The 139,164-nt window shown below is 39.4% G+C and overlaps 1 protein-coding gene and 2 long non-coding RNA genes across 8 annotated transcripts; 2 read left to right on the forward strand and 1 right to left on the reverse strand.

The window, feature by feature from the left end:
* The first annotated feature begins 14,945 nt into the window (after positions 1 to 14,945).
* On the forward strand, positions 14,946 to 16,784 carry LOC122981397. Its single transcript, XR_006403228.1, has 3 exons — positions 14,946 to 15,056; positions 15,795 to 15,857; positions 15,947 to 16,784. It is a non-coding gene; the product is annotated as an uncharacterized LOC122981397 (long non-coding RNA).
* A 25,505-nt stretch (positions 16,785 to 42,289) lies between these two features.
* chl1b (cell adhesion molecule L1-like b) lies at positions 42,290 to 103,513 on the forward strand. 6 transcript variants are annotated; one of them, XM_044348913.1, is made up of 28 exons: positions 42,290 to 42,655; positions 74,870 to 75,061; positions 77,531 to 77,639; positions 77,843 to 78,033; positions 78,634 to 78,756; positions 79,364 to 79,534; positions 79,808 to 79,834; positions 80,061 to 80,172; positions 80,476 to 80,657; positions 81,906 to 82,037; positions 83,385 to 83,525; positions 84,432 to 84,543; positions 84,841 to 85,007; positions 85,088 to 85,253; positions 85,372 to 85,496; positions 85,855 to 85,956; positions 86,278 to 86,475; positions 86,687 to 86,757; positions 87,548 to 87,770; positions 89,340 to 89,455; positions 89,708 to 89,912; positions 90,047 to 90,169; positions 93,353 to 93,532; positions 94,756 to 94,785; positions 95,677 to 95,748; positions 98,678 to 98,809; positions 99,741 to 99,813; positions 101,668 to 103,513. In XM_044348913.1, exons 2-28 carry the CDS (start codon positions 74,962 to 74,964, stop codon positions 101,870 to 101,872), a joined length of 3,588 nt encoding a protein of 1,195 aa, XP_044204848.1. In that variant the 5' UTR covers positions 42,290 to 42,655; positions 74,870 to 74,961; the 3' UTR covers positions 101,873 to 103,513. The 6 variants fall into 6 exon arrangements, with proteins under 6 accessions (XP_044204848.1, XP_044204844.1, XP_044204849.1 ...); XM_044348909.1 differs by lacking the exons at positions 94,756 to 94,785; positions 95,677 to 95,748 and adding exons at positions 97,806 to 97,913; positions 98,119 to 98,280; XM_044348914.1 differs by lacking the exon at positions 94,756 to 94,785.
* Positions 84,697 to 85,113, reverse strand: LOC122980678. The gene is made up of 2 exons (XR_006403069.1): positions 85,022 to 85,113; positions 84,697 to 84,912 (listed from the first exon to the last, which is right to left on the reverse strand). It is a non-coding gene; the product is annotated as an uncharacterized LOC122980678 (long non-coding RNA).
* Positions 103,514 to 139,164: the final 35,651 nt, after the last annotated feature.

A 139,164-nucleotide genomic window follows, 5' to 3' on the forward strand; every position in this document is an offset into this window, starting at 1 on the left:
GTTTAGTGCGTATAAAATGCACTTGGCTTTATCACCAGTAACCACAGGTGTCCTAAACCACTGATTCTGTGGGGTGTTTCTGTATTTGGTTGTAATGTTGTCATTTGCCGAGTGTTTCTGTATTTGGTTGTAATGTGTGAATTTGTGGCTTGTTTCTGTATATGGTTATGTTCCTATAATTGCGGGGCACTTTGTTATGCTGGATATGACTTGTAAAATTTGTGAGGATGTTTGTGTCATTTGATCATGTTTTATCTATTTGCACAATTGTTTTCTTTAGTTGCAGTGCATTGAGCTACAATGGCCATAATATAATTGGCTTCTTATCTGATAGTTGAAAGCAAAAACAGACAGGAAACATGGAGAGAGAGATTTTACAGACCTCTTGTAATTCACAGAAAAGCTTTGCCAAACTTGAACCTTGGCAGAGGTCTATCAAGAATAACTGAAAACACCTGTGTAGGTGTCCAAGGCCTTTAAATATTGTTAAATACTGTCAAATATTTCTTAAGCAGATAATACTTTGTGCATGACTACTGTACTTGAATTGATGTTGAACTTACCATTAAGTGCTGGGGAGCAACTCACACACATTGGCGTGAGCCATTGCATTTAGTATTTTTTTCTTGTCTTATAAATGCAAATATCATTTTGTTTCCCTTCTTGGTTCTTTATTCATGCTGTCACATTTCAAAGCTCATGTGACATTGGATGTATAAATGCCGTCATTCATCACAATATAGAGTTGGGGGTGGTCTTTAATTGAGGTGAAATCTGTTTGCTGCAATCTGTGTTGTGATGACCTGCTGCTTACATTCACATCATATCTCAAATAGCAGCTGTCAGTGAATGTGACCTCCTAAGCAGAGGTGCAGTTCGTAACAGCTACATCTGACACATACTATGTTTCATAAGAATAACTGTGACTACCATGTTCTGGGAGTATTTATTCTTGATGAATCACCCAGAATCAATGGAAATGCAAATGCCTAACTCCCTGCACAATGGAATTTATCTGTAACAGAATATCTGGGCGTGTGTACAGTACTCACACGTGTCAATAGGTTTGAGACCACAGAGAACATTGCTGTAGGAACTGTAAGCATGTAGATTTCTTTTTCACACAAACACAAAACCAACCTCACCAATCACACCTTCTCAAATCTCACTGCAGCCTCTCAAATCCTATAAAGTTGTGAAGTTCACACAATCACATTGTTGCTACATGTGCTGCTGTGAATGTGGGACAAAACATATTCACACCAGGATGCACAGATGTTTTGCTGCTAATACCAATTCTGTTGTGATTTGTTACAAAAACATCTTTAATCATCTTATTTAGCATTCATCATATATGTGTCATGTTGAGTTTTATGAACTATACTTTCAACAAACAAGGACAGACTCAGCAGGTGATATCATTATTGAAAGCCTTGATTGTTACGTAAGCCTTCAAAGGCAAGATAAAAGTTTTTATGTTATTTGAAAAACTTACAGTGGTATGTCACTTCTTTAGATGGGTAAATAAGGTCTTGAGACAAGTTATGTGGATGAAATTAAACTTTGAAATCAACCTTTTTTCATATTGCTTTCAAGCCCTCTGCCTGCACAATTATTTAATGACATAACACCAATGTCCATAATTGCCAAAAACAAACAAAGGATCATGATGACATTAACAAAAGGGTTTTAATTAAGACATTATTGTCAAATTCAAATTTGTTGAACTTTGACCTGAGCTGAACTGATCTTTGCAGCCAATCGCTGTTGACCACTGCTTGAACTGAAAGATGGATGAAAAACAAATTACTTGTGTTCCTGAACTTCCAGGAACACATATGAGGTCAGTAACACACTGACCTCATATTGAGACCAGACAAAACAGATATTCACTTGCCAAAATATCAGCATGCAGATGCAGCCACTAGGTTTGTGAGAAAAACACTGTTTGAGTCACTGATGCTACTGCTAGCAGCATTAGCATTGTAACTACGCGTGTGTGATATGACTATAATTGATTTTTTTATCCACTTAAAGGAAGTGCAAAAAGTTCACAACATTGGTATATGATGACAAATGTGCTAGCAAAGTATTGCCTATTAAAACATCCAGCAACATTGTCATTCATTTGGAGCCATGTTCAAGGTCCAAGTCCAGTATTCACTCTTGTTTGTTGAGACCTTTTTAGCAGCTAAATGCCCCACTATGTTAAACAGCTATCTTCTTCTGTCTGCCGTTTGGTGTTGGGCAGCTCGTTTAAGTTTGAGTCTGGAAACGAGGCTGATGAAAGCAGTGAGAGGGAACCAAACCAGTAAAATTAGTGAGCTGAAACACACTAAAAAGCTCTGTAGAGCTGAAACTGCAGAGTCAGGTGATAATTCTAGGTGGGTTTGTCATATTATCGCATGTACCTTTGTAGAAATTGTAGCCTACTTAATGTCCCTCTAGTATGTTATCTTGCTTTTATTGTGTTTTATACATACTGTAGATTGTTTCGGGGGGATTTTTTTCCATTTTCTATATAAAGCGTCTTTGAGTACCCTGAAAAGCTCTCTGTAAATAAAATGTATCATTATTATTATTATCATGGAAGCTTTGAAAACACTTTTTTCTCTCTTAGCTGAAAACACGCCAATCCATACTGCCCACAAAGAGATCTCCTCTCAAGGCAACTTCAATGTCAGTGATGGGGGACAATATCCACATTTCTTGTTCTGTACAGAAATGCATTCCAAATTTCAGCTGAAGCTAATATGAGGCTTCAGCAGATATACATATCAAGTGGGGATCTTCTAAAGTGCATCATTTTAGTATGAAATTCCCTCTTTGTGCTTCAATAGACCGCGTTTCCATGCTGAGCCACGGCAGAGAGATAGTAACACAAAGAATTTTATACTGAAAAGACTGACACTTTGGAAGATACCCACTTGATTTGACTTATTCTGACTCCTGCAGCCTCATATTAGTTTCAGTTCAATTCTTTTCTGCACAGAACAAGGACTGTGGATTTGGGCCCTATCACTAACATTAAAACTACTGTAAGAGAGGATGTCTTCCCAGCCAGTATGGAGAGAAGAAACAATTAAAACAACTAATAATGCTTTCAATGTACATACGGGCTTGTGAGCACTGCTTAGACAGACCTGAAAATGTGAACCTGTCCTTTTAAAGAGGGAAACTGTAGAAACAATTGATCAGTTTGTTCGTTCCAAATTGCTAATTTTCTATTATTGACCAAGCTCTTTTAAATTCTTCCAAAATCTCCCATTGCAGACACTTTACGTGCATTTGCAAATGCATTTAGGAATATATGCATTTTTTGTGTTTCACTAAATATAAACATTGTTTTTCAAAACATGAAAAGTTGACTTTTCTCTCTTTTTTGGCATCAACACCATGTTGACCATCAAAAGGTGATCGAGTCATCTTTTTCTGCCTTGTATGGCACAAACTGTCAGTCCTACCAAGCCCACATACTGTAGAACACAAACCAATCCTCCTGCAGCACCAAGTAACAAACACCTGCACCTGCACCTACACCTACACTGACACTCACTCAGCCACCCACCACATGCTTCTCTGGGAGAAAAAAAAAATCTTTGCAAGAACTTTAACTTGAAGGTTTCAAGACATTTTCTGTTGAGCTATCTTGCTTTTTAAAGTTAAAAGCCTTAATTATGCAGTTAGTCAGTCAGTTGCTTTTGTGTTGTTTACAGCTTGAACAATGAAGACTTCACTCCTTTGGTTTTAAATAAATGTGAGATATCATAAATTATGCAGCGGAAACTGGATCTCTACAGCTGTTCGACATCACCCTGGACAGTGGGACCGCCACCAAATTAATATGAAATCTGCCTTCCATTATGAATGAGGGCCAGGTGTGCCTCATTAAATCTGGGCCCTCTATCACCAAAACACACACACAAACACACACGCAGATACACAGCATGTCAGGGTTGTGTGAAGTGCATGCTGCCCTTGATTTGCTGGTGACAGGCACTGAGAGAGGCAGGGAGGGAGGACTCAACGGAATTCATAACACTGCAGTTCCACTATTAAAATGTTAAGCAGAGGATTCATTTATGGACATTAATTAATGCTGTTCTCTAACTGCACTCTTTAAGAGGCCAATCTGATCCCAGTGTCACTGTAGTGTGAGGTTTGAGGTAATGCTATCAAATAAATCATGCTGTACATGCTGACACATTACAGTAAATTAATTAAGGCACATTAGATGCCAAGAATCTTAAAGGACCAATGCGCTCTCGCTACTGCTCTATATCTGCCGTCTACTCATGCTGCTCTGTTTGTGGTAGGCACGAGTCTGTCACATGGAGTGCACCAGGACATATTGTGCATTGTCTGTCTTTCCATCTGGAAGACCAAGATTTGATTTCACTGGTGGGACCTGCAGCGACAGAAGCCAGATGACTTGGGATGATTCAAAGCCCAGTTGGTTGATTCCTCTGGAGTGGCTGACTGAGCTGTGGGAACACAGCTCCAACTCTGTAGTCCTCCATCTGCCGTCTTGGAGGAACCACTTCAGAGAGCTGGCCGAGGCCCAGTGCAAGCCCGCTGCCCTGCCCAGCCCGTTCCTCCCGCCCCAGGGCCTCATCTGAAGTTGTCAGGCCGACCCCTCTGTGGCACAGCGCCAGCTGCACCGCTGGGATCTCAGCTGAAAATAGCCCACCAATTCATCACAGTAGCTTGCCAGCAGCGTTTGTGCTGCATAGGCACTTCTCTTAATTTTAGGATCAGTTTCAGAGTGACCCAGAGAGACCGCTGACAACTTCACTAATACCATTATTTGATGCCATGGCTACAGTCCTCCATTAAGACACTTAAAAGCCTCTGAGTGTGAAGATTCTGGTGGTCTTAACTAACAGATATATCACCACAAAGCTATTAGCATCTGTGACCTGGCTGGTGGGCTGCACCTGAGCAGGATTAAATCCTTTGCTCCAGGTCAAGACCTCAGGACTGTGCAGCCAGAACCACAACAACCCCAGGCTACAGACACCTCAGACTTCCTCAGCTTGACCCCATTCTGCAGCCTGCAGCTGTTGCTCCTCCTTCTCCACTCAGAATCAGAATCAGAAACAGGCTTATTGCCAAGTAGGTTTACACATACAAGGAATTTGCCTTGGCGTTGTGGTGCATAACAGTCAAAACATACACAAAAATGAAGTAACCGTAAATAATGTAAAAAAGACTTAGAAAAAGAGTTTACAATAAAAAAATAAATAAAATATATTCTAAGTGCAAAGAGCTGTTCCAAGGTTAAAGTTTAAACTGAAGGGAATGAAATGAAATATGAAAAATATGGACCAGGAATGTGCAAGTGTTCATGGTGTAAAAAGTATATGCAGTGTGCAAGTAATAAATAAAAAAAAGCCGACTCCCTGGCCTCCCCCTGCATCATCAGCATCTCATCAGGGTTTTTTGATACCCTGATTAGAGCTCTGGCCAGACTTCACAATTCATCGTTTCAGCACTGAAGGTAATCAAGCAGCTCACAGGGAGCGTACCAGACAGAAAACAGAGGAGGAGCTATCAAGGAAAAATAAAAAAAATCAGTGGTGTTTCCTAAAGGTGCAACTGTCTATGGCACAAACCATGTAACTGTCATTTTTGTATCCTTGATGGTTAAAAAGTTGTTGCAATTAAACACTTGACAAATCTGCACAACAGGTCACAAAACCTAATTTAGCAAGTGAAATGAACAGACAAGACACAATGAACATACATAATTTAGTTTGGCATGTTTGTAAGTCAAAAATAACTCCCTGATATAGAACACTGAGTGGTCATGCAGGGACATATGAAATGCATTAGAAGCGTTGTACATCTGTACATATTCTGTATATGCTACATTGCCTGGTACTATTCCTGTAGATCCTTTTTCGAGAGAGGAAGTGTGCTGTTAGCTCCCCTCTGCCCGCGAGTGGACAAGTTCCTGCCCCAATACTTCACTCATCTTGATGAGCTGTCTGCCTTGAAACAGCAACCTGCCTGCTGCGGTAACCTGCATCTGGAAAAAAGACTAAAGGGAAGTAGATAGAGAGCCACTCCTCAGTTTTTTACTGCCTTCCTAAATTGTTTTTTGGTTTTTGTTCTTGTGTTGATATTGCCTTAAAAGCCACTGCAAATTGCATACATACAAATAAATGTTCCCATTATCACTAGAAAGCCCAACAATGATGTATGATGGGTTCTTTTTTGATGTACTTTTATAATAAACAATCTGAGGCTGAATGTCATTCTTTCATATGAGACCGTCAAATCAGATGAGATCAAATTAGATTTTGATTGAAGACAGTGCGTTATTCATTTTTACTCATCATAAGATAGACAAGGTGCAAATTACAGTGAAGAGATTGCGATAGAGAAATCACTTGTAATAAAGATCTACAGTTTGACTCCCAGCAGCAGCACCTCTGGCTGAGCCGTGCATTTCAGCAAACACCATGTGTTTTGCATTTAATCACATTAAACGTCGCACATTGACTCATGTGAGGTGTCAATGTTTGCTTGGTTTCTGGGCACCTCTGTCCAATTAAGTGCCAAGTTGGATTTATCTGAGCTTTCTTTCTGAAAAATCCCAGTTTCTCAGTCGTAATTACGACTACAACTCTGATATGACATAAGGGCAGTGTAAGCCCCGAATGTTGATGATGATGAGTGAAGCGCTGACCGAACAGAAAACAAAGCCCCTCACCTTCCCTTGTGTTGTCTTTTTGCTCTTAGTGGAGCATCAGCCAGGAGAGTTCTCATTGGCTTTCATGCCCTGAAAGTCAGGCCACTAAAATGAAGCAAGTAAACACAAGACGGGACATTTTGTGAGTCTATGTGCATGTTCAGACTGATCATAAAACTCTGTTAAAAAGCAAGCCAAAACATGTAACAGTGATGTAATGATGATTATGACGATGCTTGTGAAGTGGTGAAGTAACGCTGCTGGCCACAGCACAGTTATCCTGCCCGGTCTGAGTTCAACCTGTATAGCGCCCGACTCGCCTCCCCACCTGGACCCCAAACAACAACGAGCAGGTGTGCCTTGATAAATCATGCTCCCAGTTAACTCATTCATTGGCAGCTGATAGTGAGTGTTCATTTATTATACAGAGTGGCTTGAATATTTGTGGATGAATGTACACCTTCATGGCTATTTTGATTACAATATTAATCCAAATGAATAATTATATAATTGCAATAATTATCGATGGATGCACGATCACAAACTTATCTCTACTGACCCTAGAACCCTGTTAGGGTGAGTAGGTCAGGTTCACTTTCACACGTTGGTGATCTATTTATCTGGCACACACTTTGTCTAATTGTAAATTGTACAATTTTTATTGAGGAGTCCACACACAAAAAACACTCTTTGATTCCAGACTGAGCTGTTAGTGATACTGTTATTCAAAAGTACTTAAAAAAAAAAAACCAGAAGATTAAGAAATTCTCTATTAATAGTTTTCTAAATGATAAACAGACTAGTGTCATTGCCAGCCTTTAACAGTCTATAAGACACTGAGTGTCTGTTTTCATTTTAGAGGGAATACTTAAATATGTTGCTGTATGTTGCTCGATTATTCTAGATATCCACATTTGTACATGATTGATTGCAGGCAATTTTTCTGACAAGGGAAATGAAGAAATAATGATCATCATAAAAGTGGGGACACATTTTGTCTTCCCAGACTGGCTCATGTGTAAACAACAACCCAAGCACTATGAATTCAATGAATCAAAATGTCTTGGCTGAAAATTAGATATTAACATTCATACCAAACATATGTTTCTAATGGTATTTCACATTTGTCCATTAAAAGTGGACATCTTGTTTGCTTTCTTAAATATTACACAGCATCATGCTCTGCTATTGCTGGATGTCTCATTTAAAATGTGTATCTGAATCGATTCTAAAGATATACATTCATGCATATTTGCAGATTCTGGATTTTTTAACAAGGAAGAGGGAATAGATGTACTTTCAAGAGTTTTTAACTAGTTAACTGAACCTTTTTTTGTTGAAAAACCATATCACTCTCAAATATTCAAAACAGAGTATTTTTTATATATCTTAAGATATGTCTGGAAGGAACCTTAAGTTTTATCAGGTTTATTCAGGTATTATCAGGTAATTTGCACTTGCTAAGGTGAGCAGGGCAGCTGCTGAACCCACAAACAGCTGTGAGCCAATGCAAAACAATACACTGGAGCCAGGAGTACAAAGCAAACAAAAAAATCATGATTTTGCAAGATACAAACATTATGTTGAGTTCAAAGTTGACTCATGACCTGAAACAGCAGATAACAAAACAAACTCACCTCCTCATCTCTTTTCATCCCATACTGGTTAAAAAAGGTTACTTTTAAACTCAAAAATTAAGTTTTAGATTTTCCAAGGTTAAGAATGAACTTTGAAACTCAACTTCAAAGCTAACATGGTTAAGAAATTCTTAAAGTGCTTAGAAACACAGCCCCATAAAAACCAAGAAAATTTGCTAACAAAGAACATGTGACCAATCAAATATGTAAACCAAACCCTCATATACACTACCATCAATGTCTTTTTGGCATGTCATGGAATCTTGGAATCTTAAGTTGAAAACACACCACTGCTGCAGCGCAATGGCATGTCATATGACAGGTGTCAAGTATATAGTAGTAGTATGTAGTAGTATATATATATGTATATATGTATATAAGTATATAATATAGTAGTTAACTCCAGTTCTATCAGTACAGTGGGGGACAACAAAATGCCATGGGTGAGTTGCCAATTGTAGTTGTCTATTTTTTATCAATAACTTGAAAAACTAATAATCTGAGCAGTGAGACTATGTTCTGAAAGCTGCAGATCAACCAGCAATTAATTATTTTTTGCCTTGTAGATATACGCACAAGGGGAAGAGTTAAATCTACAGTGAGAAGCTGTTGTGTCAGCAGCAGGATGTTTTGGCCTTTATTCAATCCGGGCTTGCTGCAGAGAGTATGTATAATATACAGTGGTAAAACAACTCCAAGCTAAAATTTTGCATCAAAGTATCAAATGTACTATCAGAAAATCAGCCCTCTCTGCTGCCCTCCACATAGAATATTTAGTATTAAGATCAATTTATTGTATGGTCTATCAGAACTGGTTCTTACAATGAAAATCAAATGTGTTTATAGTTGCCCTGAACGGCTACACTCAAAGACAAAGTGAAAAGCCAACAGTCATAGAGAAGGGGGGGAGACGTGATCTCCTGGAAGGCAGTCATAGTGTTGCACTTGGTTGTTCACATAAATCATTACAGAAATATTTGCATGAAGAATGAAAAAGGAGCGCTGGAGAGAAAAGTTGAAACCCTGAGTCCTTTCTCACCACTGCACAGCTGGTCAATCACTGTATGAAGTCGGTGTGAATGTCAGGTTGTCCATTTTGGAAAGTTACAGAAATGGCCGTGCACAGCCCCACCTTATTCCGACCTGGGAAAGGTGTGGGGCAGGGGGTATCTGAAGCTTTCCCACAAGCAAGTTTGAATAAATATAACAGCAGCTTTAGGCTAAACACTCTCTCCGGAAGTAAGAATTGTTACCCTTCAACACTGGCAGATGTATATTTAATACTATAAGTGCTTATAAAACATATACGCTGTAATGTTATTTTCATAGCTTGCACTTATGCCTAATTCACAGGCTATATGCCATTACATTCACTGCATCAATCATTGTGTGCTTGTGTTGAAATAGGCCAGTGCATTTGCATGGATCCATTGTTTTTCTACACATATAATAATACGGACCAAAGCATTGCATGGTTCTCCTCCAGACGGTCAGGTGTGTAGCACCCAGATGATGCATTCCACGCAGTGAGGGAAAGGTCATCTACCCTTTATTAAGATGTCATCTAGACTTTATCAGGATGGAGAGCATTAAAGGGAGGCACACTTAAAAGATTGAGTATGATGGTGGAGGGGCCATCAGTAGGCAAACCAGGTGAAAAATTGCACGACAGACACATTTTGTGAAAAGGATAGTGATTGTCAAGGCTGCAATAATGCTGGTAATATAAATGATGTGATAATGAGGGCTTGATTATATCATAATACCCATTCATTCATGTAGCCTTTGATTCAGCTCACGTCACCCAGACAATGTAATAGAAAAGTTTGTGTTGCCTATTATTTTTCTACAACTGAACACACTAAACCATTGCATCACCATATCTTTCTAGTCTCAATCAAGGACAGTCACTGTCTGAAGATGTGAAGTAAAATTGCTCTGCTGAGATGATTCTGAAAAGGATGGCATCTGTTATTTTTCTCTGTAAACCTGAGATGGTACAAAAAGGAACAGGTGCCACAGAATTTGTCATGTGTAACACAAAGCCAAGAAAAAAAAACAAAGAGAGAGAGTAAGAGAGAACAATCTGTTGAAACTCCAAAACAAAAAAACACACATTTTTATAATAACCTCATGAGTTACACACACACACACACACACACACACACACACACTTCAATGCCTTAAGTCACCATGAAAGCTGAATGAGTTATATTGTATAGCTGAATGAATTCAAATCACAGCAGCGCTCCAAACCCTCTTAAAGTGTATAGTTAGTGAGGAATGGCTCAAGCCCTCGCAGTGACCACAAAACCACAGCTGAGCAAAAAGCTTCACTCTCATTGAAAACAATTACAAAAAGCCGCCGCAGGCTGCTAAAAAGCACTCTGTCTGATCGGGGCCAAACTTGTTAAATACCGTACAAGTAGGTACTGTGTGTGTCAGTATTCTAATGTTTTATCCAATTGAGATGCTGTTGTAAAGAATCACCATTCCTTGTTCTGCCGCCCAATTGGAGCATAAAAGATTTGCGCTCTCTGCCTGTTTCATTCCTGTTCATTTCATGAAGCGACTGTGTGGAGCAACACCAGCTTCTGTAAGTATTTCAATTTAACATTATGTCTTTGTATATATAAGTATTTTGGTATTGCCCCAAAGGTAGTAAATGATGTTAATGTGCTACATCTTTCTAATTAGTTTTCTATCAAATGCTGTCAAATGTTAGCTAGGCTAGCTTGATTAACTTTAGCTAGCTACTTTTTCTGACACGGCTAACTTTATTTAATGCTATGATCAAATAACGTTGCCTATGTAAAATTACTCTGCCATGAGTATTATCATTTTCTCTTTTTGTGTGTGGCAATTGTAACATGGGGTTGGCAACTTGAATAAGTATTTCAGTTGCAGACATTTCAGTAACTTTTGTGAAACCTTGTCCATGTGGGAACTGCCCATTGGTCTGAAGGCCCATTATTCCAAAACCCCAATAGTTTGAAAAATGTCCCATCGGACTGAAAGCCCATAGAATAGGATAGAATAGAACAGAATGTCATTGTATTGTAGATACAATGAAATTAGGGGTGCTACTCCTAGTTGGTGCATTAAAAGCACAGTACAACATAGTCTCACACAACAATAAATAAACATATAGCCTACATAAAACGGTAAAGTATATCAATGAAAATAGGTGTAGTATACAGTAGAGTAATGTGAAATATTGCACATAAATAGATGTGAATATTGCACAGTATGAAATTCATGAGAATGATATGATATTATTGTACTAGTCCGACAGACCAGTATCCCATTCAGTGACTGCCGGCCTTACTACCTTCCAGACTCCGTTAACATATTGCTAAATTTAACAGTAAACGTATAAATCATAACGTAAATCAACACTTATGACTTTGTGTGACTCATGATATTCAACTTTAACAGCTCTTCTATGAACTAAATTACATACATTCCGAAACACCGCCAGTCGGCAGGTCCAGGTAATTTTTATAACATGTAATTTCATCAAATCAGAGTTCTGCTTTGTGAAACATGACGCCAAATTTATCAGAAGAATAAATTGTGAAAAGTCTGTTTGATAAGTTAATTTACATTTTAAATGATTGACAACAAGGCAAATAAAGTCTTCAACGGTTTCCTACTGTTGGAGGAAAACCTGTTAACATATTAATTTAATGGAGCCAAGCTTACTGGTAAACATCTACTCCTTCTAAAAGATCATTTGTGATTCGTTATGACTCATAAACAGACACAAATACGTTCTGCGACCATGTAACATAATTGAATATTAATTTTAGCTCCATGTAAAGTGTAAATGCTCATCTGCCTTAATGACACAGTTTACACATTTTTATAACTGTTGATTTATTAAATTGGACGCCAGTAACATGTAGAAAGTCTGTTTTTTGTCAGGTAATAAACATAGAATTCAACAAAGAGGACAATTGAGGTGGCTACACTGAAGATCCCTGACCTACATTGCACATTGTGAAGATCCTTGCTGTCCAGTTGCCATCATTATCGAGGGCAATGAGGTATCGACAAAATGTGACAACACAGCTAAGGCTTGCACACTGCTGAATGGACTGATGTATGACCTGAATCTGGAGTACCATTCAAAGCTGAGGTACACTCTGGATGTTTAGCCACAGTAATGTTACAACACAACAGAAATCCACTGGTCTCAGATTGTACAATAGTTTTCATTTAATTTTGAATGAGATATATGCAGGAGCCTGTGTCAGCAAAATACTAATTTCAGGGTGCTTTTAATCTCGAGAAAGCACAATAAATGCAAAAAAACCTTTCTTAAATTGTCATAAAATATTTTAAGACTCAACTTTTATTAAGTTATTCAACCTTAGTTTAACAATTAAAGACATTTTCTAACAAACACACACAAATGAATGTTAAGTTTACAATATGTTTTTCCATTATATTCTTCTGCCCTATAAATGGGAGCAGCCTCTATCTAGCTCTGGAAAGTCCTTCCTGATGGACTAGGAGTTAGGATTCAGCATTTCTCTCCCTGCCTGGATGTCTTTTTTCCACTGAAATAAAAAATAATGCAATCAATAAATCAATGTAATATTACAATGATAAAAAAATAAATGATTTGTTACTGTGGGAACATGTTTTCTTTTGTTAAAGGAGAATGTCAGGAAAAGAGAACAGGCTTACAGCAGGGAAACACTTCTTCTGGCAGTGCAGAGAGTAAAATCAGGGAAAAGTGTGAGGAAAGTCTTAAAGATCTATGGGATACCTAAATTCACCCTGGCAGACCACAAGGCAGGAAACATGACTGTGGTCCTCATCCGAATAGGTCAATCACCCTGGAAGAGGAAGATGCTACACTGTATGGATGGCAGACCATGGATTTCTTCTTACAAGGAGATCATAAAATATGAATATGGTGAAGGACCTCAGCGACAACTGGTGGGCCTACTTCAAAGGTTGCCACCCTGATCTTACCAGCCACACACCAGAATCCCTAGATCAGCCCGGAGTCCATGGAGCAACATCAGAGGCTTTGATGAGACCTTCTTCAAACTCCTGGAAAATATTGTTAATATAGACAGTCTCCATGACAAGCCTCACCTTGTATGGAACTGTGATGAAACAGGGTTTGGTGATGAGCCCAAGTCCAAGGAGAAGGTTCTGTGCCAGAAGGGAAAGAGGCTTGTTTATCTCCAGCGGGCGACCATTAGGGAATACATAAATGTGCACTGCCGCATCAGTGCAGCAGGGACCAGCATTCCGCCCTTCATCATCTTTCCCCACTGCCTTACCAATGTGGCATATGGTCTGGATGGTCCAACAGACAGCCTGTATGGCTATTCATGACCACAGAGCTCTTTCTAAAATGGCTGGACCATTTTGTGAAACATGCCCCTTATGAAAGACCTCTCTTGTTAATCATCGACCAGCATGAAACCCACTGTCACCACCAGGTTATTGATGTCTGCAGAGCCAACCAAATTGAAATTTTGCTGCTTCCCCCTCACAGGACCCACATCCTCCAACCCCTGGACATCAGCATTTTTAACCCACTAAAGGCTATATTTACCCAGATGGCCACTCACATGGAACTGGTGAGAGGAGACATGATGGTCGGCAAGAAACAGTTCTCCAGTCCTGAAACATGCCCATGAAAAGGCCATCACTGCAGACAGCTGTCTCACTCGGAGCTGAAGGGAATAAGTGGCAGTAAGGAAACTACCACAATGTTTAGCACTGCTAACTGTGACCACTATAAAATAGCTGAGCTAAAGTCTGTTCATTTGTTCAGAAATGTTGTCTCAGCATCTTGTTTCATCCATTTCACTTAAAGCTTAATATAGAGTGTAACATCAGCCCTTCTGTCTGTAAGTCACAAGTCTAACATTGTTGTAGTTGCATTTCATTTTTACATCCCACCAGGCTGTGTGACTTTGTAATAGCAGATGTTACGAGGATGAAGGGAAGATGGGGGGAGGACAGTTCTCTTAATTTGATAATGTTAAACTTAAACTTGTCGGCTTCCTGACTCATTTTTTTAAAAAAAGACAAGAGAGAGAGCGCGAGCAAGCTGAGAGCACCAGCGAGAGAGAGAGACAGCAGTGGTGGTCGAGCAGGCTAGAGTGAATGAAGAGAGTGAGCGGTGGTGTGAATCTGAGAAGTAAAACATTATTTTCTGATGGTTACCTTCTAGAGCACAAATAAACATGCCCACACCTCCACATAACCCTGCAGGAACGTGCCACATTGCCGCATTTGGTGTGAATGCAGCCTTACATGTAACCTAGCTGTATGAACAGTACTAAAACAAAGTTTACTTCGTTTCACCATTCTCATATTACAATTATTAATCTTACATAGCCACAAATAGATTGCATATTATACATTGCCTCGAAACAGCTGTGTTTAAAAAAGAAAAATGGTATTAAAAATAAGTAGCAACTTTCTTTCACTCGCTTCCAAAACAAATGCACCACTAGCCAAGATTTTTACAACATGAGGTGGTGGTGCTCATGGGAAATGCAGTCCTTATTCTGGTAAAACACTGCTGCTTTTGTCCACAGGGTGCACTAAAATCAGGAAATGAAAGTTCCTTGTAGTAACTTTAATTATGTCTCTCCCTCTCCATCCCACTTTCTTCCTCTCTGTTAAGTGGGGGCTATAGAACAGGTGAACCCTGGTGCAGACACAGACAAGGAGACAGGAATAAGGTAAAGAGATATTTATTTCATGAACACAGGGAAGATGGGCTGCAGGCTAGGGGAAGCTTGAGCTGGTAGCTAAGAGCCAGGAACTGAGGCTGGGGCGGTTATTGGCCGAGGAAGCAGGGAACAGAGCAGTCAAGACTACAAAGGAAACTGAGAACAGAATGAATACTTGAGAAACAGGCAACAAGAACTAAATGTTGAATAGCGAACGGTAATAAGTTGGCTTGAAGTGTAGCAAACCGACAGGTAGCACAGTCTACAATCTGGCAGAATAGAAGTAGCAAGGCTGAGTCTTTGTAGAGGTCTTGATTATTGAGATGAGGTGCAGCTGGTGTGGCTCTGCTCTGGCTCCGACACACCTGCAGACAATCATACAAACTCACAGGAAGAGAGAAGGAGAAAGCCACTTGGGGAGTGGCAGCAGGTTAGGGAGGCACTGAATTAGATGTAAAGGGTGTGGCAGACTATGTCCCAGGAGCAGTTGTAACACTCTGTCACAGGCTCTCGCTTTGTAACGCTGTGTTGAAATTCAGATGTTATGGGTGTCGTTTTCCCTACACTTTGTTTGCACATTCTGTGTGGTTGTGTGTGTGTGTGTAATAAACTGGCAGCTGAAAGCATTTTGACTATACCCACATTAAGGTAGATGCATCTGAAAACCATATGCTAAGGTAAATTATGTCCCTTACATTTTTCAGAATTATAAATCTTATACTAATGCATTATTGATGTGTCTCCCAGATTTTTCAAACCAAAAGAAGCAAGACAAGGAGCTTCTGTTCAACATGGACAGATTGCCTTGAGGTACATTTTGGAATAACAATGCTGGTAGATTTGGCTGTCAATAAAGAGGTTAATATATCATTAAATAATACAAAAATTAATCCATCAAGATGCCGAAGATCCCTCAGACTCCTGCCAGTGACCCTGTCATCCCTCGACTACAGAAATCAGAAGACATGTGTGAGCCAAACTTTGAAGAAAACAAGAAGTCTTTCACTGACTGACACCAGTTTTCTAACCATACTGTTACTTAAATATCTGAATACGCAGCTGCTGTCTCAGTCCTCACGTATGAATCTCAACAGTTATTAACATGTGATTACATTTTCATTCACTTCACATTACCTTCACTAAATGCATAGCCATAAACTCATATCAATGGAAGTTCAGCATCAGGGTTGCTAATGAGCAAGTCAGGATAGAGTAGGAGAGAGATAGAGTAGTTCTCCTGACTAATAGAGGAGCAGGACTGATTGCTCTAATCTGTGCAAATCAACCAATGCGCCTGCTTGTCAGCTAGACAGGTTGTGTGTGAGGACTGAGAAGGAAATAATGTGTTCAGACATATTTAGGGAACATTTTTGGAATACCCATACTCAGCATACAGATTGACAGCAGACATGTGGATCTTAGGAGGAGCACTGAGTTTAACATTTTTAAAACCAGATTTTTCTGATGTCAATAAAATGCAGATTTGTAGATTTATGAAGCACTAAAATAACAAAGTGGACCCTTTCTTAAGTTTTTGGCAATATTTATGGAGGTAATTAAACACATTTTCAGTTTATTTTTGGTAATAATACTGAGCCCTGGCACTAAGTGTCTGGCAAAGATTCGGCCCAGACTGTTAACAGCGCTGCGGCTGTACCTCTCAGCTGAGACTATGCCAAATCGGCCTGCCCAGACTACGTGATGTCGGGCCGAGTGTTTTTGTTCCAGTACGCGAGATTTGGGTTGTGTGTTGGCTGATACAATTTTGTCAGCAAGGCTGTTACGAAAAGTTTGCGATTTGCCTTTTTTAAAACTTGCCATGTTTGTGGATTTGTGGGGAACGTAAGGAGAAGCCACAGCGATCACACTCTTTGGATCCTTGACAATTCTTTGAGATATATTAAGGTCATAGGGGAAGAAAGTGTATTCATGTTACAGTAATGACTTATTTTTCTTATTTTTTGAAACATACTTCATAATTTCTCATTAAAATGACATAACTAATCTAGCTTCTAACAAGAAACTTCTCATGTTAACATAAGTCAATATGTTATGTCAAAGCAAGACATTTTCATATGTTGTTTTAAAGGGACCATATTATACCCTTCTTCCACAAGTTAACACAGTTCCCTGGGATCTTAATACATGTATTTGACATACTATAGTCAAATACCACAAGGATCAAGCACCACAGTGGCCTTCTCATCCTGTCTAAACAGCCCTGTTCAGAATGGCCGGTTTGAGTGTATTTAAACTTAGATTTTGCCATGATTTAATTGCAATAAATGGATCAAAAGGATGTCGAAATAACTACATTATGATGAGAAGCGAGATTGACGATAAATCCACTTAATCAAAGGGTTAAAAAACAAACTCCTCCCCTGCCAGTGACCCGCTCCACATCACAGCAGAATCATGTGTTTATTCCTCCAGAAGACACCAGTAGCAACATGAATCTTTGGCCCTGCTACCTGGCTGGCTCTCTCCTGCATCGCTTGCCGGGGCTCAGCAGCCGTCTGTTGGCATGCAGCAGCTTTGTCCCCCGGTCCAGCCCTGCTATACAGGCAAATTTTTCACCCTTAGCTTAGCTTAGCTTTGCTTTGCCCCATGTGATGTCAGAAGGGGCATCAAATCTGAATGGCTTGTGGAATCACAAGAGTACAGAGGAAGCCAACCCACACCAAACTGACTGGGTAGTCTCATTTCATAGCTTCTGTTAGTATGCACATCAGAGACCCAAATACATGTGCAAAAGCACTGAAAAAGTGAGTTTTTCATAATATGGTCCCTTTAACTGTAAGAAAGATACAGTCAAAGGCTTACAAGAGGACACTGTAGCCTATGGACATTAGTGAAATTGATTAGTTGTTTACAGGATTGACAAAGGGAATTTTCAGGCTGACTTTTTCCTGTGAAATTCTAAAATGTAATACTCATGATGTTACTGTAAGGGTAAGTTCAAACTGAACACAACAAAGTGTGACCCCCAACTGTACAGTTGTTAGTAGGCCATAGCTATTGTCACTAGCTAGCAACCTACCAACCACACCGACTGTGTGTACATACATGTTTGTGTTATAGCTTAGCCTCCAGCCAATCTCAAAACTCCACCTCTTTCTGTTATCTTCTTCAGACCCAATTCCTTTTCTTTTTATCTCCATACTTTCATGAATTGAAGTCATAAAGCCTCCAAATAAGAACCGCCTTTAAAATTTGAAGTTCGTTTTGTGTTCAGTCTGTGCACACATTTGTAAACATTTTCTTGTTATATTGAGAAAATGATCTAGTCATAACAGACATTTTCTATTGTAATAAGATTTTCTCACAGTAGCAACATTAAACAGTTGTAGTTTACAGCATGATCATATGTTGAAATGAAAGTAAACATGCTGCCAGTGGTGGAAGAAGTATTCAGATCTTTTACTCAACTAAAAGTACCAATACAGCAATGTAAAAATACTCCATTACAAGTAAAAGTCCTGCATGAAAAATCCTACTCAAGTAAAAGTTCATAAAGAACAGATAGGATGGGATAGGAACAGGGTAGATAGGAACAGATTCTGCTGATGACTCATGCTTCAAATAGCCAATGAAATTCCGAAAATGACCATATGCTGCTTTATTGCTTTTTATAAAGCCACAATATTGGAATTATGCAAATATAATAGTTTGTTGTGATGCACTTTTTATATGCACTGCTTTTCCACCATAGCACTTTTTTTGACTCTTTTATATGCACAAGGTTTAGTTTCAAGAAGGGAACAAAGCACTATAATGTGTTTATGCTTCAGTTACTCTGGAGCAGGGGTCATTTGGTGTCTCTAAATGGCCTTTTTTTGGAAGACGCCTTGAAATACCCTTAGAAAAACATGTAAAATATTCATTTTCTGTGGTACTGTTATTAAATTTGAACTTGGACTAGGTAAGGCTCCATGCTGTGGTCCCATTGTGTTTTAATAAGTCACAGCTACAGGTCATCTGCACACATCTGTTTGCAAAAAATATTCAGGCATAAATAAAAACCTTCTACTTCAGTGTGTTCAAACTTCTTTTAAACTATGTACAGTTATGGTTACCCACTCTCTTTCCACTTCCCTACACTCGTATTTTGAGTGTAATTCATTTGCCAGAAAAGAGGCAAAACACACAATATATTGTGATAACATTGTTATTGTGAATTCTTTTGGCCACAATAATTATGTTGTGAAAATCTGATATTGTGACAGCCCTAACTTGAGTAAATGTACTTACCACTACCAGAGCTCAGTGTCACTTTCCACCACTGCATGATACACATGCACAAGATAGAGGAGACTTTCTGTTTTTATTAAACATACTACCAAAAATATTAAGTGTCACACCTTTACTTACAGTGCTTTCACATTTATACTTTGCAAGTTAGTACTTACAAGTGGGAATTAATGCAGCAAGCTGAGACATTCCTTTATTTGAAAGCGTTCTACTTATCCATAATCCAGTGTAATACATATTGGTTGGCGACAGAAAAAAGAGGAGTCCCTGAGCTTTTACTCCGTCTTTAACACTTGTAAGCCTAATTTATTGTGTAATTTATAATAAATATGCAAGTTACTACCCCAAATCATGAACTAAAAGGTAATCAACTATGGCTGCTGCAGTGCTGGAACAGTGAGAACACATGATAGATAATGACCGTCTGTTGTAACCTTTACATGATTGCAGTATGCATTACACATTAGGGCCGGTTAACCTTCATAAACCACATGTTTCTGCAAATGACTGTTTTATAAATGCCATATTAGTGCTGGTGTATACAGTACGCTGTGCATTGTGTGAGCTATAAATGGAAATACTGTATGTGGTTGTATTTAAGCTCAGTTAGAGAGGCACTGAGCCTAAGTGAGGTTTGTGTTCAAGCACAGAGCTGTTAAAGAGACGTGATCCGACCTTATGGCTCAGGATTGATCTGCGGTAAAAGGATTTTTATAGTGATCTCAAATTTGACTGAGTCAGGCCTCGGCACAGTCTGTATCATATTTTCAAAATGACATTGCTGTACTTCTCCAAGTTAATACATATTCTGTTGCCCTTTTATTTCATTATTTCAACATCGTATTGACTGGCTGATATTTAAAGCTTGCATGTGGCTCAGCCATCGACATATGCCAAGAAAGGACTCAATCACAGATTTCAGTGGGATATCAGGTTTGTCTTCAATCTTTTTCCTTCTCAATCAACCGATAATGTCGTCAATCTGTCTCATGATGTCCCCTTGTCTTCGTTGTCCATTTCATATTCAGATCTCAAGAAAAGGAGGAAAATTTGCAGGGTTGATCTCTTGAATTCATATTTTATAAATCATATCTTTTTTGAACTGCTAGTATCTAGTTTTGTAAACCCAAAGCAGGATTAAATATTCATGTTATGAAATTAAACCAAAAATGCACTGTACCACCAAAGACTGTGTGGGATGATGATGGTTCTTTGCATCTCACTCAGGTCTCTCAGTCAGGTCTTGGGAATATTTTATAACCACGTCAGGGGAATCTAGTGCCACAATAAATCAAATGTGTTGGCCAGTAATTATTGCCTTGGCTCTCACTCAGGGATCGAGGGATTTCACTCGTGAACGTCCTCTCATTGGGCTTTGGAGCACTAGCCCTTGTGTGTTTTGAAAGACAAGTGAGCAGAAAGCCGAATGTCAGTTTAATTGGTGTGTTTGCAGCTCCCATTGCACACTCTTCACCAGCTGCAAATTAGTTCCAGGGTGCAGCTCAAGGACAAAGGGCTTGACACATTGATATGTGCACACAACCATGATCAGTTACTGTGCGAGCAACGTCTGAAGAACGTGGAGTGCTGCTGTGAAAGGGAACGGATGTCTAGTGATACTCTGTTAGGATAACACACTTTAATGATCCTGGGGTGCATGATTTTGCATTTCCATAGTAGGCTCTGTTGTACAGTATATACACTGATGTACATTATGGAGCTTCTTTTGGCCTGTGGTTTAGAAATAATAGATGGTAACCGTGGTAATAATGCTGCTTGCATCAATTGTAAATTATGAGACCTTGGCCAAGGGCATCATGGGATGCTAATATTGCTCCAGAGCAATATGCCAACCATGTGTAGCATGTACAGTAAGTCTCATGCCTTAGTCTCTTTGTTCACTGCAGTGCAGTGTGATGATGTAGGTGCACTTTCTCACTCCAGACTTTGCATTTGACAGCCATAGCTGGGAAACCTGCTTCAAATGTCGATGTGCAGCAGAAGTCTCCTGTAGCTCTCATCTTTGTCTATTCTCTTTGTATTTCCTGGATGGGTGAAACATAGCAAGGTGTGTGCTGGTCAGGGAGAGACTGTGAGAACACACACTGGAAATGTATGAGAAATCCTGTCCAACTGTGTTACACTGAAATTGATATTATCCATCATGATTTTCAGCACAGACGTACATTAATAGTCAAATATAACTTTTTTAGTTGTTTTTTAAGGTGATCATCAGCTATATAACATGTCCTTTCACTGTCATTATCGAGGGAATGTACAACAGAAGTTCATGTGTTGATTGCTTCCAAGGAAATGTGAGAAAGTGTGTGAGAACAGAGAACAGAGAGAATATCTGACAAATATGGTGATGGTGTGAGTGCTGCAGCTAGTGGGGCAAATCCAGACTAAAGTCAGTTTGCCAATATATTGGCCCTTTATTGAACACTGGATGATTTGGTGACATTTTCTGTATATGTAATATGTATTCTTTATTTAAGGGGCTAATGTATGCATGCACATACAAAGATGTAATGTGACTTTAACTATAAGGAAAGGAATAGCCAATAGATGCCTCACAGGTAACTCATCAGCTACCTTGAGTGTTCTTGAATCAAGGTGGATTTTTTGGGGGCAGGGTTAATCATTAATTTAACAACGTGTATGTGAAAGCACGTGTTCTGAACATGTGACAGAATACCAGAAACTGATTATTGTTGATGCTATTTAATCAAACAAGGTGAAAATTGAATCCTTGAATTTCTTTGATGAATATGTTGACATTTAAAGTTGCTTTAATTATTTTTGTGGCCACTTGGGAGCAACAGAACAAACTGAAAACCATAACAATGGGGACTGAAAAGATGGATAATAATCCCCTGTGAATTTGTTAGAATGAGCGACCACTTTCACATTACACATGACGATTACATCCATTGTTAATATAAAAAGTAGTTGTTAGTGCAGCTTTAAAGATATTTCACGTTGGTACAAAGAATCATAGAGCAAAGTCAATTACATCAAACATTTTGAAGAAAATAGACCATAAATTATTGCCATATATTGTACCTATATCTGTATCAATGAGGAACTTGTTTTTATATAACTTACAATACTTAATATGTTTCCTATTTTTACAGTATCTAATGTCTTGTTTATGTTCTTAGTGTGGTTTATATTCCCTCATGGAAAACACAAACACCATTATTTTTGAGTAAGTTGTAGTACAAAGCTGGATGATAATCATCTGTGGGTTCCTCACTATCAGTGACCCCTTTCACATTACACATGATAATTACATTTATTGTTAGTATAAAACATTGTATTAGTGCAGCTTTAAAGATACTTATAAGTTATAATCTCAAAGATTTAATTTAAACAAACGTCTATTAAGCCACTGTCTATCGCTGAATGAGGTAAAACAGTGGTGATTGAGCCTATGGCCCACCAATGAAAGCCCTTGCATTTGCACTATTATGATTATTACAAACCAGGTGTTGGTGATGACTTTCCCGCCATGCATTCAAATCAGCGGAACTGACGCAACAGACTTGCTCTTCATTCACTTGTGTGTGAAGCATCTTATCTTTTAAAAGCTTTTTCTTATTGGCTTTTTACTCATGAGGCTTTTATTGCAGGTACAATAACTGTCTCTCCTGTGCTGCGCTATGTGTGCAGCACACACACAGAGGGCTGAGCCCTGCCCCTCAGTGCTCCCCAGAGCAGAGAGGAGACAAAGGAGCGCGGCCATAAATGACAGCAAAACACAGTAGAGACTCTCACACTGAGCTGACATGAAACAAGTGCGCATAAATTAGGTAAATAACATAAATAAACAGTCTCAGCTGCATTTTGCTGTCATTTATGGTCGTGCTGTATCCTCTCCTCTCCACTCATGTTTCAGTGAGTTCTCCAGCGCAGCAGAGGACAGTGACCAGTGACTACTCAAGTTGATGACAACTACACTCGTTACGTTACTGTAAGTGCAAGGTTTGCGAGTAAAAAGCCAATAACAGTAATTTATTCATGTTTTCCATGCAGAGGAACAACACACCTGCAATTACCGCTTATCACCATATAGTGCCACCAAAGAGAACAAAATGGAGATCTTCAAGATTATAACTTTAAGGTGCAAATATAGGTATCTGCAGCTTTAACACGAGAGTACAAGCCAGTATTAAAGTCAATTACATAGACCATTTTGAAGAAAATTATTTAGAAATTACTGCCATGTCTGACCATCAGATTGATATAACCAATAACAGTTTTTACAATATCATTATATATTCATGCCACTCATGTTCCCTCATGGAAAACATAACTAAAAGAAATATACTGATATACTTGCTCATGTTATTATACAGACTGGACTTCATTGTTTTTATACAAATCTACATCACTGTTAGGATGTGCTGTGCATGCAACAGTGAAGAGACTGTGGAGAGCAGTTTGCTGTAACTGCTACGCTGCGTCTGCATGTCACCCTGCTCAGATAATTGCGCCTTGCATTGCAATCACTTTGGCCCCAGATCCCATCGGCGAGTGACACTGGTTGTTTTTCAAGCAGCTTCTTGGGACAGACCAGGGCTGTAAATAGTGTAATGTTTCTCTCTCCAGGGAGCACTGAAGCATTGTTGTATTCACTCTTGCAATCTGCGAGCATCACAACACTATTTTTCACTTGGAAAAAAAAAAAAATGAACGCCTGGCTCTCTTCGTTTTACAGTACTTTTATACTGCAACAGGTTATTCACTGGTGATGTGTCTTCTCTCAGGTAAAGCTGCATTAATTTGTTTTGCTGCAGTTAAACTGGGGATATGAGGTAGGCATGGCTGATTCCAGCCCATTTTATTGAAGTCTGAGATAAATAAGTACCCAAGTGCCGCTTTCACCACCACGTCTGCTCCTCTGGATATACCTGACTCCCATTGCAGCCGTTTAGGGACGATGGAAATGTTATTGCTCTGTCAGTTTTATCTCACATTACCTGAGCTGCAGGATGTCACCAGCTCTGCACAGCCTCAACTCAGTTCTGGGTAACTGGAGCACAGGCCAGTGCTCCACAGTACATCGGCTAATATCTGCTTTGTTCAGACACATTCACTTTTCATAGAAGATTGTCTCAATCTGCAGCACAGCATGAATACTAGCAGGATTTGCACTTGGCTGGTGAAAACACTGTCACATTACATAACTGTAAGCACATTTTTGGATGTCTTATCAGCAAAATAGGATGTGAAAATTCCCTAGATAGACACAAATGCTAACATACCTCATATGCAGAAATTGTTCATGAGGAATATTTTAAAACTAACGTTGGAAATTAAAGACACCACTATAGAAGACATTCTCGATAGCTGGTTATGAGCTCCAGCCTGCAGGCTGTGGGAGGATAATTAATGTCAAAACAGTGCAGTGGTACAAACAGACTTTGCCTCCGCTCTTGGCCTGACATGGCTACAACGCACCAGTAGGCTTCAGAGCCCTTCCAGTGTTTCAGTGGAGACACATTCCACCAGACTGCACTGCAACAAGCCGCCTCTGACTAGCCCTCTAATGAGGTTGGGGACTGTCAACAGCCTTCCCCCATGCTTCTCCAGCCAGCCGGGGTACTCGCTCCCTACACACTGGCCCGGTCCCTCCGGGCCTGCCACACACTTTACACCGGCTGCACCGATTAATCAAATAAGGCCTTCTGCTGCTCACTTTCGCATTTTTTTAAAAAGACTGTAGCCCTTGAGAAGTAGTCTTGACGTTGTAATAATTGGGAACTCTGCTGACCTTGTTAGCAAGGCTAAAGTAGGGTGGCGAATGTGCTCACAGGCTGTAATTAAATATTTGCAGCAGCAGCAGCAGTGTTTGTGCGCATGCAGATTATGGACACATGTTGTTATTGCATGAAGACACATTCTTTCACACGGCTGGCTGAGCCATCTTTCATGACAGACCACATCTTGCAGCCTACAGCCTCCAAGTTGCATGTATGCTGAGCACTCAGAGGCAACCTACTGTAATGAGTATTTTTATTAAATTCCAACACCAGTGTTGAACCAAATGATGGACCAAAAAGCTCCTACTGCATGCTAAATAAGTAGATTTGAATTCAAACCATATCTTCATAATATTACAGAGCTGTCTTTTGACTGAGAATGATTCATTAAATCAAGTGAAACACTTTCTTGCTAGTGATATGTTGTCTCCTCTTTGTGAGGATGTATTTGGTTACAGCACAGCAACTTTTAGCTGCCAGTCACTACTGACTGTACAGATTTTACAAATAACCTTCCAGCCAAACAAGCTGTTTTCAATTAGTCCAAACGAACAGATGCTCTCATTCTCATATGGCCTCTGAGTACAAGCAAGTTCAGTCAATCTCATAAAGTAAAAATTTTACATTTAACAATTAAAAAATGATTTACCGCAAATTGATGATTCAACCCAGTTGATGAAAAGTTTTATATTTGCTGGTGTCTTTCCAAGGAAAAGTCAATTGGGACCATGAAATATATTAATAATATTTTGTGTGTTTCCTGATGCAGAAACAGTGGTTTATTTGTACCGAGCACCAACAGCATCTCCAACTGCACCAGAATAGAACAGAAAATTCAAGAAAAAAGACATCACCATGCTGGTCTCTAAGTGCAATGCAAAAACACAGCAGTATAAAAGCAGCTCACTAACTATGTTACATGTAATAATAATACTGAATGCCACATAATAAATGGGGGTTCTTGAGTATATACACCTAATCATTCACTTATTTCCTATTGGTCAGAGGTAAGTCTGAGTTCCTTTATATTAAAGGACAGGTTCACAATTTTTGAAGTTTCTTAAAACAACAGTCAGGTGTGCATATGAAGAGTGAAAGAGGTTTTCCTCTCTGTAATCATTCCTCCTGTTCATGCTAGCTATTAAAAAATTCCCTTTAAATGTAAGTAATGGGGGCCAAAATCCACAGTGTGTCCACACAATCATTGCAAAAATGCACAAAAGCTTATATGAGGCTTCAGCAGCCTGAGTTAGTCATATGACGTAGATATCTGCCACATTTACTATCTATTTAGCATCAAATTCCCTCTTTGTGCTTCCTCAGACAGTGTTTCCGTGTTGAGCTGCGGTGGAAGTATAGTAACAAAAAGAGGGACTTTGGCACTAAAAAAACTGTAACATTGAAACTTGATTTGACTAATTTGGATGGCTGAAGGTTCATATTAGCTTCAGATTATCTTTTAAATACATTTTTGCACAGGAGGACTGTGGATTTTTCCCCCCATCACTTACATTGTAAGTGCATTATGAAGGGATCTTCTAATAGTCAGTATGAACAGGAGGAATGATTACAGCAACAAAAACATATTTCAGTGTTCATTTGAGTGCCTGAAAAATGGTTAACCTGTCCTTTAATCACATACTGTGTATTTGACTGAGTATGTTGACCACAGTCTGTGTGTTACAGCTCTTTTTTTTAAGTTAAATTTGGAATGATTTTTACTTGTAATGGAGTACAACACCATTGCATTCCCCTCTGTTGGTCATGAACAAAATATCTAAACAGCTAACCGTGCTAGCAACAGACAAAAGCTCAGTAGTTTTTTTGAACATGTGAATATGTGGAATGTAAAAGTGGATTATGCTGTAGCACTTTCCGTTGGTGTTTTGACACATCTTTTTCAGAGCCACTTTTCAAGCATGCAGACATTGAGTGTTACTCAAAATATTCTGTTTTCCTTGGAGTGTTTCTTTAGCACCATACCCCACCCCTACAGATGTTAGTTCCACTTAAAGAGCATCAGCTGTTGTGCTTATCAAAAATTATGCATTGAAAACATCATATTAGTGGCCACACATTAAAATAAATACCCTTGTTCCAAACATTTGAAGGTGCATCTCAATTCACAACGACAATACACCAGCACCACTAATGCTGATTGCTTCTGTGGATACCTGTGATACGAGATGCAACTGCATGGTGGCTACATAAAGAGTGTTTTCATCGTACTGTATAGTATTTAAGCATCCACTTAAAATGTAATTCCACCTTGTTCTTCCACTGCTAGTAAGTACTATGTGAGTATGACTAGTATGGATTATATCTAATATGTGAAACATGCCATCGCTTTAAAACAATTTAATAATATGCACATTCAGCACGGTGGTGCGGTGGTTAGCACTGTCACCTCACAGCAAAATGGTCCTGGGTTTGAATCCTGGCATGGAGTTTCTGTGCTTGTGTGGGTTTCCTCTGGGGGCTCTGGTTTCCCCAACCATCAAATATATGTTTAATTATTAGCTTAATTCTCCTGTCAGTGCCCCTGACCAAGGCACTGGCTTAGAGCTGGAGTGTGTCCCTGCGCAACACACAATGGCTGCCCACTGCTCCTCAGGGATAGATTACATGCAGAGATCAAATTTCGCTACGTTGTACTGTGTCTATGGTTGTATGTGATTTACTTTTTTTTTTTTACATACACAAATAATGACATACACATAATTCTACTGCAACTGTCTACTGCCAGTAGAAGGTTAGAATCACTATTTATACAAAATACAAAATACTAGCATTAAAAAAAGTATTAAATTTTAATCATAAATCGAACACTTAAACATTAACACTGACAGTACAACATCAATAACTCCTTAAGCAAGTGGATGGCTGTGAACACAGTCTAAGAGCGAGGACAGCAATGTCTGTTCAAGCCACTTTGGCGTTACACAGAGTGTAAAGAGTAACAGTCTCTAGGGCCAACAGTGGGGCCAGCCTTGTTTCTTAATTGTGAAGAGGCACAGCTTCAAACAGAGGAAAAGAACTGCTGATCTGTAAAAGCTGCTGGGTGAAAAAAAAGACAACATGGAACATCTGTGGTCAAAACATTTTTGTTGGAGACCCAGTTAACTCATTAAACTATGATAACACGATACTGTTAGAGCTTTAAATGTTATAGTTTGATGCTTTTATTGTAGGATGAGCTGTGTGTGTCTTGGTTGATAACCCGCACGCTCCAGTCAGAATCAGTAAAAGTGGTCAATATGTGCAGAGGCGTGCATTGCATGTTTCGTCTCTCCCCACAGAACGATGGATGCCAAATTGGGGGGGCTGGCGGCAGATGGTGTGGGTATGAGATTAGACTGGCATTGACACATGGCAGGAGGCTGCGCTGGTGTGAAGTTGCTGTGGGTGAGAGTGGAGTTCAGCGATGTTCTCTACGGGAATTAGAACTAGCGTTGAGGAGGAGTAGATTTACATACGTGTCTATCTTACCAGCTCGGCTTCAGACAGTGTTTCTCCAGCACCTCAGGGGAAGAATGTTAAATGCAGCATTTTTTTCTCTTAAAAGAATCCAAACAGTCAGCACAGAATACTGTATGCTTTTTATGCTCCATTTCTCCCTCTGGACTGAAGTGTGTGCCAGAAGTTTATATATAACAGGATGAATTACTAAGTAATCACTGACCAGCCCTACTTTGCATACGGCTGTGCTGGGAAAAATAGACTCCTTTATGTTATTGCTTCCATAAAGTGGGATGATACTGCTGCTGGAGTTCATTAATAACAAACCCAGCCCATAACTCTTTAAGAAATATGATGTGTTTTATACGTATAGGAGCACATTGGAACAACTGTGGTTTTACTGGGGCAATTAAGGACAAGAACCTTGCTCAAGGGCATGAATACAAGTGGCTCTTTGGATTCATCTCCCCAGTGTTGAATCACTCAGCTATTGACCCTGTGTTACACCCCCTGCTGACACAGTAAAAAAAGGACTTTAATTATATATTCAAGAGAAAATGGTGGGGAAAATAATGGGATACCCCAGTGGCAAGGAGAGCTCAAAGTCAAGGGGAGCTTGAAAAGAATATTGAATTAAAAAACATCACATTTTTTGATGCTGAGAGTCCCCTCTTCCCCTCTGTGGGCAGGTGTTAATAAATTATGATGCTTGATCATTTTCAGGCGTTTGACCAGATCGACACAAGGGGTTATAATTTTGTGCCTTGAGATCTGGGTGTTGAAACGAACTGTAAAAAGAGCCATTTCAACACTGTGAACACAGATTAAATTAAACCCCATGCAGGGTGTGTTGATGCTGCATTTGCAGGTCTGGTGTTAAGTGTGTCTGAACAAATACAGCCAGAAGAGGGCAACTGAGACAACAGAAATGTAAGAAAAACTGGTTTGCTTTAAAAATTGTAATTCTTAATTATACCAACAGAGGGGAGCAGAGTACAGCTTTTACTAGCAGAGCAAGGCTTGGAGAAAAAAGCCTGTATTTTACAATCTTTGATAGTTTTAGTGGATCTTAGTCCATGAATCAATTTGTGTCAGTCACTGACCACTGGAGAGACATCTGAGGTTATCTTTGCTCAACATATCACCTCCAAATTTCCATTATCTTTTAAGGATTAAGATAACATTTGACAAAGTAGACTGCTAAACATTAATCCCCTTTGCACATCACTGGTCTTACCATTGATGCAAGGTCACACTGTGGTACAAATCATTAGCATAGGGCAAATGCAAATCTACCTATCAAAGCCTGCCACTTGTTAGAGCATGGCAGCCTATCAACTATCCAACACACCAGAGCACATGTCAAAAAGGGAAGTATTTACCCAGCCCACAGCATGTACCCATCTTAAAATCAAAATGCTTCTTTTGACCTAACATATAGGTTACCTAAACGCCTTAGCTAATTCAATAAACATGCTTTTATTTGATAATTCAAAATTAACACGCTTTTATTGGAAAAAATAGTCAGCCCAGCATTGCAACACAAGGTTCCAAACAGCTAAGTTTTCTAATAAATATTCATTATGTGTACTGAAGTGGGAAATAAGTAGACACAAACAGGGTTGGGGGGGTGGTATTCTATATGGAGAAGAGTGGGGGGTTAGTGAAGGGGGGGACTTTATCAGAGCTTCATCTGTACACAAAAGGCGAGACAGAAACTCGATTACTGGGAAATGGAAGTCTCCTGTCGTGTGACAGTGACTGTGTGGGGGGGCTGTGACTCCGAGATGATACCATCAAAGTCCTCCTTTATTTTGCTTGATGAGGAAGAGATGCCGCATCGCCAGTGCGGCCTGAGGGCATGCTGATGTCATCTGCCTGTCAGACACAATGACAGGAAGCCTCGCTGCTGCCGGGAGCTGCACGTTAATGAATGAGTGCATGACTGGATGGACTCTGCTGGTGGATTCATCAGGTCTTACAATGAAACTGGTCAAGGCGGAGATAATGGACAGAGAACGCATTAGCATTTTCATGGATATTTGCGACTTGATATGTGCTATGATATATCCTGTGTTGATGATAAGCTCTGCACCACCTTTTGTGAATCCGTATTGCTTTTCATTAGCGCTGGTGTGATGCTGTTTGAAATTCACATTGCAATATCAGGAGCCGCTCTCGAGTGCATCTGGGGGTTGGCGCAGCGGCGGTGTTGCTTACTGCTCATGCTCCACCCTTGATCCTCAGAGACACAATGGAGCTGCAAGACAGAAAAGCAAGCAACTTCTTCAGAGTATTTTTGGAGGCTCATGCAAATCAAGCCTGTCTGTGTGTGTGCGGACTTTGTTGCACAGACAGATTTATCAGCAGGACCTTTTGTGATCATCCCCATCCTCCAGCACCTATTGGCTCCAGCACAGGGAGTGGAGACAAACACATGTGCTCTATCCAGATTATACCTCATTTGAGATCTACAATAGCCGCATTAGAGCATTTAAATGGAGCCTTGAGTCGTCAACCTTCCCGCTGGTGACAGGTCACAGATGCACAGATTGTTAACTGACCGCTGATCGTTGGAGCAAACTGCAGGATCAGACATCCATGAATGCTTTTAAGAGTTATTCTCCCTGATAAAAATAAATCCCAACCTCAACTGCTTACCGCTGCCAGACAACATTTAATGAGATGCAGCCAGATTGCTAATTGACTTCCTGAATTCCACGTAGCCTATATCTCCATGGCAACTAAACCAGCCACCTCTTTTCATACTAGTAGGAAAAGGAGAAAAGTTTTTTTTAAAAGCCTCCATTCACTCTGTTCTCTTTTCTTCTCGGAATAATACATTGATGATTACATTTCAACTCTGTACTCATTCCCAGATAATGTTATTATAGAGAAATAATGAGGTTTAATCAATGCAACACATGATTACACAGATTATATCTGTTAGGAGCATGAGTATTAATGACTCAGATGTACAAGGCAAGACTGTGAAAGACAGAGACTGTGAAGTTAAGGTCATTAAAAGAGAGATTGTCGTGGGGGGAGAGGGAGGAGGAACTGGGCTTGTCGGAGTGTCTGGCTTCCAGCTGACACCAACATGGCCCTCTCTGTTCTCTGTCAAAGTGACATCAACCAGTCCTGAATCACTGCTGCCGGCCTCCTGACAGCACCTCTGTGAATCCCTCTCCCTCACTGACACACTGACCCCCCCCCCCCCCCATAGATCAGATCATGTGTCCACATCAGACGGGTAACAAGATCCAGGATGTCTCGTCCAACTGCAGAGACACAGGAAATAAGCTGTGCAGGAACATGCTGTAAATTGCACGATAACACGCTGCAGACACCAGATCCTCCAAACAAACTCTTGATTTGGTTTTGGTTTTGCTAAGCTGGGCTCTTTGGAACATACACCTCATCTCCTCTGATTATGTTGGATGTTGACATCAGAATAAACTTGTATTTTAAAAATACGTATTTCTCAGCCTTAGCGTCCCGACCCCATGTAGGGTCAAAAGATGGAAGATGAGGAGGTTTCAAAGACTCATATAGTTATATATATATATATATATATTTTTTTTTTTTTACATTAAAGCGGTACTCCAACAATTTAATATTGTGCTTCCATATAGTTCAGAGATTTGCAAGAGACAGACTTCAAATAGAATGATTAAAACTCAAGGATCAGTGGAAAAGCAATCCTGATTTAGTCCCAAAAGTGAGTCAAGCTCCAAAAACACTGGATTCTACATTTCCTACAGTGCAACTAATATCATACTTTTGTTAAACAGCCACATCTTTTAAACTCCGTACCTCTTGTTAGTACCACAGGCTTTCCATTATAGATTTGTAGTCCCCAAGCCAAAGATAAAAGTGTTACAGTTTTTATCAACACATAATATCTAAATCATGTGAAATATGGCAGGATGGACAGATAAACTGATTTGTGTTTTAATGCACAGTGTTAATCAACAACATGTCTGCATCTGCATCTGCAGAAGGACACATTATATGCCTCTTATTAGCAAAAGATCCTCTGCTGCCTATCTGTTTTTCAGCATTTGATTTAGCTGTTTGACCTGCTGCACTAATTATGAGCATCTTGTATTTTGTGAATGTGAGGTCTTTGTCAGTAACGCTAGCTAACATTACCACCTCTTAGAAGCAAAAAAGTAAAAGGACTAAATGTATCCACAGTCCCTCTGAAAAATAGACAAGCATTAGCAGCCAAGCTTAGACAGATTTGTATAAAGATTAGCCAATGCTGTGTATTTGGATGTACACTAAACATTTCTTTCAGTTCAGTTTATGTTTGTGCTTATGTTTGTGCTAACATTAGGAATGAACACAGGATTAATGTAGGCGAAATGTTAGCAAAACAGATCCTTTTCCGTTAAACCTGCCATAGTCAACAACACTAAATATGTGAACTGTACACATTGAAGATGGTGTCAAATGTGCCCTCTGAATGTGAATAAGATATAGTTATTGTGAATGAAAATGAGACTAAAATTTCACTGACAAAAACTTAAATGCCTCTAAAATGAACACTTTTTTAAAAGGCTGAGACGTACCTACTCCTCATGACTAATAAACTGACCTCTAATAGGTTTACTGTATAATTTCTACTTAATCAATAAGGGGCTTCCTCCATGCTTTTAAAAATGGAATACAAAAACATTCCTCAGTATTCTCAAATTCACATGACAACCATCTAACAACCTGGGTCTTGAGAAATTTGGGACCCAAAAAAGGGCACAGTATAAAAAAAAGGCAAAGAAATCCTGATGCAATGTCTTCTAATTGCTAAAATTATTTTGCCTCTAGCTGAAAATGTCATTGTCACACTTGAAAATGTCATGATATCACACTGAAAACTCTGTCACGTCATGTGCAATATCTGATGCAAATGTCTTAAGTCTCACGTAGCTTACAGACAGCTGCTGGTGATTACAGATGGAGGAGGAGGAAATACTTCAGCAAACATAACGTACATCAACATGTATGTATGCCAACAGATGTGGTATTTGAATATATCTCCAGTCTTAGCAGATAATAAGAGATTGTGTGAGTTTTCTCTTTGACTAATGCTCCCAATATTAAAGAGAAGGTGTGAAGACACTGAAGCAAATGTGTGGGATTATTTCTATTGATTTCCATTGTTTCTCTTTAATTAGCCCCAGGGTTCAAGTCTTGATTAGATGGGGTTCTGGATCTAAAGTTATTGATTTGTTGGTAGACTGCTTTAAAGCCATTCTGCTAGTTATTATCAATCCCTCCTGCTCCCCTGTGGGTAGCGTTTGCCCTGCTACAAAACATGTTAGTCGCCCCTCAGATTGCTCCTGAAAACATTTAATTGAAACAGACAAAATAACACTCCTGTTATCCCGTGGGCCCATTTCTATTACCTCCGTATGCACGTCCCCTGAGAGGGAACCGTGTGTAACACCGGTGCATTGTTCCCACCTTCAAACCTCATCTTGGAATAATCATACAGCCTGCAGGGCCTGTCAGAGCTGGAGATGTGTCTTCCTATTGTAATAAAGCTGCTGTATGACATCTTCCTTATCAGAAAGCTGATGATGTTTTTATTCGCATCACCCATTCACACAATAATAAATTACTATACAAACACTGCTGTGTGTAAATGTGAACTCTTGCTTGTGTTCCCAGAGATCTGATACGGCCATGCCTGTCGACCTCTCTGCCTGAGTATAAGCGGAAAGGTAATTATTTGCATGATCACACAGTCATTGTGTTGCATCCAAGCACAGAGAAATTTAATTATCTAATGGTAAATTTTTTCACAGGAGGAGAGTCCTCCATCTTTTCTTGCTATACTGATTCATGTCTTTCACCGAACAGCATGGTTAGTTGCATTTTTAAGTGTTCCAACTGTGTGCGAAGATAAGCTGCCTCACATGTGAAATAGTATTTTACTTGTTTGTTAAATATGTACAACACTGAATACGGTGCCAGTGTAGAGCTTCTACTGTGCTGATTTGTCTCTTGATTCTCAACAATAAAAAATACATCAAAATATATAAAATATATATATACGTATAAATACATCAAAATACATTTGATAAAAGATTAGGAGTATGGGTCTCACACCACAGTCAAATCAACTGTCTCATCACACTAGCCACAAAATGCTAAGGAGCAACAGACAGCTACACTCATGTGCCCTCATAAAAACCACACATGCTCACATCTAATGATCGCACTTCATCTTTATCAAATAGTCCGGCAGTTATATTACTGTAGGAAGAGAGGGAAAGCTTATTCCCTATTTCCTCCTTTGTTAAATGATTGACGGCCCGTTTGGCACCAGTCTCCCATCTCAGCTCAAACTCATAGCTGCAATATTTGGATTGCTATGGAAACAGCTTTCATACTGTGAGCCCCCCTCCTGCCTTCATCCAGACACTACGGTATCTCCCAGCCTTTATTGGGTGAGAGGATGCTCCTCGTCGCTCTCATAAAGAGAAAATGATTCTACGAAGGCATATGATGAAGCTCCACTAGCAGAGCAATGCGTGGTCTCTGGGGAGAGCGCCTACGCACAGAGCAATCTGCCAGAGGAAAACGCCCTCTCCCAACCTGCTGCTGATATTAATTACGAATCGAATACTACGGCTGTGCCTCCAGCGTTTCCTGTGTGATGCGGGGAGGGGCTGCGAGGCTGCTCGTCAGGAGCCACAGGGAAGCTACAGATGTTGCTCACACATTCTTATAGTAGAGAGTGGGAGAGGTTCTTGCTTTATTCTGATCTCTTTGCTGCGGGTGGGTTGATAAGAAACGAGACACTGGAAGTCTGTGCAGAAAGCCTTCATGCAATAAATTACAACTAAGGTTCTTTATGTGTGCTATAGTAATATTTCATTAAGCAGTCTAATGCACACAAGGTTAAAGCATAACACATTAATAAATAAAAACTATATTTGGCAGAGGATATGACAAATTTATGCAATCTGTATTCTGAAACATGTGCTATGCAGGGGATCAGTGGTTATATTGTTCAATAACTGAACATTTTGGGAAATACACTTATGTGGCTTTCTTTCTGAGAGTGAGATGAGAAGATCGATACCACTCTCATGTCTGTGTGTTAGCTGTGGAGCTGGAGCCCAGATGTATTTAGCCTAGCTTAACATAAAGATTGGAAGCAGGGAAGAACAGGTAGCTTACCCAAAGCTCAAAAATATGCTTATCAACACCTCTATAGCCGTCTGATTAACAGAGTGTATCTTGTTTGTTTAGTCTGTACACAAAAAGAAATGTGAAAATACCCATTTGTGGTCCTATGATATAACATGTTAATTAGTGAGCTTTACAGGTATTAATGGATGTATTTTTTATGTTTGGACAAATCCAGATTAACCTTTCCCCCCTGTTTCCAGTCTTTATGCTAAGCTAAGCTAACTATGCCCTGACTCTGTACTTAACATGCAGACATGAGAGTGGTTTTTTAGCTGCTTGTGCTTGAACCCAATAGCAACTTTTTGACTTGTCATAGTAAGAAAAGCACAGATGTTACTAATAACATTAACAATGGCTCTGTTCTTTTCAAGTGTCCCAATAAGCCATGACAGTTTGACAGAGAGCCAGATAGATTGAACACATATTTCGATCCTAAAAATACACAGAAATGTTTTGCTGCTCAAACTCTGCTGAGAAAATAAGTCAGGACATGACTAAAGGTTACCTACAGGAAAAGACAGGGGCTAAGCAACAACACATAATTAGCTGCTTGAAAACCCTTTTTTGTGTAATTTCTCTGAATGCCTGTATATGATAGAGCAATTAAATTTGCTGCATGTTCTCGTCAGTAAATGCGTGTGCGTCTGTTGACCAGCAGATGTGGGTGAACGACTCGCAGCTCTTTAGACACACTTTTGATAAAACACTCTTTCGCAAAGAAGATTTGCCTTTTCTCTCCAGCAGCTTCAGAGCTGACAAGCAGCACTTTAATCCACCCTGGCAACTTATTGTTTGTATCTGCGGTGTCTGAGTTTTATCTTGTGCTGTGTTGTGCTGTTTTCATTCTTACAGTAAAAACTGAGAATTTATTTTGTGTCTGGAGTTCACAGTCAGACTGGCAGAGCAACTCATCACGCGTCATAACACTTAGTCATTTCTGCCTTGGTGATATTCATGAATACTTGAAGTTTTTCATTGTGCTGCATATAGGATGGTTTTTACTGTATAGTTGCCCTTTTGCATTGTCTTCTCAGGAAAACTGCTCTAAGTGATGACTTTAAGGGTGCCTGTGTGGCTTGTATTAATTATAATGAAGCCACCAACTGAGCGACAAGATGCGGGGGGAGGAGCTGCATAGGAGTTGGTTCGTAATTCCCATCAGTGGACTACCACTGCTTCACAAGGTTCAATACCAGCCCTTCCATTGTGAAAAAAAAAGACATGTTTTCTGTTTGTTTGTGTCGGTGTGAAATGACACTGCAAATGCAAGTAAATGTATTGGATCATCACCACCTCATTCACTTCAAATAAATATCAGCAACACGTATATAAGCAAAATGTTCCAAATTGGGATAAATGTACTTGAATGTTTAATCCTTTGAAATGGCCTTTGAATTCCGCTTTAGATAAATAAAACACTGTGTATCACTGTTACGGGCTTTTGGCAACACAATCCATCTTAATTTTTGATGAAAGCCTATGGGCTGACTGGTATAGAGCGGCAAGCAGCACACAGCCTGCATATTTACTTCCAGCTCATTTATTCTCATTATGCAGCCCTGCAGACGTCAATGAGGGGATTTCTGCCCCACAGTGATATTCCATGATACAGAAGGAGAGAGAGAGAGAGAGAGAGATGGGGGAACACATCAGGAAAACAAGACGGAAGCGGAGCGATGGGGGGTGCATTCATTCATGCTTTGCCCGTGAACTTTGACACCTTTGACAGAGGTACCCTCTGTTTTCAGGCCCTGCTTTGACGGCACCAGCTCATTCTTTTCCCCTCAGTCAGTCTCCGTTGGAAATTTCACATTCTCCGTCACGTAATGAGGCCCTGCCCTGTCTAGCTTGGGAGATACTATGATTTCATATCTTGGTTTTACTTCCCTGCAGTAATTATGCTGCATATGTCCAACAACATGTCACCTGAGAAATAATGCAGTCTGAACATATATTATTTCTGAAGCAGAGATATCATTACTGGGTATATTTTAGTCATACCACTTTCTCATAAGGCAGCCTTTATGAGGGCTTTATAAGTTGTAACTGATGGCTTTATTAATGGTTAATAAATAATCTACCAGTGCTTAATGGGGGGTTTTTGGTTCTGAAAAAAGACTGCATACAATCTAGATCAAAATCCATTTATTAATAACCTCTTCACACTTACAACTGCAGATTAGATTAATTAAAACAATTTATTCATGACCTATTAACATTTATAAGTGCATACTTGATGGCTTATTGGAAACTGAGTGACCCATGAGCATTTATTAATGGTTTACCAACAATTATAATTGTATTACTACCAAATAAAAGGGCAGCCAATTGAATTTTTCACAACCTGGCATCCCAAAATTTGTTCTTAATAAGTAAGGAATAATACCCAATGAGGTATAAGTTCCATGGTTGTAATGTATGAGGCAGAGAGGCTAAGAAGCCTTAACAACACTTAAAAGCACTTGGTTTGAATACTTACATCTTGTTTGCTTTTTCTGTGCCGTTTAATTACAGATTTAAAAACTGAGTTTAATGAGCAGAACCTGGTGTTGCTAATTAAGTTCAGGGCAGTTAGATGTCGGTGGATGCTTGCCCTCAAGCTAGTTAGACTTGACAGGCTGTAAACTCTGTCTCTGGTTTCCACGGCTGGACCAGAGCATAAAATTCCCTCAGCATGTAGGGAATCTGTACTGTTCTTCTCATGTTTTGCAATCCTTAGTTTATCTTTAGCTTTCTTTGTGCCGTCTCTCGTTGGACTTGATGTTTTCCATTTATATCCATTAAAACTTACATATGTACCCTACAGGTTAAATGAGATATTAAAGTCATTCATTCCTCTCCTTCAATCTGGTGTTTATTTCTTTATTCAAGAGTTGTTTGTGTTAATTAGCTTACTATAATGAAGCCCTTTTTTCAAACTGCTAGGTTCTGAACCTTCAGTACTGTTGCCATGGTTACCTATAGTTTAGTGCAGAATGGCAAACACACATACATCACAGGTGTCTGGTTAAACTGCCCGATTATTAAAATTTAAACCACACCTACCAACCAATGAGATTCCAGAAATTTCAGTGGCCATGGTATAATGACTTATAACTAATCAATAATGCATTAGTGAATAATTGACTTAATATCAATTATTTAAACTTTTAAACCCTTTAAAAAGGTGCCTTATTAGACAGTTTTACCATTTTAGCTTGCATTAACTATATAAAAGAAAACAAATCATAGTCAGCCATGATTTGTATATATTCTATTATTAAGCATTTCTTAAAATAATCAAACTGTTCTTTCTTGTGTTTTAATTATTACATTTACATTATTTTACTTTAGGATCATTATACTGAGTAAAATTCAATAATTTGTTTTGGTGTAGTTTGCATTAAGAACTCATTTTTAGGATGGTACCATCTGTAAAATAAGAACATATAGTGAATCAATGTACATGTAATTCCAGCATTTAACCTGGGCCTCTGTAAGGTCAGCTGAGAACTGGGTCTTAAGCTACTGTATCACATTTACCGCTCACAGATGAGGCAGTTCCTGTCGAAAAAAAGGAAGCAGATGTTCCACAAAATCTAATTTGATTTGATAAGGGCACTCACTGTAACACGGAGCACCTCACAAAGGTATCTTGTTACATTTATTGCTCAGTCAAGCCATTGTATAATCCATTCAGTGTGATTATGATACCCTAAATCAGGTTATTTGGATTCAAGTCAATCTGTTCACTTCCCTTCTTTGTGTAACAGAGAGATCTTAGTCTCCCCGCTGTGGTGCCAGTTGGATGAAGATGAATCCACAGTGGAGAAGCCAGGGAGGCAACCTGGCTCAGAACTCATGATACATTACCTTTAGCCCCACTGTGTTTTGACCAGTCGCTTTTCAGGTGTTTCCAGCACATGTGAACCAGTTTGCCACAGGAGAGTCCCTGTTCCTCATGTTTTTATATGTTTTCTATATTTGCAAGGAAAATTCTTTCACCTGGGTTGTGTTTATCTCCAAAGAGTTTAAACAATGTCCATGCATGGATTCGGCACCTTAACCATCATTGAGGACAGTGTAGCCATGTTTGCTTTATATTTTCTGGCAATTCAGTGGTTACCTGGTGGGAGTTTATGTTCCACATTTGAAACTTTATACATGACGGGTGTTTTATGGACAGATTACAGTTTGTACATTTAAATTTGACTAGTTTTAGGCCAATATATTAATCATAGGTAAAGATATCAGCATTTCTCCACCAAAGTGTTATTCCTGGCAGTGTGGAGAAGGCTTTGAAACGGCATTTACTTTCATCTTGGGGAAATATAATATACAGAAAATATAATTGGACAGTAAACTGAATAACTAGAATATAAAATATCTTTTTTTGAGACTTTTACTGTGGTGCCAGTGGGATTACAAATGGTAGTATATTGCAAAACACCATTCCAGCGATGTAGTATTGCACTTCCATAAAGAGACACCAGAGGCCAAAATACCCTGACTTTTACTTTGTAGCATGGATCAAGCTCCTACAACATTGTATTCTACATTTCCCATAATGCAACTCGATAGCCCTGATTATTTTTCAAACTCTGGAAATCTCCCTCCAGAGCCACAGAAAACATTATACAATTGTTTTCACAGGCTGTGTGGAACTCCTCATGACACGTTAACTTACCTTGTAAATATGTAAAATAAGTGGGGTGCTGCTTGAATAAATGGTCGTGTTACTAACGGCAACTGCATTGTCCTGGAGGGAGAAAAAAAACAAAAAAACAGGCGAGGTGACAGGTGTCTCCACACACTGACAATCAGTCATAGATTGAAGTGGAGGAGATAGATGTGAGCGGGGAGAATTGACGTTGTCTAGGAGGAGAGAATGCCTTGTGCATAGCAATTTAAAAATATATTTTCCCCCCTTTGAGTCATAATGTATCTTGCATTCTGACAGTATATACAAAATTTTCAGATTTTTGATTTTTGAATGCACTTTTTATTACCTTATATTGTTTATTATATTATTTATATTATTATATCAGAGAACAAACAGATGTACTCCACTGACTGAAGTGAAATACAAAATGACCCACTGAGTTAGAGATGGCAGAGGAGTGAGCTTCTGAACATTTACTGGCAGTGGTGATAAACCCTTCCCACCTCATCATTTCCAGGTTGGAAATCCACTCCATTTCGGTCTGTGGGTCTGAGGTTATTGAATAAATTGATTTCTCGCTGACCTTTACTACCCGCTCCTCCGATGCAAAAAGTTCTTAATGATCTGCTGCTGTCAGAGGTGCTGAAATCACAGATCCCTACAGAGGCTATTAGTCTACAATACATGGGCTGGAATTATGATGACAGGAGTGAACATCATTGATATACAAGAGCTTGATACAACAGTATGAACACCTGTTAATGTATTGCAATCCAATGCAACAGCCAAGCAGTGACTAGCTTTAAATGCCTCGTTTTTCATGTTTATTAATTCACAATAATTTATAATAGTAATTAACAAAGCTGCATCTCTTTATATTTAAATCATATTTTTCTAATCTCAACATTGATATATTTTTGTTTTATTTGTTGTTTATATTGGTACTAATATTGTTTCCAGTTTACTGTTTAAGATTTACTGTTGTATTTGCTGTTAGTTTTAATGTGGTTTGCCAAGTTTATTATTCCCAGTACATATTTCAGTCACATCTCTTGAATAACCACATATAAGGGATCTTCATCAGTGTCTCTTCATGTTATGTGTTTATGTTAAAAAACAAAACCTGGATAATATACTGTACCATGATTGGTTTAAAAGTGTCTCAACTGTCTTGAATATGGATATTGGTATTGACCACAAAAAATCCTTTACCATGTAAATGCTAGTTTGACTCAGTAACACATAGTCCAACTTGTATTGACAGTTCACTGTGACTATTAATATGTACTATGGTTTTGTACTACTTTGTACCTTGAAACACAATAATGAAAAAAGAACAGGGTTCCTGCAGTAGGCAACGTTAGAGAAGAGGACTTAAGAGTGGCTGGGGAGACAGTGGAAAAAGAATGAGACGTATTCCCGACTCTGTTATTACTGCACTGTTCAGGTCCCCTTGAGCAAGGCATTTATAATCCAACTGTGGCTCAGGGGCCCTCAGCAAATAGTGAGCTATTACTGGGCAGTTCCCAGTGGCCAATGTCCGATTATGTGTTTATATGTGCAGTCTGCTGTGTGGACTGGTATGAGGCAAGGGTAGTGCTTTGCTCATTCGGATTGTACTGGAAAAATGTGGAGAAAAATAACGTCAATAACAAGTAATTAAAACCAATGGAAACTAATAAATGAATCCCTAACATGTCTGAATTGGGATAGGGTATTCCAGATTATACACTATAGAATATAATGAACATCAAGTATCTCAAGCTCACTACTGAGAATAGCAGAAACAGTTTTTTAAATTTAAATCTTATTTTCTCCCATCCGTATCTGAACAGCATCCACCCAGTGGAGTTTAGTGCTCCCCTCTCCTCCGCCCCCTCCCACTAAAACCAGCCCATTCTGAAGCTTGGGGATAATGTGGCTGTCACTGTTTTGGGGGCTGGGGATCACTTTAACCCGGTCACAACGTGGGCAAGTTGCGCACGGTTTTTCTGCGTTGCCATGGGTTCTTTTTTTTTCTAAAACCTATTGACTGCGATAGGGTCCCTTCTTTTCTTTGAGTCTGTCTTTGTGGAGGAGGAGGAAGAAACCGCTATTACTTTTCTGCTTCCAGAGGCGGGGGGAGCGATAGTAGCAGCATCCAGGGGAGGGGAGGAGGTACTCCGGTTCAGACCAACTGCGAAGCGAAGCGGCGTAACAGTTAAACCCCTCTCTGCCCTCTTCCAGCGGCGCAGAAAATTCAACTTTCTGAACGGCTGCCGCGACATGAGTTGCGTCTGAAGGTGAGTGTCTGGAATTTCTGTTTTTTTATTTGGCTAGAGTAAAATATGTGTATCAATTTTGATATAGTTTTTAGTTGTGGCACTTGTTACAAATTTAGCTAGCCCTCAACGGCGGAGCTCAGTTGATTCGAGGAGGCACCTGTGTGGACTATGTATGCTACTCTTCGTGGCAGGTGGTTGAAAATTGAAATAAAAAGAGGAAAAAAAAGAGGAGAATTTGTTACAGGGAGATGTGGTCATGACTGGTGTTTTAATATAGTCAGTTTTTTCATGAGTGGAATAATAACTAGCAACATTTTTGCTCATACCTAGAGATGTGGGAGGTGAACTAGTGGAGGGCTAACCTAGCTTAACCAGGTTAACCCCACCTAGCAAGAGCTGAATTCACACTGCTTCTTTCCTCTTTTAGCAGAAAATGTTCTCATGAAGCTCTCACACCATTTTAAATTAACTAAATAATGTTACAGTGGACAAATATGAATGAATGTCTTTCTGAGTAGTGATGCCTGATAGTGATCACTGAGTGAGGATAATACTTTGTCATCCCTCTTATTCACCACTACACTGCCCATGACAGCAGTGATCTCAGCCTGCTTATCACTGACTCTTATGCTGAAAGCTGAACCGCAGAACTGAATCATACCTTGTCACCCAATGTGGTGAATAGCATTATCTCATTCTGAATTGGCAATAAACGCTGTCATGTCATCTTGCAAGTGACAGGCACAGGAATAGTTGTAGTATAGTAGGAAAAATGCAGATATCTATGTAAGCCTGGTAACTATTATCTTGTGTGCAGATTTTTATAGAGAAAGTGCTTATATGCCATTTCAGCAGATTTATTCTTGTACTGTGAAAAGGTAAGTGGTGTCACATGGCACTAGAAGCAGCCTTGAAAGTCTGTAAGACTTTACTCAGATTGAGATCGAGAAAAGGTGAATTTTTGCATTCTTTTTTTTTTCCTGGCCTTGTCCATCTTAGCTGACGCCTCTGACAAAGCTTGTGTTTTAGAGAAAAAAACAAAACAAAATGGTGTTTCCACAGACAAAATACCTCCCATTTCTTTAATCATTTCCCATACTTAAGGAAATTGCTCTTCATTAGATTCAGTACTCTTCCACAAGTGTAAAGCATGCGTGACACGAGATTAGAATGATTGATGAGACTTCAATGAGTGTGATTAAAAGCACATTACAGTGATGTTTAAATCAGAAGATTGGTGTTGTGGTTGTTACCTATATCTTTGATAATTGATGGGGGTGTGGATGGAGCAGTTGTGCGTTAGGCTTGTGTGCTTTGTTGCATTTATAGACCTGATATATCTCATGCGGTTAACATAGTGATTCCCTCAGTATGAATATTGTATGAACTAATGTATGCAAATTTATCACACACTGTGTGAAAGTGCTGCAAATTCAAATGTTGATTTCCTCAGTGTTGTTGTGTGGTGGCTCATTACAGATGATGCCTTTGAGGGAATCCCAGGAAACAGAAATGTTTCATAGTTTACCCATAATTTTATATTTGTATTCCTTTTGATGCTTCTGCTTTATTGTTCACAACACAATCAACTTGGCCTATATTGTCTGTAACCGTTTGTGGCACATTTCCCAAAAATGTACAAGTCTAGTGTTGTAAACAAACACATTCTCACCACTCCTCATAGCACTTCTATCAGTTCTAGTAGTGCTGCTCCTCCTGATACTGATCGTGCTGCTGTTTAATGTTAAACACAAAGACCTTCTGAAGGTCAGACTGCCATTAGTGAATGTAATCATCTCAAGCTGCTCTTCAAGAAGAGCAGATCCTATTTATGTTGTCCCCTGTTCATCCCAGCAGGGCATGCCATGTGCACATAGGTACAACAGCACTCATAGTCCGTAATTATCACACACCAGGTAACTTGCCTGAATTTAATTTCTAGGCCAAAGACAAGAGCCTCTAATGGCACTTGTCATCACACGTGGTCCCCAGCCTCTCTGTATTCAGGGCAGTGGTGCTTTGTGTCCAGAAGTAGGTCGAATGCTTCTCACCAAACAATTTGAGCGAGAGCCAGTAATTGGACAAGCAAAGTGTCGACCATCTCCCAGCCGGTCCATGTCAGCCAGCCCTCTTAATATGCAGCTCCAAACTGACGCATTTCATGGACCTTTTTCATCCTTTTAATCATTTAGATTACAAAATGCAGGAAACAGAACATCCTTTGTAACTGCAGACAGACTCTTTCTTCATGTTTGTGGCTGGCACACTCAGCTGACTGTGAATATATAACAAATGTCTGCTCATGTGCTGAGAAACACCCTGTCACAGTAACTGTAACTATGCAGATCAGACTTCCACCTGCACATCAGTGAGGCTTTACACAGCGTGGTGTCTGGTTCTCTTTGGTGCACACAGATTGAAACTCAGCCACACAGACATGTGATAAAAACGTCCAGGCTCACACCTTGCTGTGCTGTTTTTGTCTTTTGCACAGGCATCACAAACTGGCAGCACGTTCTGAGGCAGGAAGTGCATTAAAGATGTGATAGATAGAAGGCTGGCTGTGATTTGGGCTTTACCTGTTAATACAGGTGTGCTTACAGTACATGTGTGCGCTGTATTGTCCTGTATACACCATGAGAGAGGTGGGGGTTGAGGGTGGGATGGAGAAAGAGAGAGGCACAGAGAGCTCTTTCTTTGTGGCTAGGCTGCATACACCTGTGCAGACTGAAAGATGTATGATTCATTGTGGCCAAGTACCCCACCCTCGGTAATACATGTGTGTAAGCTGAGACATAGAACACTGAAACCTGGATTTTTCCTATTTGATTTAGACGGTTTATTAACTAATATAGCATGTCTGCATTTCTACCTTTTCTATTTAGTCATATGCCTGATTTGTAAACTTGAACCACTCCAAAGTATTTGTCGGTGTCTTATCTGTGCACAGTCTGTAGTAGACGCATCTCTTAGCAGCATCAGCAATGTAATTTCAAGGTATAATTTGGTCTGTCTGTTGGAATCGGGAGTATCAGATGGCTATTAGAGATTAGAAAAAGCAGCCTGCCAACAGTGAGCAGGAGTGAATTGCAGCATCAGACTAATTGCCGCCCTGTTATCACCCCATCTAGAATGTGTCACTGCAGGTAACGCAAAAACGTGATCTCTAGGATGAGTCTGGCTTACAGCCGTGTGAACAGGTATGCTGATCCATGGGTATAAAGTGTAAACCTAAACTATGATGAAGACAAACATTGCACTGATGCCCGATGGTGTTGAGATGTTAGAGTGTGTTTCCCGGTGTGGCTGGCAGACACGGCGGGAAGGTGTGGAGCCTACCAAGTACCCAGGCTCTAATTGAGGTTCAGCTCAGGCTCCAGCACTACAAGCAATTACAGTGATGGCTCGTGCTCCCTGTGCTGCAGGCGGAGTTGAGAGTGCTGCGGCGCTATGCCTTACCTGAGTCCTCCTCTTTCATGTTTGTTACCGATGACAGCCGGAAAGGCACACTCTAGCCAGTATGTTCTGGAAATGTGTTTGGTAACATGAAATATTCATTTCCTTGCCTGCTCTCTGGCAATGTGCATATTTATTTACTACATTTTTTTATGATACCTGTGACCGGTTCAGAGGAGATACAGGAGTGTTGGAAATGATTCCCTCCTTGCAGCCTCTGATGGGGGATGGCGGAGGAAAGGATATGCAAAGATAAGAGATGCCGATCATCAGAATCAAGGTTTATTTCTTATTAAACAGGCCACTGCATCATTGGTGCCACTGGGTGAACATGATCAATGGCTTCTCGCACTGCACGGACAATTAATCAGTAAAGTTAATACTGAAGGGCAAACTGGGGGTGAGGTCAATGTTATCTCATATGTTCAGTGCTTCTTTTCCCAGTAGGAGGGGATAAGAGGTCAGTATCCAACATTGGTCATGTGCAACCCACATATCCCTGCCTGCAGGTATATTTTAGTGTGTCATTGTTCTTTTGCTGTGATACTGAGACTGTTTTCCCACAGCTCAAACATGTTACCCAGACATATTGTCAATTGCTGCCAGCTGCACAGCTTGCACGCATTTCACATCTTTTCATAATGTCTTGTGTTTACGTGTCATCATTCAGAAAAAATAAAAATGTCTCGTTGATGTTGTTCAAGCGACAACATTTACACACATCTTCCACTTGTTGTGTTATTATCCTCTCCTCAGGCTGCCATGTGTTTTTCATGGGAATTTTCCATCCTCTGTTGGATTCAATGAAAGACAATATGTGTGGTTATTATTCCTGCCTCCTATTGCTTTAGAAAATTGTAAGTTTTACGTTTAATTTACGTTTAATAATCAATTTAGATTATGCTCACATGAAAACCATAACCAATAAAGAGAACCAAATATGGGGATGTTTTATGAGAGGAATTTTAATCCCACTGTGCATTGCTGTCAGCTTCAAACTCATTTCCCAATCTTATTGTCCCGATTCTTGTATGCCTGCTAAGATTTATAACACTGCTGTTATATCACAGGGTACATATCCTCTAAATTCAATGTTTATGTTAAAAACCTTGGTGAAAAGGGCAACACCACCATAAGATTCTCCAAGGAACAACAAACATGACAGCTATGCCTCGAAGAGTAAGAAGTTATTGCCCTAAAGTCACTGGGACACAGGGATGATTTCCATTTCAATTGCAGGCTCAATTTGGGATAACTCATGCATACAGAGGTAAGGCGAACAAAGAGCAGAGGAATAAAAGTGACAAATGTAAAGAATAGAACCGGGGAACGCAGTATCATTGGCTTTGTGTCCCATGAAGGGTATTGTGTGTGGCTGCATGGATAAGGTTCCAGGGGGACCCTTGGGAGGTGGAAGTGAAGGGCACCGAGGATGAGGGAGGACACATGTGACAGGCAGAGGACACAGAGAACGTACCAGGACAGACGTGAAACATGCCTCTTACCATGATAGTGGTACTGTTTGATGGAAATGCCCATCACAATTTCTCGGAGCTTGAGATGTTAGCTTCATATTGCTTGTTTTGTCCAAAATCCCGACATATTTAATTTACAATGACATAAAACAGAGAAAGGCAGCAAATTCTTATTGTTGAGAAGATGGAACCTGAAAATGTTTTGCATCTGGCTTGATAAATCACTTAAATGTTACCTGATTATCAAAATTGTTGGTGATTAATTTTCCCCTCAAACATATGATTTCAGATAACTATTGAATTTCATGTGTACATAGTGATCATCTGCACAAAGAATAGCTACTTTTGTTTGCCATAATGTTGTCACAGTCATCTGTAAATCAAATGAGAACCAACTCAGTTGAGTAATCTGGAGATAAAATAAGGTCAGGTAGCTCACTCCATTACATTTGTTCACTAAAACCTCGTCATAGTTTACAAACTTGAGAAAATCACTGAAGAGTGTGAGGTCAAAAATACTCAAAAAAGAGGTTGTTTTCAAAATTGTGATATGTTAGTGTACAAAATGTGTACTTGATCGTTTGTGTGAGATAATAAATCCCTTATGTGCTCTGGCAGTCTGTCTAGCAGTAGGTGAGTAGTATGTGTCTGTGTGACAGGGTCTGCTGTGAGGCCAGCAGTGCTCTACATCCAGAGGCTTCCCTCGGGACCTCATTACACCGTGTTGGGTACTGTAAGTGGACGACTGGGAGCCCCAGGCCAGTGCACCTCCATGTATGTTGATTTGGTGTGAACATGTGAACCCTGGTATCTGCTCTGCATAGTAAGAGCCTGTTTACTGTCCCAATGAGGCCTGGAGTCAAACACAGCACTATCCTCCAAATTGAAGATTAGAGAGCAGATCAAGCATGATTAGAATCAGGGAACAAAGAGGCTAAGCTGCTGAGTGGTCAGTTTGCTAAGTGGGCTAACACCTGAGCAGGAACTGTAATCCTTATTTTGTTTTCTGTTGCAGCATTCATTTGTCCCAAATTGTCTTTAAGGGCCAATCATAGTTGGAGAATGTGCAAGCATCATATGACCTAATCTTTCCCTCCTAATGGGGATACAAGATTTTATAGACCTTCATTCACAATATAACATTTTGAATAGTCTGGTGCTGTCATCGGCCATGAGGTGCACAATTTTGTCGCAAGTTCATAGAAGTCCTTTGTATGTGTCAGAACGTAACTGTTAAAATGTAGGCTAACATTTTATATTTAAAATGTACATTCAGTAACGAGATAGTTTCCGAAAGTCTTTGCAGTTGCCCTTTAGGGTTTTCCACAAAGAGCCAGAACTCAGCATGTCTGTTTCTTAATGTACTCACCCCCAGATAGAGCAAATGTTGAGTGCAGTAATCTTGCCAAGCTGGTACAAATCCAAATTAATTCATCAGCTTGGGGGAGCTCCACTCTCCATTTTTACAAGTGTGACCCTGCAGACCACCAGCTATGAACTACAGACCTTCTTGACCTCATTATTTTTACAGTGTCAGATTTTTTGGGTAGAAACCAAGACTCCTTACAGAACACGTTTTTATGGCCTCATACTGGATTGCAAACAATCTCACCTTGTAACATTTTCTGCGGTTTACAGTGGAGTTTTAATGAGTGTCAGGGGATGGTTTTGCTGGCAAAACGAGACCAGTCACAAGATCTCATTGTGGTTAGGTATAGCTAGCTGTTATGATGTTGAATAGCTTGGTGCTAAATTACTAAGCATTTTAGTCCTATTGTCTCATTGGAACACACAAGAGGGCAGCGGTAGGGGTAAATACTGTTTAATTGCATTAGCTAATCAGTGTAATGCAGGCTTTCCTGAACACAACTACTAGAGAAAAGCTAAATCTGAGTGTAGTGCTCATTATGAAATTCCAACCAATTAGCATACACCACGATCGGAATTATCTTCCTTTTAGAAAAAAGCATGAAAACACTGTAACGCAGTATCTTGGAACATTGTTTTACTTTCAGAGGATAGTGAAGTAGATAAAATATTGTATGTACACTTTTGATGTGTTTTGTGAATATTGTACATGGCCTCATCTGTTTAAATCTTGTTTCTCTTTCGTAGTAGAAAAATAGTAGAAAATAAAAGTAAATAGATTACAATAGTAATCAATAGTTCCACAGTTAGACTCACACACGCTCTTCCTACAATGCTTTTAAGTTTTTTTCAAAATAGCATATTTGCTTTGTTTCTTTAGAACTACAGCTCCAGGGTCTTTCTATTGGTCATGATCCCAACAGTGAAAACAGACTAGATTTTTATGCAATGTGTGTGAAATGTGTTTCTTCAGAGCAGAGGCAAATACACAATCTGAAATAAACCAGTTTAAAAAAAACACAGAACCTAAGAGGAAAATATGCCAAAGGGCGCGGTTTAGGAAAATAATGATGACATTATTCTGTCACAGAGGCAATGCATGATTATCAGCCAAATGCTAATTTACTATGTCAAAGTAAAACAGATATGTTGGAGGCAAGAAACAGATGTTTATTTCAGACTAACCATGATGGTATTAAGAGGAACAAATACTTTACAGATAAAAACAGTGCCCTGCAGCCCAATAATTGGTTATTGTGGCTTGTGTGCCTACATTCTTCAATTTAGAATCCTCTTATCTGGGATTGCACTGGTATTACTCTATCTAACAAATTGTTTTAGGTAAAATTTATGCTCAATTGAAAATGTCCAAAGTAGAAGACAGATTATTTTTTTCTGTTAACTGGTGTAAAGGTGTGTTTTAAGCTTTAGATATTCAAACTGGAGGTGATAATAATTCTCAGAATGTGTGTCTTAATTATGCTGATAAGTGAGTTTCAGATTAGAAGTTGGTTGAATTCTGCCTTGTGAGCCCTGAGATATTTGCGTGTAAAATGTAGACAGTGTAACCATTTGCCATATGCTGTAAAAAGACATAGTTCAACTCTTCAACTGTGGGCTGTGATAAAAATCTGGGTTTAATCTGGTTCAGGTTCATTAAATACTGCAGTGGTTCAGGCTGTGGTCAGGTTAAAACAGAATGCACGTCACTCTGGGCAAGTGGAGCCAGATTTTTCAGCTCAGTCAAAATCTACAGTTTGTGTGTAAACAGACCTTACACCATTTCAATGTGAGTGCTTTGGCAGTTTGAAATGGCTTAAAGGCTTGGAGCGATGGCTTTGAGAAACAAAAACAGATCAATAGAGGTGATCCTAGAGAAATCCTACTTTGATATCCTGGGCTTCAGACTGGGAATACTCCCATCAGTCTTCATGTGACATGTAACACAGGCTTTTCTGTCTGGATGGATACTCACTTCTCCGTGGCTTTCTGCTGACCCTTCCGGTTTCCTGTGGTGTGTCACGAGCTAGAGGCAGTGTGTCATCTTCCCGGTAAGAACGTCAGGGTGGTCTTCAGTTGTGTGATTCACCCTCAGCACCGCAATCCCTTGAGATACAGTACTGTAGGCAGTTTGTTGTCTTAAACATTGACATTTGCATTTAAATTGACTTCATGCCGCTGTGATTTATTTCTTGAGAGAGTGACAGAGTTTTGTCAACGGCTTTGCCTCTAATTCTCTTGCATCTGCCGTGTGTATGATAACAAAAGCAGGATTATTATTCAGTGAAATCATAGTCTAACTTTGTTTCATAGTGTACTCGAGCCACACACCAGCCACAGACCACTTGTGTCTCACAAATTTTCTCACAACTGCAGATTAAATTCTAGTCAGTCATGCTTGATGGCTTTTCTCATGAATTAATTGTTGTATAGAGAAAAAAAGATTTCTTCACTTTGGAAAGAAAATTAAACTCAAAGAAAATATAAAACGGTGTTCCTGTGAACTGAACATTTCTAGAACCAAGGTAAAGCTGCACTACGGCAGAAATGTGCCACTACACAGGGCTCTTATGAAACTATATTGCAGATCGACTTGTAACGCTGACTGACATGTTCTAACACATTTTTGCATGTGCTCCAAAGCTAAAATGGGTTTTGCTGTTTCCCATAGTTCCAGTGTCACTAAAAGGGTGAGTAATACCTGTTAAGTGTGTGATTTCACTTGAAAATATATTTAATAATTTGAAGCCTTTTCAAATCATGTTGATGACAACCTCTGTGATTTATCCACCTTACAAAAATAATCGTGCAAAGAGGCTGCAGGCTCTGCAGGGGTCATGGTAATTTAGGAGGCCATGGTGTTCATGGGATGACAGTTTGACACAGGATGTTTGCAGAGATCCCTCCAGAAAGCAAGTATAATTGACACCATTAGCCTTGAGGTCTGTCAGTTTTCTGACAGTTGATGAATTCACGTGTGCCCCCCCCTCCACTACAGATAACAAATTCATACCTCCTGTTTTTTAAACCATTTTACACCTCAGTAATCCCTTTCTAACAGGTACTTGGCCCAGCTGAGCCACAGTTTCCATCATGTATCATGGATTCATGATTATCCTTCTCAGAGTGTGAAGTGGGTGAAGCCCTGGCTAACATGTCCTCATGAAAGTCTGTCCACAGGTCTGATTCCCCCAGGGTGCGTATTCTTGTCTTCTTGTTAAGCTGGTGCTATATAGGCCCCCATGGCTGTGCTGTGTGGTATAACTCACCTGCTGTTGAAACATTTGGATCATATCCCTGAGCAGTGAACAGGTCCCTGGTTCCCCATTTGCAGCCAAGCCAAAGTTACAGATGGCTCTGCTTCTTCCTGTGGTTCACCAGTGGTAGAGGTGCCGAGAGTTTGAAGGTTACAGGCAGCTCTTCCTCTGTTGTTGCGTGTCGAATGTCATTACTGACACACGGAGGCCTCTTTAATACTTGAGCCTCTCTTTTTCTTTACCACCTGCAGTGTGATGGGATTTTAGCTGGGGTCGAAAGTGTGCCAAAAGGACTGCTATTAACCCTGTGTATTGTGCCGTTCCCATGCTCATAATGGAGCAGACCACATTCCCTCCAGTGAACACGAACATAGTTTGCTGGCTCTCAAAGAACTTAAATGTAGGTCTTGCAACAGTGGCCACACTTTTATTCCCTTTCACACAACCCTCATTTTTCAATGCTGTTTAGACCAAAGCTGCTTCTCTTTGGGATCGGTTTTAGCTATCTCAATCATGAAGTAAACAACATCCTTCCTCTCATTCGCTACACGACCAGAGTGTAAAGAACTATTCAAATAGAGTGAGTGTGTGTGGGAGTGTATCTTAACTTCACAAAGAGAGACTGATGCTCAGTTTGTAAGCTGAAGGAGGCATGTTAGCATCACAGTGAAAAAAGAAGGATTTTTCCAGCAACCACAGCTGTGATATTTTGACCTGCTGCATCCGGAAGATGTAAATTACAAGGATGATGTTTGCACTTGGCATTTTGCTAAACGTGCACAGATCAAACATCTTCAACATCTAATCTTAACTGGAGGCTTTTTATGAGGTTAGTTAATAATTTATTTCACAGTGGTGGTCTGTTAATGTTAAACATTGATAGTGGTTGCAAATGAAATCTTAATTTTGTACCATTGTGTTCTAACACAGATGGCAGAGCAGCTGTGATTGAAATAATTAGTTGAAAAAAGATAAAACAATCTACTAGGTCTGTACCCTCCTACATCATTTTGTGACTGCATGTGTGCTACCCTGGAGAGATGGAAAAAAAAAAAAAAACTGGTGTGAGTAATGGATATTCATCTACTGTATAGGGACTGTCTGCGTGGTAATTCATATTGTATGTAGCTGGAGGAGCATACTGTTGCTGGGAGGGCATGTATTGCCAGTGGAGTCACGACTATCTGTCTCTTTTCTGTGAATTGTGAAATGGGGGCCAATACTGATCAAGCCAACCATAAGCATAGCTCTAGGTGGGGGAATTCCATTATGATGCTCAGGCTGAAAAGACCCCACACTGGCTCCAGCAGCAACCAGAGAGGGATTTGTTTTGCTCAATAAGTGGTGAAAATGGTTTCAAAACGCTTTTTCCCCCCCACACAAAGGCTGATTTATAAGTCTGCATGTCTCCAGTTTCCTGCTGCTGTGTTACAGCAGGATGTGGGGCCATTAAACTTGCTTTTCTGTCACTGTCAGTACACAGCACCCAGGTTGAAGGGTGGGGTTGGCCACTGGAGTCTGCTGCTTTGATTTGTTAAATGTATAGATGCTTTCTCTGCTAAGTGTTGCGTTGAATGCCTGTTTTTATATACAGAGATATAAAGCTAAGGGTGTAAACAGCGGTGTAAAGCATTTACATGGAAGAGACACAGAACAAACAAGTTTGATCAAAGCTGTATGTGCTTCAGTGCATCAAAGAGATGTTGTTCTGAGCCGTTTGGTTCCTGTCTTGACCCAGTAAATACAGCAAGGTTACTATCTACAGAAGAGCATGTTGAGGAACACTTTCCCTATCTGACCAGAGCTGGGAGCTCTGGTTCCCAGAATGCAGAGCACAGCAAGTCCACAGCCATCATCATTAAAGCTGCACTGCTGTGGACACTAATGGCTGTCCCCGTTCTGCTGCCTCGGCACATTCAGAGGGCTCATCTGAGACTTGAGGGTGTGAACACATGAATTAACTGAAGAAAGATGAATTCACAGTTCCTATCTCGCTTTAAAGCCGGATGCAGGATGTAGGAACCTTTGTAGCCAGGAGCCACCATGAGTGCATTAGTGGCAATGTCCTCTTTCAACCACTCTTGAATCATCAAAGGAGGCTAATTGGGGAGTTTTGTCCTCGTTTATCTTCATTTAAATGCTGGAAAAGATGGCGTTGTTTACTCGTTTCAATATTGAGAAGGGGGGGAGCGGGGAGAAGAGACAAACAGTGGTGGCAGTGTTAAACGGGGGGATGGGGCTGGTAAAATTGATGTGCTGTAGATGTGCTTTCCCTGGACTCCTAATTGTGTTTTAAGATTTCGAACTGCCATATAAGCATCTTCAAACGGAAAATGTTCCAGCATCAAAAGGTGCGGTAGTAAATATCTGCATGCATATTTTAGTAGAATGAAGATTTATTGCCTCTATTTTTCAAGAAAGTGTTAAATGCAATATTTGAAAATCAATACAGGGTCATGACAAGGCACATTCATCATGTTTGTTCATTTCTTCAGTCATGGTGAAAAGCTTTACATGGCTGTCTTTTCCCAATTACATGCAAAGGCAGATGTAGTCTAACCCCCTTCTGTTGTTTTTGTTGTGGCAATAGATTTTCAGCCATCCAAATGATCTCTTCACTGACAAACCTATATTCATTGTGCTTGGCCTTTTCCCTAGTTTTAGACACAATCATCCCCTCTTCCAAATATACACTTTACTAATCAATAAGCTTTCACAGTAATTTAACTCTGTGTGCCCCTGAGAGCTTGTGGTAAATTGTCATGTTATGTCATAGGTAGAATTATATTAGCGTGGTTCCCTGTTGTCCTGGCCACTGAAAAGGTTGCCTCATTGATGCCAGGGCACACAGACTGTGTTCATTTATGGCCTCATGCTTTTATTTTAATTTTTTTTGCATTAGTCACTTATAGGGATAACCAGATTGGTTGTAGAAAGAAAGTGCTTGGTTTTCTATGTGGTTTAGCTGGATTTATCAGGATTTCATCCCAAATAAATCATGATTTATGTTTGGACTAATGAACCCAATATGATTCTGTAAAATAGGGTGCCACTGATAATGATTAGCCCGATGGCTGTACACTGTCCTACCTGATGCTGATCAATACTCATATTCCATAAAATCAATTACTCATATGAAGCAGAGGCTGGGATCCTGATAACGATTTTCTGGACAAAAATATTGTAAGGACAATATATCAGCTGATATTTCTTTAGTTTTGATGATCAAAGTGTAGTGACAAATACTGCGCTAAAACATAGTATTTTACAGTTGAAGAATAACCTTCTCATCTGTAATATGCTGCTCTGCCAGCTCACATGAACTGTGATACCAATCTGTCTTTGTTAAGCCAATATCCACTAATATCATCAACCCTCCGATATATCAGCCCGGCTCTAATTTTATGGGTTTAATCATATTACTGTTGATTCCTGACCAGTAAGGGTAATCTCATCAGTATTATCCAGATGTACTGCATTGTGTTGCAAATGACAAAATAAATACATAACTGGGTGTGCTGGAAGTGAAGCTGGGTACTGGATTTCGATACTTTTTCACATTGACCAAATCGCTTTGATACTATTGAGTATCGAATAATGCCTTGTCATTTGGTACCAAATTTGGATGCCTAACATGAGCAGAGCTGTCCAGAACATCCGGCTATAGCTTCTCAACACAAACAGTAATGGTGGAGGCAGCAACAGCATTTACAGCGGCCTCATCAGTAACAAGAGGTTGGACCTGGACAGCAGTGGTTTGGCGGCTTGCGAATATGACAACAGCGCCAGGCTTGGCTAACGTTAGCTGTGAACTTGTATGTTGTTATGTTCAGTATTGTGGTCACATAGAGACTGCTTTGCTACGTTAGCAGCTGCTGCCAGCCGCCGTACCACCGCTGTTTTGATGTCAAACGATAGGCAATATCATCATCTTCCATACTTTAATACAGCTTCGTCTTGTCTTACCTGCAGGGTTTGTGTTTTGGTCCAACCTCCTGTTTCTGATGAAGCTATTGTAGATGCTATTGCTGCCTCCACTTGCTATGTTTTGAGCTGTTAACCCAGCTAGCATTAACAGACAATATACTACATAAAACAACTGTCATAAAGCAAAGTAATAAAACTATTTATGCTAATGTTAACTAGCTGTACAGAGACACTCAACACTCTTTCTCTTTAACACTAACCAACATTAAAACTAGTGAGTTTTCCTAGTTGGTGAGTTTGAATGTCATTACAGTCACAGCACATGCTGGGTGCCACATCCAGACTTCCAGCTGACATTATGGGTTGAATTGTTTGTTGTGCTAAGATTAGCTTGATATGAAAGTGTGAAAGTGATTGTGGTAAATAGGTTTATATTTTTTTTATGTTATGAAACTGCTTAAGTGTGTGCTTAGTGCTTAGTGTGTTAAAATGCCAAGGAGCTGAAAACAAAATTAAAGATTGGTATCGAAGTCAAGGTTTCCGCACTTGTATCAAAAATTTTTGAACAATACCCAGCCCTAGCTGGCAGAAGGCTACATTCACTAGTCCAATGTAATTAAATGGTATGAAGTAACCCTTTAGCCTACTTCACAGTTTCTCTCTAAATGTCCTTTGACAAACTTGTCCTTTGATAGTCTTTTTCCTGCTGCCTTGCTATTTACAAATGCAGCCTCAAAATAGTTGCCAAGCTACAGATTAGATGGGATTTAGACATGCTCGAATTTGGTATCAGTGTATTGAAATAAAGGTAGAAGGTTGCTCTACAGGAAGAAATCCATGGAGCACAAGTATCAGCATTAATCTGCTTACTATATAATAGAACCAATATCACAAATTTCATTCCAACAACACAAAACAACTCAAAAACTACTACTACTACTCATGTGTTTACAATTGCCTGCTAGAGAGGTATACTGTATCTAGTTCACTTGTATTTTGGTCAATTCTGTTTTTCAATAACCTCATTCTGGATTAGCAGATGAGCGCTTGGGCACTGCGGACAACTGGTGATACAGAATCAAGGCCTTCTGAAAGGTGTACGCATGTTGGTAAGATGCAGCGTACCCACCATTGTTCATCATTAGGCACAGCTGAGGAATATGCATTATGGATGATGTAGTCATTTCAAATGTCAGACATAAACTGTTAATAGTTTTGAGATGAAAGCTAGGAATTCAGACGGTGAAGAGAATGCGTCAGACTGACCGCAGATCCTGCTGTGACCACATGATGAGATAGACTCAGAGATCAATCAAAGCCTTTGTTAATCAAGCAGCAGAGAGGAATTCTGCTTGGTCTGTTACCAGTTTTCTAAAAAGCAAAATGGTGGAATCAATTAAGCACTTCTGTCTTCATGACATGTTACATCTGGAGGTATGTGGGAAAAAAGTGTCATTTGAAGTGTTAATAGTCACTATTATGGTCCTAATGAAAGCAGATGTATTTTCTTTTGGATATGTGGTCGATTTTGTCCTCTGTCACAGCTAGAAAAGGTCATAAATGAAGCACAGTCTGCTTTTATTGACTTGCTCTATTTGAGCCAAACCCCCTTCAGTCATGCAGTAACCTAGTAGGGCAAACAATATTCAGCAAACAGTAGTTATGTAGAATAAAAGTTGCCTTTCAAACTTTTACAGGCACTGGCAGCAAACAAAAAGGGTGATTATATTTACTATATATATATATTCCTTTTATTAGTGACATTTTTATATGTCCATATACAAATAATTTAAAAAGAAAAGTATTGTGCAAAACTACTGAATAAGAAGAACAAATTTTCTTGGAAATTCCGATGTCAAATGTTCTCTCCATGCTACCCTAACTTCAATATGTCCAAAACAGAGCAATTCCTAAACCTCTCTTTAATAGAGTCTTTCAGGGAGGCACAGGAAGAGGAACAAATGCCTCTATTCAGTAGCGTCCAAAATGCTAATGCCTCCGGCTCTTAACACGCTTATAAGGGTTCCCATGTCACGACATGGCATAGTCCATCCTAATGGTGGCTGTGGCTTGGGACTGCATGAAAAAGCCAGACCACGAGAAATATGACAACAAGACTGCTGGTTTCCTGGGGAACAGGGCATCTGAGTCCCCTATTCTCTTTCTGGAAGGTGCATGCAATCATGTTATGTCATGTCGAACATTAAGGTTTCTTTTCTTCACAATGTCTTCAGTGACTGAAACCTCTGTTAAGAATGGAGCTTGGGCCGTGACATTTAAAATATCTAAACAAAGTTACTGGCATTGTGTGGTTTTGTTACTGTAACAACCCCCACATCAGTGTAGTCATGGACTTTGTTGACTGGTTGAAGGGAAAAAAGAGGCAATAAAAAATGACCAATAGCACAGGTGCTACCATTGGAACATTGTTGACCATTTCAGTGGGTTATATTGAATTCCAGTAACTATGTGCTCCTATATGTAAATGATGTTAACACAAGGTTCTGTATTGGAGGAACTTTCTGCAAGCAAATAAATGAAGGGCAAGCAGGGTTTAGTGATTGTGAGGGAAAGTAATTACTTCTTATCTGGATGTGTGTTGGAAGGCAGTCTGCTGAGCCTCCAGGTCTTTTTGGATTGATAATATGTCAACTGCTCAAAAGGTATTTCTTGCGTGACATTCTGGCCAACCTGTGGAATGGGTTCAATGTTGTATTGACCAGTTCAAATGATTAGACAACAGAGTACATCAAACTTTTCTCTCAACTCTTAATTCCATTTTCAATATGTCATTTCATGATCTAAAGCGTACAGCATACAGCTGTTTGCACAGTTTGGACCGACATTAGTGAACTATTCAGAGGATGAGATACAATCTCTCAAGACTACACTCCCAATAGTGCTATTGATGATTGGATAGAAAGTGCACAATGAACATTAGAGTAAATTGACTGTGCAATGCTTGGACAACAGAGTGACAAGCTGCCATCAGTGCCACTTTTCAACAGGAGTGAATTACTGCGTGGGAGTACATTTCCCTTGTCTTTCCTCAAGCAATATTACTGTTGGATCATTTAAGCAATTCAAAGACTTCAATTACGCCTACTAGGCAAAATTTTTGTGTCCTTGAGGAAACACACTCCTCTTTTGTAGAAGTGTATTAAGATAAACTCTTTTACAGCGGCCCAATAATTTATCAGTGTTTATTTTTTAGTTTTTTTCAACTTTTGATTTCAGTTTGGTTATAATAATAATATATATAATATATTCCTGTACTTATTTTGTAAAAACAAAAATTATGAGCTGTAAGAACTGAATGTAAATGTATACAGCATACATGTATCTTTCCCACACCGTCAAAAGGCTTCTGTTCAAAGCAGTAGTCTAGAACAGATCAGTCAAATATTTGGGCATCCTGCCATGAACAAGTGGACTGCTATTGTTTCATCACAAAAATCTGATTCACTGTACCATTGCCCAGTCAATGGTACATCCTTTTTGATGAGCCACCTTTTGTTGTCATTGTTCCCCATTTCTTTTCTTACTCAGTGTTGTGTGTACACTGCATCCTCACCATTACATCATTGACACTTTTAATCTATTGACATGTATATCAAAAGGAATCATTAGATTGAGGTGGCTTGTACCTTTCAGTGAAAAAGACCTTACTCTTTTTTTTGTTTGCCTTTGGGTGGCTTGTTGTCGAGTTCACAATGCCGCTGGTTCAGTCATCAGTTAACCTGATTATACAGCCACCACATGGAGCTACAGGGAGGTCAGCTGTGTGCCCTGCTCGCCGCTGGCCAACCTGTTACTGGGATGTGGTCCCAACCACAAAACAAATCTATATTGCGCCAGCATTTGAAGTATCATGCATGATTACAGTACACCTTTCTGTTAAAATGAGTTGGATCAGTGACAAATAAGAGTTGGCAATTCAAAAATCTTTTACATGGACACCATCCCTCAAATATTCTCTCAAAATTAATTAAAACCAGAAATTTTAGAGTACGTCCTCAAAAAAAGTAAAAAAGCAAGTTTATTTTCAAATTTTAACCCTTTCAAATTTCACTAAACCACATGGACACAAAAAATTTGCATCATCACAGATAGCATGCCAGCACTAATGATTTTTGTCTCCATTTTCTCTCCGCAACCTGTCTTGTTGTAGGTTCGATTTTATGTTTAAGCAAATTAGATTTTATCCCACTCAGCACAGATGCTTGACCGCAGCATAGCAGCTAAATGCTGTTACTGCATCAGTACTTCAACATATACTCAGAACCTGAGGACGCCAGTCTCTTTTGCTCTGACCACTTGATACCTCTTGAGACCTGAATTAACTCCCTCTTTGCTCATTTGAAATGTAGAGCTTTTTACTGCTCTTACCTCCCACCGCTTAACCCTTAATGTAGCATGTATCAATGAAAACTAAAGCTTTTTTTGCTTGGCTTTGCGGAGGTTGCATAGCTTAATTTTTTCCAATTACTGTGAGTGAGTGAAAATTTGTGAAAACCATTGCACAGTTTTCTTTCTGCTTGCATTTTCCCGCCATTGTTCTTTATATTTTCTATTACATGAGGCATATTCTGTGGTGTCCTTGCCACAAAAGGACCTTGATTTCTGTAAATTGTGATGAACAGTGTCTTCTTGCAGTGGAAAACAGATCAACTTTTCATTCAGACCTCAAATATGGAGAAAAATCTGTTTAAAACATTTTATACTGTAATACTGGTTGAAAAACCTTGATTTGAAAAAGTTGTCAAGCTAAGTCACAAACACAATGTGTGGGAAAAATACAGCAGATAGGTCTCCTGTGTGTGACTTTTAGTACAACAAACAGCAGACCTCCACCCACACACAAGAAACACAAAGCAATATTCTGTCTTCAGGCAGAGCTTTTGATGTTAGCCTGACAAAGGCACCAACTCCAAAAGCCCCTTTCACTGGATTTTTTAACGCCCCATGCGTCTTTTCAAGTTTTGAAAAGATGACTTTCTGGGTGTGCCATGTTTCAGTTGGAAGCGGGCATTTGCGTCATTTGTTCGAACATCCTTTCAAGTGGCATCAGCTCTTGGAAACATTGAGAGTTTTAAGCTCTTGATTTGGTGAGACACTCCACATCCGTCATTGTGGTTTGATGTTCGGTAGATATTTCAGCACAGTGGTTATGATTTTTTTTCCACAGTTATATCTTTTTACTTTACCACTGATGCACATAAACAGTAACACAATTATGGAAACCAACCATTTTTATGACTAGCCATTCAATATTACACCTAATGAGGAAACTGTACCTGTCTTGCCCTAAGCCACCAGGTGCTGCTTTATGCTCATCCATAAATTTCTCAAGTACTCTGTAATTTATTAAGCTGTCTGTATCATGCATGAGGTTGTAGGCAAATGTCAGGTTCTTGCACTTCCTCAACTGGCCCCTCCAGACACATGAATAATTTATATTGATTTTAAGTTTTATAAGCCGCTGCTACCCTGAGTCCCAAGTATCCTGTGCTGTGCTTGATTTTTTTGGAACATATGTAGCTTAAAAATTTGAAAAAAAACACTGATGCAATCCATCCAGTGAAGCCAGAAGGGATATTTGCATGGTGTACTTTATAGAATTGTGCCTGTGGGCTACTACACCTGACACGGGCTAATTGGCTATCAAGAGAGGCTCTGAGAAGAATAGGACTGCGGGTTTCCCACTAGTGCATGCTGCCTTTGTGAAAAGTGAAGACAAGTAAGAAGTATGTGGTACCGTTGCAGGGTAAGTTCTTCTAAATGGACACATTTTTAGGTAAATATTGGAGAAGTAAGGATTTCTTAGTGTTGCTAAGGCAAAGTAACATCTAAACAATATCGTCAGCCCACACACCACGTCCAAAGCAGACCTGCCAGTGTTCTTTTTATGTGCTCAGTGAATGGCCATGAGGATGAAGCTCGAAAAGTTGGCCAGCCAGCCTATTGAGCAAGTCTGTGTAAAAACACACACACACACACAGGCAAGGCCGCACCCTCAACACCCCCAACACCCCCAACCCTCCACACACACTCATATATCTTTAATTCGTCTCAAATATTGGTCTGCCCCCTCATCTCTTGCTGTGCGCCCATGTGAGACGGATCCCACCGACATTTTCCACCGCAGGATTAACTGTGTAGCGCGACGGGCTGCTCTGCCTCAATGGTCCTAAAGGGCTGACCCCAAGATGTGTGTGTGAAGAGGTGGCCAGCAGGACACTCCTTAAAAGGCTATTAGATCCTTACTGCTTATTATGAGTGGGCGTGCAACTAAATTATCTGCTCTGCTTTCCCTTGTCATAGGACTATAGGCAGAAAAAAAAGCTTGTTTTCTGGAAATAATTAATCCTCCTTGTGGGCATAATAGCACCAAGCAGAACAAGTTGCTAGCGCCTCGAGTGTTGAAACCTTTCAAACCCTTTACTCTGACAGGTGGGCTGCTACTGATGGAGATGATCATCTTCTCATTTAGCTCCCTGCCTGCAGGACCTTTCCATTAAATTACAACTGAACCACCCTCTCTGGAGAAGGGGATTTGATTCAGGCTAGAGTGTGCACTTGTGTGAGCAGGTTTCTGCATGCGTGTGTGTGTGTGTGTATGTTTGCGCACACACTGTCTGTGCCAGTGTGTGCATGCTGATCCCTCCAACCTAGGCTGTGTGTCTAGGGTGTATCTCAAAGCAGAGCCAAGGCCGGTTACCATGCCTACACGTTTTACTAAGAGACACCGCATTTATCTTAATGAATTCATTTTCAAGCTTATGTTTGCCGCTGTATTCTCCGTCAGCTGTGTACACACTCTAAATAGCTGTGGAGTTGAGGCCCTTCCCATTGCTAAAAGTGACCTGAGGGAAATAGCTTATTGATTCTTGGGGGAAACATGATTAAATTGAGTTCTAAGTGGACACTTCATCTGAACTTGTCTACAAGAGAGAAGATGAAGTACAGGAGCCAATCTGCTTTTGTCAAGGGTCAGGTCTACAATTTCCCCTTGAATGCAGTTAATTGAATTGCTCCCTTCTATTTTTTTATTTGTATTATTTATATTTGTATTTATTCATTTATTTTTAATGTAATGTTCAAGTTATATTAAGTTCAATTATGTCTTGAGGACTATTGACATCTTACAATATTTTGAACTTGGATCATGTCAGATTACATTTACATTATTGTACTGACACGCACCATGTATTTTGCAAACATATCATAGTTATAATTAAATCAATCGAACCAATATGCAGTTTAACATCTTGTAAAGGTCTTGTTTGCTTAGGTTGCAACCCAGCTACTGTAGGTGTTGTGCAGCCAGAGAGGGAACAGACGTTGTTGTGCACATTGTGTTCAGTAGGTGTGCTAATCAGGAGTAGAGATCCCCTGATCACTGCCATGATCGCTGAGCGCACCATCTGTGATGCTCTGATGGCCAGCAGTCTGGCTGAGAGAGCTGGATAACAGTCTGGTACAGTCTCTCTCCTTTGCAATCCCTGTTCTCACAGGCCTGCAGTCAGGGCTCTGCCTTCACACTCTCCTCAGTATGCTGTTTTACTGGACTTGAAAGTCTTGGGACCACTTAACACTTGCTCACAGGCACTGTTATAATATTAAACATTTTGTATAGTTCAGATAAACCACAGAATGTGTGCAGATTTCGAATGTTTTTTTGATTTATCTGTTATCTGTTGTTTGATCAGATTCTTTGTAGTGTGCCGTGCCGAATAAATCAGCTGTCAACATGGATCTGGAAATAATTGAAGAGACTATTAAAGTGCCACGGATAATAGGGGATTGCACACAAATGTGGGCAATTTCAATGCTGGAATTTTGTCTGTTTTTCATTTGCAGTAAACAGTACCAGTCACATTTCTGGCAATAATGCATGGGCTCTTGCTGAGTTCACATAGAATTGTAACTTGTTTTTAATGAAATTCCTAAACTGCGAAGTGACTGAAATATATAAACACGGTCATGTAGCATGCCGCAGTAAACAGCAACACAATGCATCAACCAAGGAAAACTTTTCAACAATACATACTTTTATTGATCTGTATGAAGTTAGGGGCACTTGTTACCATGGCAACTTATAAGAAAACCACACACGGAAATGCATTGGTTTTCATATTGATTCAGAGCTCAGAGAATGAAGCACATGGTATCAGCCAAAGGCAGGTTGCCCTGCTTCTATCTGCAAGTGCCAGGTTAGAGGCTTATTGACCGTTTTTGACAGACTGAGCAACAGACGATTTTTTGGTGAAATGGGCCGTGTGCCCAAAGTTCAATTAAATGCCTCACACTGTGAGTGGCCAGCATATATGCCAAATGGTGGGAAAAGTATAAATCAGTCTTCGTGCTACCTCAGCAATCTGGTTGTCCTTCAGGGATATTGATGGCTTTACTTAAACTCATTTTTTACAATTCACTTTAATGCTATAACATTTATCTTATCCTGACAGGTTGAAGGAGACTTTTAGGTATCACGTGAGTGCATGCTTTGGAAACACATGGTGACATTTTGGGGTTTTAGTGGGGCCGTGAACTGCGGATGTAACCACCTGCATTTTTCTTTCTCTGCTCTCAAAGCAAACAGTGGGGGAGCAACGCGGCTTTGAAAAGGCTTGTAGTTGTTCTTTGCTTTCCTCTCATTTGCTCTGGCTTGCCCAAGCGGGGCAGCAGGTCAAGAGAGCGTTATTTTAATTCCACTGACAAGATACGGTTGCAGACCTCCGTCTTGTAGCGCTCAGATAACATTTAGCGATTGCTGCTTTCGAGAGATAAGAGATATGTCATAAATTAAAGATGTTGTAAACATTTTATATGGGAGAGCAGCAGGGCTGCTACTAATGATTATTTTCATTATCAATTAATCTGACCATTATTTTCTTGATGAATCGATGAGTTGTTTGGTCTATAAAATGTCAGAAAGTGGTGAAAAATGTCACTGTTCCTCAAAGCCCATGGTGACATCTTCAAATGTCTTGTTTTATCCACAACCCAAAGATATTTAGTTTACTGTCATAGAGGACTAAAGAAACCAGAAAGTATTCACATATGGAACCAGAGAATTTACTCTAAATGATTAATGGATTATCAAAATAGCTGGCAATTAATTTAATAGTTGGCAACTAATTGATTAATCGACTAATTGTTGTAGCTTTAGGGCACAGTGGATTATCTCATTTTCAGTTGAATTTCTGAATAAGTCCTACTCAAGTGAAGTCAGACTGGATACTCAAAACCATATGAGACTGTGACAAATGACACATCAGGTGCCAGCGAAGCATGATGACAGCATAAATAAGCCAAATGAATTTATGAGAGTTTATTGAGTTGCACTTTCTTTCCTTGACTTCCTTTATGGCATTTTAACAATTGGTTCAAAGTGTGAATAAATGTTTATCTTCTCGCCTCTGTAAGTCATGTCCAAATCAGTGAATCAACTTGGGCTGGAAGTGTGAATGAGCCTGAGTAGCAGAGAGAAAGGGGAAGAGGCTTTCCCCGGGGCAGTGCCCAGGACAATGTCAGGTTTGTCTGGCCCGAGTGCATGAACACTAAGCTTTTCGGAACTGGCAGCCCGCCTCAGTACCTACCCATCTCTCCCAGCTTCCAGAGCTGTCCAGCCCCGGAGCACTAAGCATTTGTGTAAAGTTCATAAGGCTTCCCTCTGTTTGTGTGCCCATAATGGCAGCTCCATCCTGTTGTAACTCAAAGAGTGCTTATGGGCTCTGAGGGCCTGGCGCTGGCACTGCAGAGGCGTGTGAGTGTTCTCAGTTACTGACTTTGGCTGACTTGCTCATTATTGAAAAGACCAGTGTCTCCCGACAGCTCAGAATCTTAGCCCTCCAGTACCAGCATTTCCTTCATCATGTTCTCCGTATGCTGTTTAAACCCAATTTACTTATTCTAAACCTCAAGCCAGATAAAACGGAGTCAGTGCATTCACTTCAGACCGCTCATTTACTCAAATAACGAACCAAGAAAGCTAAATGAAGATATTCAAGATGACAGAGCCACAAATCAAAAAGGTTGAAATTAATTAGTTTTTTTTTTAGTGTGCACCGATCCCATAACAAGCTGCTAAATTACCAAACATATCTGCACACAATCTTCCCTCCACCGTTTTCTAACTGTCAGCATTTGTGAAGCCCAAGTGATAATAACCTTGTTATTTGTAGCTGCAGGTTCCGTTGAAGCAGCCATGCCTTTGGTTGGTTTTCCACCTCGGTTACGACCCACATCAGCATAATTCAAGCATGACCCTCCTCCCCCTTTTCATTTTCTGCCTTTCTCCCTGTTAAAACCTAAGTCTCAGACTAGGGTCCACACCATACATCATCCAGACTGAGGGTGCTTCCTCCCTTCCCCCTCCTGTGTGTGTCGTGGGAGAGAGACTGCGGTTTTTTGTTGGGCTGATGGAAGGCTCTTATCGACAGTCTCAGCAGTCTCTGTGCACCGAGCTTTTTCCCCTGACATGTCACCCAGCCTTCCACTCAGTCCATCTGTATAGTCATGGGGTCAGCCTCTCTGTTCAGCAGTGTGTGACAATCAGGTACACTCACATCCAGATGCCAACCAAACCAAATCCTTTTGCTTTAGAAAGATAAGACAGTTAGGAGCGTGCTTCAAAAGATCTAACAATGCTGGACTAATGCTGGGCGACAATCTTTAGCAGTATTAACAATTAAGAAGATTGACTGGAAGAAGATTGCAGCAGGAGCAAAACTCAACAGATTTTCACACAGCATGAGATCTTTGCTCACACCTACTCTGATGTTCTTGTGTCTCTTCAGTTGATTATTGCAAATAAACAGTTTTCACCAAGCCTTCAGGTGCAGCAAACATCTTTCATGACACTGAGGGGGGGCGAGATGGAACTTGCATTCCTCCACTCTCCTTTGTACACACCCGGTGAATAGCCTTTAGATCGGGCTTTGTGGGAATGATTGTCAGTGGCTTAATGAGCGTCTTTGCCAAGCTAGAGGCTTAGGCAACATATGTGACTACAGTGCTTCTGTTCCTCCGTCTCCAGCCTGTATGACACAACACAGAACGGGCTCGGCATTCTCCATTTTTGTACAAATCAGATTTTTCCTATCTTATGTTTTCTTTTTTTTTGTTGTTGTTCTGGAGGTTATTACCTGGAAGGGAATAGTTACTCCTCTCATGGGGACCAGAGCTGAATTAAATATTATAAATATCCTCAAGTATCTGGGGATGTCCGTAAAGCTGCTGCAGCACATTTGGGTTAAGCATGTTTTGGTCTTTCCACATGCAAGGAGATGCACAACTTTCTTCCTCTAAAAGCAAAAACACTGGACACTGGAATTAAAAGACAAAAAAGCCAGATGGGTGACATGGTACCTTTTTTAGCAACCAAATTGCTCCAGTTACATCCCTATGACTAGTATTTAAGATTTTTTTATAATCAGATGATCTGCTTGATAAGGGTAACCTAAGCATAGGCTATAGGGAGGAAAAGTAGTGAAAGACTGGATGAGTAGGTGAGGATGGGGCTCAAATGAGCAAAAAATAGAAATAGTAATTAATATCCAACATACATACATACATACATAAAAAGAATATAGACCTTTATAGGAGTAGGCTTCAAGACAACCCCCCCCAACCTCCCCACCCCCCAAACAACACTATCATCATCCATAGTGATGTTTCACTGGGGATGTCATCGTATTCTAGGTCGGTAGATATTGCCTAACCCTAATCTATGACTAAACAAAGTATTCGTCAGCACTTTGAAATTCTAAACAATAGTCACAGAAAAATCAACAGTTTGTGAACATCATTAGGCGCTTTTTGTTTTATTTACTGTGATGTCTCATACATTCCAGATGAGGGTGACACTTGAACCCTAGAAGTAAAAGATGCTTTATATGAAAAGTTAAAAGTACAAACTGTTGTATTTTGAGTCTTAAATTTGGAATTGTGCCAGTTGAATAAGATTTAATGTAAGGAGTATGCAAGGAATATTAAAAGTTCATTCATACAATGTAAGTAATGATACATCAGATAATACTGTGTATTAACTAAATAAACAGAACGTTCATGAGACTAGACATAATTAAATACATAAATACACTGGCTGACTACACAAGTTGCTCGAGTTCATGGATCAAATATCATCCTTTGTTGTACAGAATGAATCAGAGTTATTTAATTATAATCTACACAATCAGATTGATTCATTAGTTGTATTTTCAGGCCTTGTAGTATTTCATCTACAGTAGTAGATGTAGTGTATCCACTTTCACTTCAGTTCATTCAGTCTCTTGCCTTCTGCCAAGACAAATTTATGTCAAACCGACACTGAACTATTATGTGATGGCTGTCAAACTGACCTGTAGGCCTCCAATTAGATTCTTTTACTGAGCCATTGATTGTGGATTGAATATTTATAGTATGAGGTAGCTTGTCTCAGATCGTGATATTGTAAATACACCTGAGTCATTATGTGTTCAAAATATATTCCAATTGATATTTCCCATGTAAAAAGGAAACAATTCAACTACAGGAATATGTTAATTCTCTTGATATCCTGTTAAATAAGTTGATGATTATGTGTCGGACCCACAGTGTGAGCTGCTGGAGCTTGGCAGTAAGTGTGATCAAACTCATTTGATTCAGTTGTTGGCTTTCATTGGTTCTAGGCAGATCCTAATGTAACATCTGACAAAAAGAGCTGTTAGATTTGAGAGAGGAAAACATAGAGAGGTAGGCTAAGTATGACACTCTGTCCTATCTTACTTCTGCCTTAGTCGTTGCTGAGTTCCCAAATAAATATCAAAGATGGAGTGGGATTTGTTTTAAAATGTTGAAATTTATAACCAGGTTGCATGTGGGAAGGACTTTGATCAGCAGAGTTTGAAGACATTGCCAGCTGATGAAAATCTCGCTTTGAAAACCATTGAAATTGTTTTTGGCTGTTGAAAGTTTTATCCTGTTTTGAAGCAACACAACACTTTGAGGCTGAATAGTTTTGGTGGGTTTCGCAATGTTTTGTTTATAGACGATTAGCATCCAACTCATAAATACTGAGACTCTTCCTCGTTATATTTAAGAATGTTAAATCTTCAGTGTCTGGTCTTGATCTCATTCCATTTGATTTGTCTCAACACAACCTCGGCTCGACCCTGTTAAGTGATGGAGGGGCACAGGAACTGGGCCACATATCCGACAGCTGTGTCAAACAGCTTACCCAGAGTAACACTGTCCAGATGCTCAGCTCAAGCACGGAACAGGAAATTCAAATGCTGAATTACAGTCAGCACAGAACCTCTCATTTCACAGGCTGAAATTATGATTTTACTGTGTGTATATTAGACACCTGAAGGGATAAAAAAAAAGAAGGATGAAGCAGCAGAGGAATTTCTATAAAAAATGTGGCTTTGCTGCTGCTCTGCGTGTGCTGTAGGGACATCAGAAATTCCTGGTTGTTGGCAGAAATAAATTGCTTCGGGGTCTGATGGAGGTAAGGATTTGGTATATAAGAGCCATCGATCATGTCTCGCTGTGGCACTGTTTCGTCCGGGGAAATTGCCAGCATCAGTCAGACGAAGTGAATGAATGTGGAGAGGAGCATGCTGTGTTAGCTCACACAAAATAATATTCCAGTCCCTGCAGTCCAACTTCTGAATTCATCTCTCTGCCGGCTACTCAGCGAGGATCACACACTAATGTGATTATTGTCCTGGGCAAGAGGCCACTCCTGTGGGACTTCAAAGAGAGCAGATCAGAGGAAAAATGAAAAAAAAAAAAAAAAAAAGCTGTAAGCTGTGATGCAGACAGGTGCAGTGCACTTTGTTAAACCTTTTCTTTTGCCTTAAACATATTAACAGGTTCAAAGTGAGGACTCTGGCAGCATCTGTTCTGTGGGTTTAACATACACAGAACATGCATTCTGCATGATTTATTAGTCAAGTGACATGTTTTCATTCAGCTCATAAATTATGCAACAGACTAGAATTAAAAGTCATATTTTGGGGAAAACATAATAGTTAATTTATATGAAGATACTACTGAAGATTTTGTTTATTCCTGTTTTGCTTGCAGATGCTCAGCAGAAGTTCATATTTTACTGAGACAAACAGCTTTCAGACACACAAAAGAGCAACAAATTAGAGGCTAGGGAAAGCCTTCATGCTCTTTTGGCCATGAAAGAAAAATGACAGGCTTTTAGCAAAATGAACATTACCAACAAAATAAAAAGTCTAGTCTGGTGGTTTAGTGGTTGAAAACCTCTTCAGTTGCATTTTCATAGTATATCATACACACACTTGTTCCAGGATGTCTAACGCCAACTGCTGACATGATCAGTATGGAACTACTAGTTACATAAGGCTGTACGGGGGCACGATGGGATGTACACACCGCATCCTGCTCTCTCCCTGGTGAGGAGAGTTCATGTAGGGTCAGAGAGGTTGTTCCTCATTAGTTCATATAGAACACAGAGGTCACAGACCCCACAGTTCATCAGCACACTCGCTCTATATCTGTCTCCAACTGAGCCTCATTCCTCCACATATGAGCTCCTCTCCTCATTCCTCCACCCCCAGCCTCATCTCTTCCTCCACCCCCCCCATCATTCCTCTGCCCAGCCTCCAGTCCCCTCAGCCTGCTAAAGCTACACGCCCCTGAAATATTAATGGTATGATAATTGAACTGTCATGCTTTCTGAAGTGCAGTAAAATTGAGCAAAATCTCAATTATACAAGCATATTATCTAATATTGCTCCCACTTCCTAATCTCATTTAGCGTCTTGTTTCTATGTTTTTCCCTCCGCCACTGATATTATAATAATAGATGAATTGTATGGCCACGCTTGTAGTAGAATACTGACAATGCTTCTCATTGTTAAAGGTCACAAAACAATACTATTTTACATTTTGAAGAGTGAGAAGGAAAAACAAAATCTCCAAACACAGAAGAAAATTCATTTCTATATGGAAAAAAACCACATACACAAGTTTTGTTTTTCACCGAGTGCAAGATAGAGTGTCAGACAAACTAAATGAGCAATTTATTGGACAAAAAGAACAAAACGACAACCAAAAAAAAACAGCGCACTCATTACACACATCAGAAGCAGTGCGAGTCAATTGGAGCTCGGAGTTAATCAGCTTGGTCGTTGTTTTAATTGTTCTTGAATCATCAAATGGGAATCAGTGTGGAGGCATTATCAGGACTGTGAGAGGGGAGTGTGGAGCTGCTGTCTTCCCGTCGCAGGTCTTTAGCGAAGAGAATATTTTAATCCAGCCTGACAAGACGAGGATCTGCTTAATCCTATTACAGGCTTGCACATTAAACTACAGTAGGCCCACACTTCTCCGCCTGTTGTCTTTGTGTGAGAAAGCAGCAGATGGTGCCAGCTCAAGAGCCTACTGTAGTCAACTTTGAATGGTTGCTCTTGGACCCCACCCCGTTACTAAACAACACATCCACAAGTGTGTAGAATTTTCTAGGAAACAACTCGTTGCTGTGGATTTTTTTTTTTCCTGAGATACTACTTACACAACAGTGTTTGATGTGTGTGATAATAAATGTGTAAATTTTTCTGTGGGTTAAAGTCAAGGTGTCACGCCACACCAGATGGTTGAAATATGAGAATCGAGAAACAGGCAGAGCTTGCTAATAATACTATGGAAGTTTGCCAGATTTTTTTTTCCTTAAGGAGAAAAACAGAAACTGCACAGTCATCAGAGAAGAGTGAAGAGAGAAGAAGAAGAGAGAAGAGAATAGAAACATACTGTCAATAGGTTACATTATTGACAACATACTAACAACCAGTCACAGAAATGAAGCTGTTTCAAACCACTCAAAGAGGAAAGGACAAGCTACTTCCCAAAATTGGCACATCAAGGTTGGTTGAGTTACCTAAACACACAACGTTAAAATTTTGGTATGAAAAGTCAAACACGGGAGAGACAAGTGCTCCCTCTGAGGAAACTTTGTCCTGGACAACAAAAACTTAACGGTCACCACAGCCTTACATGTAAAGATCTATTGTGGTTTAACAAGGGAACAAGAAGTCTGCGTTCTGGCAATACTTTGCCCAGTTTGCCCATGCACTTACCGTCTCAGACACCAACAATTAGACCCATCCCCTGGAATGAGAAAACTAAAACATTACTACACATGATTTAGCTTTTTTAACGGCTCAAGTGACTTAATTTCTATCATGATGAATAAAGTGATTGTGATGAAAGATTTTTGCCTATCGCCATAAGCCATAAGGTGAAGCAACATGTGAGCTCATATCAGGATTTGGGAAAGTTTGGAATTTGAAAACTAGCTGGCTAGTTTTTTTATTGTGACAAAGACATTAATGTTGATGAGAATAATTAGGTCACAATGCTTCTGCATCACATTGGTCTACATTTGAAATGATTCCCTCTTGTTGACAAGGAGAAAGTTTGTCAGCGAGTGCGCTACATCTGTCACTCAGACAGAGCTTTAAAGTAGGGAGGCAGATTTCACTTGGCCCACATTGCTTCATTCCCCCTCTCTGTGCCCCCCTCCACCGCAGAGCTTCTGTCCCCTCTGAGCCTTGGCTGAGCAAGGTTAAGGTTCATATTGGCCTTCCCATAGCGAGCAGCTTTTAACCTCCTGCCAGCTTCATCAATCTCAGGCTGGTGTGATCGCTGCTGAAAGGGGCGGGGATTAGGAACAGCCTGCCGTCCTTAAATCAGGCGAGCTTGAGGGGGCCCCTCTCGTGTGCATATATATAGGTCCAATAGGCACCATACCCTATGACTACAATGTAGACATCATCGCTCACAGCAGTTAAGTCCTCAGCTCACCTCCCTCAACCAGATGGCTGAGTTGGTTCGCAATAAATGTTTAACAGGGGGAGAACAAATTAAATCAGAAGGCAAATGATCAAGCACAGTTTGAACAAAGTGTAATCCATCTAAAGTGGTGTTAGGCTGGTAAAGGGTTTTGGCCAGCACAATAACACAATGAGAACACATTGTCTTGTGGGGATTGTAACCCCCCCCTCTGGCTCCCCTCTTAACCAGGCCAATCTCACCAACAAAGCACAAGCCAATTAGCACAAAGCCCTTACCTTTTGATTTTAATCAGTGTTAAGCAACATAAATCAAAATGTCTGGGAAAGACTGAAACAAAAGGAAGCCTTAGGCATTTTTCTGGATGACTTATAACAGTGAGACACCAATTTCCAGTTAGAGATAAAGTCAACAGGCCTGAATAATGATTGAGTGGGGTGGATGTATATCAGGTACAACACTCAGAGTCTTGAACCTTGTTGGTAATGCTGTAGGCTGGTGGGGCAGGGGTCACAAGTTGGTTCAAAAAGGCCAGTATTGAGTCATAAGGACCCCAGACAGAGCTAATTTCATTAACATGAAGCATGGTGGAAAAGTTCAGAGTGCACGTTCATCTGAAAACAGGCTGCACCGAATGAATGAAATCGACTCTTTTGTTCTCTGGTCAATTATTCAATTACATCTCTTGAGCAGGAGTTTGACCTCAGTGTTTCCTAGTAGGTTTGTTAAGGCAGCAAGAAGATTAGAGCACAGCTGGTTGAGCATGAACTAGTTAGTCTATATCTCCTGTCCTGGTTCCTGCTGCTTAAATAAAGTCCTTAATAACATAGACGCCTTCTTTGACATTAATTGGACACCCTTTCACCACTCATACAGTAATTGCAATTACTGGACTTTACCATTGTGATGCCTGTTATTTCTACATTAGATGAACACCAGCAAAATGCCCCATAGAACAACAACCTTATGGTTTCACATTTCTCCTAATACTGATTATTTCTCTTATTGTTATGATGGTGCGCGTTAGCCGTCGAGCTAATTACTCCATCATGACCTACTGAGCTGGGTCACGGCCAACACGAGGAAGACTAATGAACGGACACCCCGGAGGGTTTACAGAGCACTGATACAGACACTAAAATTCCCATACATCCCTCTTTTCCTGTCCCCCTCCCTCCTCTAGTTCTGCACTCTGGACCAATCATGTGCTCATTATTGTCCAGACTCTGGTCTGTTAGCTGGAAAATGATCCAGCGCTCTGTTCTCTGCAGCTTGTCAGTGTGTGAGTGCAGACAGCTTACTCCGTCTGACTGTTAACTACGTAAGCTTATTTATGCCTCGCACCCCTCAGGCAGCAGTATTTGCTGCAATAATAGATAAATGTGTAGCTGCATTGTTAATCTCTTTTGAGTTATTATTATCAGAAACATGCAGGCGCAGATCAAAACAGCACTATGATTAAATCCGCAGAATATCTTAACTTTGATGGTAATTTTGATGTTGATTTCAATCTTGGCTCTATTTTGGAATGAATGCCATTCCCCCCCTCAGTAATGTTGAACATCTGCCATGCATTTATAAATCCACAGGCCCCTTCATTTGTTTATTTATTTATTTCCATTGTCGCATGAAAAATAGACTCCCTGCTACACACTTCCACAGACATCAAACTACAAAACAATTTGAGTCCCAAAGGAAGGGGGGGATGATAGGAGGCTTTAATGTCAATATTTCTTTGTCACAGCAAAATTTGAACTAGGACTGAACAGAGTCCCTGTTGATGCAAAGGAAAATGTGCCTGTTATGCCTGGCTGAGCAGAGAGCAGCCGAGCTCCCAGTCACGGGGGATTTGTTGTGTTTGGGGTTTTGCTTTCCGTCTGCCAGCACGTGGGTGGATTCATGGGGCCTTCTCCGTTTGTGTGCCGCTCTCACAGGTACATCACTTCGGTGCGCCAGAGACATGAACTGAGGACACAGAGGAGAGCACTCGTTTCTTTTAAGACATCCGAGATCTACAGTGGAAATCATGAGGTCGCAGAGGAGCCCGGGAGCGGTCGTCGTGCTGGGCTTGACTACCTTTATTTGTGCCTTTCACACGACTACAGCCATTGATATCCCACTGGAAGGTGAGTGCTGAATTGTACTATTGTTCATCAGTAAGGAGCACATCTTCACAAAGGATGCAGAGGGATACACTTTTTCTTCAATGAATGCAATAGTTAAAGGTGTGGCTCATTCAAATAACAAAAAAATACGTTTTCTCAATTACTCCTAGACGTTATCAATAGTTTTCACACTACATTATATTTAGAAATAATCTTTATACAGAAAAGATTACATAATTTTGTGGATTATCCACATGGATTAAGCCATGACTTTGAAAATCTTTTAGATAACACTAAGCTACGCTTTCTGTACTCCCAGCACAACAAACTCCTCCCAGCATTCCTCTCTCCAACTCTGTTATGGCTGAATATTTAGCTGATTTTGATAACAGCTCAACTCCCGTGAGCTTTCAGAACTAAAATTCTCCTTGAGTGAGACTTGGTTAGACACAATAACAAACAGACCAGATCAAGCAAAAGGTAAAGAAAAACAGTTTTATTTCTCTGTGTGGTCCTTTCCATAATGCTGTCAGACACTTATAATAACAATCTGAGCCTGTTAGTGGCAAAAACAAACACTTTTAGTAGACGTACATTGACAGGACGTTATTGCCCCAAATGATTACATTGCAGCCTGTTTCGGGGCTGCCAGCTGCAGCACTCTTGCTCAATACTGGACCAATTACAGAAATTGTTGTCTTATTAGTCACTTAGACACAAAAAGATGGGAAAATAGGGTCTGGGTTGAAAATACTGAAGCTTCCCTTTAACATGTGTTTTAATACACATACAAGCTTCCATAGAAAAATAATCCTCATACAGTGCATGCTGGGAAGTCAGCTAATATGCTGATCATGTTTCTTTAGAAACATATTGTGATGAGGTTAATAGACTCTCAGCAGTACATCCATTCAAATCATCATTTCAAGTCTAAAGACTTTAAGTCAGAAATTTGAAATAATTAGAAATTTGAAATCAGGAAAACATATGAGTTAGTGATAAAAGATTTGTTGATTTGAATAAGTTGCTAGTATGATGTTTTATAGAGTAACCAATATGACTCGGCTGAATTTTGCCATAATAGAAATGGAAATGTATCTCATAAACATACTTTATAAGCTTCTCCAACAAAGTCAAGCATGAAGCAAGAATCTACAGTGGAGTGTATGAACAAGAGAAGCTTATATGTAAGGAATCCGACACTTTCTTAAGCTTAGCTATAGAAAAACTTGCCCTTGGTTTAACTTGAAGTGCTCTTATCAGAAAGTAGAGTTGAATAATTTATAGGTGAATAAATCACACCGTGGAGAGCAGTTACAACCATTGAACATTCTGTGAATGGAATATATTTACAGCTATTATCTGGTTTGAATCAGGTTTCTTGTTTCTTTTTGTGTCAGATCTACATCTATCCCAGTGTCCTTGGAAACGCATATCAAACCTCTACCTCTAAATTATTCAGACATATCTTTAAGGCCTTGATAAAAACTGTAAAGACAAAAGCATTTTTGGGCTCAGTGATGTCACAATATCTTTTTAATTCAGTCCTCTGTTTAGCATTACTCATGTGTGTGTTTAAAAGGGTTTGTATAGAGAATGCTTGTGACATGAAAAGATAATTCCCAAACTGTTGACTGTTTTCGTTTTGTTTATTTCCCCCCGCTGCCATGGATTTTCTAGTTTTAGGTCATGTAAACAGTAAGTGCACTCTGCCATACTGTAGCTGGTATTAGTGACATCCTCGTCTCTCTTCTGTTAATCTCCTGGCTCGCTGTCGAGCACAGCAGCAGCTTTACTGACAGCCATATGTGTTGGATCTGAATCTCATGTGTCATCTGTCATGACTCCATAATACTGGTATTTTAGCATCATGGCATTTGTTTTTCCTTTACACTTAATCAAACCATTAATGTGTGTGTATGTGTGTTTTTCACTCTTAGCACATGTCACAACTCTGTCATTATAAGATCATATCAGACCAAAGTTTTATGCCAAAATGAAACATCCAGTCTAAAAAAATGACCGAATCATATAAATGAAATAATAACAATCCTATTTTAGCGAAGTTATTGATATATGGAGAACAAAGTTTTGGGATAGAACTCTGGATATGAAAAACATCATAGTAATGTGGTTCCCAGACCGAATGTCAAGACCCAAATTGTCCCAAGATGAATCTGAGTGGTCACAAAATGTTCTGACTTTTTTGCTTTTTTCTTGCTTCCAAAAATCTTTCTAATGAGACAATCTAAGAAGGAAAAGTCACTCTTTGCTCGGCCTTCTCACAGCCCATGTCCTCACTAAGACCTTATAACCTGTAACGAGGGGCCACAACTAGATATTACTTTGTTTGAAGGGGTCACAAGCCAAAAGGGGTTGGGAACCACTGTCTTAGTATCATGTTGAATATGAGATGATTCTGAATAGAGCTCTTTGTTGAGCCCTGTGTTGTGTTTCTCACACTTTCACGCCTGTTTGTTTGTTGCCCAGTTGAGCAGCTGCCCACCATCACCGCTCAGTCGCCCAGCTCTCTCATCGCCTTCCCTTTTGATGAAAGCTTCCCCATGACGTGTGAAGCCAAAGGGAATCCCGAGCCAGAGTAAGTACCGAGCTTTGCATCACTTCAGATGGGAAGAGGAGAGAGAGGATGGAGAGTTTGTTAGCAGCCAAACAGACAACAACAAAAATTTCCCATCAATTGCTCAGCATGTTGAATTTTGCTGCTTTGCAACTTTGAAAAATGAGCATACTGCAGTCTTAGCTGAGGGACTTGACATTTCAATACTGGCTCTCTTTATGTAGATTCAGGTGGATGAAGAATGGCCAGGAATTTGACCCCTTTCTAGACCCCCGTCTGATGAAAGAGGAGAATTCTGGGACCTTTGTGATACCCAATAATGGGAACCTTACTGAGTACCAGGGAACCTATCGCTGTTACGCCTCAAACAAACTGGGGACTGCCATATCGAAGGAGATTGAGTTCATTGTACCCCGTGAGTTACACACATCTGTGCCTGTGCATGTGCATTGGGGGGGGGGGGGGGGGGGTCTCTGTTACAGTGCTTTCAAAGTGACTGTGTAATGACTGCACCTGACCTCTCCATTGTGAGCTTCTCATTGTATGGGACGTGGCAGAAAGTCATTGAGGCTCCCGAGCGCTTCACCCCTCGCAGCATCTCATCTATATCTCTGTATTGGAGAAAGCATCGAATGTGATCTAGCCTCTCCATCATTTTCTTTGCTACATTTTTCATTTTTGTTCCCAAGCACAGTACATAAATTCTCAAAGAAAATCCACTCTGAGGGCGACTTTGACTAAATTTGGCTGGGCCTCAACCGCTCAGCAGTGTTGACAAGCCACACATAATAGTAGTAGTGATGTCTGTTTTGTTTCTGCGGGCCAAGAACTAGGAAAAAATCCCATAGAATTTACTGAATGATACAGAGGCCAACAAGCACATACTATGGCTCACACAGAATTCAAGAAAATGATATTACTGCCATCTTCTGGAGAGAGGGAGAACTGCATTATTTGTTTTATTCAGTCATGTCTGACTTCATTTACTCACCGCAGCTTTGGTCTGTTTTTCTAGATGTCCCCAAGTTTCCTAAAGAGACGCTTGATCCTGTTGTGGTAGAGGAAGGTCAGCCTTTTACTTTGAAATGTGAACCACCTAAAGGAATACCTCCTCTGCAGATCTACTGGATGACTATCAGTAAGCAATATCTCTTAAAATATATTGGTGTGCATGTTTGAGCTCAAATCACGTATTTATACCTATGGAAAGGAGACAACATTTATTCTTACTCATCTGGAAATATTTGCGCAGTAAAATATTTCACATTTTTAAAAATTCTTCTGAACTGTTAAACCTCTTAAACCTCATTGGTCTGTCAGTCAGTCATTACAAACTCAAGCTGTGCAGCCAAATGTTGTTCAGATTAAAAGAATGTCATTTAAACTTTCAGCAGAGATCTTAAGGTTTCTAAACATACCCAATATACCAGGTTGAATTTTGGGGAAATTTGTTTAAAATGATGCACAAGACATCTGGAATATTTCCGTTAGATGGAAGCCAACTTTTTTTTTTTTGATGATTTCACTCAGTTCAAACATCATATAGCTTCAATTAAAAGCTGGAACAAGATGTTAAAACAAATGTGATAGTATTATACATGGTAAAATAAAATGATTTTTCTAATCTTAAGAAAGGGTTCAAACAGAGGTTAATGTTGTCAGGCTGATATCTTTCTCTCTAGTAAGATAAATCACCAATATTACAGGCTAAGCTGTAAATGAAATCATATTTTTTCTGTGCTCAGATCTCCAGCATATAGAACAAGATGAGAGGGTGTCTATGGGCCTGAATGGAGATCTTTACTTCTCTCATGCGGTGGAGAAGGACAGCAGGAGAGACTACTGCTGCTTCGCTGCCTTCCCAAGAATACGAACCATCGTTCAGAAGACCGCCATGTCTGTCATCGTCAAGACAAGTAGGTGTCACCCCAGCTTCTTTGTTTTCCTCTCAAACCAGCATGATGCAAACTTTGATTTGTGCTTCAGAGCACTGATCATTTTCAACATTCTCATTGATATACATATTCATAGCTGCACTTCAAAAGCCATTTGAGTGTCATCCTGTCTTGTTTATGTGCATCTTCTCAGTTTTATGTTGTGATTTTGATCTTGATGTTTGTCATGTTGCATCCACATTTTCCTCATGTTCATAGTTTTTTTTTTGTGTATCTCATCCAACTCCATTTCAGAAAAAAGTGACATGAGTCCTGAAACTGGTGAGTTGAAGTTCTCAGAGTAACACACCCCTGTGTTGTGCACTTTTTTTCCTGATACATGCGTGAATAGCCATGTGCACAAGGCAGGTGTGTGAATATAAACGTATTAATATATAACATCTTTGTAAATATAAAAAAAAAAAGAACTGTATATCTGGATTTCTGCAATTCCTGATGTGATTTCTGTCATACTTTCTAATGCATACTTTCTATTATACTTCTTCAGCCAATGCAATCCTGGACAGGAGACCCTCTCTTCTGACGCCCTCTGGTGTCAGATCAGAGACACAGCTGGTCAAAGGAGAGGACTTGAAATTGGAGTGTATTGCTGAGGGATTGTGAGTAATACTACCTGTTTAATTAATAACTTGAGTTTTTTTATTCCCATTTTAAGAATTTTAGTCCAAAAACAAACCAAAACTATTTTAAAATGTGTCATGAGTGTAAAAGTGATTTTGGGTCACTGTAAGCTATTTGCTTATAAGACTTGAGGTTTGAGATTCACTATATTAATGTAGAAACATCATACAAACATTTGGTAATGTTGTTTCTGCATAAATAAACATGAAATCCTACATTTTCAGTCATGTATAGGCAAAAATAGATGTGTAAATAGATATGTTTTGCCCCCTTTCTGTTAGTCCAACTCCACAGGTTGAGTGGGTGAAAATTGGTCACGAGCTTCCCATAAAAGCAAAACTGGAGAGTCATGGGAAAGTGCTGATCGTGCCGAGAGTTGAACAAGAAGACAGTGGGAAGTACATGTGCAAGGCAAAGAATGCACTCGGAGAAGCCATCCATTACTTCACGGTGACAGTCGAAGGTAACTGCAATGTTCCATGAGGTTGTAGTGGTATGAGCATATCTGATTCATGTAAATCTCACAATAGTTTTGAACTAAATAATAGACAATCTTTCTTTTTTATGATCCTTTAAGAGCAGCAACATTAAGTTTAGAGTAAACTGTAGGTGTAATGTGGCTGTTTAAGAGGATGTTACAGAAAGGTGCACTGTTATGTAGGCACATCTCTGTAGATGCAAAGCCAAGAGAAATAATAACTGGTATATACTGACATGACACTGATGTGGTTAGGACTGAAATATTGGCTCCTGAATAAATCTCAGTGTCAATGTGAAGTTGTTACTTTTCACACATCGTGTAGTTAACCACACTCTTCTGCCGTGTGGTTTCTTTCGCTCCCTGCTGTGTAAGAGCTGCAAGTATGATTATTTTCAATTATCAATTAAACTGTAGATTATTTTCTTAATTAATCATTTTGTCTATAATATGTCAGAAAAACAATGACAAAGGTTGGTTAGAATTTTATGGTAACATCTTTAAACGTTTGGAATTTTTTTTTTGATAAAAATAAAAATAAAATAATTATTTGTTATTAAAATAGCTGATGATAGATGATGTTATTTACTGCTGATCAACTAATTGTTGCAACTACATTTTGATTATTTTCTCAATTAAGTGTTTGGTCTATACAAGTCACGCTGCCATCTTCAAATTGCTTGTTTTAACTAACCAACAGTCCAACACCTAAAGATATTCAGATTTACTATCACATAGACAAAGAAAAACTGCAAATCCTCACATTTGAGAAGCTAAGTCAAGGTAATGTTTTGTATTATTGTTTGAAAAATTACTTTAACAACTAATCAATTATCAAAATGATTGCAAATTCATTTTCTTTTGATCAACTGATTAATCAACTAATTGTTGCAGCTCTACTCTGTGCTATGGTGGACTTTATGCCATCTGTGTCTGTAAGTCCAAAACAATGTATGATAGAAACTTCATATTTAGACATTATACCTACTGTATGCCAACAGTGATTCTGACAAGACAGTGTACAGCTGAAGTGCCTCTTGTGCCTCATGTCAGTCTGTCATTGGTGAACTTGGAAATGTAGACTTTACTGCAGCAGGACTCTTGCATTGAATAACACATATTGCACAACTGTTCCCGTGATTGTGTCTGCTGTCTGTAACTGCTTAGTGTCAGCTTTATTCTTATACTGACAGTCATCAGTTTGATAACATCATACTGACTGTGTCTTCCCAGAGCCTCCAGAGTGGGTGTTTGAGCCTGAGAGTCAGCTCAGAATGATCGGCTCAGAAGTGCACATCAAGTGCTCTGCCAGTGGGACTCCTCAGCCGACAATAACGTGGAGGGTGAACGGTGTACCTCTGCAGGGTCAGTCCCACAACAGTCTCCAGTTAGATTCATTATTTAAAACCTTTCGTCTCAAAAATCACGCAACAATTTAAAATCACAAAAAAAAAAGCTAAATATCAATGTTGTTTCGCTTTACTTTCTTAATACAACATATTAACATAACAGACAACATAGGGATAGAGAGTTAGTGGGGAGGAAGGGCAGTGAAGCCACAAGTATTCAGAAGGATGATGAAGGAATCCACTTAATCCTCAGCTGTCACCAACTCAGGATTCTTTAAATTGAATTCTCTCCACTGGGATGCAAACATGATATTGAAGAATAAGGAAACAAAGTCACACCATGTTGCCACGCTAATCACACTGATGAAAATGGTTAGGCTGCATTCAGACCTGTGCAGGTTTTATGCCATACAGTAAAGATAAGGGCTGGATTTGTTCAGAACTCTGTAGTGATAAAGTAGTTGTATTTTTCTTTATTTACAGTGTATTGTGCATACTACTATACCATTAATTCACCAATGAAAACATGCAGTTTTTAAAAAAAGTCAAGAAACAGTCTAAGCTGATTGCCGGTAACATGATTAACAGAGAAGGAAAGAGAAAACCATACTTGTGCTGCACCATATTGCTCTGCTGATTTTCTCAGATTTTTATAAAATGTTTGCTTATTTTGTTATGAATTACTGGGTTGAAATTACTGACTGAAAATTATTCAAAGAGCACAAGGGGGAAAAATCACAATCAGCAGAAATAAGCGGCTGGTAAGAGGGGGATGCAAATAGCATCTCTTAGTCTTAAGGGGTCATGTGCCATAAAGGTTCGGAACCACCACGACATTTCCAGTACAATGTTCAATAAGTGCAAATACAGTACACAGACTTTACTTAACCATCAACAGGATCCAGATAGTCCAGACTGCTGTGGAAAAACAAATATCAATAAAGGAAAGTGAAGTGAGAATATCTGTCCTTTCCACAGTCTGTGGTATAGTAACAAACCCAAAAGGGGGCCTTTAAAATGTGTATGTTGGTGTATATATGCAGGAACCTGGTTTGGAAAAAAAACCTGTTTACAAACCAGGGGAAGATGGAGGACTGGAGGTCAAGGAAGTTGGAAGTGATAGGTTATTAGCTTGGAAATGAGGAGAAACTGTGGGAGAAGGGGCCAGAAAGGGAGGTGCAGTCAACCTGTAGTAGCCAAGTGAAGGTTTGAATCATCAAATCTGGGGGGATTCAAGTCTATACCAATTTATATTACTTTATATTTTATATAATTATTTATCTTAAATGTAAAAATGGTATTGCAGCATGAATAATACCTTGAACACTGATGTTTTGTTGAACTGATCTTTGATCTGTTGCAGAGGCCCCTGCAGCCAACAGGAAGGTTTTTGGCGACACGATCACTTTGCACAATGCCAAAGCATCTGACAGTGCAGTCTATCAGTGTGAAGCCTCCAACAGACACGGAAGCCTTCTGTCCAATGCAAACATCATGATTATGGGTAAGTGAGACAGATTTTAGGTCTGTGAGCTGTGATTCTCATCAGAACCATCATGTTCTTATCAGGCACACGGAAACACAACCTATGGATTTGTTATAAAAAGTATTTGTTTCACAGTGTTAGCAAGTGTTAGACTTTGCAGTTAGTTTTGGGAGACCGCTGAGTGATGTGTCAGGGTAGAGAGCTGGCGCCGATGTCGGCATATGCCCATAAAGCAGCGAGGAGCCAAGGGAAGGAGGGCTGTCTGCAAACTGTACTCCTTCATTGAGGCTAGCTGCTCTCCCTGTGGAGCAACAAGCCTTGTTCACTGCCATTTATATGCTAACAAGTTCCCCCCAGTTCCATACTGATTTCAGTGCCATAAGACAAACATGTGCTGCTTTACAAGCGCAGATTAAAAAAACGAAAGACAGAATGTTGCTTTGCACAGATGTGGGGAATTTGTTCTTGGTGACACAGGAGTTAATAAAGCTGGACAGTGTCTGAATGCTAAGTCCCAGCTGCTTCCTTTGTAAACAATTAGGAGAGACAGACCATTTTAATGGGAGGCTTTGGCTACAACTGATAAGGTGCATGCGCTCGGCTAACTCATTATTTCATTGTTTTCTTCTTTGATTTGATTTTCACATTCATGTATTTCTGACAACCTGACAGCTGAATCATTTTTTACACAAAGGAGCCTGCAGTTAATGCACAGCAAAGGCAACAGTATTTTCACCTCATTTAACTCACTATGTTCTAGCTCATCCCATTCTAGTTTTATTTGGTTTTAAACTGCAAACCTGATCTATCTGTAGTACAGTAGTTCAGGGCCACACCTTGTTTCCTCTATGGCAGCATTAGGGTGTCTGCTGTTTTCCTAACAACCTCAGACTGATGACTCCAATCTACTGCCGGTCTTTGCAGATCTGCCCCCCATGATTTTGACCAAAGAGGGGAGGGATTACTCTGCTATCGAGGGTAAGGGAGTGATTATGCACTGCAAGGTCTTCAGCTCTCCCCCATCTACTATCACTTGGTAAGTGTACAGTTTGTTCCTGTCTCCCTCACACCAGTAGAGAGCAGTAGATCTCAACTGGTCAGTGCATACAACCCTCTTGTACATTGTTTCTTCATCTGTGAACCTGCTGTTTCTTTAAAACACGCCAAAATAACCCCCATCACTCAACACTAATGTTCTATTCAGCAACTTTTATTTCATCTTTCCTGCCACAGTGCGATGTTTATCCCTTTAGACCGCTGAGGTGTTCATATTTAATTTGACCTGAGTGAACTTTGAGACTTAAATGGCTTTTATTTTCTGAATGTTTAACAGGAGCAGGGATGACTCTTCTGAATCCGTGGAGGGACCGAGGTTTGCTGTTCATGACAACGGGTCGTTGGAGATCTACAGCGTAGAAAAAGACGACACAGGACAGTATACATGTTATGCCAAGAACACAGAGGGGTCGTCTGCCATTGATGCCATGCTCTATGTAAAAGGTAAACAGTTGTACCTGTAAAATTGTTTGCTGAGGCTCTCAGTCCTTGAAAAGTAACTAATACAGTCCTGCCTATGGAAGATCCCACTAGAATAGCTGTGGCCCCGGAGGACCTGAAGATCTTAATAGGTACCACGGCCCAGCTCTCATGCCTGGCAGAGTACGACAAGTCCTTCAGCAACGACTTTGAGCTCCTGTGGGAAAAAGATGATATGGAGATAGCCCTCAACTACACTGAGAATTCAAGGTAGGATACTGGATTTCATTATATTTTTCACAACATTGCAGACTTACTTTCAGCTGCAAAGTCATTTTAATTTTCAGTTTTGTCAATCAATATTGCGTCTCTGTCTTTCTGTCAACAGATACTTTGTGGAGGACGGTATCCTTCAGATCATCAATGTAAGCCACAGGGATCAGGGTGTCTACACATGTGTGGCAAGAACTCCAGTGGACCAAGCCATAGCCTCAGCGTTGCTCATGGTGTTAGGTAAGCCAACATATGAACAATATTTCTGCTCGGATCCAAAAGGATCAGAGACCTCTGATGCTACATTAATGTATGACACATTGATGGACAGATCAATATGTCAGGAGGCCAGAGCAGAGCGTGAACATGCAAACCGTGACTTTATTAGCGAACTGTTGTGTCTCAGAATAGCCCTGAAAGATACTGTTGACTCCAGATCTAAAAGAAACTGTGGTAGCCTATGCAGCCATGCAGCCCGTTCCACATCCTCTGGCTCTCGGGACGATTTGATTGAACATTTGCTCCCTTGGCCTTTTTTTGTTGCAGAGATTGATGTTTCTGTGATTTTCCAAAGCTATGTTGTTGTGATGGTTTTCAGATGTCCCTGATGCACCTGAGAACTTGGTACTGTCTGAACACAAAAGCAAAAGTGTGAAACTGAAATGGATCCCTGGGGACGATCACAATAGCTCAACCACAGGTAAAAAGGAGCATCCATGTGTGCAGGTGTCATACAGGACATACCGAGTCAGTGCATCTACCAGTCTGTGGTATTAATATGACATGCACATTTTTGGGCATCATTCTGCATGTAAATACATTTGTTTGATACCATCTTGTACAATATGAATCTATTATTGATTCATCCAAGCATGAATTATGATTAATCTCTCTGAGGAATATACAAGCCCAGAGCAGGGTTTGAGGAGTTTTCTGCACAGCTGGTGGTTAGATAAGCAATCCTTTGGCAAGAACCATAGTGGTGAGGGACTACTCTGATTGTCTTTCTGCCTGTCAACAGAGTTTATTATCGAGTATGAAGAAAGCCAGTGGGAGCCAGGAAACTGGAAGGAGCTGCTCAGAGTACCTGGGAACCACGGCTCGGCCATCCTCAAACTCCACGGACACGTCGACTATCGCTTCCGTGTGTCTGCTGTTAATGCTGTAGGGAGGGGTCCTCGCAGCGAGCCCACAGAGAGATACAAAACCCCCCCTTCAGGTCTGAAGCGTCCTCCTTTCATTGTTTATACTTTTTGTTAAAGTCCTCCAGGCCACTCGAGCTACCAACACTCTGTGAACTTTAAAACACTCAGACCTGCTACATAATTGATTCCACTCTTGTTGAAAATCTGCTCTCTTATGTGCCTATTTCACTGGAGATTTCTTCCACTAACAATGCAGACAAAATCTATATTCCTTCTTTTCCACAGCCCCTGACAAGAACCCTGAAAATATCAAAATTGAAGGTCATTTGCCACATGAAATGGATATAAACTGGGAGGTAAGAAATAGAGTTTAGGCTTTTACTATCGTCTTACTGCAAATTCTGTAATGTGGGCTACCTTTACATAGTGAATTATTCACATCTGCTACAGTTTTTGGAAGTCAAAGAATTACTGTAAGAGAACAGAGAATAAGTTTTATCAATGTTTCATAAGGAATTATCAATAGAAATTTAGGAAATAGAAATGGCCCACTTTTGATATTTCATTCAAGGGCTCAGAGCCATTTTCTGGTATCACTCTGAATGAGTTTCTATTGAAAGCTTCTCATTTAGCTGCTTTGATTAGAAAGAGAAAGTTATGAAAAGGAACATTTTCTTTTAACACATACAGTAATATATTCTGCTTTATTGTAGAAAGATGAATCTCTCCTTTACTTATTATCTGCTTGCCCTGTCGTGGTAACGTAGCCCCTGAATCCTGGATTCACGAGCTCTCCCACTGTTAATGATTTGCTTTTGTGGATAATGGTATCTCGTTCTATTTCTCACGGGCTGACTTCTGTGAGGAGATAAATCTTTTCATCTACAATGTCTTAGCTATATCAAAGAAAAGCCTCGCTGCTAGACCAGGTCAATTGTTCTATTGTTTTACCAGATAGCAGGATAAAACACTGCCAGTGTACCAAGCACAGTTCACTGGGCTAGCTTGTCATTTTAATCCCACAGAGCCAGTGACATTGAGCGATGAAATACAAGAAGCGTCTTATGCAATTGTGAAAGTCTCTATGAAACCCTCCACACCATTGTTCTTCCTTTTCATTTTCGCTTTCTTTCTTCCATCTTTCAGCCCTTGTTGCCGATTGAACACAACGGTCCCGGTCTGGAGTATAAGGTGAGTTACAGACGACAAGACTTGGAGGAGGACTGGAAGGAACACATAGTGAAGAGACACTCATTTGTGGTGAAGAACACTCCTACCTTTGTGCCCTACGAGATCAAGATCCAAGCCAGGAACCACCAGGGCTGGGGCCCAGAGCCAAAAATAGTGACTGGCTACTCTGGAGAAGACTGTGAGTATTGATTCTTTTCATTTAGTTTAATGCTGAACTAATTAGTATTTTTTATCAGCCATGGATCAAATTACTGTAATGTGGAAGGCATCGCTTGTAATGACAAACCCTCAGAGAATTATGACCTAACTCTGCAGCTCCTCTCAGCTTTATGGAGCTGAGCTTTACTTCGCTGTTTTGGTTTTATCTCCTTAATTTCCAGCAACAACAGGCAACTGTTTTCATTAAAAAAAAGTTCTGATAAACCCACTATACACTTGCCCAACACCAAACCGCTGACAAAGTTAGCAGCTAGCTAGAATAGAGACGCTAAAGACAGATATTCCTAGCAGGAGTTGAGATGGAGACTACAACAGTGCTGAGGGAATATTAGACTTCCGATCATCAATGCCCAGAAACACAACTCCAAATGAATGTTAAAGTGAGACATGTCATTTCTGAAAGAATATATTATATAAACATATTGTGTATATATATCGGAGACTGCTCTCTACTTGTACAGTTGCCTACTCTGCATTTTAGCATGTCACAGATAAAGGTTTCATTATCCTGTAATTGCCACTATTGGCCACAGTGGCCACTGTTTAGCAAACCTAGTCTTGCTTTAATGTTGCTTCCCTTCTGCTGTGTCTGGTGTGTAAATAAGCAACTGTTTGCCTTAACAATTTTGTAAGGCCATAATATGTCAGAGGTTGTGTTATTCAGCTTGATGCAGCAAAAAAAATCAGTAATGCAACTTAAAAAAACAACATTGTTCACAACATTGTTATTCAGATATTCAGATATACAAAGAAGAAGAAGACTGTACCTCAAAACAGAGATATCATAGATTTTCTGTTAAGGCAAAATCAAATTTTGTTGAGAAAACTTTTCTGCTGCTTCTACTGTCATAAACTTAAATAGTTTCTAGGTATATAGATTCACAAAGTTTCCACTTACTGCAATTTTGAGTTGTCAAAGTAGCCAGTGTCGCTTTGCAGTTTTTTTAATATGTGGTTTAATTAAAATCATTTTTTTCCCTCTCTGCTTAACTTTGATATTGTAACCTGCATTATTCAGGTGGACTTGCAAGCTTTGTAATTTCGTTGAGATGTTTTATACTCTGAGTTTGACTTGGACTTGGAGTTTCGAGGTTATGTTCTGTAACAATTACATTTTTCCAAGAGAAAAGCACAGAAACCTACTGTATGTCCTGTGTTTAGCTTTCTTCTGGACTTGCCCCGAGGAGGTCACCTCAGGTCATGACCCCTCTCTCATTTGTGTCAAATGTGGTGTTAGGAAATATAGTATATGACCCCTTTAGCTCCTTTAACTGTTCAATGAGGTAGAATCCTTTTTTTAGGATCAGCCCTGTGATCATGTGCCTACTAAATGTAGCTAGTCAGTGTAGTTTTTTGATATTTTATCTGCTTTTATTTCTGAAATAGTTCAGCATAAATATTTCAGATTGAGTTTTTGTCATGATAACTCAAACTGGTCTGTCGGAGTTACAAATCTTGGCTCTGGCTCTGTTTCTCCTTTTCTTACTTGCAGCATGCTGTAGATTCTAATATGTGTTTGCCTTTGCAGTTCCCTCTGCTGCACCTGATGATGTAGCTGTGGAGGTGATGAACAGCTCAATGGTCAAGGTTAGCTGGATGCGTGTACACAAGGACAAGTTACATGGACATCTGGGAGGCTACAGGGTAATACCTCAAAAACAGACCTTTGCTTTTAGACACAGTTTAAAAGGAATGGCCCTGACCTTGCTCCAAACGTTTGCTTCTCTCACCCTACTCTGTCTCCTTTACTCGGCCAGCTCAATATTTTCCTGCACAGACCACCAGCAAAAAACACATAATAAATCATTCAGCATTCTTTCACATATACATATGTATGATCTGTAAAGTTTGATCTCTCTGCTTAGAATGGCGCTGTGTGTCTCTTCTATGATGTAGATAAACTGGTGGCGTCTACGCAGTCTGGCGGATTCAAAGAAAAGCCATGGAGAGAAACACACACTGATGTTCCCCGGGGACCGGAACCACGCTACGGTACCGGGAATAACACCCTTCTCTGAGTACAGCCTCATCGTCATGACCTTCAACGGGCGGGGCAACGGCCCCGGCAGCCATCCCGTCAACTTCAAAACCCCAGAGGGAGGTAGGATTGTGGAAAAACAGCATGCAGTATATTGATTCACAACTACTGAAGAGAAAATCTAATAATAGCCAAGGAAACTGGGTTGCAGAATTTGACTGCTTACTGTGTGTATTACCTTTTTTTTGCCCCCACAGTCCCTGAGAAAAATCCTGTTTTCAGGGTCACAGATGTACAGAAGCACACTGTCTCTCTGGTCTGGGCCCCGCCATTGGAGCCTAATGGCATTCTCACCGGGTACCTCCTTGAGTATCAGCTGAGTACGTATCCACTCTCCTCATACTTATAGTAACTCAGATATAATGGTGATGCCTCCTTCCTGCCACAAGAAGATATTGTTTTTTTCCTGTGTTTAATAGTGTTTACATCCCTCTGTTCCTTTTTCAGCTTGCACCCTCTTAAGAAAAAGTAAATTAAGTGTACACAGAAACGCACAGGCCATATATTTCAATTTGGAAACAGTGTCTCAGTCATGAATAGCCTCACTGTTTTAAATGCACAGCCTCTTCCTCCATATTGAATTGTTCTGTATTGATACAGACGAGTATGTGCAGTACTTCAGGAGCGTATCGGGTGAGAAAGGAGGTGGATCTTTGGCCTGCTGGTGATTGTCTAACCCATGATCCTCAGCAAGGAAAGGAAAACCATTGTGCTGCTCTAATAGGGCTGGGGTCATAGTGAGGTCAGAGCATGTGTATAGGAAACATGTCAGGGTGATGTCTGCTAGCCTGTGTGTCATGATCATGGCTTGGCTAGTGCTGACCAAGGCCACTGTGTCACAGTCTGTTTGGGTCTACTTTTACTGACCCCATCCTGTCCACAGGGGACATCTCCAATATAGCTCAGAGTCCCAGAGGATAACGTCACTGAACACTTCCCTCATGTGCGCACATTTTGCTGTCCTTAAACTAAAGTCAGAACGAAGCTAACGACTAACTTCCAACAACGTCTTAGTGCCACATTTCCCGGCTAATTGAGTTTGATTTGACAGTGGCACAAGAGGGCCAAATGTCATAGCGTATTTCAGGAGAGGACATTTTCATTGTGCCACAGCAATAAAGCTGATGGACTCTTTGAAGTGTGACTTTTTTTGAAGTCCCCTTGAAGGAAGTCATGTGCGAAATTTTGAGGATAATGCAGCCAGCTGTCAGCGTATCATCAGTGACACAAGTGGAATCTCAAGGTGCAGCACAGCTGTTTTAGGGCTGCACCCATCAGCAGCCTTTAATAGCTTCACATCTCACAGGTTTTCATAGAAAGGCTGATTGTCACATTGTTTAGCACACTGACCACACAGGAATACGAGAGTGTTTAAACAGTTAAACTAACATGTATCAAGTTGTCAACGAGGAAGGTCAGTGAAACTGATGATAGATATGTAGGATACATACAGTAGATGTGGACATGATGGAGGTTTTTCCTCTACCAGTACACTTGCTAGTGTTAATAATAGCAGATCAATAAACTCATACAGACAAGAATATTTTAATTTTTAACATTTTCAGGAAGCAACACGGTTTACAGCATATTTTAAGAATTCTTTTATAAACCACTTCAATTTCTAAATGTAAAGGCTGAATGTATGCCAAAGTTTCCCTCGCCATTGAGTAGGTGGTTTGGTCACGCTGCCTTAAAGAACTGCTCAGCCACTCCAAAGCCTCGGGCAGACTGGGCCAGTATAGACTAAACAACTAGTCTGCTTACCTCTCAGAAAGTTAGTCACACTTGACAGGGCAAATATAAGTGTGTCAGAAAAGCGAAGATTAGGGCTCACACTCAATCCATTCTGTCACTTCAAAATATCTTTCCTATTTTTCCAGTGCATTCAGCATGAACACATTTATAAATACATGACTTGAAATGTATTTTTAAACCAAACAATGAATAATTTCACTTTATTTGCAATTGTATATTCATGCAGATTGTTCCAGCCACATATTTGGACACTTCTGACCATTTTGTATTAGAGTTACTGCAGAGCAACATATTAAGAGTGGACCAAGTGGAGTTCAAAAGTGCACTGATCTAAAATTTCTACCTAAAGGGGAGTTTAAAGTGACCTTGGCTCCAATTCATTCTGTTTTTCTTCTCATTAAACTCACTTCAATTTGACTCTCGGTCTGTTTCACACTACACAAGGCCAACCATATTTGGCCCAGTACAAATATTGTCTGAAGTCAGTGGAAGAGCCAAAGTCTGCAGCCTTCAGCCAGTTCACTCTATAGGATCATATGCACCAGCTGTCAGGCACGAGTGTTTCCGGGTTGGTGAGAAAGTATCCTTCCGAGGGTAGAAACATGATGCTTTTGGCCTCTTCTCTATAGCAGCCTGGATTGCATAATTTACTAAAAATGGATCATTCCTGTCCCTAGAAAAAATAAAAAATGTGATAACTGATAACAGTGGGCGGTGTCCAGGCAGAGAACCAGACCGATACATACTTGTCATTGTTTCTGTTGCCTCCTACCAGAGAGACATAGCGCCTCTTTCACAGCAAAGGTCACCTCAGCACCTGCTGTGTTTGTTTTTGTTATAAAGAACATAAATGCCACCTCTCTACCTGCTGGGCTGCTTTACGTAGTGAAAAATGAGCTCAGATCACAATGTAGACAGAGTGCAGACAACAACAGCACAAAGAAATTCAAGTGGTAAATGTGAAGATGTCATCTATTTGTTCAATTCAAATAAAATTGTTAAGCCAAAATTACAAGTTGTCTTCTTCTCAAGCAAAAAAAAAAAAGCAAATGCGCAAACCAAAATGACAAGTGACATTTGATTTCTTTGACATCGCTGAAATGTCTTGTGCTACTCAGTCTGAGGTATCTGGAAAGGGCAATGGTTGGAGAGTTTTTGGCTCCAAAACAGAGTGCTGAAAGTTTAATATCTTTGTGTGTGACAAAGTACATGAATCACTTGTAACCATTAATTTACAACCTTTTGGTGACACAGTAGGTTACATATGATAAACAAATAAATATGAAATGAATATCACATTTATTTGTCAGGGACTATGTAAAGAAACATGAATCTCTTAAAAAGTGAACCTTAACCCTAACCCATAACCCTAATATTTTGTAGATTTACTAGCTAAGTTCCATCTGCAGGTAGACACAAACACTAATAAAAATTTGTATGTAACACGATTGTAAGTGCAGGGAATGCAGACTGTAAAATAAAGCAGTCATTTGTCACCCCTTTGTCACTGCGAATACAGTTTAGTTGCAGGGTATGAGCAAGGTAACAGTAAAATGGCCATACCTTTTGGAGACAGTATACTACCATCAGGACAAAGCATTACACTGGTCGTTTATTACAGTATAAGCACAGGGTGTGAGGTCTGTAAAATCATCCCCTGTTCAACCCTTTCTCAGTGTAAAAAGACCTAGGGAAAGCTCGAGCTGTAATCTAAAGTTTTAACTTTCTTTTTCCATTTTTATATTTAGTCAACGACACAGAAGAAGTGGGGCCACTGCAGACAGTAGATATCAGCAATCCCGACACCACCAAGTGGATTCTGCGCGACTTGGAGCCTGTAAGCAAATACAAGTTCTACCTGCGCTCCTGCACCACGGTGGGCTGCGGACCGGTTGTCAGCGAGGAGTGCACCACCACCTTAGAAGGAAGTGAGTGATGGAGGGTCCAGAAAGCAATTGACTGGATAAACTAGTGTGTGGGTGTTGGTTGGGTGAGTGTGCTGCTGTCTAGGAGAGACAATGAGAACACAGATGAGCTTTGAAGAACAGAATTGGCTCTGTAGAATTCAGGCTAAGTGAAGTAGGTGACAAAGCCATTTCACTATTTCAAAATAGCATTGAACGGGCGAAATATGATATATGCCTGGGCAGCCAAGCTTTTCATATCTCCATGTAAGTAATTTTTGTGGATAAACAATTTCATATGGGTGTAGTGGAGGTTTTCATTTGTCACTGTCATGAGAGAGCAAGTGCTTATTGATTGGACGGAGAGCGCGAGCTATGAAACAATCAGCAAAGAAAGAAAATTGCTTTGAGCAGTGGGGAAACTGAAGGTTTTGATAGTGAATTGTGTAATCATGAAAGAGTTGGTGGGTAAGTCATCATAATGAGCCGGCTTGTAGCATGTAATCTTTTCTTTTCAATTACATATCATTTGTTGAGGACCGCACGCCATACCTCAGCCGCCTCAAACTCAAGTCATGCTTCTGTGAGATTGTGGGCAGTGGTATGAATGATTAGATGGGAAATGAAACTGCATGTGGATTTTACCTGAGTGTCAGTAAAAAAACGGACTGCAGCAAAGGATGCTGTCAGCATAAATAAATGGGTGGCGCTTTTACATTACTACTAATTCACCACAAAGAAAGTTAGTATCTCATTCAAGTTGTGTTATGCATAAACAAAACGCGCAATACTTATGTCGAAACACACTGCAGGTGTTGAATACAAGCGATTATTTAGTGTTTACTGGAGGAATCCTCACAATCACAGAGAAACTTAATTGACTCTGAGGGGTTGTTTATTTGCGTGCTGAAATACCAGCAAAAATGATTACAGGGAGAAGAGCTCATTCTTTATGTATTGAATTGTAATTTTGTGGCACCATTACATGTGTGTGTATGTGGGAGAGTATTAAGATTTGAGCATGAAAGTTATGGGTGGCAACTATCATCATACGTGTATGTCAGCATCGTTTTTGTTAATTGCTCTCTCTCACGCCACTAAAATGTACATTGCTTTAAGCGTTACCTTTGATCATACAGTGTGTATTGTAAATGTGTGTGAATGCCTGCTTAGCAATGCAATGCTTTTCCCCCCTCTCTGTCTTTTTCTGTCTTCCTTTTCCTTCTCTCTATTTTTTTTTCCTGCAGCTTCGACTTTGGCTTCCACTGTCGGCCTCAGTATGTAGATCTGTATTCATGTAGATACTGTGGCATTTCATACCTACATATACAATTTCACACTGCTCTGAAATAACAGGAACATTTCATTTTTGGAATTATATATGTTTGAATGTGGTGTATGTTGGTATGACATGTTCAACAGTAATGATTGTTACTTTAGGTAGTTGGTGCATGGTTAGATTTAGAAAAGTGGACAGGTGTGGCTGTTGAATAGGCCTGAATAAATCATCAGGTTTTGAGTCTTTGATCAGTTGGACACATTATATTTTGCCTGTAGACAATTAAAAAGCTCCAAACACTGGGCTTCTCTGCAGATAATTGACCTTGTCTGCTGTTTGCCCTTGCCATCAGCAGAGAGCACTCTGATGCCTCCTTTCATTAGAAAAATGTCAACTTCTTCATATATAAAGTTTGTAGCTTCCTCTCTAATAGCAATGGTAATGAGTAACCTAATTATAAATTTGTATTAATCTTGGCTCATTAGTGACTGTAAACGAATATTGACTTTTATCCTAGCAACAGAAGACCCAGTGCAACATGTCAAACTCAAGCTGAGGAAATAAATGAAGCTTTGAGAGCTAAACCCAGAGGGACCATCAGACACGCCACACATTCATCGTTCTTTCTTTTAATGATGTGCAAAAAAAGGAAATTAAGTGGATTTTACGAGGCAAATTAAGTCAAATTAAATATCACGTCTCACCTTGCTGATAAACACATGACATGTATTTTTATGGCTCTAGATTATGTTTTGTTGTAGATATATAGTCCTTGTGAATAGCTACTAATTTTAGAGTGTAGCTGGAAATAGCATGCGTGCTAACAGTAGAATGTAGTGCCCCAAACTCTACTCCAATTGATAACCACCAGATCTGTCTTTCTTTTCAGGCAAGTCAGCTTCCCCCTCACCTCCAAGCACTCCAAAGTCCCCAGTGACCAAACCCACTCGTTCCACCATAGGTAGAGCTGCAGCACATCCCCACACAACAAGCATATAATAAAATATCAAACAAATCATTTTGTCAGAACGTTTTGCAGTTGCTAGGTGACGTAATAACTCCTTTGGCTGCTGGCTCAAAGTAAGTTAATGACCAAAACAAAAATGTGAAATACGTATGTACAGCATTATGTAGGTTAGTTACTTACTTTCATGTTTTGTTTTGTTTTTTTTTGATAGTCGATGTTTTCAAGGGCTGGAATATTCAGTGGTGTTACAGCTTACAAACTGAGTGATAACAGATCCATTTTATTGTTTGTCATACGACAAGTGCTTACTGATGAAAAAACTGGTTTTAATTTCCCTGCTGTACCACCGGGAAATCTAGGATACTAGATCTATATCCCGACCCGACAGTGTAGCTGTAGAGAGCAGTCACTTGAACGGGACAAATATGTCTAATTGTCAGTGATTGATTTGTTGGGCCCTGGTCCCCCTTGTACACGGTAGCATATTGACCCAACAGTCACCTGACATTTCCATGTAATCTTCAACTGGGTAAACAGCAACACCGCTCTGGGACAAGGAGTTGTCCGGGGCAGCATCTGAGCGGAGAGAAAATGGTGAGGAGAAACATCCTCCTGGGCCATGCAGGGGAGGTGTGAGCTCATACTGGGAGGGTGATATTTACAGGACACTGAGATAAGTGGATAAGTGGAAGCTGTTGAAAGCTCCTATATCAGAATATTTTCTGGCCTCTCCTTCTAAAAAAGCCTCCTGACTTTGAAGGGGCGTCTTCCAGGGCATCAGCACCCTGCTGGGTGAGCAGCTGCTTTCTGCAGCATTTAATAGCAAGCTGAGGAACGCGGTGACAAAACACGGCAGCCAGCCTTAGGATATTTTTAGCGCCGGGGCCTATGTCAGTCGAAGTCATCATGCAGTTCCAATGATTGGAATTACCATAGTTGCAGACTAATCCATCAACATTAGTCAGAGAGTGTCAGTCCCTGTAGTTGGGATGGGCAGCACAGGCGCAGGTGTCCTTGTGTGCTGAATTATCACCTGACCAAATAATGCACCTGAGCTGGAGACACAGCAGAAGATTTGCATGTTTGCCATGGGGAAATGAAGTGGATTGTGCTTTGTTGACTAGCTTAGACAGCTGCTGTCAAAGCATACTAATGATGCACATCATTCACCACATTATTAGACTTTCTTTTTCTTCCCTATTTGGGCATCAAAAGGCTACATGACTCGATATGTCTGATTTAGATGGAGCCAAGTACACATGAAATCTGTTGACACCTTTGTTTTTAAGGCAAAAAACATAAATGTGATAAGAAATGAGTTTGACCAGTGCTGTTCCTTCTTTGGAGCACTGAGGTCATGACCTCTGTGATAGCTGAGGGTTTTAACATCCTGAGTTGGAGTTCACACTTTATAATAACATATGGTGGGTTTTGTTTTTCATTGTTGTTATAATTGACAGTTTTTAGGCAAAAAGTATTAAACACAAAATGAAGATATTTGGTATTTCCCTACTGAGATTATACCACAGCGGTGTGAAGAAGGCTTTGAAACAGCATTTAGATCATCATATAGGGAAATAAAATTGTAGGAAATATAACATAACAGTAAAATTAATGAATAAAACGAGAAAAAAAAACAGACAATCTCTAAACTAATGCTGACCAGTGTGGGTGTGATACTGTACGTCAAGGGTAAAAGAATTATAAAACACTCAGATATCATGTTTTTTTCCATCTCCTTCAAGCTCTCTGTGGATTTTCATTTAGCTTCACAGGCACCACCTGTTATTCCATTTCCATATCCACATTACTCTTGTCATGTGTGCTGTTGAGAGATTCACCTGATGTCTCCTCTGTCAGACATAATTGATGCCTCCTTACAATAGTGTTAGGAAACAGAAGAGCACGCTGGCCTGTTTCATAGAAGGTGAAGAGAAACATCCTTCAGCGTGTAATGACAACACTCCTAACTCCTCCATGATGGCTTAGATGCTGCTTTGTCCTTTACTAACCCTTCTTTCCAATTTCTCTCCTTTCTCATCTTGTCTCAGTCCCGGCCCTATTGAATGTTAGCTCAGCTGTTAGTGACAGCTTTGCAAATATCAGCTGGATATCTGGAGGAGAGCGCACAGAGTTCTATATTGCATATATGAACAACCGTAAGCTCATATCACCGTTTTTTCTTGTTAGTTTCTGGGCAGAGTGATTTTGTGTCAAAGTAGAGTCTGCAAGTGAAGCATCTAATATCTGTGTTGTGTCTAAAATGTGGCCCTTCATTTCTTTTCATTCATATCTTCAATATATAACAGTAGCTGTGTGTTCTCATGAGTACTAACCCATCCTGATCATTCACCCTCTGCACAGGTGAGGGTCACTGGAATATATCAGAGGCCTTAAACGCATCTAAGACCTTCCACATCATTGACGGGCTCGAACCTGGGACTGAATACACTGTGCGCCTTATGCCTAACCGCTGGCTTGATAATTCTAGTATATTTGAAGATGTTATCACAACCAGGTCCACAGGTGAGGACCAAAATAGCTCAAGCTACAACAACAACAAAAAAAAAAAAGGATAAGCGTCAGAACTCATTGACCTCTCATTTAACAGAACGGAGGTGCACCCAGCGCGTCCTTGAGCGGTGACTCAAGCCGCGGCATGTGGTACTCCGCGGTGTCACAAGGATTTAATTTAGCTGTGTGGACTCACTGAGAGGAATTATATTTGTACATCGTTCCTTACTTGATTAATTAGACAAGCGGATTAGCTGTTTAATATTAATATTGGATCGTTTCCATCACCAGCACGCGCTGCCACCTTCTGCCTTTGCATCAGATAGGCTTTGTCGATGTAAACATTAAATCAAGTGTCCTGATGAAAAGACCAAGGCGTGTCAAAGTCACCGGGTATTGTTCTCCTCAGGTCTGGCCAGCATCCATGGAGGAATATCCACCCAGGGCTGGTTTATCGGCCTGATGTGTGCCATCGCTCTCCTCACACTCATTGTGTTGATCGCCTGCTTTGTCAACAGAAATAAAGGAGGGAAGTATTCCGGTAGGTGCTCACTTACAAGCATACACACACACACACACATCACCCTGTTTGAATACTAATTGCTGTTTCCAGTTGTTATGAAAGAAATTATCAATCATCCCAGAAGCCATTACAAGAATATGTAAGCTGATATGTGTGTTTTTTTTTAAATAGGCGTCAGGCCACAAAATTATTGCAATGCAAATTTATACATAAAATGGGCTTGTGTATTGATAGGAAAACGAGCATTTCTATGTCCAGCGTTTGAAATTTGCATTATTTCGACACGCACCTTTTGCAGCGACAGTCTAAACAAAGTGCAGCCCAGAGCAAGACAAAATGCAAATTCTGCACATGGTGTTGCTGCGCAGGGAATGATGACATAAGCTCTGTGGTATCTCAATGTTATTCCTCCTATTGGGGACATGAGAGTCCTTATCAGCTTTATTATTCACAGCTAATGGCCATCAGGTTGTCGTCTGGGCAGCGATCACTACACTCGTCAGCAGAAAAAAAAAAAAAGAGCGAGACGCAGCTCTGTCCTTTTGTTTTCTCATTAAGTTCTCATTATCACCCGTAGTTCTGACAACCTATTCTCTCATTTGCCCGAGTCTGGTTTTGTTCCTGTTAAACATCACGTATAGGACTATACATTTGCATTTAAACTGTGAATTTAACATTTCTATAAAAAGGACATTTAGATATAAAGTTTTAAGTTGTTTTATAAAAGACCAGGCTTCATTTTTATATGAAATTTAATACAACATTTATTTGAAATGATCTTTCTATCATTTCTAAAGGTTGCACTAAAGTTTCATGAGCGAATGGGTGAAGGAAATCAGGGATGGAGACTGTAACTTGTTCAAACATAACAGTCAGGGGACAGAGTGATCTTCATTTGCAGAAGTCTTTTGAGTAAATCACTGATTTTGTCTCTTCATGTTGCGAGCAGTAAAAGAAAAAGAAGACCTTCACCCAGACGTGGAGTCCCAGGGCATGAATGATGACACATTTTGTGAATACAGGTAAGCGAAACCCTTGGAGCACTATTTCACCACCTAACTGCAATTCACGTGCAACAGTATAAATTTCTCTTCTGCTAGCGGTCGTTTCCATCTTCTTCCTCTTCTCTCTGTAACTCTCTCTACTTTTCTCCTCTCACTGCCAAGACAACCCAGCATGTATGAGGTTCACGCGGAGCCTCACACTTCTTCTGTGCAAGACGTTTGATGGGTTGAGTAACTGGAAAGTATGTGGTAAACAGCAGTAGCATCCCCGAGCTGTTTACACATCAGTGTTGTCATAGTGATAGCATCCCTTTATAGGACATTGTGGTCTTACATATGGTGTTGTGTTAGTGTTTGTTATAGACAGTGGATCATAAAGGGAGCCGCTGCACTGTTCAGATGCTGCCATTTTTCTGTCCGGATGGAGCTAAACGCAGGCTGCCCAGCACACAGCAGGAGGCTAAAACCAATCAGTGTAATTGAAAGCAGCTCATCTCCAGGGCAGTAATATCTGGGCACGTTTCATTAATCCTGTAGTGGTCCAATTCATAACAGTCTGCCGCCGTATGAGCTCCAGTATAATTGTCCAATCACTGGGATCTGCACGGCACAACAAATGCTGATGTGATGAAGTAAAAAGTGTCTGAGTGTGACAGGATTTACACTTTGTCGTTTTGATTTCGGCAGCTATTCATAAATCCGTTATTAAGTTTGTCCATCCTACGTTCTTAGTAACAACTAGCTAGTTTCAAACTAGTGATTAACTAAATCCTGTCACACCATTAAAAGCGTGTAATGTGCAAATCCATTGCTTGGAAACATCTTCAGCAGTAGCAGTATGTAACAAGTATATAGACAGGAAGTCACTTCAGCACCACAAGCTGTAACATAACAGGTTTTGGGGACTAAAGGACATATTTAATATTTTGACTATTTGGTAAACAATCTTTATCAAATATTCACTTTCTAGCCGAGAGTTAAATGAGAAGATTGATACCTCTCCTCTAAGTATTTACTGTATCAAACATCTCATCTAACTCAGCAAGAAAGTAATATTTCCCAAATTGTCTATTCCTTAAACATACATTCCTTTATATTTTGTAGGTGTGACTTTGTTGTATTTGTTGTATATATATGCACACATAGAGAAAATGTGTGTTTGGGAATGAACAGTTTTTTGTAGCATCCTTCAGTAAGAAGACTGTACCTGAAATGAAATGACTGCCAGACTTCACAGCATCTAAGCTAACAACATGTTTACTGACACCCTGGAAATGGAGTAATTCTTGGCTCTCTAACTGTAACATCTCTGACAACAGAGACAGTCACAACATTACAGTTTCTCTTTAACATCTTCCCAGTCCAATTCAGTATTCATTTAGAACAAGTGGGAAATATTATATGTTCAGCTAACCGACCCTAATAACGTTATTGGCATAACAATTTATAATTTGAGGTATGTTGTGTATTATTGTGAAATTTCATTTAAAATCTAATCAGTTTGCATCATCATTAAACAGCATTTGAATCAAGTGTCGGGTCAGATATGTCAGCCATATTACATTATATCATTTACTCCTCAAATTGCATTACATGTTTAATATCACATTTCTCCACTAGTATTCACTTTGTCAAATGCACCGATGCATATATGGTGCAACAAGCGTAATATTGTCTCGACTTGTGCATCTGTGTGATTGTTTCCGTTTGGTCAGCCAGAGGTAAACGCTAATGCCAATCACAGAGGCTCATCGTAGAGGCAGCGATAGCTCGAGCCTGCACCCCCCCCTGCCCCCATCCTCTCCAATAAGCCATAGAGTGAAGCCATGGGTGAAATGAGGTGATTCTGAATCCACTATGCCTCTCTTGCAGCGACAACGACGAGAAGCCACTGAAGGGCAGCCAACACTCGCTGAGCAGAGAGATCAAAGCGGGGGACAGCGGGGACAGCCTGGTGGACTACGGCGACGAGGACGCTCAGTTCAACGAGGATGGCTCCTTTATCGGCGAGTACGCGGGACGAAAGGAGAAGAGGGTGTCAGCTGAGATCAAAGCCACCATTCAGACCCCGGCATGAGGAGTGGAACCGCCATTCATCCTCCCCTGGACACCGTTTTCATTAAACCCGCTGGGAGGAACAAATGACAGAGGAAACAGACATTATCCATACTGAGCACAAGTTTTGTGTCAAATGTAATGCGTCATTGCCAACTGCACACTGCCATCCTCATTTTATAAAGTTCTGTTTTGTCAAGTTGCAACAGAATGACCATTACTAAATACTGTGTATATATAGTGTATATTGTATGTGCAGAGTGTCTTCTTTTTTATAATTATTATTACACAAACAATTTAGAGGGCTTGGATTTTCTTTGTTTATTTCCATTATTTCAGCTGCAGTACTGTTTGTAGGAAAATTTCGCTCCCCATTACCCATCATTATATGCAGCTTTGCCTCTGATGTCATCTTGTAGCAGACCGCAAATACATATGTGGGGATATCAAGTTGATATTTTTCAATTGGAGCAATTATTACTGACCTTTTATATTTGAAATGGATTCATTAAATATGATGTAAGATGTGTATAAAGGTTGCTTATTAACTTATTTTTTTCCAGTGGTTTTATACCTGACAAAATAACAAGGAAATTTACATATCATTACATATCATAAACATTGATTATTGAGTCATGAATCTCCCTGTGATGTTAGAAGGAAATATTTAGTTATTATGAGTATTTAGAACCATTGTTTCATAGTCATCACAAAACTCAGTCTGTGCTTACTGTAACAGCCCATCAATGCAATGCCAGATACAGAAGATATTTCAAAAAATGTAATCTATTACAGGTTACTATTTATCTGATTATGAATAGAACTTATAGTATAAATCAGTAGACTTGAACAAATTATCACAATTTAATTAAAAATTTCAGAGCTTTTTGACTTAAAATTACATGAACTATTAGAGTTGAGTACAGTTAATAGAGAAAATATTTTACAGTGCTACCTACAATTGCAAATAGCTGGTATTTCGAATGATTTACCAAGTGCATTTTCTCTGAAATTCTCCTTCCAAAGCAGGTTTCAGATTCACAAGTAGCCACATAGATTTTAAAGTGGTATTCCAGTGATTTATTATTGCACTTCCATAATTTTGATGGACTTGTGCAGACATGGTTAAAAAAGAACAGTCAAAATCAGCCACTAAAATATCCTGACTTTTAGTCCTAGTATGAGTGAAGCTTCAATGCTGGAGTTTTTAAAAATTCCACACCCCCAGTTCCTAACACAGGCTTTCTGTCATAAATATTTAGTCTCCAAGTCCAACCTGAGTTGTACTGTCCTTAATGAATTAACTGGTGTGAAATTGGGCGATTACCCATTTAAAAAGAAAACGCACAGTACCTGTAATGGATTATAGACGTTCCTTTATGTGATCAGATTACTGTAATCTGGTTGCATGATATATGACAGCCACCTACTCTGCTGAGATACAATATCCTGTTGTCAGTGTTGCACCAGTCTTAACATGAGAGCCTTACTCTGTTACTATGCTGTAGGTATACTGCCATTCAAAACACAATCATCATGTTGTTCAACGTTAACATTAGCACCACAATCACATAAATTGCAATGTTTTGTAAAACTTCAGCCATTGCATGTTCAGAATGTTAATTGGTGTTTTTTGATGTCATTAAATTGTTTTACTTTCTTACATTGGTGTAATGGTCTGACTGTCTGTTAGGTCTCATTCATCACTGAGGGTAAATGTTACAGTAAACGCATACATGACGGAATAAATCTCACTTTTCTGCCTTCACAGTACCTCCAGTTAGCAGTAAAATACACATAAAGAGAAAGCAGCACCTGGTGAAATGTCCTCATTCATTCTGAAATACATGTTTGACAAATTGCTCCCCATTTGCGATATGACTTTAACAAATGTCACGCCAGGGTCAAGTCTCTGTCTGAATTGAGCGTCTTGTTTGATTACTGTGGCTGCAGGGGGAGAATCATGAGAAATCAAAGGAGTGGGCTCAGACAGGCACTGGATCAAGGAATGAGAGCTGTAATCATGTCTGATGGCTGATAGTAGGGAGTGGAGAGTGTCACTGCGTGGGTCACATCTGGCTCAGATACTCTCATCATACAGCCAGGTTTGCAAGTGGTGTGGCCGAGCTGCTGCAGTTAGAGGCTTCCGCTCCCGCATAAACGACCTTCAGGTGTTGGTAATGGACCCTCTGGTAGCCATATTGGATGTCCTCAGCTCGTTGGCAACAATGTGAACAGCTGGACGTGTTTCCACACATGCAATCAGTGTTGGGGAGGCTACTTACAGAGCGTAAATCTGCAACATAACAATTACTCTGGAGAGGAACTGAATTACAGCTACTCTCTTGAGGAATATAGTTTGGGCAACTAAGCTTCTTAGAGGAAATACTGCGCAAAAGACAATATGACACAAAATATAACAACTTAATGCAAAGTTAAAGATTTGTTTGAGTCTATTATAATATAATACTAATGCTCATATGTACTGTGTAATTGGTCGCTGTAATAATTCCTCCTGATCTGCCTTAATGCAACTCCAGTGTTAGAGACACGGGACAAAAGTCATCATTGAAACAACAAATTCCTCAACACACAAGAAATGTATTTGACTGAAAAAGACAACAGTTCATGAGGTAAACTGCAAATATGATAAAGAGCTGTATACAATTTAATGCTGACATGATTATATGAACAGTTCATGGTAGGATTGGACAAATAATTAAGACCAAATACATCATCAGTGCCTGAAAAATCACAAACAGTCACAGTTCCCACAAAATATATCCAACAAATATCTTGATTATTTTTATTTGAGAGATATACAGCTTAACAAGGCGAGACTATACAGAAATTAATAAACCAGACAGACAAAATTCTTTGGACAAATTTAATTAGTCAGAATTAATCCTAAAAAATTCTGCCAAAGCTATTACAGGCTTCAACAGTCTGAGTTACATCAATCAAGTGAATATTTTCCAAAATTGCAGTCTGGAAAGTGACCAATAACTCTTCAAACACACATAAAGTCAGTTTTGATTGGGGGGGCGGTTTGTTTGTTTGTTTGCTTTGGTTTGAATCAGTGGAAAACTTGTGAACCAAAATGAATCACTACAAGCCAGGTGAGAACGCACTCTGCTCATTGGTCAGATGTGGCTGAGGTGGGAGCAAGAAGGGGAGCAAATTTATACTGGCTCATCCCCTGTGCTTGTTTTTTGATGTTCTTCCAATGCAATGTTCTTAACATGATGATGAAAGCAGTTCAATATGAAATAATGTTCATATATTATAAAACTTTTTGTGCTGGGAAATAGTACCAGCATGCTTCCAAATCCTGCTGCTTGTTTCTGGACAGATTTAAAGGTTGTCTATTATTTAGACAAGCAACAAGCCAGTTGTTACTGTTATGCTACCTAAGAAATATGGATACAGTACATGCAAACACTGTCAAACAGGGAAGAAGCAGCTGTAAATACATGAAGTAAAGCTGTTCTGAGCTGATGCCACACAGTGTTGAGTAGGCTTCTCCTATTCTCACTTTGCTTCAGCATTAGCAGAAGTTAATAATCCCTTTATTTAAAAAAAAAAAAGAAAGTGTAACAGCCGTGGTGCAATAATGAGTCTTTGATGTTCATAACTTCCCCTGCCCTCATTATCATAGCATTTAGGTCTGTGTGTGTATGTGTATGTGTAAGAGAATGATATTATACTGGGGCTGCACATTTTACATCAGATGTTTCTCAACTTCTTTTCTTCTTTAAATCCTGTGACTGAAGAATTAACTTGTATGACATGATAGTAGCGATGTGTGAAGTGAAGGAAGTTCACATAAACACACATTTTTTTATACATGGAAGTAAAATTACTCTTTTTTTTTTTTTTACAAGAGTGATTTCCAGGAAGGGAAATTTTCACCACCTGCTGTGCATCATTTCTTCCTAAATAATGACTGTTTTACATATTCCTGGTATTTTTGGTGTTTTGTTGTCCTTATAAGAATTGACCAATGAATAGATTGAGGTAGTTTGATGATACACATGCAGGGACAACGGTTATGCATGACATTTAGAATAAACAGCATTTTGTAGTATGTTTTATCAAAAGGAGAAGACTTTTCTTCCACTATGACTTTTTAACTTTGAATCAGAAACCAGGTTCTTTTTCAGCTTTTTCACTTTTTCAGTGAGCACAAACATTAATGAACAATTTGAGGTTTGAGGTGAAGTTTAGGTGAAGTGCTGTCACTATTTCTTGACAAACAATAGTGTATCCATCCGCCCAGTACTTCTCTATATTGAATAACTAGCTATAGCACAAGTTGCCAATATGTTCCATAAGCAGAGGTTTTGGTTTTGGTCTCGATGCTGGCACGATGGTACCAAAACCTGGCAAATAATGATACAATAGTGAGCATTTGAGGTTTTTTGAGGTTTTTTTTTTAAAACTTGGTACAAAGCTAGGTTAGCTGTTTCTCACTGTCTTTATGGTAAGCTAGGCTGAACACGTCCATCCTTACTCCAGCTTTGTATTTAACAAACAGACAGTTTAATATCAATCTTTTTTATTTCACTCTCAGAAAGAAATGTTACATCCCAAAATATTAAACTATTCTTTCAGACCTGTGAACAAATTTTATGTGTATTTTCATATTTTGCTGCTGCATGGTTAAAGGTCTTTACAGTACATCATGATGGAATACTTTTATTATTTGTTGTGATAATCTCTCCTAACTAAACAAAATCTATTAAATTCAATAAAAAATATATATATTAAAACATGCAGCAAAGACAGTTTTTAACTTGCTGGTTTGACCTAATCAATTAAAGCTGATCTCGCTTATGACCAAGTGGGGAGAGTTTAAGACCAACACTGAGGTTTTCTATAAATGTATCTGCTTACCATGTTTATATACTGGCTTTGCTGTATAGTGAAAACCTTGGATATGATGACTTATATGAATGTCACTATCAAACTAACACACACACACACTCCTGGTGTATTATGTGCATCGGGTCAGGGGGTCACATAATTTATTTGAAGATGATGTATTCAGGTAAACTCCTGTGACACCCCTGGAGCAGCACTTAGGATAGAGGTGAAAGGATTCCCCTATAATATGAAAGCCATAGAGTACAGTAGGATATATTTAACCAATATTTTATGCATTACACCCAACATATCATTCTGTGACCCCGGTCCATTACAATGGCAATGTCAAAGGCTTAAAAAATGCTCTATTGTGTGTCCGTACCTCTAATGGAATTCGCAGTGGGGAATAGAAGCGAGCCTCTCTACAGGCAGCGCCATTTGTTCAGCGATGAAAAGAGGAGAGGGAGGGTCAATGACTTAGAGCACGAGGTGGACTTTTAAGAGCTCCGATGACGTGAGAGAGCTTTTTTCCCCAGACAAAGCGCTCCAACAGTGTTTCATCTAAATCAGAGTTATAAATAATACAAGACTCAAATGAATGTCAGAATTGCCTCGAAGGTCTTGCACTGGAAAAAATAGCTGCATTAAGTAAAGAGGAAAAATGGACTCCGTTCTCTTCCATATAAATTTCTTCCCATGTTGCCAAAAAATGCCGTAAGGCCGACATCACAATAGCAAAGGAAACAGTGGATCCAATTATCATTTCACAGTTTGAGAGTGATAAAACGTTTTTATAACTGTTGCCTCATGCCACTGACTTCATATTCCTTGATAAAGCAAGACGTATTACAGTCTGTTTCTTCAACAGACAGAGATGCCACTCACTGGTCTACTCAAGTCTACATCAGAAATTATAAATGGAAATTAAATCTGTGCATCTGTGTACAGGAGACCTGCCGGTCTGATTCATACAGTCAGGTAATGAGAAATCCTGCGTTACAGTGGCAGTGAGTGCTCTGTGCTCTGAAGCACTGATTCATTTGGAGCGCTGCTGAATTTTCAGTGCCAGCACAGGACTGTGACTCTTTCAAAGCGCTCTGTCTGGGACATTTGAGGGACTGATCTCAACACATCGCACTTGCGCTGCAAATGAATTGGTCCCCCAGGTCTCCAGAGCTGTCAGCAACTCACTTTGTATGAGAGCTTCATTCATCAACACATTTTTCCCTGTGAGCAGCAACTTTTGAAAAAAAAAAAAAAAAAAGGGGGAAAATAAAATACAGCAGAACTTTTTTTTTCTCTCTCTCTCTCTCTCTAAGACTTGTCCTTTTTTTTGGGCGTGCTGAATATCCATGTGGCATTGAACATTTGTGGAACTAAATCATAAACTGGTGCCCGTCAGGCTGCTATTTCTCAGGTGAGGTGTAATAACAATGTTCTCACCTCCGCAGACATCATTTCCTCTTGAAAAATGCATGAAAAACTGTATGTGGCAGAATTTATGCCCCATGCAAAATGTACTCCATTTGCATTGATATATATGTTTTTGCCAGTCTGATCTTTTTATGGTTTAGAAGTCTGTCAAGTTTAAGAAGAATTTGCATTTATCATTTACACTGCATAAATGATAAATTAAGCATTTACCCAGTGCATAAATGTTTAATTTTACATGTCCACAAATTTCTGCTAATTTCTTAAGAAGTTCACTGCAAAGAACTATGTAATTTGGAATTAATTATAGGGAAAATATTAATTTCACTGAAGGGAAGGTGCCATTTAAAATCAAGTAAATATTAAATTGTATTTTCCATATATGTTGAATTGTATGCTTACCTGCAGACATCATATTTTTATATCTTCAGCTGACCTCTAGGTTATGTTAGCCATGAATTGGAATTAATTAATTGGAATTGATTGGTTAATTGGAACAAACACCTGTTTATTTTTATGTCTGTAAAAATGACCCAATAGCATAGTTTTTCCAGGAACTTCTCTCCATATTCAAACTTATTTAATTTTTATTCAAGTTACCTGTCTGTAAGCTTAAGACAATCTTGACAAAGTTTTTTCATCTTTATTTGCAATATTCTATCAATACCACCATTTTCCTTCGGTTTTTTCTTTCCATCTTCAACATGGAACAACATGGCCCAGGCGTCAGGTCAAGGTAGGACTAGACTACTGTTTACTCTCATGCAGTAGACTTGGTTTGGCTGTTAACAGAGTGAATGTTTGTATGGGGAGAGAGAGACCACAAACACTCTGTCAGTTCTGTCAGCTCAGCCCACAGATGAGCAACCCCACGCTGGCCTGAAATGCACTTGTACACTTTTATATCAAATTGCATTTTACTGTTTTAGGATTTACTGTTTTTATTTTGTCTCAGTGTGATCAAATGTGTTTTATTTATTATGATTATGTTATGGTCTTACTGGGTATTCTATTGCTTTTACTGTGGTTTCTATGATGCTTTTATGTCTGGTGCGATGGACCAAACAAATGTCCCCTGTGTGGGATAATGAAGTTGATCTGAATCTGAATCTGAAATGATACGTGTTAACTTACATTGTAAAAAGCCCATGAATTGAGCCTGTGAAGTCTTACAAACAAGGGAAAAATGTACCAGTGCAGTAAAATTACTTCAGCTTGTGTCCAATACAAATCAACTTTGTAAGATGAGCCAGTATTTTGAAAGAATAAAGCACATTGCTACACTAAAAACAAGAAAAATGACACTCAATTCTACAAAATTATAAAATGTGTTTTCACGTTCATCTGCTGAGGGAGGAAAGTTTCTCTGAGTTAAAGGCGTGTACCTACGAGCAGGATTTGTGACATCACAACTAGTTTTGAGCCAATCCTGGTCCAGTATGCAAGTTGCACAAGTGTGATGTGGAAACTTGAAGCCTCTGGGGCACATACAGTGAGAATGGACTTTAAAGTGGAATAGGAGACATCTTGAGTCCAGCAGTTAAACTTTTGGAATGAAAAATATTTGCATATTCACAGATTCTATTTTTTTCAAGGAAGGATAAGAATAGATGTCAGCTGTGTCTCAGTTCAGAGGCCACATGCTTCGAAGGCTGCAATTTGAAGACCGAATGTGTCACAGCGGCATGACCAAGGCTGTCCCATTTAGAAGGCTCCTTTAAATGCAGCAGAGGAATGCAGCCTTCTTTGCCCAGATCCTTTGTGGCCCAACCTGTCCCAGAATGCATTTCATCCTAACCGGCAGCAGCAGATTTTGAGCAAGGCTAAGCTGTTGTAATTTTCCCTGTAGGACTGTGAAAGGTTTTTTTATTTTTTCAGGTGAGACAGTAACCATTTAGATTCCCAATATGTAGTCAGTTTATCCAAATAACGCCTGTCAACGTCTGTCGTCATCTCAGGGAGAACATGATCCGATGAACTGACTGGTGCAGCTCTTTGGTGATTTATCGCTGGCTTTGATGTCTCTGCAGCATTTTGATATGTAATATTATTCCTTTTGGAAGATACATGTTGGTCTCACAGATGAAATCTAACAATTATAGCTTCCACATTAGCTTGTCTGAATGTAAAGTGAAGCTTCATGTTTTTACTGAACACAACAACAGTGCTGCCTCTGGGGCTCTATATGTACAGATATCACCACATTAACATAAATATACATGTATTAAAATGAACAGATCGGTCTATATTACATTTTGTTTTATTTTATTAAATTATGCAACAATTTGGATTTTCGTTTATAGCTACACTACAGACTGAAATAATTGATTGCATCTGTCGATGAGGTTATTTTTTGTGAGAAAAAAGTGTAAGTGGAGCTTTGAGTTGAGATTATTTTGTCACAGTAGAGTCAGGTAGGTGTGTTGAAGATGAGCTGCTGCTGTCAGTAACAACGCTGCTGCAGAGAGAGAATGAACAGGCTCTTCTCTCTACTCCAGAGGTTTGTTGAAATATAAAAAATATTGAATGAATTAAAATAAAGTAATTGTTAAATACATTGTTTATTTCATCTACAGCGGTCTTCACAACTATTTACTCCATAAATAAAGTATGTAAGGAGTGGAATAACAGAGTGTCTGCAGGTCCTTAAAAGTCTTAAATTCAATGTTATAAATATTAAGTCTTAGAAAATGTTTTCATGTATATTTTGGTTAAGCTGACCAGGGAGTCCCTGGTGGTGCTGCTGGACCTGAATGGACTCCCACGATAATAAAATTAAAAGTTCTGGCTTCATTTCTACTAGTTGTGTCCCGATTGTCAACTGTAGCTGTCAAGGTTGCTAAGAGACAAGAGCAGCGCTTTGTGACGTAAGGGCAGCTGGAAAACCTCGTAGACCAGACCATCTCATTTAACAATGCTTGGTTCCGGCCTTCATGCTCTATGGCGGACACACCTTTGTAGACTACGTCTTTCGAAGGATGCGACCCCTTGCGACAGCTTTTGTTTAAAGTAGTTTAACGGGGTAACTTTATTTGTGGAAAACCCATATCAGATACAAATTATTTTTCCAAGCAGAATATGTCTTCAAATATATATGGAGGGGATGTTTAAAATAAGATGATTTGTACTGGAAACAGGTTGAATTTATCTTAAATCTCTGATGAAGATTTCTGGTGTGTGCAGTAAAAGTCTTTGCAACAGCGTGAATGACAACATGTCATACTGTAGGTAAATATTTTTGGTAATTTTTTCCTTTGAATCATTTATCTTACCGTGCCTCTATGGCAGACAGAAGATGATATTTCAGGTCAATCAGTCAGTGCATTTCCCTTAATTTACTTAAACAAATCTCATCATATACTGTATCATCATAACTGTAGCAGTAAAACAGGTTATACACAGATCTGTCTTTTTCAGTGCTGCAGTCGAGCTGCTTCTATCATTGCAATTTCTCCAAAATCTTACGAGCTCAGCCAGACGGGCACTAGAATATACACTTCTTAAGACTGGGAGCAGCTTGAACATTCAAGCATTTACATAGCATTTATTGTATGATACTTGATATGCTGACTTCCTTGTGACCCTACTTGAGAATCAGTGCTGAAGATAATGATGATTACACAGCAATGTCAACTGTCTGGGCCCAGCACTTGATGATGTGTAATCCAAACTCTCTGGAAACACCGCACTTTCTTTCTGGGGAGGTGATAATTTACTGGAGAGGTGTGGGAAGCCTAGTGCAAGAATATCCTCTCAGTATTTGTGGAGGGACTGTGAGCCTGACGTATCTAGCACAGACAGATGCTGAATGTGGACTCGGTTGGCGCCAATTTGGGAATGTAGGCTACAGGGGAACACATGGTGGGGCAAAGGTAGCAGGGGACCCAGGGGAGGCAGGCAGATGGGCTGATATTAGACATTTCATATGGCTGTGCTTCTCCCTGGATGCTGCCCAACACTGCCAGGTCAGAGAGTAAAGCATTGGCCTCTTCAGATCCAGGTGGCTCCATGTTGGACCTCACTTCTCCATTCATCTGCAGCCACGTGTTCACGCCTCGTCCTGCATTGCTTTGACATGCACAATTAAGAGAAACCTACTTTTTTTTTTCTTGCAGGAAAGCTAGCTGATACTTGTTGATTTCGGTCCAATCATGCACTCACTTTTGAACCACAAAAAAGGTTGCAGGATAATTGTGAATGGTTAAACATTGTGCAATAGTAGCACAAGCAGAAAGGAGTCTTAAAGGGGACGTATTCTGTACATTTCCAGGTATATGTTTTTTTCTAATTTGGAGCTTTACTGGATTATCTTTGCATGATTGAAAGTTTAAAAAACTCCTTACTTATCTTATACTGACCCTTTATGCAGCCCATCAGTTCAGCCTCTGTCTTAAACAGGCCGTTTTAGCCCCTGTCTCTTTAAGGCCCCCCTCCCGAGGAGCCCACTCTGTTCTGATTGGTTAGCTTCTGGAAGCTGTGTCAACTGTCATAACAGTATATAAATAACAGAAAACCAGATAAAGCATGTCCCCTTTAAGGTCAAACTGACGCAGTAATTTCAGTTACACAGGAGTGTCTAGCCAACGTTTGCTAACATTCGCTAAAATAAGCCACCATATGCTACTGGTCATCCCAAACTGAACGCAACAGGAAGCTGAGTGCCGAGTGTATTCAATTGAGCTAGTCTGTTTTACTGCATCTAAATTCAACTTTTCTTTTGTAAAAGGAAGGCTTTGTTATTTTCCTTTCAAAAGTTACAAAGTCTCACTTTAAATCTGCATTAATTAAAAATTTGGCAGTGGAACAATCAGCAAGCAAGCAGTAGTCTATTTACACATCCGGCAGACACAGAGTGAAATCAGCATTCATTTAGAGGTGTGTTTATATCCACCTGGTGAATGTAAGTCCAATAATCACTCTCCTTTTAGCTTTTTTAATATCTTGCTCTATCTGCTAAATGCTCCATATGTTCACCAGCTTGTCGCTAACCAGCTAAGTCTGTCTGCTGTTTGATGCTGGGCAGGTAGCATACAGTTTTTTTATTAAGGCTTTTTAGCTGAAAACAACTTTCTGAGGGCAGCATTGTGGCTGGGAGACTAAAAGTTTATTCTCTGTAAGTTTGTTAGACACAAGTGACACTTTTCATATTACAGTTAGTTATTCCATTGCTCACTGTGACATTTTCACATGAATACACATGGTCTTGCTACACTCTGTCTCGCATAGTTTGCTCTTCTTAGTGCCCGTTAGAGTTTTCCTACAAAAAATACTCTATTAAACATCAAGTGATGTATTCAGTTGTGTTGATTTAATAAAATATGAGCTGAGTCATACCTGTTCTGAGTACATTTAGAAAAAAAACACATTCATCGTAATTACTTAAAGCACTGAACCACCCTGAGATGTGATAGATACACATGAAATCATAAGAACACTGCCACTGCACGTATTACATGTAATGGCTAGATCAGTGGATAATTACAGAGAGTCAAAAGTTCAAATAATAATTAAATCTCATAAAGGTCTTCCACATTAAATACTCCCCATCTCTGTGTAATGTAAATTGATACACAAGGAAAAGGGGTAATCCAGGAATTGCCCCGAGCTTGTATTCAATAACAATGCAATTTCAGAGCTGTATGTATTATTTATTGAAGTCCTATTGAGGGCACTGAACAAATTTTCTTTATTGTCCAAATGGTACTTTGCAAATCCTGGTTCACTGTACTTGGGTTTGACAATTATTACCCTTAACACAACATCCTCTGCAAAGGACAAATAGACTTTTCAATGTAAGTGTGTGGTAATGAATATAGTTAATACAATTAATATATTCTATGTGTTGTCATAAGCCTTTCAGGGCATTAGAAGTTTAATTTACAGGCCATCTGGGGGAGTGTAATGCAGATTGCCAGACTAGCATATGTGGGGTTTTGCCCTCATACGTTAGTAACCTTCCCTCAAATAAAGTTTTATTGCATTGCACCAAGGGATGGGGTAAAATGCATGATTTAACAATATGTTACCTCTGCTAGAGTTTATTTTCACTGCCGGGCAAGAACAGGAGGAAAAATTAAGTCTTTGCTAAAACTCAAAATGATGCATCAAATGTGCAGGCGAAGCAGGGTGAAATACTGATGTTCTAACAAATAGAGTTAATTGTACAAAAGAGGCTTATTGGACAACAAATCAATCCAACGTCTTCTCCGATGCATGTGGTCAGCATACATACTGTACGGCCAGTTCTGTCCCCATCAGATGAATATAGGTTATAAAATGGACCTTTTAATTTTAGTAATGTGTGTTATCCTGCAAAAACTGCTGTAGTGCAATCAATCAGACAAAGCCTGTTTCTGACACTCCGCTTGGTATGAGAGGAGGTGTTTCCCCTGGGCCTCGGTCTTAGCTCAGGGTAAGACTAATGACTCTCTGACTTGAGTGGCCTGAGCCTCGCTGTGGCCCTTCCCTGTGGCTCCCAGCTGCTGCGGTGCCAACGAGAAGGCTCCTCTACTCTGATCCAATCAGGCGTGGACTTGCGTTATCTGCTGCGATTCTGCCTGCACCACCAACCACATGCACGGGCCGCCTCACCGGGGGCTTCGGCCTGCAGAGGCAGGAGCAGGTCTTTCAAACAGTTGGTCCACATTTTTCACACCAGTTACTGCAGGATAAGCTCTGAGCCAAGCTCCTAACATGGCACTTTGAAATGCCCTCCTACTTTGAGAGGATCAGCCTCAGTGCACTACAGTCATAGCAATTTGGGCTCTGTTGCCTCTGACCTTCAGCAAGAAGAGAAAGTGGATAAAATATTGAGCAAAGCAATAATAAATAAGATTTTACTTTTGCTGGCACATGCCATAAAATGGCTCTGATAAATCCACAGGGATATGAAGGTGGATTTTGATCAATAGCGTACAAACAATGCAATGATAACTTCACTTCAAGAGGTGAGACTTTTGGTTGTCAAAATTCACTTTCTGTCCTTTACTCTCTGTGTTTCAGAGTAAAATATCCTCAGGTGGTGGCACCCTTTCCACCTGATATCAACATGCTGTTCTGGCTTTATAGTTCATGTCTGGCATACGCATTAAAATCCAATTTCTCTCTTCCTCACCAAAAATTCATCATGCACACCATGAGTCTTCCAATCTCTCTCTTCCAATCTCCTCTTCCACCCTGCCAGAGCCGACAGTGCGTCCATCACTACATTGAGTGTACTGTATTAGCATTGTTCAAACTCACAGAACTTTACTTAAAATTCTAGATAAGATGCCAAAGGGTCTATATGTCAGGCTGAATTATGTGGTAATGTGTATAAAATATCAAATAAAAGATTTAAGACATTTTCATGATGATGTAATGAGGTATCCTTCATTTAATGTCAGCATCATACAGTGTATCTGTAAATGTTGAAACAAGCAGATACAGAATATGATAATGTATTGTTTTTTTCACTTAGAGCTACTTAAAAATTACATTAATTAATATATTTATACTAGCAGTAGAATGAAGAAATGAAAGACGTCACTTGTAGGGATGAACCCACAGAGAAATACCACCCAGCTTTTTAGCTTCTTTTAGCTTATTGTTTTGGTTTACCAGCCTACAAACTCTGCTCTCTTTATACTCATTTCCAGCTGTTTTCAGCATTTTTTTTCTTAACTTACTGTATACCTGTCCTGCACCAAACAGCAGACGGTCAAATTTGGAACATTTAGCAGAGCTTAACAGCAAACTACTGAACGCTGATGTTGTCTGCTGGATGTCCAAAGACACTTGTTTGAATCCAGTTTTGTATTAACAACCGAATAAGGTGATAACATGTCTACTGTTGTATTTTCAGCTCCAGCAAACTGCTTTAGGGAGGTGATTTACAGAGTTTGCTAAAATTCTAAAACAACAACAAAACATCTCATTTATGTGTCAGTTTTGTGTGCCCAGATTTTGAGATATCTGTCTTTGATATTTCTGTGCTCATGATATTGAAAAATGGAATTTAGGAAATTCAGCAGCAAGATGTCTTTTTAGAAACAGAGTCCCAATTACAGTGAGGACCCACTGCGAGCAAACAAATCGCACATCAACACCTTTGCCAGTGTGTCAACACTTGCACGCTAGAAAGTAGCTTGCTTGTTAGCAAACATTGAGTAAATAAGCAACCAACATCCATCTCCAACATTTTATGTGAGTAGAAACATTTTGGGTTTTTTGTATCTGTAAACATGGAGGCAAATGACATACAAAAGAGAGAAACTACAATAATGATCTCCACATATCTGCAGCAGGTAAAGACTAAACTTCCTGACCTACCACTGCATCACTTTTTTATCTGGGCTAACAAACCCGACAATATCAGCAGTGTTAGAAACCACTAGAGATGATATATTTGTTGTTTTGTCTTTTTGTAATTAGGCTGAACTGACCCTGACCAAGGGTTCAGGAGGCAGACAACATGTTCTTGACAAGTACTTTGTTATCTGAGCTCTCTATCGTTTAATTAATCTTCATGCACTTCCTAGTAAGATCTGCTTGTGAACATTAAGGCATCTGTTTTATGTGGCTTGGAGAATAATTGCACCGCTATTTTTTTTTTGTTCTGTGGCCAAATCTATTGACCATGCATGTGGTGTTTTGCACATTGATTTTAAGCATTTCTGTACCGTCCTCTCCCACAATCAGATCACCCAGGATGTATTTATGCTGGGGCTTGTAGTGATCTGACTGCAGTGGGGAGCTGCAGTGGAGAGCTTAAATCTAAATGACTTCACAAAAGATGGTATAATACACCAACAGTGCCAGCAGAGATTATTCTCAGAAATGATGACCTCGTCGACATTGATCTTCTCTACATGAAAGGAGACGAAGGAAGCTAACAGGTGACGCTTATCTGATGTTGGAGCAGATTTATCTGATTTCATTGTCTAACTGACCGGAATCCTGCTGCTACTGTTTTGCTTCTGCAGAGCTCACATATCTTAACTTGATCTCGGTCTATAAATCAATTTGAGGCTTTGTGTGTATTTTTGTGCATTGAGAATATTAAAGCAAATGTAAAAGGTTAATCCATAAAAGTAAAGTCTAAACTTTACCAGTGACAGAGTACATATGATTTTACAGCCTCATTACAACATTAATGTATTGCCTATATGCTTTTGTGGCCCCCCCCCCCAAAAAAAGCCAATGCCATGGTATAAAATATTACAATGACTGCATTGTTGTGAAAATCAAATAAAACACTTTCCTTCAAGAAAGATGAAGTTCCATCTCATTGATAAGGTAATGATGTATGCCATGGGTCAGGCAGAGAGAAGCGATAATGATGATAGTCATTTAACATATTTACTGGCGTACACTGGATTACCATCTGCAATTTTACGGTTGATGGTGGTCGGTGGTTTAGAATCACTTTATCCTCTCTTTTATAGCAGAGATTTCACAATCAAATGTGCATCAGCCATCCTTTTATCATTTCATGTTTGCTGAGCCAGCTAAGACCGGTTTATTGCCACAGAAATAAAGAATATTTCATGATGTCCTAATACAAATGCTCTTTATCTAAGTCTGTTTTCAAAGGAAGGCCTGTTCTGCTGGCTGCTTGACTGACGTTCATCATTACTGAGCCTTTGACTGTTCGCTGCACGGTCTTTACAAGGCTATGAATCAGTTATTGGTTTGAAGGATGATGTTTGGATCCACCTCCAAACAGAGGCTTTGATCTTTGGTCCAGAACATCACAAACTATAGATGCAGTACTCCCTTGGCTCACTCACTACCAATGTTAAGTCCATAGCAAAGAACCTCTGGGTAACTTTTGATAGTCACTTATCCTTTGAGCAGCATACCAGAAATATCATCTAAGCTTGTTTTTATCAATTAAGAAACACCTCCAAGATAAGACACATGCTCAATTTTAATGACACAGAAAAAGTCATACATGCTTTTATATCATCACGCCTAGACTACTGAAACTCTCTTTTTACCTGTTAATTTCCCACTCACTGCACTGGTTGCCCATTACTTTTAGAATACAGTTTACATTTTTATTAATTACCTACAAGGCCATCCATAGTCTGGCTCCAGATTATATTTTAAAAAACTTTTAACCCCTTACAGCCCAACCAGGCTTCTAAGATCAGCTGATCAAAAACTTTTAGCTGTTCCACCAACCCAAGGGTGACCGTTTTGGGTGACGACCTCTCGGCTTTGGAACAGCTTTCCCCTAAGTATGAGATTGGCAGACTCCACTGCAGCTTTTAAGTACCTCTTCAAAACTCACTTTTACAAGATGGCCTACACATAACAATGTTTTCCTTTTCCATTATCGCATCACTTTCATATTACTACTTTATGGTGTTTTATATTATTGCCATTACAATCTTTAATTGTGCTTGTTTTTAGTATCATCATTTTGGTATTTTTATATGCACTTCCATTTATTTTGCACTTTTATTTGTTTTATATTCAAGAGTTTGTTCTTTTATTGGCATTCTATCTGCTTCATATGAGATCATCTCTTATATTTGTTTATGTGTGGTTATTTCTTTTACTTAAATGCCACTTGCTTTATATGAGCTTATTTCTTTCATCCACATTTTACTTATTTATATATAAATTTATTTCTTTTATTTTGCACCTGTGCTTTCATCTGTTTATGTATGGGCTCAGTGCTGCTTGATATATGTGCTCTCATGTTCCTAATTTTTGTATGTCTTACATACGGCTTACATGGGTTTCTGATTTTTTAATTTTTGTTCTGTAAATCCTTTTAATCTGGAAAGCACTTTGTGCTTACGCTTGAAAAGTGACATATAAATAAAATGATTATTATCACCAGACATTTTCTCCCTTGTGTGAATGTGCAAGTGTTAATATGCAAACACAACCTGAGCTTGTGATGTTGTGTAAGTGCTGCGCAGACCATATCAGCAACTGATAGTATATGACTGCAGGAAAATGTATAGACTGTGTAGTATATGAGACATGACCAGCAGGTTTCTAAAGGTTTTAGATTTGGTCTTTATGATGACCACCTTCTCAGCACTTACAAGAAAATTCAAATTTGAGCATGTGTGAGATGAGCAACAGTAATGTAAAGTACTGTGACTGAGTACATTTACTCAATTTTTAGGCACTTGTGCTTTACTTGAGTATGTCCATTTTATGCAACTTAACAGTTCTATCTCACTACATTTCAGAGGGAAATATTGTACTTTTTACTCCACTCATTTATCTGACAGCGATAGTTACCGTTTACAGTATGATTCAGATTTTACATACAAAATATATAATAAGTTTATAAAATATGATGCATTACTATATATTAAACTACCCAAGAGTGTCTTAAGCAGTCAATAGAGGTTTCACTTCCACCAGGGACAACATAGAAATGCTGCTCACACAGTAATACATTAGTAACAATAAACCAATAATACTGTACATAATAATATAACACTCACAGGGGCCATTGTGCTGCATAAAGATGATTTTTTACTTATGGTACTTTAAGTACATTTTGCTGAGATAGATTTTGAATGCAAGGCTTTTACTTACAAGGAGTATTTTACATTGTAGTATTGGTACTTTCACTTAAATAAAACATCAGAATATTTTTTCCACCGCTGATGAGAGAGCAGTGATTGAAGTGTTGCAGCCTGAAACACCTCATTCACATCAACCATGCATCTCTTTAAAGCTCCACTAATCTATTTTTACCGTATTTTCTCTAACAGTGGCTGGTATTCAATTAAAAGTATGACCGGGGGTGTGGTCGACACAAACAAATAAGGCCGGCCCCAAATACAGGCCGGGGAGGGAAAAAACAAGTGCACACAAGTTATATTGAAATGTTTGTGTAATGTTTCACAATAAAAGTCGGGAAATGAAGGCTTTTAATTTTATTAGTAGCATACTGCAGTAACAAAAATTTAACAGAGCAAACGGAAGCAGATCAGAAAACAGGGAGGCTTCATACTAAAACATGAGCAAATATACTTATCAAACAGAGGGAATTAAGAATAAAGGGCTTTCTCTAATATAACCCTGCTTCCAATAAAGGCCTGGTGCTCTCTGCAGTTGAGGTAAATAAAGGCCCCAGCCACTAGTAGAGAAAATACGGTATATTAACAATGGATCATTTGATTATGTTTAATGTGAAAGGTGTTGCTCATATTATTGAATCCACAGGAAATTATAACACATTTCTGCAGTTCCCCTTTGGTATTGTTTGGTTCAGTCTAACAGCTCTCATCAACCTTGTTTCCAGCAACAACAGGCAGCTGCAGACAGCTGTTGCTACAAGGACCTACAAGAATCACTAGAAACAGGAGAATCCTAATTGATATGGTATTTACCAATAAAACAGATTGGATAACAAAAACATACAACCTACTAACTGGTCTGTTTGACCATACTAAGACTCTTACTGTATGCAGTATTTTTGTAGCAGAAACCGTGACCGGGTAAAGATGGTCATCCCTAAGTCCAAAATTGTGCAATTTGAACATGATCTTGGGAAAATTAATTGGGATAAGATCATAGAAATAGATGACATGGACGTGTGTTGTAACTCCATGACTACTGCTCTAGTGAAATAAACAACAAAAGATACCAAAAACATGAAATGTAAACAAAGGAAAGAAACTTTACCATGGCTAAATAATGAAATACGTAAACTTACGAAAAAACGAGATCTGGCCTTGAAAACATTATTATCTCCTAAACGCAATACTGATCATCTGATCTACAAAAGTTTAAGAAACAAAGTAGTCCTGGAATTACACAATGCAAAAGCCTCCTACTACACACATCTTGCAGGAAACGCCAAAGGCCATAACGTATCTCTTTGGAAACACTTAAATAATTTAACCAACAAATCATCCAATCAAAAAGGAATTAAAGAACTGAAAATAAATGGTACGGCCATCACAGATGAAGCCACCATGTTGCACGAATTTAGTATATAGGCCTATTTCATACAATCAATAGAGGAATTGACACAAAATTTTGATACCCCAACTATAACTAATAACACAGAAGCTATAGAATCACCAGATTCTTTTTGTATCTAAGAGGTCAATGAAGCAAAAATTGCAGAAATTATTAATAAATTATCAGATTCTAAGGCAAAAGACATTTATAATTTGGATATTTGTTTCATTAAGAAATACAGCTCCATATTAAAAGACCTGTGACTCATCTCATCAACTTATCAGTTAGAACCAGCGAATTCCCAAATAACTGGAAAAAGGCAGTCATCACACCGGTTGTCAAAGCAGATCATGATCTAATATGCAACTATCGCCCTATTTCTATTCTTCCTTGCCTGTCAAAGGTGCTTAAGAAGGTTGTGGCAGCACAGCTAGTTGACCACCTAGAGACCAATCAACTCCTTCATCCACAACGATTTGCTTTTAGACCAAAATGTTCCACAGAAACTGCAAATTGTTATTTCATTGAAAATGTAAAGTGTTCTTTGGATGGGGGTAATGTCGTGGGGGCAGTGTTTCTTGACCTAACAAAGGCATTTGACACTATCAACTATGACATTCACCTAAGTTGTCTACATTAATTTTTTCAAAAAAAGCACTTGATTGGTTTGAGTCATATCTTCAAACTAGAGAGCAGTGTGTGAAAGTTATCCCTTTTAAACAACAGAATGGGTACTCCCCAAGGTTCGATCCTGGGTCCGCTGCTTTTCAGTCTGTTTATAAATGACCTGCTTACAAGTTGCCCAGAGGGCCCAAGACAATACCAGAGTAACTAGGAGCATGATGAATGGCAACTGTAAAATACCATATTGTAGATCTAAATTTGGACAATCAGCCTTCTCTATAAAGGGCTGACGACTCTGGAACACATTACCAAATGAAATCAAATTAATTCCAGATATAAAATCTTTTACAACAAAGGTTAAGTGCTGGCTAAAAGCAAACCAGAGCTGTACCCATTTTTAGCTAATTGTATTGTATTCTTAAGTTTTCTTTCTTTCTCTTTCAAACTGTACATCACAATCAATGTATTTCAGCATGTGTATTTTATTGTACTTCCATATCAGCAGTGCACTGCGGTTTTATGATGATGAAAGCTGTATATATTTCAATTACACTCTATATGTAAAGCCCAAATAGGGACAAGAGCTGAAAATTAGCAATAGCTATAAACTCTATGTGCAGCACATCAGTTTCATGCTCTGTACTGGAACTATGTTAAATGGCATTGTCCCTATCAAATAAAAATAAATAAATAAATAAAAACCATTATACTTACATGTCTTTCACTTTTTACACATGGAGCACAAATTTGCAGGACAGGATAAGACTGGCAATATTCTTTATTATTCTTATTGTAGCCCACCTATCCCTAGTCTAAACAGGGAAGGGCCCTGAGTTCTGTAAATCAACTAACTTAATGTACAATAAATAATACTTTGATGTTATCCTGTTTCTCTTTTGTTTATATACACTATTTTATTTGTCTTGGGTTCCTTTATTTACTGCTAATGAACTGTATTACACTTATCAGGCTCACTTTTATTTAACTCTTGCATTAAATCTATGCGCTGTAATCTACCTGATTAGACTACTGCAATGAAATAGGTGTATCACTCCTTTCAACAAAACTGTCACTGTTAAATACCTCTAGTGAAAGAAATAGGCTAACCAAGCATCACACTGGAAGTTGTTTTAGAAATAATGAATTTCTCTTATTTACTTTGGCAAATTTCCCATATAAACAATGAAATAATATTTAGTCTCTTTCAATAACTGAGTTATGGCAATAACTCTCTTCAAATGTAAACAATTTACTCCAAGTGAAATTTAGATTTCCTCTGATTAAATTTATATCAAAATTTATGGGCCCACATTCACCAAACACACACACACAAGCCGGCAGGTATTAAAATAAAATAAAATAAAAACCCCTGTTGCAGGCCTGATTCGACGCTTGTAAACGGAGAGGCCCAAAACTATTTGGCCGCTTCACTCAAAGAGCAACAAAATAAAATGTGGTACCTTGGTCATGAAGTCTGACTCCAGTCAGCAGTTTATACCAGCCTCTCGGTCTCCGGGAAAGAACAGGATGCAGTTTACACCAGCCTCGGTCTCCGGGAAGGAACAGGATGCACGCTGAAGTCCAAAGATGGCGGGTCCGGCCTATGTAGTGAAAAGTCTCTTTGAGCGATGACTTAGTAGCTCATAGCACTGTCCGATAAATCCTCAGGGTTTCCACGTCGAAAACGATGAACTGAAGTCTTTAGCATAAACTGGGTTAGCTAGTGGCTTTAAATCCATTCACTGTGCTAATGAATGCTAATAAATCACTAGTGTGTTAGTTACAGCGACTATGAGTCCATTCACTTTGCTAATGAATGCTACACACACGTTCGGCTAATGAGCTAATAAACAAACAAACTTGAACAACTGTACAACAAACTTCGAGTAGAAGTATCTCCAGCTGCTATCTGAAAATATGTAGCATGAGTATCCTGGCCTAGACTGTTGGGCAGATAATCTCAGACAACAGCTGCAGATTTGTTTGTAAACACTGCGCATACGTCGTTACTCAGTCCATCAAGTTACACAATTCCACTCACACTCTACTTCCTCTCTCTCTTTGCATACACCTGTGTTATCCAACCCGCTTCAACCAATGAATGACCAGTATTAACTTACTCTGGAATACTACTTCCTTTTACGACTATCAACTCTTCAAAATAAAACGAAATATTTATAACTATACATCTGCATATTTTTTAATTTATTTATTTCACTGAACCTTTTAATCTTTTAGGAAATAGTTGTTTTTAACCATATTTATGATGTATCTTTTAACCTTAATTAACTTTATCTTATCATAACCTTTATTACAATATATGGTATTTTTTAACCTGGCTACATTATTATCAACAAATAACATGAAAAGACCAGAAACCAACAAGAAAATGATCCTAATATTATCCAGCCAGAATATTATTGTACCATAGAGCTCCATTGTTAGAGCTCCAAAAAATATTAAGACACCATTTAGCCACATGTTGCACATGGGCACTGTAGTTTGTGTATTAATCCACAAATGAAAATACTCTCCACCAAATGCACCAGTCACTCCTTTTTGAGTAAGGTTTGCTAAAATCTACAGTGCCCATCTGTTTTAGAAAATTGCTAAGCACTTTTTTTTTTTTTAGAAAATGAAGCTATATATTAGTGACCCATTTTTCAAGATTTTCATTTTCAGCAGGAACTAATGGGCTTAGAGCTGAGTGTTACAGACAAGGTAGGGCGGTTGGAAAGTATCAAGTTTTTTTTTCAAACACAGAATTACACCAGCCTTATCCTTTGAAATATTGTGCACAAAAGATCATGATGCTACATATCCACTTGTTATCATGTGACAAAAACTCTGAAAATTCTAGTAAGTGAATCAGGAGTTGAGATTATTTTATCATACTTTGTGACTTCACAATACAAGGCTCTAATTTGACAGATGTGAAATTTAATGTAATTTTCTGTAGTTACCGCTGACACCAATCATGTTGATTATCATTAATGTCCAGTAGCCTCTACAGTAACATACTGTAAGGAATCACAAAAAGAAGCAAACACCCTGCTGATGTTGTGGCACACTGCCAATTTCACACCTTTCCCACCTGTCAAGTTACAAAGCAGTATGCACTGTGGAGGAACTGTGTTTACCCAGATGGCATTTAAATTGACAAAGGAGTAAAAGCCTTAAGCAATGACTAATGCTATGTTTGCAATGAGATAAAGAATTTTTACTTGAATATAAAATGTGGGCTTTCTTTATCCTCAAGTTTACACAGGAGCATAATGCAATCATTTAAAACAATAGGTCATAATTAAGATTCCAAATCGTATTAAAGGCTTACTAACATCTAAAAAATATGACACCAAAATATTTGCAGCAATGTGATAGCAATACAAACTTCATATACCCACAATATCACACTCTCTGCAATGCGGTGTTTGCCTACTGGGTAAACACATGGCATTCTCCCTCTGAATGTAGACACCTACCTGTCATCCTCGTAAATTATTTTTTACTTTGCAAGTTAATGAATACTGAGTGTGGTGGGTTTGAATGTTACCCTGGAAAATAGATGTACACAACAAGAGTCAGCCTTCTTTGCAAAGGACAACAGCTTTATCCTTTCTAATGCTGATATCATTGTCACAAAGAAACTAAACATGCAACTGTGGGATTCACTGCTGGCATGTGTTGCTGATAAATTCATCCAAATGCTGCAGATTATTGGACCAGACGTTCCAACAATGGAGTAATATTTAAAATAATATTGGTCTACAAACAAAAGAAATTCATGTTCCATGACTAAACAAAACTCCTAAACAAAGAACTTATCAGTGTGGCCTGTACACCAATTCAAAATCATCTTTAACATACTGTACAAGGTTATGTTATATAAAACACATACCATCAAAGAAGAAAAAGGGCCTTGCTGATGTAGATCCAGGCTGCCTTTCACCTCAGTGATAGGAGATCCAAAATATGCTCAAATTGTCTTTGCTGCCTATTTCATGTGTCCATGGCTGGAATTTCCCTGTGGAGATCTCCATGTGTTGTATTTTGATTGGATTTTTACTGCAATATTAAACCTCAAAATGGTGCTGTCCCCCCCTTGCCCATCTAATACTGCGTTTACATGGACTGAGGAGCCAACACCACCTTTGGCGCAGCACAGGAAAAACAAACAAACAGTCCATCGGAATGGCAGAAACGGCAAAATGAAACACGCATGACAATATGTTGTTATAGTGATAATGTATTGTTTACAAAGAACTATGAAATAAAATATAATAAATAAAATTATTTTGTGTCTGTTATTGCAATTATTCTAGCAATGCATGTAGCTATAAAATGCAGCTTTCTCTAAATATTCTATTGCAAAAAATTAATGTTAAATTCCCTCCAAAACATAAGGTCATTCATTCATTTCCAACATAGAAAGTGAAAGGAGAACTACACTTGTTTATGTTTGTCTGAAAAAGAGATGACATACTGTAATATCTCGGTAGGATGTCAAGCTCTGATCGTATAATTCTGAGTGTTGTTGCACCAAAATTATTAGCTTCTCGTTGTCCAGATCACCCATGTTTTCTCCTAGTGTGAGGTAGCTATGTAACATCTGGTTATAAATTCCGTCATGGAGGATGGCAAAAAGTTAAAATATTTTAACTTTTGATGGCAATGCTGTCTACTCTTACCATTGCCGGTATTCTCTGTCGGCCTCACCTAATTTTACTGTCCTGTTCTTGTCCGCTAAAATGATATCTGGTTTGCCATCTACAGAAATGTCAACTCTCCTGTTTTTCTGGGGTTTCTCTTGTATTTTCACCCCCTCTCCTGAAGTGTCGAACGATCTTTTCTCAGAATCACTGACTCTACCTTTAATGTGGCTTGATAGTTTGGATAGCTTGAAAGCTGATGCATGTGTGTCATTTGTCCAAAATTACTGTACCATACAAGTTAAAGTTCTGCATCATTCTCTATCTGATTTTTTAAAGGAAGGCTTTTTAAATTTCCAGAGTGAGTGAAGGAATCAGGAGAGAGGAGACAGATGTGAGGAATTGCAGGATGTAATGATGTTGAAAGAAAAACAAGAAAAAAGTAAAGAGGACACAACTGATTCGAGATGGAAAGAACAAGTTTAAGGAGGAAAGAGAAACACATAGAAGCAGCCCAGGTGTAGGGTGATGGAGGGACATGAACAAATTCAAAGCAGGAAAACTGGTAAGGAATTATAAGGGCATCCCCACTAACAGAAGTCATTTGTTCTCTGATCTGATTTACAAATCTTTTAATACAGGCTAACTCTACACAACAACTCTATTAACATGATGTTTTCTTAAGCTGTTAAAGGGTTGTTGACCTCAGTAACTGTACCTTAAAGAAATAGGTGAAACACCAGCAAAAAAAAAAAAAATCCCATTCTTAACAAAAGGCATGTTAGGAAACAACTATGCGTTTTGCAAGGTGTGTAGGGTGAACTTCAGTGTTGGACATGGTGGAAAAAATGATGTAAACCAGCATGCTAGGTCTGTAAAACATAAGTGTGCCCAAGAAGCCACAAAGAACACATCAACCATCCATTTGATTACAGCAGGGCAGGCAGTAAAGACACCTGGTGATTAGATATCTGGAGCCGAGAGAGGAAACCCTTTTCATAATGTAAAAATTATGGTCAGGTGCAAATTTGAAATCACAAATTTCAACAAAAAAACATCCTCTGAGTTAAAATTAACACCGAGCCAGTGGTTATATCCGAACAAGTTAACATTATAATCACTGTGACAATGCTACTTAAACTCTTACAGTGTAAACTATTAACAACATAATGGTTAACAACACCACTGATCAGTGTTCAAAGTTAGAGACACTAATGGAGTAACTGGTCAAATGTACAATCTGTAAGTCTAGCCCTCCCATCACCCATGTGCAATAATCACTCTAAATAGGTATTGCAATGAAAGATATTTAATTTTTCTCCTGTAACAAGGGCTTCATATTATATTTGACAAACAGGACACTCATAAAAAAAAACCTTGTAGTGACCTTGTACAATATAATACTGCCAAAAACATGAGGCAGTTCATTACTGTTGTTTACCCTATATAATGCAGCTGTCTGGCACAACATAGGAGAATGAGTCTGTACCATAAGACATTTGGACATGAAAGGGCTTAAAGTATTGCAACTGATGAGGTGTAATTATTGAAACATGCACTTGGTGAACAACATGAAAAGCATGAAAATTCCGCACAGATGTAGTCTCCATTTCTGATACCAAAAAAATAGACCTTATTTCTCAGAAAGATGCAAACAATCTTACTGAACACTAGCATCTCATGAACAAAATCTGTGCAAACAAGACCTGTGTGATGTTTAGTACCATTATGTTTAACCTAGGTTGTGACACTAATTTCACTGGACATATCAATTTGAAAGCTTTCCGAAATCAATCATTTTCAACATCAGTCAGTATTTTCATTTTGAGAGGCCCACTCAGTACCTTTGGCAGACAGTGATTCCCAATGATGGACTTTGTTATATTCTTGAAGTTTTTAATGATGGATTTACAGAATTTGTGTTTGGCTTGTAACATGTAATAAAGGACCAATTTTCATATACACTCAGGATAGTGAACCATGAAGTGATGTTTTGGGATCAAATTATTTTGAGGATACAAATCTGTAAATAACCAATGATACTCTTAAATAAGATGTTTTAAAGATACTGTCATTCCCTCTGTAATACATAGGGACAATACAGTGTTGTATAGTATCAACAGATGCCAGTGTTTGTCACCCTCTGGGACAACATCACCAAAGATTAGTGGGAGGTTCCCAAAGAGGCATAATAAAGGTTGGAAGTGATCATGGAATTGAATGGACTATGTGGGAAGGACACTACTTTACCATGGACTCAAAACAGATCAACAAGATCATGCTAACACATGGCTAATAAGCACCAACAAGACTACAAAGAAAAAGGATGGCTGTATACTGGATAATAAATCTACAAGTGGTAGCCCTCCCTGGAACTCTCTTGGAGCAAAAGCCTAAGAGTAAATCATTTCCCTGGGAAATGGGAGGACGAGTAACAGGCAGAGCCCAGTGCCCTGAGATTTGTGATGCGACTGGCTGGCTTGCATTATCATCCAAGCAGAGCGCCTCTTCAACCCCTGTATTTAGTAGGACACAGCCGTGGACAGCTGCAAAGGGGGAACTAACAACAAACCTCCCCAACAACCGAGTGTGCAACTGGAGAACAGATTTGTTCCACTGCTGCAGGACCCTGGATCTCTGTCTGATGACCTTGGTAACCTCTCATCTTCACACAGCAGGGTAAGGACTGAGAGTGAATCAGAAGGTAAAAAGCTACAGGGAAAGCTAATGACTGGGCCTCAAACTCTGATTGTGGCAACTTTGTTGTAAAAGCTGTAAGAAGCATGTGCAATAAGAACACCAAAATACTCTGCTTTCCCAAGGACATGGTCTCTAACATGACAGAAAGAATCCCGCATATCGTGGCTGCACATCCAACTGTGAAAAATATCTTTGTGCACACAGGGACCAATGATGTTGTGAAACAACAGTCTGAAGTACTAAAACAAGACTTTATTGATCTGTTGAACACAGTCAGCTCTCTGAATGCTGAGGTGTTTATCAGTGGCCCTCTGCCGCCAGTCAGAAGAGGAGTTGAGAGATTCAGCAGATTGTTGGCACTGAACACATGGCTCTCAACTGCATATACAGTCCATTCACAGCACTTTATTGACAATTTCTGCAGACATCTTTTCAAGGCAGATGGACTTTGCCTTAAGACGTCAGGAGTAAAATTGTTCATTTCTAACCTATTTTACTTCCTGTGTCACCCACGTGTTCCCTCTTCCAAGGACAAGAAACAAGAGGAATCAAAACAAGAAGAAGACATAACACAACACAGCAGAAACCTTGACAAAGCCACCTGAGCCCCTGCCTGAAGAGAGCTTCAAACATGAGAGTTATCAGAGCCAAAAGGAAGAGTTACCACCTCCACCCCCCTACCACCTACCACCCCTCCAGTCACCCTTTCTCCCTCCTCCCCCCTCTTGCAGTTCACTGACCAGATGAAAGAGCTGCTCACTGCTGGGACCAAACTTACATCCAGTCCCTTCCCCGCCCTACTCTCATTTTCTCTCCCCTAAACCCCCCCTCGGCATCCACCTCCACCATCGGCTTTAAGCCCTCAGCCAGTTTTGACACATTTGTCATAGTTACATTCCCCAGCCCCTACCCCTCCCTCCCATCCACGACACGACAGGCATCAGAATCATCCTCTGTCTCCCCAGCGTGATAAAAGCACAGCACGTCCAGTTATTTGTGTACAAAATACAGCAAGATCTAACTGATATCTGCTGGGTCCAGGCTACAAGGCTGATGGTACTCATGAATATTCCTTCCCAGGACAAGCCGGGGCCCAGTCTGCCAGTAGCTTCCTAAATTCCTGTCTTGATAGGTAATAGAAAAAGAATGGCGGATCTGCTAAGAAACAGGAAACACTCAACCGGTTCTGCAAATTTATCAAATTGAGCATCCATTCCTCATCAGCCACAGCCTGCCACAAAAAATTGGGCAGATAATGCTTTTAACGCACTAAATTTAGCATTATTAAATGTCAGGTCTTTGGCAGGAAGAAAATTTTTAATCAATGATTTTATTTTCAAGCACAATCTTGATTTTATGATTTTAAATAAACTTGGTTAGACTAAGATAACAGTGCAGCTGTTCTTATCCAGTCAACCCCTCCCGACTTCAGTTTTATGAGTGAAGCTAGAGTTTATAAGAAAGGACGTGGAGTTGCCATTTTGTTTAATGATTCCCTCCAATGCAAGTAGATGTCTTATGGAAATTTTGCTTCTTTTGAATATGTGGCTCTTCAGCTGAATTCCTCCTCTTGAGTTATATTCTTAAATATCTACAGGCCACTTAAATACTGTGCAAACTTTCTAAATGACTATGCCGAACTGCTGTTTGTATTCTGTATTGACTTTGACTGCGTAGTTTTAACATCCATGATGACAACCCCCAGGACAGAGGGGCTAAAGAACTGATCATTGCCAAAAACAATAATAATGCATGTGCCTTGTTTGCTAATCTCGACAGGCTAACAAACCCTCCTGTGTCAGTGCCCTTTAAAATTCTATCCACCAGGGCCTGCAGTGAATTTGCCTCCTTCTTCACTGACAAAATTCAGGAAATTATACAAGCAGTCAGTGCCTCCATATCAGGTACAGGATATGTGTTGTCACTGTGTCCACTTAAAATCAATTGAAGTAGTGTGACACAATTTTATCCGATCAACCATAAAAACCTGGAGGATATTATACAACATCTGAAATCCTCCTCCTGCTGCCTTGATATTCTGCCAACAGGCTTTTTCAAAAACGTTTCTAATTGCATGCCCTCAGATCTTCTACAAATTATCAACACATCTCTTCTCTCAGGTTTCTTCCCACAGGCTCTGAAAACTGTAGTCATGAAGCCACTCTTAAAAAAGAACAAGACACCTCACTAATGAACAATTATAAGTCCACATCAAACCTCACCTCTTTGAAAAAGCTGTTTTTCAACAGCTGAACAACCTCTTGGCACTAAACAAGTGTGTAATTTATGTAGCAATTTATGTGCTCAAAGCACATTCTGTGGCCCAGTACATACCTTGTAAAACACAACTAGGTGGCCCACAGCCTGGGATGTGCTGATCTTCAGTGTTTTTTTTTTTGATGGGCTGAGGTGGTACGATATGCAAGAGCAGTAGGCAAGATGCCATATCACTGTCCCACTCTAAGCAAAAATGTCCGGCATCAGCTTTATTTGAATCACAACTATGTTCTTTTAAAACTTCAATATAACCTACTGCCCATGACCTCTGCAGGCTTTCTGAGCTGTCGTAAGTTCTATTATAAGTATGACCCGATGCATTCAAAATCATTTAATTTGGCCTTTAACTGAATATATGGATGATCCTCAGAGGATTCATCATTGTACTGATTCCTGGCATACTTCAGCAATCTCTGGAGTACTGGGGTGGAAGTATACCACTTCTCCAGCAGTTTACTGGCTATTTCTGATCCAAGAAGGAGGCTAAAATCTAGAAGTATTTGAAGCAACACAGAGAAAATAACATCTTTTGGTCAATATATATTATCTGACAATCAAATGATAAGCTTTTAGCAATGAATTGTGGTAACAGAAAAGGATGCTAATACTTACTAGCCCTTTAGAATCCAGCAGCCTTGGAAACACTGAGAGTAGTGTGTGATTCATTTGGGTCATGGATAAGATGCTGTCTATACTCAAAGGTCTCCTTCATCTTTGCTGGATGATTTCTCTGTCATTGGTGTGGTTCATCAAGGATATGACTTCTTTACAATGCTCTTCATCTAGCTGACCACCAATCAGAGGCAGTTCCCTTTCCTGTCTTGGACCACCTCCTCCTGCAGATTGTGAGTTCGGTTCTTGGGACACAAGTTTCGTCTTTCTCTGAATTGTCTTGAGCCATCACACCAGAAATCCGGTGCCACTTTGGCCATCATAAAAGTGTTCCTTAACTAAGACTGAGACATAAACCAAATTCAACTTCATAATCAGCAAATAGCAGTAACCCCCTTTTAACAATTTGTTCATAGAATTAATAAAAGCCAGGAATTAGAAGAATCAGAATTTAGGTTAGATTCTGAAACAGACATCCCTCTGTGATAGCTGACATCAGTAGTGGAGAGTATGCATTCATGCCACTTTTTCATGTCATCCCCCCTCACAGAGTGTTCAAAGTTGCTATGGCTGCTATAAATGGTGATAACTATGCACCTATCTAAATCTAATGCAGTCCAGTAAATCCTCCCTCCATGACGGTTATAATGTTCAGTTTTTGTTGAAACTCATTTTGAAGGCTGTAGTTTGTTCTACTGTTCAGTTGCATTATGTTATACTGAAGGTATTTCTAATTTTTTGTCCACCCCATTTATATCAGTGAGGGCAGTTAGAAACACTTCTCTGTATAACATAATTTAATATACCAACAGCACAGTATTACAGCCTCCAAAATAAATCTAAATTTGAGAGCACCTCTCTAAAAGTTTTTTTTAAATCAACATTAGAACATTCATAAAGGGAGGATTTATTTAAGGAATGTATTAGACTGCCTTAGTTTTATCTAGGACCTAATAAACTGGCTACTGAATGTATTTGAGCATTAATAATCAAAGGGGCCCTGTACAGTGTCAAGAGCATCCCTAAGTAATCTCGACACCATCATTTCTTAATGCAAAAATTCAGTTTAAAAATAATATGCAATTAAGGTAAATTTCCTTTCCTGGAGAGGGGATCTCTTGATGCGGGGAACAAGATGACAATTCCCAATGCATATTTCTCTTTAGTAATTTGCTCCAGGATTCTCTTGCAAAGAAAAAAAAAGGAAAATTGTTTGCTCACTTACCCAAGTACCTGATAGCACTTCATAGGGATGGGACAATTATCATATTACTGCAAGAATATGAGTCTACTGCAAGGTTAAGACCAACACTTCCATTACTGTTTTTTTCCTCCAATCTCAACTGCTGATGTCCTTTCACAATACAACAAGGTGACTGGTAACAAACTACTGGCAACGCAGCCGAAATGCACACATTTCTGACTACCTTCCTTAAAGGATGACTCCAACTGCGTTCTTTTCCAGGTTTTTCAAATGGAAACACTCACTCAGCCGTCAGTGATGTGGGTCAGAGCCAGAGCACTGACCTCCCCGCCTCCCAACACCCACACACACATACACACACACACACACACACACACACACACACACACTACACACATGCATGCAGTTTGCTGACCGTCTCTTCCTAACATACTTGCTCGCTGTAAGTTAGAGCATGAAAAATTGTCTAGATATACTACAAGTGATGCTGCAGTGCTGCATCTGAGTGTGTGAGATGTTTATAAATGCACTGGACAGAGCGGAGGAACAGACAGCTGCTGAATGCTGGGAGCTCTGGAGGAGAGAGCCGGGAGCAGAGCCGGAGCTTCTATATCCTGCTATCATCAACTAACCCCTCAGTCTCAACCACATGTGCTGCAAGAATGTTAACCATCTGTCTTCTGCTTTCACACAGCGTTCCAGTCTCTTCATATTCTTCAAGCACTGTTGTCCCTACAGGTATTTTTCAGCAAGATCTATTTTATCAGCTACACAGATGACTACAATGAGTTTAAGTGGCACTCATGACAATGTACACCTCTAACAAGGCCAAACAGTATGATCAGGATTGGCTCTGTGTCTATCAAAATTTAACAGCTTATTCTATGGATTGCAAGGAACCAGAGTTACATGGGAGTTAGTACAGAAACTTGAGTAATTCTGTAAGCATGCACATAAAAAAGGCAAAATAATTTCCTCCTTCCCGAGGTATGGTTAGGAATTCTGATTTAACTGTTTTCAGTCATCATTATAGCATGATGATAATGATGATCAAGTAAAGCCAAATTTGAAAGGACACATTTTTCCTTACTCCAGACTTTTGTGAACTTAATGTTAGGATTTCATATTGACATGGGTTTTTTTTAATCTTACAGTGTGTTGAATGGCAATAAAACATTCAAGCATATGTAGCCAGGTTAAAAATACCATATATTGTAATGAAGTTTATGTTAAGATAAAGTTAATTAAGGTTATAAGATACATCATAAATATGGTTAAAAACAGCTATTTCCTAAAAGATTAAAATGTTCAGTGGAATAAATAAGTTTAAAAATATGCAGATGTATAGTTATAAATATTTCGTTTTATTTTGAAGAGTTGATAGTCGTAAAAGGAAGTAGTATTCCAGAGTAAGTTAATACTGGTCATTCATTGGTTGAAGTGGGTGGGGATCACACAGGTGTATTTAAAGAGAGAGAGGAAGTAGAGTGTGAGTAAAAGTCATGTAACTTGACGGGCTGAGTAGCGATGAATGCGCAGTGTTTACAAACAGATGTGTAGTTGGTGTCTGAGATTATCTGCCCGACAGTCTATGCTGGGACACTCATGCTACATATTTTCAGATAGCAGCTGGAGATACTTCTACTCGAAGTTTGTTGTACAGTTGTTCAAGTTTGTTTGTTTATTAGCTCATTAGCCGAACGTGTGTTTGTTAGCATTCAGTAGCAAAGTGAATGGGCTTATAGCCACTGTGCAGCTAACACAGCTTATGCTAAAAGCTTTAGTTCATCGTTTTCGACGTGGAAACCCTGAGGATTTATCGGACAGTGCTATGAGCTACTAAGTCATCGCTCAGAGAGACTTTTCACTACATGGGCCGGACCCGCCATCTTTGGACTTCAGCGTGTATCCTGTTCCTTCCCGGAGACCGAGGCTGGTGTAAACTGCATCCTGTTCTTTCCCGGAGACCGAGGCTGGTATAAACTGCTGATTGGAGTCAGATTTCATGACATAGGTACCACATTTAATTTTGTTGCTCTTTAAGTGAAGCGGCCAAATAGTTTTGGGCCTCTCCGTTCACAAGCATCGAATCAGGCCTGCAACGGGGGTTTTTATTTTATTTTATTTTAATACCTGCCGGCTTGTGTGTGTGTGTTTGGTGAATGTGGGCCCATAAATTTTGATATGAATTTAGCCCAGAGGTAATCTAAATTTCACTTTGAGTGTATTGTTTACATTTGAAGAGAGTTATTGCCATATTTCAAGTTATTGAAAGAGACTAAATATTATTTCATTGTTTATATGGTAAATTTGCAAAAGTAAAAAGAAGAGAAGTTCATTATTTCTAAAACAACTTCCAGTGTGATGCTTGGTTATTTCTTTCACTAGAGGTTTTTAACAGTGACAGTTTTGTTGAAAGGAGTGATACACCTATTTCATTGCAGTAGTCTAATTCATCAGGTAGATTACAGTGCATAGATTTAATGCAAGAGTTAAATAAAAGTGAGCCTAATAAGTGTAATACAGTTCATTAGCAGTAAATAAAGGAACCCAAGACAAATACCAAAGTATATATAAACAAGAGAGAAACAGATTAACATCTAAGTATTATTTATTGTACATTAAGTCAGTTGATTTAAAGAACTCAGGGCCCTTCCCTGTTTAGACTAGGGATAGGTGGGCTACACATAAAATAAAAATAAAAGGGTGATAATAATAACAATTTAGATCGCATTTATACTGTCTCTATATGGAGACACCTGATGATAAACTTACCTCTCTGGCTGAAGAACTCTGCAGTACCTCTTCATCACTTCTAATTCGCTTGGATGGTCTTGAGATCTCACTGTCACTCTTACTGATGGACACAGGATGGAAACTCCCACTTGATGAAGATAGTGGTGTGGATGGTGGTGATGACCAAAATGCGCCTAAATCTCAAAACAAAAGATATGAACAATTTACCTCATTTGCAGTTATAAAATCTTGAATTCAGCAGTAGACATGACACCTGCTTTTAGCCATGCAAGAAACTCTGCTTATATATTTCCTGACTGAACAATTAGGAATCAATAGAGAAAAGCAATCCTTTATCAATTAAACCCAGTACTTCAAGTTAAACCTTTTCTAACAATTGTCTTAATATTCCATATGCTAATATTAAAACTAGATTTAAGATAATTAAATCAATGCAATGGTTGCATCTCCAATGACCACTTCTGTTAATGTAATATAAAACCAAGCCATTGTCATCATGACTATCCTTGATGACAAATCCCTTTGAGAGTGGATAATTCTGCCTCAGTGCCACAATCATCGTCCGCAGTGATTTTGTCCACAGGGATGGAGAACTTCTCTCTCACTATGTGATGAGGTTAAGAGTCAAAATGGCATGACAAATCGTTTAAATTATAGAATATCACCACTTAAACTCTGTTTGAATTACTGGTTAGTCACACCAATTGGGAAGTTTACCTTCAGAAATTAATTCTTCAAAATCAGTTGATTGTAATTTGATGTATTTCTGGCGGTTTTGATACTGTACCTGCATGATCATTTTGCCATCTACAACATCAGACTGTAGAGAAAGAGGGGGACAACATGAAATTTCTTAAGACATCCTTTCAATGCTGTTTTAATTATGAATCAATATTGTCCTCTAACAGCCTAAAAGACAATTAAAAACTTTCACTACACTCAAATGCTCTCTGATGGCCCAAATACTCGTTGGAAATGAGGCTGGCGGGTATGCAGATGCTCTCTTTCTGTCTGAGAGGTCTGGAACTTCATATAAGCTCTTCACACCTCTTGTAATGATTGCGATATCTTTGTGTCCTACCAAACAAATGCACTGAAAAACACAGAATGGCCTCATTATGCCATCTTGGCTGTTATGGCCTAAATTCTAAAGCTTTACTGAATACTAGTCAAATATAATAGGGGCATTTGTTACATTGTTATATTTACATTATAGCATCTTAAAAGGGTAAAAATTTTGCCCAACTTAACTGAAGGATGATTTTCTGAATGGGGACCCTCCTGGTCTTGTTGATAGCTACGTCAAGAGATGCAAAGAAGCAAATTCCTGTCTACTATGATGACATGACAGTACAGTATTCATTCTTGAGATACATCAAATTGATTACAATATTTAAAAGAGATGCAATTGAAGGCTATAAATTCACGTTACATCTGCTGGGCCACATATCTAAAACACCATAACAAGCGTGAGCTAACATTAAGTTAATACATAATACTACTAATTGTTATAATCCATTAAATGATATGAGGTGATTTGGGTAACACAACTCAAGAGTTTCAAGGCAGAGCCACAGCAGTGCTTCTTTAAATCATGTCATAAACTTCAACTTGTATTATTTTTTATTCATAAGGATAGATCTTTCACTATGACATCGGAGCAGTTACGATGTTTTCAATTCTGCTACGTTTGAAACATTGTAATGGGCGTGGCTTGTTAGGACCCTTTGTCGACTAACCAGGAAATGAACAACCTCATTACTTCATCTTTTAAACAGAACAGTCTGCTGGAAATTAGTGTCGGTCCTCATTACGAAAATAGTGGTCTGGTCTTATGGATTAAAACAAAGAAAACTCATGCAGGATTGTTACAATTTTTTACATGTGATGACTGCATGTCACTAAGGCAAGAGGAGATGACAATCCGTTCATCTTGTTGTGACATCATTAAGAAACACTGTACAATAATAAAACCTTAATGCTTCTAAAATCCTTAAGAACAATGCTTGTGGTGTTTATACTTGTGTTCCAGATTTCAGCAAACTAGCATGCATTGTGGATTATAGATTGACATACAGCATAATGCAAGCTAGATTTAGAGCATATTGTAGCTATACTTGCATTATTAAAACCCACCAAAATCAAATAGTTCAACAAAACAGAATAGGCAAAATGGCAGCTCTTGTTTAAAGACAAATAAGTTAAAATGCAAGCTTTGTGTCTTGTTATAATAGCAACTGGGCTTAAACAATAATGTGACACGTTATAAGGAAGGACAACAATAATGATCAGTAATATATGTATATGTATATGTTTTTTTGTCTTCATGCAGAGCATAAATAGTCTGTCTCTGTGGAGGGATTTCTAACACAGGAGAGGTGATACCACAGTTTGTGTGTGGTGCAGTGAATCTGAAAGGGAAATGAAAAAAACGTAAACTATGGAGAATACCATATTATTTTTTAAACCTGTATGCCAGTGTGTCTGATTCTGAGTTTAAATACTAGTTGTGGGTCTTTGGAGTCAGCATGTTCTCCTTAAATTTCCTTCAGGTGCTCCAGTGTCCTCCAAAAGTGTAAAAACATGCATCCAAGGTTCTTCCCAGTCTTTTGGTCAAAAGTTGGTCTGAAGTTAAATTAATATTCTTACCCATTCATCAATGTCAGTCCCTGAGCTGTCCTCCCCACAGGCCCGACACAGCTGGGATAGGTCATCTGTACAGGTAAAATACAGGCATGTAACAAAGTCTGCAGACATTTTGATTATAGATAGATTTTGTTTACCTTGTATAGTATAAGTGAGTCTTTTAACAAAGATGCTGTCATGTTCAGCCTCAACCTGGCTATCCCTTCCTGGTGCACAGGGAACTGGACAGTCTTCCACAGCAGGATTTGGTCTGCGAGCTATGACATCATGGGTGTGTGATAAGTATAATTATAATGTCACAATGCCAGATTGACAGAGAGATAATCAGTTAGTAACCTTGCACACAAAGACGCTGCATGATGTTGTGTCCTGCTGATGGGGATGGCTCATTGTGGAGCATGCCCATCTTGCCACTGCTGGACACTGTTTGCGGACCGGTGCTCTTCACATAAGGACCACAGAATCACTGTTTGGCAAACTTCTCACCAATCCATGTGTGAGCCTTTTCAATTCAAGAGCAGTTCATCAGGCACTTCATAAGGAAAAATTCATCTTAACTTAGTTAAACGTTAATGTGCCCTGTGTTGCTCCCTAAATATTGTCAGAATTGTCAATGCTGTC

Source organism: Thunnus albacares, chromosome 4 (assembly GCF_914725855.1).
Source record: "Thunnus albacares chromosome 4, fThuAlb1.1, whole genome shotgun sequence".
Lineage (NCBI taxonomy): Eukaryota > Metazoa > Chordata > Actinopteri > Scombriformes > Scombridae > Thunnus > Thunnus albacares.

What these genes read in the sequence shown, in the direction of transcription:
- chl1b (XM_044348909.1), top strand. Translation starts at nt 74,962, where the DNA reads ATGAGGTCGCAGAGGAGCCCGGGAGCGGTCGTCGTGCTGGGCTTGACT. An exon ending in GTCTGTCATCGTCAAGACAA is followed by an intron (nt 79,535 to 79,807) that starts GTAGGTGTCACC and finishes ACTCCATTTCAG; the next exon opens with AAAAAAGTGACATGAGTCCT. An exon ending in TGCAAACATCATGATTATGG is followed by an intron (nt 83,526 to 84,431) that starts GTAAGTGAGACA and finishes CGGTCTTTGCAG; the next exon opens with ATCTGCCCCCCATGATTTTG.